The sequence below is a fragment of the Oreochromis aureus genome, linkage group 3 (genome assembly GCF_013358895.1).
Source record: "Oreochromis aureus strain Israel breed Guangdong linkage group 3, ZZ_aureus, whole genome shotgun sequence".
NCBI lineage: Eukaryota > Metazoa > Chordata > Actinopteri > Cichliformes > Cichlidae > Oreochromis > Oreochromis aureus.
The window spans coordinates 51,415,348-51,559,526 of NC_052944.1; the positions used below are offsets into that span (position 1 = coordinate 51,415,348).

Here is a 144,179-nt window from a genome sequence, read left to right on the forward strand (position 1 = left end):
AGAGAAGCAGAGGAGGCAGGATGCTGAGATGGCCCTGAAATCCTGAATGAAGGAGCTTGAGACCAAAGACATAAAGGTTCATATCTTTAATTTAACTGCATTCGTCAAGGCCTTCATTACTGATTTTTCATTAAAGGACAAATTTATTCAAATAACCTAAACTTTACATTGGAAATTCATCAAACTATCTATAATATGATTTTAATCATTTTCTGATAAATTGCATTGGAATATATCAGTTTTATATTTGTTAATACACAGTGTACACATACATACTCTAATTTGACTTATCCTTTAATGAAGTTGCTTTTAGTGATTAATTCATCCTCAGTAAGTCATCGTTGATGAGATTTTTGTTTTTATTTTGTTTTCCCCATTTTCTGCCTCACAGCCATTGATGCACATTGTGGGTCCCACCTCATTTACATGTGTTCAGTTCAGTTTATTACTAATCTATACTACTACTAAAAGTGGCTGCGTGTAGCAAGAGATGCAGCTAATTTTGGCAAATTGCATTTGACACATTATTTTTATTTTTTATTGGTCTGGATGTGAAAAGTGAAGCTAATGGAGCAAAGTTTGTTCAACCTCTATGACCAGCAGGGGGAGACTGCTCTGCAAATAAATATTCTCTGCTTTAACTTGTGTTGCCGTTCATTACAGATTAACCTCATTTCTTATATTCCCTTCTCTCTCTTCCAAGCTTGAACATAAAGTAACTGAAGTCCAGCAGCAGGTAAAAGATGAACAGAGGAGGGAGGAAGCTGAGTAACAAATGGGGGTCCTGAAACGGGAGTTGGAAATGGGATTTACTTAACATGTGTATATTTGTAAAATAGTTAAAGATTCATTTTATAGTCCTGAGTCTGTATGAGTCGAGTACATAAGTACAATGTCATAGGCTGTGGATATGGTTCGTGTAGTCTGGATCTAAAATGCTCAGATTGTTTCCTCTTTGTTCCCAAACCTCTCTTTGTCTTGTTTTCTCTGTATGTGTCATATTATCACAGCACTAAAGCACAAACTCTGCGAAAGAAAACTGGAAATTTATAGTGAGCCAAGAGTGTTTTTTTTTTTAGATTCACACTAAAATATGAAAAATACAGCAAATGATTTACAGATCATATTGGTAAAATAAAACTTTAACCGCTTGGTTTTTGTGTGTATATCATCTTTTATTCAGCCAAAGACAGCAGCAGATAAACCTATGACAGCATCTCACATCTGTGGAGGAAACTGTGACTAAAAGAGATCCAGTCTTTGTGTAAACTACACAGAAAAAAAGAACATGTTGGATTTATTTAATTGAATAGTGTAATTGGTTGCACACAATTGTTTTGCGTTGGCATAAACTTTAAAAACTGACTTAAATCAACACAACTTTTTCATATTCAGTAAACCTGTGCATTTTGTGTTCAGAAAATGTGATTGAAACATGTTTAGATGAACTAAGTTGAGCTCTTGGAATATTTTAATCGTTCACAATTTTGTCACTTTATTCCAAAACTATTCAATAACTTTGTAGGAGGCACTTTCCCCCGTACACACACACACACACAGACACACACGGTACGTTATTGCAGATGCAACGTTTATTCTGAGCTTTTGTTATTAGTTTTGACAGTCCGCCGTCTGGACAGCTCCCGTCTCAGCTGATCCCAGCTTCCCCTCCGCTCCTCTCCCGTCTCACTAAAAAAGGGGAAGTAAAACCGTCATCAGCCCAAATGCCATCAGCTGTTCTCACCTGCCTCTCCAGCACCGCCCCGTTGAGCTCACTGCACCACTCCTCCCCTGCAGCCGCGCCCAGGACCACACCTCCGCCACAAACTTTTATCCCAATACAGCTTAATCACTTAAATACTACATGTTGTCTTCGTATTACATAATGTTCAACAAGTCTAGTGTTTGTTTAACATAAAAATTTATTGGTTTTACAACAACTTCCACGCTATCTTCTTTATCCAGGTTGCAGGGGGGCTGGGGCATAACCCAAAATTGATAAGAGGTGGGGTTAACCTTGGACAGGTCGCCAGTCCAACACAGGGCTTACACAAAGAGACAGACACCCATTTGTCCTCATTCACACTGATAGGTAATTTGGAAACAGTAATTAACCTAGCTCTACTAAATGCATGACTTTTAACTGTGGAAGGAAACCAGAGTACCCAGAGAGAACCCACTTGAAACTAGCCTGATTGTAGATTTGAACCAAGAACCTTCTTGGTGTGAGGTAACCACAACACCACCAAGCTGTCAAGCTGCTTGGTGCTGAATTTTCTGTACGTTTCTGTCCTTATAGATTAAACCACAATAAATAGTACTAGCATACACGTTGTGTGTGTATAGTTGTCTTCCTCTTCTAACCCCAGTGATTTTACTGCTGTTTGAAATCTCATGTGATCTTGTGAATTTCGTGAGTCCAGGCAACTAAACACTCTCACTAGATTGCATCATGTCATCTCAACAAGAACAAATTAAGTTGTTGAATTTGATGCAGATGCTACATGATTTAACTAGAAACATGAAATTATTTTTTGTTTCAAATTACAAGTTATACATTTGTACATATAAAAACAATGCAATTTCCTTTTTTTAGTGTACAAACACACAGGGGTGTGTCAATGGCAGGCATTTTATCCTGAATGCTGTCGGCTCGCTGGTCTTAATTCCATGTTAAGTCCATGTTCACAAACAGAAAACTTCATAAATATAATGATGGTTTTTAGTGATTTAATGTATTTGTATTATATGGTTGATCACTGAATCAATTTGTCAAACGTGTAAGTCAGTTCTTACTATGCATTTATATTAATCTAAAATGATGGCAATACTGTTGTGACTATGACAGCAGGATAAGTTAAGATTTTAACGTTTTTACTAAAAAAATGCACATGAAAGCATTTAAATGCTGACAAATACAATGTACTTTTTTGTATTCCATTTTTCTTTGTTAAAAATAAGAAAAATATTGTTAAAAAGTATATTTTTATAAATGTAGCTAAAATACAGGTTAACAAACTCCAATGTATTTTTAGATCAGATGAGGGTGGCTGTACAAAACAGTATAGAAGTAGATATAAATATATAAATAGTGTACAAATTTTGGTACTTGAAGCATGTTATGAGCATGCAGTGGGTGTTATCATTACATTTTGTGTGAAACGGGGCAGTCAATTTTCTGGACCTATGCACTCAAGGAAAAAAACAAAACACAATTAGTACACAAACTAAAATGCAACACAGAGTTCATTCATGACCACACATATACATATATATAATAATTAATAATTAAGAGGCCAGTGAGGATTTCCAATGCTAGTGTCTTTCTTTCTTTCTTTCTTTCTTTCTTTCTTTCTTTCTTTCTTTCTAATATGTATATTTCTTTGCAGGTGCAGTGTGGAACACAAAGCATACAGGTGGGTTAAAGTGCTTAAATATATCCCCGTTATCTCTTCATCAACTGTCAGCTTTATAAGTGAACACAGTGCACGACATGTGTGTGCAAACGCATCTATATGCAGCCTTAGATGTGCCGTCTGGGGGCCGCCCACGACGGCGATGGAGCCTGGCCAGTGGCCTGGAAAGTGACCGGTTAGCTGCAGACCCAGACGAGGCTGGACCAGGCGACGCTGAAGGCAAAGACACGGAGGCTGGGCCAGACGAGGATGAAGACACGGAGGCTGGGCCAGATGAGGATGAAGGCACGGAGGCTGGGCCAGACGAGGATGAAGACTCGGAGGCTTGGGCCAGACGAGGATGAAGACTCGGAGGCTGGACCAAGCGGCGCTGAAGGCGAAGGCACGGATGCAGAAGCAAAGGCTGCAGCTGGCGGGGATGATGAGTCTGCAGCTGGCGGGGATGAAGAGGCTACAGCTGGCGGGGATGAAGAGGCTACAGCTGGCGGGCATGAAGAGGCTACAGCTGGCGGGGATGACGAGGCTGCAGCTGGCGTGGATGACGAGGCTGCAGCTGGCGTGGATGATGAGGCTGCAGCTGGCGTGGATGACGGGGCTGCAGCTGGCGTGGATGACAAGGCTGCAGCTGGCGGTCCAGGCGAGGACGACGAGTCTGAAGCCGGGCCAGGCGAGGACGACGGCACGGAGGCTGCTGCAGGCGAGGCTGAAGGCTCTGACCCTGGACCAGACGAGGCTGAAGACTCTAAAGCTGGACCAGACGAGGCTGCAGGCGGCGGAGTGGAAGCTGGAGACGGAGGCGCTGCAGGCGGCGGCGTGGAAGCCGGAGACGGACGCTTCTGGGGAGGCCCTGGAGTGCACAACAGTGCCTGAAGCAGCTAAAGCGCGAGAAACTCCCTGACTGGAACTTAGACTTTCTCCCTGCATAGAGTGAGAGTGTGAGACTGGTGACAGTGGAGCCAGAGCTACGGGTAGCGGGGGCACTGGAGCTACGGGTAGCGGGGGCACAGGGGCCTGAACTACAGGTGACACTGGGGGCACAGGGGCCTGAACTACAGGTGACACTGGGGGCACAGGGGCCTGAACTACAGGTGACACTGGAGGCACAGGGGCCTGAAGGCACAGGGGCCTGAACTACAGGTGACACTGGAGGCGCTGGAGCCTGAACTACAGGTGACACTGGAGGCGCTGGAGCCTGAACTACAGGTGACACTGGAGGCGCTGGAGCGTGAACTACAGGTGACACTGGAGGCGCTGGAGCGTGAACTGAAAGTGACACTGGAGGCACAGGGGACTGGGCTGAGAGTGGCTGCTGGGCAGCTACTGCTGTTAGCTGACTGCTGATCAGCTAACTGAGCTGACGGTGACTGCTGATCAGCTAACTGAGCTGACAGTGACTGCTGATCAGCTAACTGGGCTGACGGTGACTGCTGATCAGCTAACTGAGCTGACGGTGACTGCTGATCAGCTAACTGAGCTGACGGTGACTGCTGATCAGCTAACTGGGCTGACGGTGACTGCTGATCAGCTAACTGAGCTGACGGTGACTGCTGATCAGCTAACTGAGCTGACGGTGGCTGCTGGGCAGCTAACTGAGCTGATGGTGGCTGCTGATCAGCTAACTGAGCTGACGGTGACTGCTGATCACTACTGTGGTCAGTCAGTGAGGTAGTCCAGTATCCATGTTGTGAGGTGATGGTCCTCTCCTGAGTTCTCCAGCTTGTCCAGTAGGACTGTGGGAAGAATGGTGTTGAAGCAGTGGAGAAATGGTCTCCAGGTGAGAGAGGGAAAAATGTAGGAGGCGAATGACAGCATCGTCTACTCCAGTGCCAAGCTGGTAGGCAAACTGAAGTGGGTCCATTGATGAGTTCACCAAGGGACGAAGCCAGGACCAGACTCTTTACCCTCTCAAGGAAAAGCCCAACCCGTCTTCATGTATTTTGTGGACTTGGAGAAGGCATTCAACCGTGTCCCCCGGAATGAGTATGGGGTGATTAGCACAATGCTATGGGCATTTGATCCTTATACAATCATTGCAAGAACTTGATCCATATAGCCGGCAATAAATTGGACTCGTTCCTGGTGGGTGATGGGCTCCACCAGGGCTGCCCTTTGTCACTAATTCTGTTCATAATTTTTATGGGCAGATTGGGCACATGGGCTCATTTTGTCTCTCATAGTTGAGGTATACCTATGATGAAAATTACAGCCCTCTCACATCTTTTTAGGGGGAGAACTTGCACAATTGGTGGCTGACTAAATACTTTTTACCCCCACTGTATGGCTTTGTCTAAAGCCTTTTTCCCCAGGACCAGACTGTAAAAAAGGTATAAAAATACAAATTATTATGAGTAATTTTTAAACCTTTTTTCAATTTCACAAGAATCTCATTACTGTTCACCAGCCCCATGAGAAAAGACAAAATTTAATCTTTCAACAACCTCCAGATGTCATATTGTCAATAACTCTGGTGATCCTCACACTGTTCATCTAGTTTCATATTATTCAAATTAAAAATCATCGTTCAGTTTATTTTGTGACCAAATGGCTGAAAAACAAAACAAAAAGAAAACATCAGGTTCGGCTGTCCTTTGTTTTTGAAGCCAAAATGTTCTTGAAGGTGAGACCAATATCCTGCATGGATCCTCACTGACCTTGGTCCACATGTGTTGTTAACAGCTGAATAAGAGCACTTCAGTTATGTAAATTATATTTAATTATAAGCAGCAAATATAGTGTCAGTAATGCCTTTGGGTGTAACATTTTCTCACTGTAAATCAGTGAGGTGTTGAATAAAATGTTGATGTTTGGTCAGTACACACAGGGTATAAAATGAATGAATGATATGCGTTTGCAGTTGTTATTCCTGAGGACTGAAAAATGTATAGAAACTATATATATATATATGTTATGCCTCCAGAAATGTGTTTTCTACCTTGTTATCACAGTTTAGAGTGACTTGTTTATTTTCGTAACCATGACAACATGGAAGCAGTGCACGCTGGGAGTCAGGAAGTAAATTTACCGTGTGGCTCTGGATATTGGTATGTGGGCTCACGCAGCCGTCAGCTCCACAGTTACAGGTTTAATCCTTTTTCCCTCTGCTAAGGCAAAGTCTGTGAGTATAATTCATTTTGTACAATTAAGCGGCGAAGCGTTTTGAACTGTTGTCTGTTATTCAGTTAGCTTTGTTGTGTCTCATATAAGCTATGCGGCTAGGCTGGCAAGCTGTGATAATTAGCCAGATGCTTTGAGTTTATCGCATTGATAATACATTTCATATTTCATATATTTCATTGTATTGTGTTTACAGTTTCACAAAATGCCCAGTAAACCTCCTGGAATTGAACCGTCTGTGTCCTGGAGTTTTTTTGGGAGTGTTTAAGCTGAATGGAAACTTAGCCCATGACAGTGAAAAGACTGCAACGCAGCTAACAGGGCATACGAGGATCGCCACCATACGGAGCTACTCAATACCAAGAGATAAGCGGCTTCCACTACAGCTTTTGGAGAACTTCGCCACAGCCTTCCTCTCCCGATACTGGAGACCCAACGACACGCAATGTCACAACGTAGCAATGCTGACAAAGGAAATGGAGACAACCAGTCAGAGTGTGTGCGCTCAAGGAGCAGTCGCTCATCTGGTACATCGTCTGGCTCAAAAATCAGCATAGCCATCGCCATGGCAAAAGCAAAGGCTGAAGCCGCGCAAGCTAGAGCGGCACATTCAAAAAGGGAAATCGAGCTTAAAGTGGAGCAAGCACGTATTCAAGCCAGCCTTGACGCATTAATCGACGAAAAGGAAAGGGATGCCGCCGTTGCAGAGGCGAACTCCCTAGTAGCTGGTTTACAAGATATGGGTCTCGAAGTACGCAGCGAAGTTAACAGCCCGGTCTCCCAGTCTATCAAAGACCAGCGTGTCGCTGCCTTTATCTCCGAGCAGGCCAGCCTACGCAACAAGGGTCTATCGGCTACAGAAGATAACCTTCCACCTTCTCGACCAGCCACCCACCCGCATAACGCGGGTCAGACCCAAGCTGCTGCTTCTGCTGCTATTACGCCACACCAAGCTCTTCAGGGCCCTTGGAAAAGCGATGCACCGTTACGACAGAGCTTTAAGTCGCCCTTCTACCCCCCTCCAACTCCCCAATTTAGCGGAACACTTCCGCAGCAGAACCCCAGGCAGGATTTCACGTCTCCTGCGCACCAGCCCGTTCATGGGACGCTTTACAGAGGTGACCACGACCATTCTACAACCACCGGCCTCATCAAATATCTTGCTCGCAACCACTTGGTGACTTCAGGTCTCACCACATATGACGACCAGCCAATAAATTACTGGGCCTGGAAAACATCGTTCCAGAACGCCATTGCCAATCTAGACCTGTCTGCCGCAGAAGAACTCGACCTCCTAACCAAACACCTGGGAAAAGAGTCAGCAGAACAGGTAAGAAGAATAAAAGCGGTCAACATTAGGAATCCAACTACTGGACTGTGCTCGGCATGGGGGCGCCTCGACGAAGTATATGGCTCGCCAGAAGCCGTCGAACAAGCTCTGTTCAGCAAATTAGAAAGCTTTCCAAAGCTCACAACAAAGGATCCACGGAGGCTCCGGGATCTAGCCGACCTGTTGTCAGAGCTACAAGCCGCCAAGGAAGATGGCTACCTCGCAGGCATGTCGTACTTGGATACCTCCAGAGGAATTAAGCCCATCATCGAGAAACTTCCATACAGCATACAAGAAAAGTGGCTATACCACGGGACGAGATACAAACAAGAACATTTCGTCAGCTTCCCACCTTTCTCCGTGTTGGTGAACTTCATCCGCACCGAGGCGAAAGCACGTACGGACCCAAGTTTCAACCTCTTCATGCCAAGCCCTCCAGCCGAGAGAAGGAATAAATGGGAGAGGCCCACGAAGACGTCCGTTCATGCCCACAAGACACAGGTCTCAGGAACTGCCAAGTCTGAGTCTAAAGAAAGCAGGGAACGTATCGACCCGAATAAACATTGCCCCCTGCACAAAAAGCCCCATCCTCTGAGGAAATGCAGAGGTTTCCGTGAGAAGAGCCTAGATGACCGCAAACAGCTTTTGAAAGAACACTACGTCTGCTTTCGCTGTTGCTCGTCAACAGAACATCTTGCAAAGAACTGCACAGCCGAGATAACATGTACTGAGTGTGGGAGCGCCGCTCACGTGACAGCCCTTCACCCCCACCCACCTACCTGGAAATCCAAGTCGTTCCCTTCCACCTCAGAGGATAGCGGGGAGGAGGACAAAGCGGATAACCAGGAGGTCAAGTCAACGTGCACACAGGTATGTGGGGAAGGTCTGAGTGCCAGAGCGTGTGCTAAGATCTGCCTCGTCAGGGTGTTCCCAAACGGTCGCAGAGGGGAATCCAAGAGAATGTACGCTATATTGGATGAGCAGAGTAACCGCTCCCTCGCGCGGTCAGAGTTCTTCGAAGCCTTCAAGATCTCTGGGCGCTCGTACTCATACACACTAAAGACCTGCGCGGGACGTACGGAGACATCGGGGAGGAGAGCCAGCGGCTACACCGTAGAGCCATTGGATGAAAAATTGAGTATTTCTCTGCCTACACTCCTCGAGTGCAACCAAATCCCTAATGTCCGTGCGGAGATTCCTACCCCCGGTGCAGCCTACCATCATGCCCACCTAAAATGCATCGCTGACAAGATACCACCTCCGGACCCAGACGCCAACATTCTTCTCTTACTGGGCAGAGATATCTTACGGGTCCACAAGGTCCGAGAGCAGATATGTGGCCCAGGAGATGCTCCCTTCGCCCAAAGGCTTGACCTGGGGTGGGTCATTGTCGGGGATGTGTGCCTCGGAGGTGCTCACAGACCACCGGAGGTGAGAAGTTACAAAACAGCCGTTCTAGGAAACGGTCGTACAAGTCATCTCCAGCCATGTAACAACCAGATCAAAGTGACAGAGGTGTTTGGACAAGCACGTGACTATCAACATCATCCAGCGCTAACCTCGACGATGCTAATTGGAGACAATTTGGGGCAAACTGTCTTCGCTCGCACTCCCAACGACCACAAACTTGCTCCATCCATGGAAGATCTAGAGTTTCTGAGAATAATGGAAGCCGAGTGTTGCCAGGACAGCTCCAACAGTTGGGTCGCACCTTTGCCGTTTAGGTCACCGAGACGGCAACTCCCCAACAACAGGAAACAGGCTCTCGAACGCCTCGTCTCACTTCGGCGCTCACTGGAAAAACAACCACGGATGAAAGCTGACTTCCTAGAGTTTATGGAGAAGATGCTCATTAGGCGCACGCAGAAGCTGCCCCTCCCATGCAACCTGGACAGGAGTGTTGGTACTTGCCCCTGTTCGGTGTGTATCACCCTCGGAAGCCGGACAAGATCCGCGTGGTCTTCGACAGCAGTGCATCCTATGAGGGAGTATCGCTCAATGATGTTTTACTCACTGGTCCCGATCTTAATAACAGCCTACTAGGTGTTCTTATGAGGTTTAGGAAGGAACAGGTTGCAATCACTGCCGACATCGAGCACATGTTCCACTGCTTCATCGTGAAAGAGGACCACCGGGATTTTCTCCGTTTCCTGTGGTATAGAGACAACGACCCTACCTCCGACATCGTGGATTACAGGATGCGGGTTCATCTTTTTGGTAACAGCCCCTCGCCTGCAGTCGCAGTGTATTGCCTGCGGCGGGCGGCTAAGGCAGCAGAGGCCGACTACGGCAGTGATGCCAGGAGATTCATCGACCGCGATTTCTATGTCGACGATGCCTTAAAGTCCTTCAGCACAGAGGAAGAAGGCATCGCAGTTCTCCAACGAGCGCAGAAGATGCTTGCGGCTTCCAACCTCAGGCTGCACAAAATTGCATCAAATCGCTCTGCGGTCATCAGAGCATTCCCCCCCCAGGATCACTCTCAGGATTTCAATGGCCTAGATCTCTTCATTGATGATCTGCCTATCCAGCGTAGCCTGGGACTGTTCTGGAACATGCGCACGGACACCTTCACGTTTCAGATCGAGATCGATCAGAAGCCGTTCACCCGCAGAGGGGTACTCTCAACCGTGAACAGCCTCTACGACCCCCTAGGGTTTCTCGCACCCATCACAGTTGACGGAAGACGGATACTCAGAGAACTCACCTTGCAAGCGGAGGATTGGGACGCACCCCTTCCCAAAGACATGGAGATCGAGTGGACTAGATGGAAACAGTCTCTCCAAGACCTGGAGGGGCTCCAAATACCACGCCCTTATACGTCCCTCTCCACCACAGGTGCCCTAAGGAGAGAACTCTGTGTCTTCGCCGACGCATCGGTCAAAGCAATAGCAGCCGTAGCCTACATCAGGGTAACTAGCAAGCAGGGACAGACTGAGATTGGCTTTGTCTTTGGGAAGGCAAAGTTGGCTCCCCAACCTGGCTTAACTATCCCTAGACTTGAACTTTGCGCCGCCGTGCTCGCTGTCGAGATCGCTGAGATGATAGTTGCAGAGATGGACACAACGTTTGACAACATCACCTATTACACAGATAGCAAAGTTGTACTGGGGTACATCCACAACCAGTCAAGGAGATTTTATGTCTACGTACACAACAGGGTTCAACGAATTCTTCAGTCACCTTGTCCCGGCCAGTGGAAGTACGTCCCAACGCATCTCAACCCAGCTGACGTTGGGTCAAGAACTGTAGCATCAGCCCTGCTTAGCAGTACACCATGGCTCAAAGGACCAGCCTTTCTCTGTGATGCATCAGGGCATCCATCTGAGCTTCAAGAGACTTACAATCTTGTCGACCCTGACATCGATGCCGAAGTGCGTCCACAGGTGACGACAAGACTCACCCATGTGGCCAAAGGTGTGGTACGCCCACAACGCTTTGAACGCTTCTCCAAGTTCAGCACACTCCGTGTAGCCATCGCACACTTGATCCACGTAGCTCGCTCCTTTGCTCGCTCGATTCAGAACGAATGTCAAGGCTGGCACATTTGTTGTCCTACAGAAGAAGAGCTGCTGAAAGCCGAAGTGTGCATTGTAAAGAGTGTCCAGGGTGAGTGCTACGCAGAAGAGCTCAAGTGCATCAACTCGGGAATCAACATACCATCTTCTAGCAGCTTGTGGAGATTGCACCCCATTATGGACCAGGATCGACTACTTAGGGTAGGAGGTCGGATCGAGCAGTCAGGCTTAGGCATGAACGAGACTCATCCCATCATCATTCCTGGCCGGCATCACCTCGCCACTCTGCTTGTGTCCCACTATCACGAAGCAGTAAAACACCAAGGGAGACATCTTACTGAGGGTGCCATTCGGGCTGCAGGGTTTTGGCTCGTGGGAGCCAAACGCTGTATCAGCAGTCTGCTTTACAGATGTATCACTTGTAGGAAACTGAGAGGGAAGGCCGAACATCAACAGATGGCAGCCCTACCGGCAGAACGGCTACAAGTAGCACCTCCCTTCACCTACGTAGGTGTCGATGTCTTTGGACCATGGGACGTCGTTTCACGCCGCACAAGGGGAGGAGTCTCCAACTCCAAGCGATGGGCGGTGATGTTCTCGTGCATGTGTTCCAGGGCAGTGCATATTGAGGTGATTGAAGCGATGAGTGCTAGCAGCTTTATCAATGCCTTGAGGAGATTCTTTGCGGTCAGGGGCCCCGCGAAGCAGATACGCTCGGACTGCGGAACTAACTTCGTCGGCGCCTCCCGTGAGCTGGAGATGGACAAGACAAATCCAGGGTTTGACAGTGTGGAGAAGTACCTCAACAAACAGAGCTGCACCTGGGTGTTTAACCCACCCCATGCGTCCCATATGGGTGGCGCATGGGAGAGAATGATCGGCATCGCCCGCCGTATCTTGGACTGCATGCTGCTTGAACAGAGAAAGTCTCGCCTGACACATGAGGTTCTGACCACGCTTATGGCCGAGGTAGCTGCAATTATGAACGCAAGGCCGATCATCCCAGTGTCATCAGATCCGGAGTCGCCCTGCATTCTCACACCAGCAATGCTCCTGACTCTCAAAACAGGTCCCACGCCTCCTCTACCGTCAGGCAAGTTCGAGGAAGCAGATCTCTTCAGAGAGGAGTGGAAACAAGTTCAGGGCTTAGCAGACATGTTTTGGAACAGGTGGAGGCGTGAATACCTCAAAACACTGCAACTTCGGCACAAGTGGCAAGGGAAACAGCCGAGCCTTCAAGAAGGGGACATAGTTCTCCTAAAAGATAATCAGGCAGAGAGAAATGAGTGGCCCATGGGCATCATCACGAAAACCTTTCCAGGGAAGGATGGATTGGTCCGGAAAGTCGAAGTGGAAGTCGTCAAGGATGGAGATAGGAGAGGATTCTCTCGTCCCATTACAGAAGTAGTTCTGCTTCTTTCTCCAAAGTCTGATTCTGCCAATTAATGTGGGCTCTTTAAAGACCCCAAGCGGGGAGTGTTATGCCTCCAGAAATGTGTTTTCTACCTTGTTATCACAGTTTAGAGTGACTTGTTTATTTTCGTAACCATGACAACATGGAAGCAGTGCACGCTGGGAGTCAGGAAGTAAATTTACCGTGTGGCTCTGGATATTGGTGTGTGGGCTCACGCAGCCGTCAGCTCCACAGTTACAGGTTTAATCCTTTTTCCCTCTGCTAAGGCAAAGTCTGTGAGTATAATTCATTTTGTACAATTAAGCGTGACGTTTTGAACTGTTGTCTGTTATTCAGTTAGCTTTGTTGTGTCTCATATAAGCTATGCGGGCTAGGCTGGCAAGCTGTGATAATTAGCCAGATGCTTTGAGTTTATCGCATTGATAATACATTTCATATTTCATATATTTCATTGTATTGTGTTTACAGTTTCACAAAATGCCCAGTAAACCTCCTGGAATTGAACCGTCTGTGTCCTGGAGTTTTTTTGGGAGTGTTTAAGCTGAATGGAAACTTAGCCCATGACAATATATATATATATATATATATATATATATATATTATCTTATATGGTTGTCTAATTACTACTGTCATGCCTTTTAGATATTAATCTGAGATCTGTGAAGGAATTGTGTTGAGGCATGTGTTAATGAAGTCACATGTGAGTGAAGTCAACACTGAAACCAGTGTTTCAAGGTTTCTGCATGCATTAAAAACAGGTGGCTTTTCTGTAAACCTTTCATGCCAGAGTGGCATGATGGGAAGTAAATGATCTGTGAGTCAGAGTAGTTCATCAGTCTACCTGCAACATAAATTAGAAATTCTCTTTAACAAGCCCCCCAAAAAGCAGTACTCAAAAAAGGAAGGCAAGAAAGGAGCAGGATGAGAACAGATGGGATTTTAGATTTGAGAATTTTTTTCAATGACTGTTTTGAGCACAAGGTCTAAAAAAGAATTTCTAAAGTAAATAGTAGTTTGTGAGTTTTTGGAAAGGATTGAAACATTTTTACCATTTATATGCTGAAGCTATGAACTCGTACTGTAATGTGTGTATGGTATATATGGAGGCTGGTTGGTGATTGTTGAATGTATGTCTTCTGTTTCATGTTTAGAGACGATCCACTTGTCTTTATGTTAACTGGGCAAAATCAATCTGTTTTGGATTTGTGGTAGCTTAGTTATAGAATAAAATGTGTTTGCTCTGGTACCACATGGTGGTCAGGGCTCTAAAAATATCTGTGTGTGTTTATGTTGACTTGTAAAACTGGATGAGGCAGAGCTGAAAATGTTAAGATTTTCACTGGGATTGACAAAAATGGACAAAATTAGAAATGAGTACATCAGACACAAAACTCAGCAGTTTGGAGATAAAGTCAGAGAAGAGAAGCTTAGATGGTGCCCGAGGAGTAGAGGTAGATTCATATATATGTAGCAGGAGACATGCAGATGGAGGCAGTTGAGTGAAGCAGTTGAAGGAAGAAGGAGAAGACCGCAAAGTGCAGCTGGGAGCTTTCAGGAGAAGACAATAACAGGGGCAGATCCAATCTTCTTTATTAAATGTTTTTGTAGAACTTGGCCTGAGGATACAGATCCTCTTTCACTGATCAGCTGACTCCCCAGGACTTGCCTGACCCTCTGCAGGTACTTGGTGGTTGCAGCCTTTCTAGCGGCCTCCTCATGGTTCCCATTCGCCTGCAGGATCCCCAGGTACTTGTAACTGTCCTCTATGTCTGCAATGTTGCCTTCTGGTAGCTCAATCCCCTCGGTTCTGACTACCTTCCCTCTTTTTGTTACCATCCGACTACACTTCTCCAGTCCGAAAGACATTCCAATGTCATTGCTTTATGGCCTGGTAGTGTGTATCAATGAATCGATGTCTCGTTCACTCTTGGCATACAGCTTGATGTCATCCATGTACAGGAGGTGGCTGACAACCGCTCCGTTTCGTAGCCGGTATCCGTAGCCAGTCTTGTTAATGATCTCACTGAGGGGGTTAAGGCCTATGCAGAACAGCAGTGGGGACAGAGCATCTCCTTGGTAGATCCCACACTTGATGGTGACTTGTGCTATTGGCTTGGAGTTGGCCTCTAGTGTTGTGTGCCACATCCCCATTGAGTTCCTGATGAAGGCTCTTAGGGTCCTGTTGATCTTGTACAATTCTAGGCATTCCAGTATCCAGCTGTGGGGCATTGAGTCATAGGCTTTCTTGTAATCAATCCAGGCAGTGCACAGGTTGGTCAGTCTGGTCTTGTAGTCTCGGCTGAATGTTCTGTCTACCAGTAGCTGGTGTTTTGCGCCTCTGGTATTCTTGCCAATTCCTTTCTGTGCCCCGCTCATGTATTGACCCATGTGCCTGTTCATCTTAGCCGATATGATGCCTGACAGGAGCTTCCATGTAGTACTGAGGCAGGTAATTGGTCGGTAGTTGGATGGGACCGGTCCCTTCTTGGGGTCCTTGGGGATCAGGACCGTCCTACCTTCGGTTAGCCATTCCGGGTGTCTCTCATTAACTAGCAGCTGGTTCATTTGTGCTGCCAGACGCTCGTGGAGTGCAGTCAGCTTCTTCAGCCAGTAGGCGTGAACCATGTCGGGCCCTGGCGCTGTCCAACTCTTCATACTGGAGACCCTTTCTTGGATATCTGCCACTGTGATGGTTACTGGACCCTGTTCAGGGAGGTAGCTATGGTCTGCCCTCAGATCCACTAACCACTGAGCATTGCCATTATGGGTTGTGTCCTTCTCCCATATGCTCTTCCAGTATTGCTCCATCTCCAGCCTTGGTGGTGCTGTTCTCTTATTGTTCCCTTGCCACTGAGAGTACACCTTTGCTGGTTCTGTGGAGAACAGCTGGTTTATTCTCCTGCCTTCTGTCTCTCTGGTGTACCTCCTCAAGCGGCTGGCCAAGGCTGTGAGTCTTTGCTTGGCAGTTTCCAAGGCCTCAGGTATGGACAGCTTGCTGTATTTCTTATGCACCTTCTTTGTCGCACCTTTCTGCAACTCCGTTAGTTGGCTAACCTCCCTCCGTGCTACTTTGATCTTGCCCTCTAGCCTCCTTCTCCATGGAGGGTACTGCCCCTTGTGGCTGTTCAACTTGTAGCCAAGCATCTCACTGATCACTGCTGCCGTATTGTAGATCAGCTTGTTAGTGTCGGTAATCGTGGTTTTAGGTATCGTCCGTAGTGCTGCATTAACATCATCTAGCAGACCTTCTGAGGGTACTTCACGTAATCTTGGTAACCGCCACGGGGGATCCAGGTTTCAAGCTTGGCCATGATCCTATCTTTCAGGTCAGTTCCTCTCGCACTCAACGATCCTTCTCCTATCGCACTTGGGGCTATGTACCCAATCTCGGGTGGGGGTGATGATATCTCCCCCCTGACCTGGCGTCCTGACTCCTCTTTGCCATAGCATTTATGTTGTACCTCATCAATTTCTAGCTGTGATAGCAGTCCCTTCTTTCGAATGTTGGAACACTGAGCTACTAGTTGTTACTCCGTCATTGTATGTTGGGTAGTGAAGAATCCATAGGTCCCTCATCCTATTCATGTAACCCCTTCCGCCAGGGTTACTTGCGTAGTAGCATTCCAGCAACACCCTGTTTTCGTCTCTTACATATATATATATATATATATATATATATATATATATATATATATATGAACAAATCTGTCATGTATTATGTCTAAGCGAAAACTAGGGAGCTAACTTCCTGCTAACTTCTATCTCTGTTAAATGTAATAAATTCTGTTTTCATGGATGCCTAGACGTTAAACTTCATCGTTACACCTGGTAAAGCACCAACACTGATCATTTTATTAAAGATGAAAGAATTTAGAATGCTTTTAACTCTTAGTGATGCCGCAGTGTTCCTTTGACTTTGGGACTGTCATGGCTCTGTGCAGGCAGGCAGAGAGAAAGGACCCAAAATCCAGTACTCACGGAGGCAAATATAACTCAAAACACTTAGCTTTATTGCTGGATAGCAACCGAACAGAAAACTAACCAAACTGAGAGTATAAAAACAAACTAAACAGGCAGGTAGCAGAGAGAACACACGGTGAAAGTGAGGGTATGGTACAACAACCAGGGGAAGACGCAGACAATAAATACAAGAGGTGAACAGGACTAAGAGGAAACAGCTGGGAGACACGGCTGACGCTGATTACACTGATGAGACAGGGAGAGCACAAACAGAACACACTGATAAAATACACTGACGTTCAAACTAAAACAGGAAATGCAAAGACAGGACTCATAGATGCGGTACAGAAAGAACAGAGGAAACACATGGGCAGACACAAAACAGAGGGAGCACAAAACCAAACCTCTAAGAACCAAAGGGTTTAAACCCAAACCCATTTATGGTCTTTTGATGCCCTGTTTTGGATTATTGACCCCATGTGTGTTGGGGTGTGGGTGGTTTCTTTGGTGTTGAGCACACCTTCATTGTTTCAACTGATAATTAATAACTCAAAACAACATAGAGGACACTGCTGATGCAGTTACTCTAAATATGATTTCTTGTGGTATTTTTGTATGTCACAGTCTCTGGAAAATTCTGGATGCCCGCATCATTTGTGGCTCAGCTTCAGGGATGACAGAGTTGTTCTGTCTACGACCATTTGAAGGAATGAAGTCAATCTTTATTGATCCCAGAGAGCTTGAATCGTCCCAATTGTCCTCTTGCTTCATATTTGTGGTTTAAAGTCAGCCAGTGGATAAAATGCAAAGGATATTTATTTATTTATTTGTCCACTAACATCATGAGGTTTAAATTTCAAAGTGCATTTCAATACTTAATGACTAAATCTTATCAAAACAAATTGTAATGCTCTATTTAACAAGTGTTATCACTGTGAGATCTTAAACCAAGATACTAAACATAAACATCAACATCTCAGTATTGTCATCACTCACATGTTGTTATACTAACATTACCTGTGAGGTGTATTGCCACAGCCACAAACAATAATGTCCAAAAAGATTGGACTTGGGAAGATATGATGCTGATCCCATTTAATCTGTGAGCTGTAACAGGACACCACAGTCTAAAACAGTGTTGTTCCAGTGAAACAGGAAACTGATCAGATCTTGAGGTAAAGAAGTGAAGCAGCTGTTATGACAAGTAATGCACTGAATATTTGTGGTGACCTCATGCTTTCATTGTACAAACTTAGTCATAAACCTGTTTGTGTTTCAGTGCAGAAATGTTTCCCTGATTTGTTTTCTTTTTTCTTAGATTAGATCAGTAAATGTTATCAACTAAAGCTGATTTGAATAAAGGCAAAAAACTAAAAGGAGCATTTATTTGATTTCCCGAAATAGTAACACATGAACAACTGATACTAGTGAAGCAACATACAAACAGCTTTAAATTCTGTTTTTGAAGACAAACTGATTGCAGATATTTGCTTTTGGCTGCAATTACTCTGAGTTTAGTTTGAGACAATACTCAGAACTTACTTTTTATGTACACTTTATATCTAGATTTCCTTTTGCTTCTTTAGATCACCTGTCAGGGTACTTACATGCTCAAACTAAAATGAGACCTCAGATATGATGTCATCAGTTTCCAGAGAAGCAAGAAACTGATAAAATGTTAAGATTTAAGATTTGTTGATTTGTCAGTTTGTGTCTGTCCTGGAAACATGTTTGTGTGCACAAACGAAACAAGGTATGGACACACTCAAGAAAACATTTCATCATAGCAAGGTCAAAGGTCAAGGCCTAAGGTTTGTAACAGCTTAACCAGATCACATCATGCTGGCATTTAAAGCATTTAATGAAGTTTCATTTTAACCCTTAGATGCACACGTGGGGTCAAAAATGAGCCCACGGGTTGTTTTTCTTCAAAATCTTTAAAATGCAAAGTTGTAATATATTCATATTCCAGGTATTCCTCATAAAATATGTTTGTAACATGAGGCCATTTGCATTTTTATTTATTTTTTCATTTATTTAAAAAAAATGCAGTTTTTGTATCACTACCCCACTCTTCCACAAGTGGGGTCAAAAATGACCCCAAGCAGTTCCTGTGGAATCTTCTATGAAACTTTCATTCTTAGCAACTCTGACTGACCCACTTACACTTCTGATGGATCAAGAATGAATTTTTACACAGTAACATACATGATTTATAGTCAGTGCTGCACATAAGTGGTCCGCAGGTGTGCATTCGCTGTCAAAATAAAAGTATTCCTGGAAATTCAGAGAATACGCGCTTCTTTTGCGGTGGAGGAACACCAAAGTAATTGCTTACAGAGCTTGCTTCTTCGACATCTTTAAGAGTTCTGAACAAATGTCTGTCCTCCTCCAGATTATCTTATCTTTGCAAACACGCATTCCAACTTCTTATCTGGTACGTGTCTATTATTTTGACAGCGAATGCGCACCTGCTGACCATTTATGTGCAGCCCTAATTATAGTTTCCTGCGCATTTCAAACATTGTCCTTTCTGATGGTTTTTTTGTTGTTTTTTTTAATGACTCAGAATCTGACATCTCAGATATAGAGGACCCAGACTACTGTCGTCCCCCCCACACACACACACACACTGAACAAGGCCAGTCAGATACAGACGAGTCCTCTGATGAGTCCTCTGATGAAATGGATATTGAGTCTAACAGAATGAGCCCCTCTTACTGCTCTAGCCACAATATTCTGAATTAGTTGGCCAGGGCTTGCACCTGGGTCTAGTACTGTCTCCTCAATAGATGCATGGAAGATGTTCATGTCTGATAATATAATAGAAGAGATCTGACATGCAAACATGGAGGCACAAAGAGTAGCCACAGACAGGGGAAAGAGTGGAAAAATGTAATCAAACATAAGCTCCAAGCCTTCATTTGATTGACCATTCTTGCAGGAAGTGAGAACAACTGGGATGTACCAGTCGGTGTGTTTTTTGAGAGTCCTCTGCATAACCCATTGTACAAGGCCACTCTGTCAATTCAAAGATTTAAAGATATTTGCCGTTTCTTGCACTTTGATGACAAGAGGACCAGAGCCTACCGACTGAAAACAAACCACATGGCAGCTTTCCGCTACATATGGGGCCTGTTCCTGGTCAACTGCAGGCAGAAATTCATCCTCAGTGATTGTGTTACAGTGGATGACCAACTTGTGCCTTTCAGAGGGAAGACCCAGCTTCTGCAGTATATGCCGAGCAAGCATACAAAAGTGATACAAGTGATACAAAAACTGCAATTTCTTGAAATTAATGAAAAAATAAATAAAAATGCAAAGAGCCTCTTGTCACAAACATGTTTTATGAGGAATACCTCAAATATGAGAATGTTACAACTCTTTGTTTTAAAGATTTTGAAAAATAACAACTGAGTTTATAGCAAAATGCATTGTTTCTATTTGGGGTCATTTTTGACCCCACTCGTGGAAGAGTGTAGGTATTGGTAGGTTGTGCATCCAAGGGTTAACATGTGCACACTCGCAAGAACTGATTGTTTGCTTGCAACATGCAAATTGTTTTCCTAATCAGACTTCTGAAGAAACCACGCCTCCTGTTACTGCAGGTGAGTATTTCGTTTAACCAGTGCTGAAGGACAAATGCTGCACAGCCTCACTCACTGCAAGGAAGCAGATGCATCAGCGTAATTCATGAGGTAAATACTTTATGTTTGGTTGTTTGTATAATTTACTGTCTCTGTGGTTCTAAGTGACAACTTGTTGCCTCAAACATGTAAAACTTTAGTTCTCAGATGCAGATTTTGTGGTGATTTAAGGTGTATTTGTTTGTTTGTGAGGCAATTTACAACAAGCTACATTGTAATAGTTATTATCCCTCTATGCTGAACATTACACAGTGTGAAGGCCATCCACAGAGAAGAAACAGTTAAAGCATAATTATGTTAAATAATTATAATCATTTACATGAACTCTAACCTTTTTTGACTCAAAATAAATAAAATTATTCTGATCATAGTTAAGTGTTGATAGATCATCACATAGTGGCAAACATCAAAGTTGAATTAGGATGCTGTTTTTAAACAACACGATTTTTTCTTTTTTTATTTCAGCATGAATGCAGAGGTATATCTCTTTATTGTGACTATTTTCTTCTTGTTTCCAGAACAAAATGAGTCTAAAAAACGGGTTTGGATTCCTGGTCAGCCCAGGTAACCTGACACAAGTATTTTCAAATGTAATGCTCAGTACTTGTTTATATGTGTATAAAAATACTTCAGAAAACTCTGCTTTTCTTCACTTGCTAATTTTTACTGGCAGTTAGAAGATTATGAAGAAAGCTTTTTGTTTTTGACATTGAAGATTATTATTATAGATTATTATAGATAGATTATTATTTCATGATTTTCTTTAATTTTTCACTTCAGAGAATTTGACTCCTGCGGTGCTCAACTGCATCATTATTATTGTTGTCTCTGTGTCCATTCTTCTTGTTGTTACTGTCACCTACAAGTGTAAGCAAAAGAAAAACAGTAAGTCACAAATTCATTTTTCAGTTTGATACAGGTTTAATGAGCTCTATGAATATTTTTTTCCCTTATAATGGTATTTTAAAAGATGTTGGATAATGAGAGATACAACCCAAGTTACTTATGACTTTATAAGAATCAAACAAAACACTAATCTCCCATGTTTTGTGTTTCTGACAGGAGGGAGCAAAAATGAAAATAGGACAGCTGAGAGGAATTCAAGTGAAGCTTTGAACTCAGGTGAAACAAAAAATGACAACAAGCATGTAAAGTAAACAATGGACATAATTTTTATCTACTTCCAATGAAAAAAGAAGCAGAATTGCGTGTCAGAGGGAAGTCTAACCTGAACAACAAAGTTCAGTCAGAGATGAATCAGAAGCACAAAGATAAGATAGCAACTCAGGAAAAAAACAGGGGGAGGAGAGAGAAATGAAGCAGCTGCACTAAAAACAAATTACAGATGGTGTAAAAACGAATGACTGTCATGTCTGTGAATAAAGGCATGATAGTGGGGCAAACTTAGACAAATGACAAATAGACTCAAGGACAGCTTTTACAACAGGGCAACGGCCTTAATCAGTGCAAACAGTTGACCTGATTGGTTACCTCCCAGGACTTCTTTTGGGGGGTAACAACAATAACAATAATAATATTTTTGTATTTTTATAAAAAAAAAAAACAAGGTGCAATAATAATTACTGTGAAATAGTAACAGAGTAACAAAGTCATTAAAATAAATAATCCATTAGATTTGACTTCAATTGACGACATCTTCCATTGAAATTATGCACCTGTGCAACAGAGGCATGCTGAGGGAACACAGCTACATTTGATCAGTAGCTCATCTTCCTCTTATTAAAAAAAAAAAAAAAAAAAAAAAAAAAAAAAAGATGAAATATTCCAGCTTTAGGTGTTTTTCTATGATCTATATAGAATCTTATCCTCCATCAGAAGGATGCATTGCAGTGTGTCCATGATATAATCCTGGCAGTTTTGTTGTGTTAAGCTAAATGACTGTAAATAGTCTGAAATTTCACTTTTAGAGCATTTCCTTCACACACACACAATATTCTTTATGTCTGATGATCGCTCCAAAACGTGCGTCTTTTCCATAATGTTCTACTTTTGTCCAAGTTCAAAGAAGAAGAAGCTGCAGCCCTGAAGCTCAGTGATGAACACCAGACTGAGGAAGGAGATGAGAAGAACCTGCAGACACTGGAGAATAACTCACCAAGCCATGATGTGAGTAACATTTTTGCAAATTAAATCTTCCAAAATTTTGAAGCTTTATTTTAAAAGCGCTAACATTTTTTTTTCTCTAAACTCAGGTGGATGACGAAGTAGCTGTAGCACAGCAGCAGCTGCAGGGTGAGGAGCAGCACAGGGGGAATGATGAGGTGAGGATACAGACACTGAAGAAAAGGCTGGAGAGCATGAATGAAGTGGTCTAAATGCATGAAACCAGCTCAGATGTTTCCACAGTTGTCATCTAGTCCATGCTTAGCTCTATGCTAACCGAAATGAATAAATAATTGATCCTCTCAGCTGTGCTTCTGTTTGTTAGTTGGATAAAACTGAGGTGATGACACCTGACACGCTTAAAGAAAAGCAGGAGGCCTCTTCACAGCTGAACCTCGGCCTTGCTGTCACCACGAGGAACAAAGTAAGCAACATCACCTCTTACAGCACACATGACCTTATATTACACTAACTCAGGACAAGCATATCATGGTACTTTTTAAATAACTACATTTGACTGTCAGGAGATAAAGTAAACAGTTGGTGAGCACATGGTGATGGTTGGAAGGAACATCGTCTTTTAACAATAAAAAAAGTCTTTAACATACTGAGGGTGCACAGCCGTATTTGATCAGTAGCTGATCTGTTAACTAAAAAAATTAAAACAATCTGAAAAAAATAATTGTTTTTTCAAGTGCTTTATGCAATCTTCTTTGAATAAAAACACTTTTGTCTTTTCATTCAGAAGACACAGTTATCAGTTTTTCAGTGGTAAAAATCAGTCGATGGAAAATGAGCTGCAATGGCCATCAATGCTGATGACCACTGTACCAAACCTGTTTTTTAGAGAAGCAAAAACCACTTTTAGGATTAAAATGTAGACAGCTTTTGATCTAGATCACTTAAAATCCTATTTGTTTTGCAACCTGATTACTTTTGGAGATTCACCAATTCAAGAATATGTACATTTTGTTAACAATGCTAACAAAATATACATTTAGTATACTAATTTCTTATGTTGTTTTCTTTTGTCTGTGATCTCAGGTGAATGAGTGGATTCCACTTGCATAAGTGGATTTTGTTAGACACTGCCATCAAGTGTAGTTTCATTCTGATGTACATAAAAGCAAACCATAGAAAAAGCATTAAAGAAATCCACTTGCATAAACTGAAACAACGTCCTCAACATGTGTGTAATGAGCTTCTGATCTTTTTAAACATAGAAGCCACAAGCTGAACTCAAGAGCAATGATGAGGAGACTGAGGTGCTCAAGACTCAGGTAATTCTATATAACAAATTAAAGGACTTTTTAATTGCTCTTTCAATCACATATGCTTCAATGAAAGCAGATGCCTATCAACGAGTCTCCGAGTAAAGATATAAAAGCTGATGTCCTGATGCTGCATGATGAGAATGAACAGAATGAACTCCTGCAGATAGTCGAGCAGTTGCAGAAGACAGAGGCTGAACTCAAGAGGAAGGATGAGGAGATTGAGGAGCTCAAGACTCAGGTAATTCTATATAACAAATTAAAACACTGCTCTTATCTGTAAGGAGGCCCCAGGGCAGATCCAGGACAGAGTGGAGACACATATCTCACCTGTCCTGGGAACCACTTGATGTTCCCCCAGAGCTGGAAAGAAGGAGGTCCAAGTTTTCTTGCTTACACTACTGCCCTCATTTCACAAGCCCCCCCCATTCATTATGTAGCCATTAAGCTAATCTCTAGGAGTATAACCAGTATGACTAATGTGATACTGAGCCACTGTGTTTGTTTTTTGTTAGCTGGAGAAACTTCAGTGGCTGAGAAATGACACACTTAAAGGGATGGACGAGTCACAAAGGAAGTTCACCAAGCTTACCCTTGCTATCAAGAGGATGGAGAAAGTAATTCTCAAATACAAACACAAACTTCCACATACAATATCAGCACTGTTCCATTAAGTTTGTGGTAGATTACAACACATGCCATTTTATGCAATTGAGCCTTTGTTAAAAGCAGAGTGAGGAGACACATGTTTTAAGCTTAATACAACAACATGGCTCTTCATTTATTTTTCAGTTGGAGGAAAATGTAGGTTTACACAGGATACAATCACTCTGTTCGAAGAATGAGTCACTGGAGAAAGACCTGCAGACCCTGAAGACAGAGCTCGAGGCCAGCCAATCAGAGGTTTTTGTCTTTTATTTCTTTTACCTCCATATATTCAGTTTTATATCAAGTTATATCTCAATGAATATTTTTATATGAGTCCATCAACCACCTTCAAAAAGAGGAATAGAAACAACAACATTTTGCTACCTGCCAGTGCTAACATTGTTGCCAATGTTTGGTAGCATAGCGTAGCGTCAACATGAATGCCAAGTTAAAAGACAAAACTAATGAAGTCATGAAGCTCCATGCGGTGAGAAAATAAATATTTCATTAGCCCATTTCACAATATATTCTGTTATATTGATTCTGTATTAATTCACACTTCATCAATCAGTTATAATTTCTCTATGGACGTTACTATCTCTCTGTTCACCACATATTTTTTGTTTTTAAAATTGCTAAGGTTTTTCTAAAGTAGTTCTTTTTCTAACTTCGCTCGGTGTTTCACTATGGGGATCGCCTCGGGGTGACCAACTACGGAAGCTCCAATGACACCACGTCTGTCTATGACAGACCTGTCGAGACGTGCTCAGGGGTCCGCTCCCTCATACTAACACGGCCGACATGCTCCTCCTAACTCATTCTCACTTTCTTCCCGTGAGAAACTACTTTGAGCTCCCTCAGCGCATCCAGGCTAACTTGATTAGCTGCTTAACAGTTCTCAGGCGTCCCGTGTAGGAGTACATCGCCGGACGCTGTTTTTCCGGTTCCAGTTTGGATCGTGCTGAGTAAGTCCTTCGAAAGAAGTGTACTTAGAGTTGCACTGTGGAACAGCAACCGCGTCAGGCGAGCTGTCCCAGCGGTTCCTGGTTTTAGTTAGCGAGGTTGATGACCTTGTGTGACTCGGGCTAACGCGTTACGGCGAGCTGTTCGTTCAGTGTCTCGCTAGTATTAACTTGTTAGCAGGCCACAAACCACATTAGCGTCTCACTAGCATTAGCTTGTTGGTCGACCTAGGGTTCAGTTAGCATTAAGTTGCTAACGATATTGGCTAGCGGAGTGCAGCTAACGTGTCACGACGAGCTGACTCCCGCTGCGACTAGATCGGATTTAACACCCGCTGCTAGTCCTAGCTACTTACGGGCTAACGTGTCGAGACGAGCCTGGTGACCCTCATCCAATATGCATCGTCTGTATGGGTGTCAAGCATGCTCAGGCTTCACTGGCGGACCCTCGGGGATGCCCACACTGTGCTTTGATGCCAGAGAAAGTCCTGGAAAGGAGGCTGAGAGTAGCAGTTATGAACAGTCAGGACCCCTTCCTTTCGGCTGCTACTGCTACAAGCGATATCCGTCATCCACGAGCCTCCACAAGCTCGGCGGACATGATGGAAGAAGAGTCCCCGCTCATGCCCCCATCGTTCAAGGACCTCCTCGATCAAAACGTGGGCGAGCCGGGTGGCGAGGAAGCGGAGGGCGATGCCGACTTCGACCTCCTCGACCTGGAGGACATGGATAAGGAACATGAAGATGACTCTACCTTTACTCCCCACCAGTCCAGGCCACCGAGTGGGGCTGAAGTTGCACCCCCGGTGGACAGCAATTTGTACGAGGTCTGCAAACGGGCTGCTGCCAAGCTAGGCATCCCATGGTCAGCCGCCCAGGATGCCAAAGGGGCAGAACGCGACCTGTATGATGGCAAGAGGCTCCCACCAGCCTTGCTGCCATAGAAGCAGCATCTGCCAGCAGTCCCGGCCTGCATGAAAGAAATGAGTCGCTATTGGTCAAACCCTTTTAAAAGCAAGCTTCCGACCAAGGGCTGCTCTAAGCTTGAGATCCAGGGGATGGGTGAACTGGGACTGACCGAACCCCCAGCAGTGGAGCCTTCAGTGGCGTATCACCTTCACCCTAACCGCAGGGCAATCTCAGCTTCTTCTAGCATTTCTTTGCCCAACAAGATAGATCGCCTCATGGTATCTATTTATCAAAAGATGTACAAATATGCTGCACAGTCAGTATGCTCGCTTAATGCAGTCACACTGCTATCAGCATATCAGGCAGAAATTCTGGAAGACATGGCCTGTCAGCTTGACTCGGGTTCCCCGAACCCAGCCCTCTGGGATGAAATCTGCGTGGTTAATGATCTCATTCTTCGCTCCTCCAGGGGAGCAGTCCAAGGGTGTGGCCGCGTTATCGGCCTTGCAGTCTCGGGTAAGAGAGCCTTGTGGCTAAACCTGTCAGGCCTAGATGATGCTCAGAAGGCTGAGGTCATGGATGCAGCGTATGACCCAACCAAGGGTCTCTTTGGCCCAGCCCTGGAGAGAATGAGAGAAACAAGCACCCGCAGAAAGCAGGAGGGAGAAGCATTCAACCTCTGCTTACCCAGAAAACCTAACTCTCAGCCCCAGCAGGTGCCAAGAGCTGGCTTTGCAGCAGCAGCAGTAGCTGTGAGAGGGAGACAGAGTGGGGTCAGAATGCAGAGAGGAGCAGGAGGCCAGCAGGGTGCCCACCAGGCCAAGGTAGAGAACCAAAGACCTTAGGGCAAGCATTCCTTTGCAGCAGTTGCTGCAAAGAACAGGCCATCACACCCCGGAGAGGGGAAAAAGAAGCGGTCAGGCTAGCACACCTGCAGCATTCTGTGTCACCTCTCTTTTCTCCCCCAAAGAGAAGGAAGGTGTTAGAAGGGGTAACCAAATCACTCCAAGGTTCAGGGTCTCCAGAAGTTTCCAGTTCACCAGGAGCACCCTCTCAGTCTCCTCCTCCAGTTCAGGGAGGACAGACTTGTGGACAAATGGCACAGTGTCACCAAACACTCCTAAGCACTCTGGCAGTGTGACCAAGCACTGCCCAGAGTCACCAGACACTTCACTGTGGTTTGGGGGTAACAAAAGAAATAAAACGTGCATTTCTGCAGCCAGGCAGTTTGCCAAGGGCAGAATGTCCCCCCAGTTTCAAAATACAAACAAAAGAAAATCACTGCAATTTGTCTTTGTTCCCAGCAGGGGGAGCTCACGCTCTTCCCGAGGGGGAGAGCCCCAGGGGTGACGTTACGCTACCGCATCTTCAGAGGCCCGCTCGCAGCGCGGCTGGAGCGGTGGTGCGCATGCGCAGTTCATCCCTGGGTCTTGTCAACCATTTCCCATGGTTACAAACTACAGTTTCCGGCAAAACCACTGAGATTCGGCGCAGTGTTAGCTTCTGTGACCAGTGGCGATTCAGCGAATGTGCTGGAGGAGGAAATATCCTCCCTGTTATACAAACAGGCGATCAGAGCGGTTCCGAGCGAAGAAGCTCAGCAGGGCTTTTACTCCCGCTATTTCCTCATCCCGAAAAAAGAAGGAACGTCGCTCCGTCCTGTTCTGGATCTGCGTGTGTTAAACAAGCATTTGAGAAAGTACACGTTCAGAATGCTCACACACAAGACGCTTTGTCGCTCAATTCACACAGGCGATTGGTTTGTTACAATCGACCTATCAGATGCATATTTTCACATCAGAGCGTAGCGTACGAGTTTCAAACTATCCCTTTCGGGCTATCCTTAGCTCCAAGGGTGTTCAGCAAATGTGTGGAGGCAGTGCTGTCTCCGTTAAGGAACAACGGCATCAGAATATTCTCTTACATAGACGATTATCTAATATGCTCACGATCGCGCGAGCAGGCGATCAAAGACTCCGAGGTGGTAGTGAATTACCTCACGGAGCTTGGGTTCACAATCATCCTGGACAAGAGCCACTTGGAACCCGCACAGTTTACAGAGTATCTGGGGCTCAGAATAGACTCCATCTCTTATCGTATCGCACTTTCAGAGCGGAGGATCGCATCCTTCACTCACTGTCTTTCCCGTTTTCAGCTGGGGAAAGTCGTGCGGCTCAGACTCTGTCTCCGCCTCCTCGGCCTCATGGCCTCGGTGATATCGGTGGTACATTTGGGGCTACTTATGATGAGAGATGGGTCGCTTCTCTGCAACTGTGCCCTCGCCGACATCTCAGTCGTGGTGTAAAAATAACTCAGTACTGTATTGCGGCTCTCCGGCCTTGGAGGAGCCTGACAGCTCTCCCGGCAGGTGTACCTCTCGGGGAAGTGTCTTCCAGGGTGACGCTGACCACAGATGCATCCCTGTCAGGTTGGGGTGCAACTATGATGGGCAGAGCAGTGAATGGCGTTGGGTCACAGAGACTTGCTGTGAATCACATAAATGTACTGGAGCTCCGCGCGGTGCTCCTAGCCTTACGGCATTTTCTGCCGTATCTCCAGGTTCAACATATTTTAGTGAAAACAGACAACTCCACTGAGGTTGCTTATATCAACCGCCAGGGTGGCACCCGTTCCCGGCAGCTACACAGGATAGCCAAGGAAATAATTATGTGGAGCAGCACTCGGCTCCTCTCCCTTCGGTCAACTCACGTGCCAGGAATTCTGAACAAGCGTACAGACCTCCTGTCCAGAGGAAATCCATTGTTCGGAGAATGGAGGCTTCACCCACAGGTGGTGGAACAGATTTGACAGAGATACGGCCGGGTTGCCGTAGATCTCTTCGCCTCGCGAGAAAACGCACAGTGCCCTCTGTTTTTCTCCTTGTCAGATGCACATGTGCCACTGGGCGTAGATGCGCTGGCCCATCCATGGCCAAAAACTCTGCTGTATGCTTTCCCTCCCCTCAGCCTGATCTCCCCAACACTGATCAGAGTGAGGGATCAGGGGCTGTCACTGATTTTAATAGCTCCGCGGTGGCCATCCAAACACTGGATAGCAGAAATCATCCAGCTTCTGGTGGACGAACCATGGCCACTCCCCATCCGCAGGGACCTTCTGTCTCAGGCGCGGGGGAGATATACCATCTCCATCCAGACCAGGTTGCTCTCTGGGCCTGGCCCGTGAAAGGTGGAATTTGAAGGCAGCAGGCATGCCTCCAAAGGTTATTGAAACCATTCAGAATGCCAGAGCCTCCTCCACAGACAGAGAGACAGAAGCCACTCTAATATATGTAATAACCGAACTGAAACTATGTATATGTAATCTACTGAATACATGTTTTAATCAAGAACCTCTACTAAAAGCTTAATCAAAAGATATAGATACATAAAAGATACTAAAGAATAACCTGATTGTTCATAACCGGCTCAAAATACTTGCACTCAGACTCTGCTTTTGGTTTCACTTTTGCAAAGCATGGCGTTTCCTGTCTCAGTTTGGCACAGAGTATACTCAACGTTAAGGCCTTTCTTTTACAATGCAGTCTGCATATAAACATTTAAGATTATAGATTCAAAAGCATTTCGGGTTATAGATTCAACTCAACAGTTTAACGTGGTTCTTACTGGACCAGTAATAAAGACTAATATGATACCAATATATTTGAACATCTGAATGCAATATCACTATTAATAATGAAATGGTAATGATGATTATAAAAATAGCAGCAAATAATAGCAGCAAAATATCTTTCTACTCTTCACACTGGACAAAAGGAAAGCTTTTTCCACCATGAAGGTCTATTTAGCAGCTATTTCAGCCTGCCACGTGGGGTTTGGTGATAAACCTGCCGGGCAGCACCCACTTGTATGTCGCTTCATGAGAGGGGCGCGTCGAACGCTCCCAGTTTCTAGACCACTGGTCCCTTTATGGGATCTGTCAGTCGTTTTAGGTGCCCTCTCCCACCACCCCTTTGAGCCTATTGGGGCTGTGGGATTGAAGTTTCTGTCTCTTAAAACCACTCTTCTGTTGGCTCTAACCACAGCCAAGCGAGTTAGTGAATTACAGGCTCTGTCTATTCACCCCTCTTGTCTACAGCTGGCCCCGGGACTCACTAAAACACTCCTGAGGCCTAACCCAGCCTTTGTCCCTAAGGTGTTGGAAACGTCATACAGGTGCTCTACAGTAGAGCTCCTAGCTTTTCACCCCCCTCCATTCTCTTCAGAGAGGGAGCAGAGGCTGAACACTTTGTGCCCTGTCCGGGCCTTGGGGACTTATGTTGACAAAACAGCCGGATTCAGGAAGTCGGATCAGCTGTTTGTTTCCTGGGCCTCCTCTCACAAGGGCAGGCCCCTTATAGCTGTAAGGGCTTGCAGGCCCCCCCGGGACTCCGAGCTCACTCCTCTAGGGGTGTGGCCACATCCTGGGTTTTGTTCAGAGGTGTATCAGTCCAGGATATTTGTGAGGCGGCAAGCTGGGCTACGCCGCACACGTTTGTCCGGTTTTATCGGCTGGATGTTGCACAGTCATCCCTGGCTCAGACAGTGCTGGATTCTGGTGCCTCAGGTTCGACCTGAGATCCTGGAGTAGCACTGGAGAGTAGCTTCGGGAGCTGGCGCAATCCGGGAGTGGACCATATCTCCCATAGTGAAACACCGAGCGAAGTTAGAAAAAGAACGTTGGGTTACTTAACGTAATTCCTGGTTGTTTGATAACAGAGTGAGGTGTTTCACCAACACTTCCCTCCTTGCTTAGGCACGGAAAGAAATCTGCTTGGAATGAGTTAGGAGGAGCTGGTCAGCCGTGTTAGTATGAGGGGGCGGAGCCCTGAGCACAGCTCGACAGGTCTGTCATAGACAGACGTGGTGTCATTGGAGCTTCCGTAGTTGGTCACACCGAGGCGATTCCCATAGTGAAACACCTCACTCTGTTATCAAAGAACCAGGGATTACGTTAAGTAACCCAACGATATTGTTCTTTGTAGTAATTTTTTTTGATGAACTCAACACCAGCTTTATTCCATCATTTTGGTTGGTAAATATGTTCCCTAACTGAACAGATAGATAGATGACTTACACAGTACAATACAGAAACTTTTCCCTTTTAGTAAAAATGAGTCTGATGTTTTCCTTTTATTCCAAGGTCAAAGATCTAGAGGCTGAAATCCACAAGTTTCATGTTGAAAAAGATAAGTGGCTGCAAGATAAGGAGGAGCTACAGACCACACAGGGGAAACTTGAGGCAAAGAATAAAGAGGTGAATTTTTCATTACTTATGATGAAGAAGCCGATTGTTTGAGGGTACATAGAATTATTCAAACTGTCAATTTCTCAGTAATCTTTATCATGGGTACTCTTACTGACACAGCAGATAGTGGTTAAAATATTTCTTTGAAAACATTAAAGAACCTGAAACCACTACAACTTAAATTTTTTTTCTGCTTACTCAGCTGAATGATGAAGTATCAAAACTACAACATCTGCTTAATAAAGAGAAGCAGATGAGGAGCGATACTGAGATGGATGTGGAATCCCTCAAAACAAAGCTGGAGACCAACAGTAAAGAGGTAATTTTATTTTCATGTTTTTTTTTAATTATTATATTAACTTATTACCTTATATCTGTTTCCTTCTTTTATGCATTCAGGTTTGAATTTGACTCAAAATATAAACATTTTCGAAAATACTATATTTTAGCTGCAGTTTCTCTCTGGAAATGACTGTCTCTATTTAATGTCTTTTTAAAGGTCATTACTGATGTTTACATTAATTACATAAACTGAAATACTCAGGTTAAATATTTAATATTTGTTTTGTTCTGTTAAATGAGTAAATTTTCATTGTTTCTCTTTCCCATGAAAAGTTAAAAGAAAAAGAGGATCAACTCTCTGAGCTTCGTGCTGAGAGAAACAGAAGATAAAGTGATGAGAAGGAGCTGCAGACCAAAAATAGGAAACTTGAAGCCGAGAACAAAGAGGTTCATATTTTGTTCATTAGATTTAATATCTAATATTTCTAATGCAAAATAAAACGTTAACATGCTTTTTTTTCTCATCACAGTTTGTAATTAATTTGTAGAAACTCTTATAAATGTACCTTTACCTTTTTCCCTCCCGTTCCAGTTGAATGAGGAAGTAGCTAAATTACAGCAGAGGCTTGGGAAAGAGAAGCAGAGGAGGCAGAATGCTGAGATGGCCCTGAGTCCTGAATGAAGGAGCTTGAGACTAAAGACTAAGGGTTCATGTCTTTAATTTAGCTGCATTCGTCAAGGTCTTCTTCATTACAAATTTATTCAAATAATCCAAACTTTACATTGGAAGTTCATCAAACTATCTAATATATGATTTAATCATTTTCTGTTAAAGTGCATGGAACTATATCAGTTTTAAATTTGTTTAAACATTTGTTTTTATTTTGTTTTCCCCATTTTCTGCCTCTCAGCCATTTTTACACATAGTAGGTCCCATCTCATTTACATATATTCAGTTAATTATTAATATATACTACTTATTTTTGTACATCAGTTTTTTTCATGTATTATACTTCTTAGGCATAGACAGTAATATTGTGGGTCAGAATGACCTATAATACCAGCTAGCTTGCATACTGTAAAAAGTGTCTGCTTATGAGATGCAGGTAATTTTGTCAAAATGCATTTGAAACACTTTTATTTTCTTCTAATTTGTTCGTTCTGTTTTTTTCTGCCCTAGTAAATATTATTATTATACACATATTGAGAGTGATCCAAATGTTATATAATTATAACTCCAAGTTTATTTTTATTTTTTTTATTTTGATTTGATAATGCCATGAAAATATTCTAAATTTGTAACCCAATGCTGGGTCAAATATGAACCGAGCAAACGCTGGGTTAAAGGAATTTGCAAAGAAAAGCGTCTGGACTTCTTTGAGTTGCTTGAAGACGTTTCACCTCTCATCCGAGAAGCTTCTTCAGTTCTAAGGTCAAATGGCCGAGAGTCCCAGATTTAAACCCAGTGGTACCACACCCGCTTTCACACCTTGGCTCATGTGATTAGAGGATCACCAGGGGGTCCTTTGTCCCTCTTCGGGGGGATACTCCCACTGGGTTTAAATCTGGGACTCTCGGCCATTTGACCTTAGAACTGAAGAAGCTTCTCGGATGAGAGGTGAAACGTCTTCAAGCAACTCAAAGAAGTCCAGACGCTTTTCTTTGCAAATTCCTTTGACTACGATGACCTGGATGACTGAGAACCTTCACAGACAAACGCTGGGTTGTTTCAACTTAAGATGGTTGGGTTAGTGGTTTGACCCAGCACACTGGGTTAGGATAACTATCCAAAAATTGGGTTGAGGTTGAGTTGAGGTTAACAAAAATTGGGTTGAAACCCATCACAAGGGTTATATTACCATTTGCATTTGGGTTAATCAATGGTCATGAGAATTTGCAAATGTACTGTTTATGAGATTTGGGAAAACCTGGAGTCAGCTGAGACTGAAGAAGTCACTTGGATGAGTGATGAAACGTTTCTCCCACTGAAAACTCTGCATCCAGATGAACAGAATCAAACTTTGGGGATTTACTTATCTGGATGATTGAGCATGCATCAGGGCATTGTAAGGTGTGTATTCTAGTATTAACCAGTTGATGCTACAGTGCACACACAGTTTGTTGTTGCTGTTTGTCTGTTTACCACAAATCTGTCTGATCTTTGCTCCCAATTTTAACTTCAGTTACCAAATAAAACCAAGTTCTCTTCAGGCCAATCGTAGGTCACTGGTACAGTTCAAGCAGTAGTGGATTTGATTGGTGTTCACTGTGGCACACTTGAGGCCTTACCTAGACCCCAGATTTATCCTTGTGTGACACGGTGGGGTGAAACACATATGGCCTTTACCAGAAGAATATCCCTGTTTTCATGATCTGAAAAATGGAAACATTTCACTAAAAATCTTGAAAGTTAAATTATCTGATGAGGGAACATAGTTGTAAAAATAAAGTTGTGACAGATCTCCATCCAGTCCTTTGAAAAGTACATCATTGCTGTTTCCATAGGAAATTATGAAGTCACTACCATCCAGGTGCAGATGACTGATTATCACAAAGTGTCACAACATCTATAAAAGTTGGTCTGTTGGTCAGTGTGTTAATAAAATCATACAATCTTCCCCCGAGGACATCCAAGCAAACTCACCTTCAGATCAGATTGTGTAGAATGACATATGTTACTAAATGAATAAGGAAGTATGACTGTGTTTGGAAAGGTTGAAAGAAGAAAATATCTTCTCGCTAAAACAAAGAAGACTGTATGGCTTTGCTTTGGGAAGTTGCATCTGAACAAACCACAAACTATCTCCAAACATGTCATTTGGACGAACAAACCAAAGTGGAGATGTTTAGACACAATGTACAACTGTACATTTGGCAAATAAAACAACAAAAACATTGCACAAACACATGACAGCATACTGCCCAGAGTCCCATAAAAACGTTCTTTTTCCTATGACTAAAAGTGTTGGTCCAGACAACAGAAACACAATAGTTCAGCTTTTTGCTGGAAAGGAAGTATATGATGCTTAAAACCTTTTTTACACATTGTAAAATAGTTTATCTTTCTCTAATACTCTGAGTCATACATGGTGCTAGTCACATTAGCAGTGCAGCCTTCTTCTTTTTTCCTTGTTTTGGGATTGGTAGTCAGTTACTGTATAAATATAAACAGTATGCATTAGCTTTAAACATGGTATAAATTCTAGGTCTAAAAAAGGCTAATGCAGAAGTGCACTGAACCTGCATTTTTTTTCTAAAAGTCAGGAGGGAGCAATTAAGTTTAATTAATTTATGACCTTAGTAAACACTTTCTTAATAACTTTATGGTCACCATTCAATATGTATTAAGTACAACATTATTTATATCTTGGAAGTTAATTTACTCTGGTGCTATGTAAATAAAATTTAAATGAAATGAATTAAAATGGACAATAGAGGATAAAGCACTACTAATCATTTGAGTGTGGCGTTTCCTCTGGTTTCTCAGTCAGATCTTCCCCTTTTGTCACAAATAGTTTTTAAAAGGCCTAAAGGAGCAAAACAACCTCGTGATCTGGAATTCAAAATGTCCTCTGATTTGTATTTTTTTTTTCTGAATTTACATACTGTCTTGGGAATAGTGTCCCCCACACAATGTGTCGACATTGTTTTAGGTGTGTTGTTAATATGGTCCTATCAGTGAAAATTTTGGCCTGTTGGCCAGTCTTTGGTCTGTTGCAGTTGAACACTTTGCTAACTTTGGTTACCCCCTGGTTTTCATCTACTTTAATCAGGTTAACATTTAAATACATGTTTCAGTTTGCTTTGTGACCAAATACCTGAAATCACAACAGCCCCGAGGCCCTTTATGTTGTCCTACAAAATGTGTATTTAGAAAAATTACACATTTACACACAGTGTAAATGTGTAATTTTGTTTCGGTTTTTAATTATAAGCAGGAAATAGTGTGTACGTAACATGTAATATTTTATTACTGCGAAACATTGTGGTGGTGAAGAAAACAGATTTAAATGTATATTGTTGATGGTTTTTTTGGTATGCACAAAAATGTGAAAAGACTGAAGTGTTAATAAAGTTAGTGTCCCTAGGATTTGTGAAAATCTGTACAAGTGCTGGAGCCTGTTGGATACAGTCATGTGTTAGGCACTGTTGTTCAGTGAAGGGGAAAAAAGAAACAGTATTACCTAATGATATTAACTATACACAGCCTTTAAAAAGTATCAGGATTAGGGAATTATTTTACTGCTATTGTTCATATTACCATGGCATTAATAACATAATCTGCAAGTATTGATATTGTATTCATAGGTTTAATTGTGTCACAAGTTGTCAAATAGAACATTTGTGGTTTTGAGTTGACGTATCCATGTATCTGATGCAAGAGGGGGCGTTAAATCCCGATGCATAAAAACTGTATTTTGAAGTTTGGAGATGAGATCTGATGCTGTTTGTACACAGTGGAACATCTCCCACTTGTGTGTTTCATTAAAATCATCGTTTGACTCCACCTGGCAGGGTCAGTGGGTTATTCCGATCTCCTCCATCTCTCTCTCCTTAAAATGAACCTTAACAAAAGCATCTGTCAGAAAGTAGAAATTAATTTTAAAAAACAGAAGTGAAGATGTGGGTAAACATTCTGTGAAAGTTAAAAAACTTTGGCCTATGGCCGCCTAGGGCAGATGATGAGGTGAGGATGCAGACACTGAAGAAAAGGCTGGAGAGCATGAATGAAGTGTCTAAATACATGAAACCAGCTCAGATGTTTCCCCAGTTATTATCTAGTCCATGCTTAGCTGTTTACTAACCTAAATGAATAAATAATTGATCCTCTCAGCTGTGCTTCTGTTTGTTAGTTGGATAAAACTGAGGTGATGACACCTGACACGCTTAAAGAAAAGCAGGAGGCCTCTTCACAGCTGAACCTCGGCCTTGCTGTCACCACGAGGAACAAAGTAAGCAACATCACCTCTTACAGCACACATGACCTTATATTACACTAACTCAGGACAAGCATGTTATGGTACTTTTTAAAGAACTACATTTGAATGTCAGGAGATAAAGTAAACAGTTGGTGAGCACATGGTGATGGTTAGAAGAAACATCATCTTTTAACAACAAAGAAAGTCTCTAACATACTGAGGGTGCACAGCCATATGTGATCAGTAGCTGATCTGTTACCTAAAATAATTAAAAAGACTCTGACAAAAAATAATTGTTTTTTCAAGTGTTTTATGCAATCTTCTTTGATTAAAAACACTTTTGTCTTATCATTCAGAAGACACAGTTATCAGTTTTTCAGTGGTAAAAATCAGTCGATGGAAAATGAGCTGCAATGGCCATCAGTGCTGATGACCACTGTACCAACCTACGAGAAGCAAAAAGGACTTTTAGGATTAAAATGTAGACAGATTTTGATCTAGATCACTTAAAATCATATTTGTTTTGCAACCTGATTACACTTTTCACCAATTCAAGAATATGTGTATTTTGTTAACAATGCTAACAAAATATACATTTAATATACTAATTTCTTATGTTGTTTTTTTTCTCTGTGATCTCAGGTGAATGAGGAAGTAGCTACAGCACAGCAGCAGCTGCAGCGTGAGGAGCAGAGGGAGGTGGATGTTAAAGTGAAGAAAATTCAATTCAATTCAATTCAATTCAATTTTATTTATATAGCGCCAAATCACAACAAAAGTCGCCTCAAGGCGCTTTATATTGTACAGTAGATAGCACAATAATAAATACAGAGAAAAACCCAACAATCAAATGACCCCCTATGAGCAAGCACTTTGGCGACAGTGGGAAGGAAAAACTCCCTTTTAACAGGAAGAAACCTCCGGCAGAACCAGGCTCAGGGAGGGGCGGCCATCTGCTGCGACCGGTTGGGGTGAAAGAAGGAAAACAGGATGAAAGACATGCTGTGGAAGAGAGACAGAGATTAATAACAGATATGATTCAATGCAGAGGGTCTATTAGCACATAGTGAGTGAGAAAGGTGACTGGAAGGAAAAACTCAATGCATCATGGGAATCCCGGCAGCCTCGTCTATTGCAGCATAACTAAGGGAGGATTCAGGGTCACCTGGTCCAGCCCTAACTATATGCTTTAGCAAAAGGAAAGTTTTAAGCCTAATCTTGAAAGTAGAGATAGTGTCTGTCTCCCGAATCCAAACTGGAAGTTGGTTCCACAGAAGAGGGGCCTGAAAACTGAAGGCTCTGCCTCCCATTCTACTTTTAAATACTCTAGGAACAACAAGTAGGCCTGCAGTGCAAGAGCGAAGTGCTCTAATAGGGTGATATGGTACTACAAGGTCATTAAGATAAGATGGGGCCTGATTATTTAAGACCTTGTATGTGAGGAGCAGGATTTTGAAATCAATTCTGGATTTAACAGGAAGCCAATGAAGGGAAGCCAAAACAGGAGAAATATGCTCTCTCTTTCTAGTCCCTGTCAGTACTCTTGCTGCAGCATTTTGGATTAGCTGAAGGCTTCTCAGCGAGTTTTTAGGACTTCCTGATAATAGGAAAGGCTGGAGAGCAAGAAGAAGGTGGTTTGTCTTGTATGATGTTCCTTCATTCCTTCTGTATCCAGTTGGAGAAATGCATATTTTTTGATCACCCTTCACCTCACTCGTCTCCTAGTTTAACGACATAGTGGCCAGGTTTGAGCAGAAGCTCCAGGGTGCAGGGCAGCAGAGCAGGAAGGACGCTGAGGAAGATCTTCTGGACAGAAAAGTGATTACATTTATTTTAAATTCTAATTTATCTATAGATATTTTTATATATGTTTCAACTAATAAGGAATTAACAGTTATATATTGCAACAAAATTGAAAATCTTTTTAAGCATGTTTTTAAGTTCTTAAACCGTCCTACTTTTGTAACTATTAATAATTATGAGTGATGATATAAAACTTAGGACCTGTCAGGCCCTACATATATTAAATATTCACATAACTGTGATTGTAAACCACTTACAGTGGAAAATGCTGCTTCGATAAGATTTATCTGAACACACGTTTTATTCTGATTTGTGTCTCTTGGTCTGTTGTAGTCTTCTCTCTCCTGTGACCCTGATGATTCACTGAAAGTCATTGAAAAGATGGATGCAGAGTTGAAAATGAAAGATAATGATGTGCAGACGCTGAAGAAAGAGCTGGAAACCAACAAAAAACAGGTTATTTCCTTTAGTTTCATTCCATGAGTTCATCTCATATTTGTCTCTATCATGTTTGATATCATATCTAGTCAGAGGTTCAGCTGCTGCTCTGAAGCTCAGTGCCTCTAATCAGGACAGAAGTTATCACTGGTGTTTGTGTTCATTATATTTGTTGCAGTAATTGTTCTTAGTCATTATGATTTGTCCCTGCAGTTTTGTCTCATATCTCAAAAGACATCAACAGTTTTACTCAGTTCTGGTTTTACTGTAAATCTGAATGAAAGATTCATGAATGTGATTAATTGGCACAATGGGTTAAAAAATGATTTGCTACTCTGTGTCTCATTTTCTATTTACAAAAATATGAGGTGTCTTAGTTTAAAAATCACATTTGTTTGACTGATTTATAGATCCGTCAGCCATCAGCTGATCATGAGGACACAAGTCAGACTATTGACGAGCTGAAGCAAACCCAAAGTCTGTTGGAGGAGAAGAATACAGAGATCAGGAAGATCAGGAAAAAGGTATACAGAAAACCCCCTTTTTAGCCTGGTGACCCGTTTGAAGACCAGAGGCTGCGGATGTCTGACCTTTTGGTTTCATTTTGATCATCATTTTCTTCTAGTTTGAGAACGAACTCAATGAGGAGAAGCGGAGACATAACGAAGACCTGAATTCACTGAAGAAGGAGCTTGAGGTCAAAATCAAGAAGGTTAATTCCTTGATTTTAATGTATTTATTGATTTTAGCTAAAACACAGATATAGAAACTATCTCGAGGGGGGGGGGTTTAAATTGTGACTGATTTATAAAAGTGTTTAGTGAGGTTAGACATCAAGGCAGCCAATGTTTGTCCTCATATTTCCACACATAATCTAACTATAAATATATTTTCTTTTTACTTTCAGTTTTGTGTCATGTTGGTCACAGTGCATTTGACAAACTAAATATTTTGGGGCATAGTAAAGGGTGCCATTACATAGATACTGTAAGTCACTCGAAAGTTTTATTCATTTCTGCGTTCAGTTTGTCAAATGTACATAAATCTTCGATTGCTAGTATTGTTGATTTCATTCTATAACACTGGACTTATATTTCTAGGAAGGTTTGAACTTTGAGAGTGTTTAAACGAGAGAGAAAAGTGATAATGTTCATGCATGTCTGAGAAAAGTGTATAAAGTGTGTAGTGAGGGGTTTTACAGCCTTATAACATTTAAGAATATTATACAATAATTGTAAAAAAGTAAAGCTGACTACTTTACGGATTTCGCCTATTGAGGGATATTTTTTAGAATGTGACTCCCGTGATTAACAACGGACCATTGTACTACATTTGAACACGAGGATACTGAAGGTGCTGCTGTAGCAATAAAGTGTAGATACATTATTCATATGATGCAATACTGGAATTTTGCATTATAACTTTTTTTTCAAGTTGTAAAAACAATAAACCAGCTAAAACTTTGATGGTAAAAAAAAATCAATGTAAACTTCTTTACATTCCTCCCAGCTTGAAGACAACGTAAGTGAAGTCCAGCAGCAGCTGAAGGATGAACAGCAGAGCAGAGAGGAAGCTGAGAAGACTGTGCAGACTCTGATGAATGAATTGGAGAATAAGAACAAAGAGGTGCGTATTCATTACATTAAGATCTACTTATACACCATAATCTTTGTGCGTTTTTCAAGGCTTTACATGTGGTTCAAGAATCCTTTGTCATGTTTCTTTTTTTTTTTAGCTACAAGAGTCCAAGTGTCAGTTTGAGTCTCTCAAGGAGCAAACCAGAAGACAGTTGAGTGAACTGAAAGAAAGACACAAGGAGGAGGTCAGCGATTTTATAATCTACCCTTCAATTCTGTATCAGTGTTCACCTTTAAATGTTTTTTTGTATCAGACTTAAAAAATTTGAGATTTTTTAAGATGATTAGATTCTATTTTCTCTCTCTCTCTCTCTCTCTCTCTATATATATATATATATAGAGAGAGAGAGAGAGAGAGAAATAGAATCTAATCTAATAATAAAGCTGTCATTAAAGGAAAAACAATGTTTTAGGTAGCTGATGAATTCGGGGGCTGCAATGAAATATAGGTATAAAGATAGAGATTGTTTTGAACTATAAATCATGCAGAGATACCACAGTGAAGTCCAATCATAAAATATATGGAGGTGTCCAAAAAATAAATCTCTTTAAAATTCCCAGATTTTTGCTGACTGTTAAAAAACAAAAAAAGAAAAACTTCCCTTTGTTTTGTTTTCTTCAGCCTATAGTATGTAGTTGTATTGTAAGAGCAGTGCAGAATAATAACTGAGACATGTGGAATATTTACATTATGCTTTGTGGTCAATATTCGCAAAAGTGTTTCCAATAATTTCACTACTGCATCTCTGTGGTCCTCCAAAGGTAAGCTATCACTATGAGTGTGGCTACTAAAAAACAAAGGGTAGAGTCATTGTAGTGGAATTAATGAGCAGAGTAAGCTCACTGTAAGCTACGACTTTTCAAATTCATACCAAAAAATGAAACACCACGGTAATCATTTTCTGAGGGTTGCACTACAAAGATAACTCTGGTTCTTATTGTGCATATTTGTTCTTTGCATCAGCTGCAGAAAACCAAAGAAGAAGCTGAGGAGGCTATGAAAGAATGTGACATTGCTGGAGATGAACATTTGGTGCCATCAAAGCCGGGCCAAGCAGTGGACAATGTCTAAAGTACTGAAACAAATAATGATGTCATGGGCCAAAAAGGTGCCCCTGAATTTTATTTAACCCTTTAATGCCTAGTGCATCATATTTCATGCATACAGTTTGGTTTTTTTTGCCAGTTTTTGGGACTTTAACATCATCAGTGTGAATCCCCCCCCCCAAAAAAACCCCCCAAAAATAAATGGTATAATACATTTTTATGCGATTAAAGAAAAACAGATAAGCAAATATGATACAAATTAAATGTCATATGTGGAAAGTGAAGTGTGAATTATTTAAACAATTACAAAAAAATTAACAAAAGGAGATTAAGTAAACACTATTTAAAAAAAAAATAGTGTTAGCTTGGTGTCCTCTCTACAGGAAAGGGCAGAGAAGGCAAGGACACCAGAAACAAAATTGCAGACCTGCACCAGGCTGGGAAGACTGAATCTGCAATAGATACGCAGCTTGGTTTAAAGAAACTGCAGTTTCTGTACAGTATGAGATTACTGGGGGAGGAACTTTGTTTCATAATGTTTGTGTATAACAGCAAAGGGGCTTAAGACGTGATGGTTGTTAAAAACATGCAAAAAGAAAGACAAAATGAAAAAATAAAAATAACAAAAAGTGTGTTATTGCACGTAGTGCTGTCTCACTTGTTTCCTGCTTTTTCTTCAGCTGCAGTGCTCTAACATTTCCTGGTCACCTGAGTAAAACAGGTTTATGTTTCTAAATAAAAAATCAAACCAACAAATATGATGCTTGATCTTAAAGACTAAGATACTTTGTGATATTTCCAAGTATTTCCAAATTTTTGGCCTAAACAGTGCCAGAAAACAGGTTTAACAAACTCCACTCAAAACAGATTAAATGTTTGCTTTTACTTTACTTTTAAAATCTTAACAAACAAACAAACAAACAAAAAAGATACAAAAGATACACTGTCACAGATAAATATAGGTTGATTACTTGTAAAACCTAAATCAGTTTTTGATCTACACCTCTGCAGTCTTTACATTATGTACATTTGTAACACAATGTTGTACATTGTAGGTCAGTTGAAACACTGGAGCTCCTGCACTAAGTGACCCGGTGTCCCACTTTATCTGGCATTCATAATTCCTTGTCCCCATCATCCCACAAACTGGAAGAATGTCCACATTGTATTGGCTCTAGTGAATTCAGCACAACAGGATTCAGCAACCTTTCCTTAGAAGTCAATGTGCCATATGATTGCATTAGCAATAAATGTAATAACGCTCTATATTAACAGTTACACACTATATAGAACAACTTTATAGAATTATATTTGTTCGCAGATGTTGGCAGCTATCAGTGAATAGTTATCAGCTATTTTGAAACAAAGAAAGACACTTTTTATCCATAACAAGAACAGCAAATGAACTGTACAACAGAAGATGCAAATGCTATTTATGGTCTCCTCACAACAATGATAAGAAAAATAAACTGGGCCAATATGGTATGTTTGTTAATACAGAGATACACATGTAAATGTGATCTCTGGTCTCCCACTCAGAGACACAGGTCTCCGAGTGTCCAGCATTCAGACGGCTACCTGAGGACACTCATGTGAGAGAAAATCTGCTAGCAAGAACATGTAGAGCCAAATACTGTCAATAGTGCCCCTGCAATGTTCTGAAGACAGTTAAACTTGTCAGGTAGTGATGTCCAGCAGGTGAAAATGCAGCTCCATGAACACACACAGCCATGGATTCCAACTGCGTCTGTAGTTCTGCAAACTTTGACCCCGATAGAGTGGTTTTCAGTTTAATCAGCTGCATTTCGATGTCCTCTGTGTCCAGCCAGTTAAAGAGAGACAAATCCAGCTGTTCATTAAAACTTTCTGGTAAGAAAAGAAAAGAAAACATTGGTCCGTACACCTGAAAGTACTGAAAACACTTTGTGTATTCTATCTCGAGTCTACGGATGTATCCATGTACAGTGGCTTGCAAGTATTCGTCCCCCTTGAACTTTTCCACATGAATCAATTTATTGGAATTCCACGTGAAAGACCAATACAAAGTGGTGTACACGTGAGAAGTGGAACGAAAATCATACATGATTCCAAACATTTTTTACAAATAAATAACTGAAAAGTGGAGTGTGCGTAATTATTCAGCCCCCTTTGGTCTGAGTGCAGTCAGTTGCCCATAGACGTTGCCTGATGAGTGCTAATGACTAAATAGAGTGCACCTGTGTGTAATCTAATGTCAGTACAAATACAGCTGCTCTGTGACGACCTCAGAGGTTGTCTAAGAGAATATTGGGAGCAACAACACCATGAAGTCCAAAGAACACACCAGACAGGTCAGGGATAAAGTTATTGAGAAATTTAAAGCAGGCTTAGGCTCCAAAAAGATTTCCCAAGCCTTGAACATCCCACGGAGCACTGTTCAAGCGACCATTCAGAAATGGAAGGAGTATGGCACAACTGTAAACCTACCAAGACAAGGCCGTCCACCTAAACTCACAGGCCGAACAAGGAGAGCGCTGATCAGAAATGCAGCCAAGAGGCCCATGGTGACTCTGGACGAGCTGCAGAGATCTACAGCTCAGGTGGGGGAATCTGTCCATAGGACAACTATTAGTCGTGCACTGCACAAAGTTGGCCTTTATGGAAGAGTGTCAAGAAGAAAGCCATTGTTAACAGAAAACCATAAGAAGTCCCATTTGCAGTTTGCCACAAGCCATGTGGGGGACACAGCAAACATGTGGAAGAAGGTGCTCTGGTCAGATGAGACCAAAATGGAACTTTTTGGCCAAAATGCAAAACGCTATGTGTGGCGGAAAACTAACACCAGACTTGAGACTGGGGCGGAGGTTCACCTTCCAGCAGGACAACGACCCTAAACATAAAGCCAGGGCAACAATGGGATGGTTTAAAACAGAACATATCCATGTGTTAGAATGGCCCAGTCAAAGTCCAGATCTAAATCCAATCGAGAATCTGTGGCAAGATCTGAAAACTGCTGTTTGCAAACGCTGTCCATCTAATCTGACTGAGCTGGAGGTGTTTTGCAAAGAAGAATGGGCAAGGATTTCAGTCTCTAGATGTGCAAAGCTGGTAGAGACATACCCTAAAAGACTGGCAGCTGTAATTGCAGCAAAAGGTGGTTCTACAAAGTATTGACTCAGGGGGCTGAATAATTACGCACACCCCACTTTGTAGTTATTCAATAAAAAAACTGTTTGGAATCACTTATGATTTTCGTTCCACTTCTCACGTGTACACCACTTTGTATTGGTCTTTCACCTGGAATTCCAATAAAACAACCAAATTTCCCCTTGTGGGACAATTAAAGGATTATTCTATTCTAAATTTGATTCATGTTTGTGGCTGTAATGTGACAAAATGTGGAAAAGTTCAAGGGGGCCGAATACTTTTGCAAGCCACTGTATTTCCACGGTGCTGATGCTGCGCTGAGCGGACAGCTCCTGAAGCATTTCAAGTGTTGGAATGTGGAAATTTCAACATCACTTGAAAAAACAACCAGCTAGCAACGTCCCTCTCACCAGTAGGCTAAGCTATTTTTAGCCAATTACAAGTTGAATCTGGTAGTTGGAGTTGTTAGCTAAGATACCGTCATTAAGAAGCGGCACAACTAATGTGTCTACGAGAGCTAATTTGCCCGGCCATTTATTTTTTGATGCACCTTCTCAGATTAATTCGCTGCATGTCGTGCCCAGGGCTGGACTGGGACAAAAAAAGCAGCCCGGGCATTTTGACTACAGACCGGCCCACCAGATATTAAAGCCATAAAGCCTTTGAATATAAAAACAAACACTGTTGTGACAGTGATGTACACTGTCCTGTTGGTATATGTATGATATCTATACATTTTACATCAGATAAAAACTTTTTTTCAGATTCAGATAACTATTTAATAAAAGCTAGACATTTTAAATTAGTACAAGAAAGAAAGGTATTTCTTTGTGTCCCCCTCTCCCTGTTAATGCCCTACCTGGCCCCCCTGGCAAAACTTTGCTAGATCCGCCCCTGCACAGTTACCAGCTGTCAGCTACTTAGAAAAGGATCCTGGTGTTATTTGTCTCTCAGAAACAGTTCATAACTTCCCTTCAACTCATTCATGTCACCTAAAAGGTAAACCTGTTTCTCCATCACCTGTTCAGCTCTGATGATTCAGTAAGGACATCTCCTGGTTTCATCTGCATGTTTCCCTCTCACCACATATCCAAACCGACATCATGACCAGCAGCTTTACAGCTGTGGCTCCAACAAACATCAGCTGATACTAGAAATTAATATTAAATAAATTCTAACAACAACTGATCAAGCTTAAAGGTGCTGCTGTTGTTTAACGTGACATCCGCTGGTTTCCTCTTTCTGGTGCAAAGGGGGAGATAAACAAACAAGAGAGAAAAGCCGATCAGCCGATCAGCTGATCATTGATCAGTTTCTAGAATGAAGTAGAAACAGGAGGGGGAGGGGAGAGAATGAGAGAAGAAGAGGGAGCTGACAGCATAAAGACAGAATAAATCCAGCTTTTTGTCTTTTTCCATTGTAGCTGAAGTCCGGGACAAACTTTTCACCTCAGTACGAAACGCGTAATATTTTCTCCGAACACAAGACGATTCCGTTTTTTATGGGACGGTTGGCAACTCTACTAACTAACTTTATGAATAAAATAAAGTTCAACATCAGTAACATAGCACCCACCCAGCTGTATAGAAACTCCGTCATGCTAGCTAGCACGCAGTACGAAAAAGTCAGCATAACAAAAATTAACTGCACCTAAACTTGGTTTATATCTGACCCAGATAGACTGCAGGTCATAACTTCTTACCTGAAGTTCAGTTCACCTGACACTTGGACCGGCGGCCGCCTCGGGTCTCTCCTCCTCCTGCCTCCCCTTTCCCTCATCCACCTGCTAGCCTCTGTGGAAGCTCCGCCATAGTCACCACCCAACAACTGAGTTATTTTTACACATCGGCCAGCACCTGGCCAATCCACCACCTCTCATTGTTTATACTGTTACTAAAAAAATAAATAAATCATCAGCCCACAAAAATGAAATTCACCATCGGCGCACCGGACAAATGGTCGGTATGCCCGATGGCCAGTCCAGCGCTGGACTGGCCATCGCGAAGGGTTGGCATGCCCAGGGTTACCAACCCCTGGTCTAGAAGCATGTGGTTAACAAAGAGAGAAAACATGTAGTGAAGCTCAGATGAAGCAGCTGGAATAACAATAATGGGGCAATAGAAAGCAACACCAGGAAGGTACAAAGGCTAACGCACAATAAAACAGACGTAAACTTCAGTTATTATTTATGCTTATTGAATTATCATTATTCAATACCAGTATATCAATATTTATTTACTTATTTATCATTATCAGAAAATACTTTAAACCATTAGAAACATTTTTGCCACATATTAACTTTGTTTTGTTAGTTTTTATTTGTCCTGGAAACATGTTTGTGTGCACAAATGAAACAAAGTATGGACACACTCAAGAAAACACTTCATCATAGCAAGGTCAAAGGACAAGTCCTTAAGTTTGTAATAGTTGCTCAACCAGTCCATATCACTGGCATTACAAGCATTTAATGAAGTTTCCTTTTAACATGCGCACACTCACATGAACTGATTGTTTGTCTGACAGGCACAAATTCTTTTCCTCATCAGACGTCTGAAGAAACCACACCTCCTGTTAAACAGGTGAGTGTTTCCTTTAACCAGTGCTGAAGGAGTCATGCTGCACAGCCTCACTCACTGCAAGGAAGCAGATGCATCAGTTTAATTTATGAGGTAAATACTTTATGTTTGGTTGTTTGTATAATTTACTGTATAATAGAAACATAATGTGTGTCTCTTTTGTTCTAACTGACAGCCTTAAACTGTTACATTACACAGTGTGTGTGCAATGAAGGCCATCTACAGAGAAGAAAAAATAAAAGCATAATTATGCCAAATAAATACGGCCTAATTAACATGAACTCTTGCCTTCTTTTGAGTCAAAACAGATACAATCATTTATTCTGATCATAGTTAAGTGTTGATAGATCATCAAGTTGATTTAGGATGCTATTTTTAAACATCTACATTTTTTGAGCACAACATGAATGCAGAGGTATGTCTCTTTAATGTGACTATTTTCTTCTTGTATTACAGAACAAAATGAGCCTAAAAAGCTGGTTTGGATTTCTGGTCAGCCCAGGTAATCTGACACAAGAATATTCAAATGAGAAGCTCAGTACTTGTTTGTATGTGTATACAAATTCTTCAGAAAACTGCTTTTCTTCACTTACTAAGTTTTACTGGCAGTTGGAAGAAACATTTTTGTTTTTGACATCGGAGATTATTATTATTATTACAGTCAGTTTATTTTGATTATTTTCTTTAATTTTTCACTTCAGAGAATTTGACTTCTTCTCCGGTCATCTGCATCGGTGTTGTCGGTACTGTTGTCTCGGGAGCCGTTCTTCTTGTCAAATACAAGGTAAACAAAAGAAAAACAGTAAGTCACAAATGCCCTTTTCAGTCTGACACAAATGTAATAAGCTATATGAATAACCTTTTTAATAATAACAATATTTTCTAACATGTCTGATAATGAGAGGGACAACCCAAGTTAATTAAGACTTTATAAGAATCAAACTAAACACTAATCAACGATTACCAACTTGGTTATTGTTTTTTGATAGAGCAAAAATGAAAATAAGACAGCTGACATAAATTCAACTGAGGCTTTGAGCTGAAGAGAAACAGAAAATGAAACCAAACATATAAGTAAACAATGGACATTTCTTCTGTGTACTTCAGATGAAGAAAGAAACAAAGAGAATTGCGTGTTAGAGGGAAGTCTAACCTGAACAACAAGGTTTAGTCAGAGATGAATCAGAAGCACAAAGCCAAGAGAGCAACTCAGGAAAAAGCCAGGGGGAGGAGAGATAAATGAACATACTGCACTAAAACTGTAAATATGAATGACAGTCATGGCTGTGAGTAAAGATAGTAGGACAAACTTAGAAAAATGCAGAAATAGATAAAACAATAAAATTACCAACCATCACATTGAGACTTTGTTGTAAAGCAAACACAAGTTTTTAGAGGTGTTGCTTTGTTGACTTATGACAGATTGTTTCATTCTCTCTTTAGTGCCACTGATGTCACATTTGTGTGTACAAATCGACTCAAAAGTAAAGGTGCACTGATGAAAACATTTTTCATAGTATGGTTTACCATGGTGTACTATTTAATGTGCATCAGGTGAACGTAAGACACTGCCATCAAGTGTAGTTTCATTCTCATGTACACTAAAAGTAAACCATTAAAAAAGCATAAAAATCCACTTGCATAAACTGAAACAACTTCCTCGACATGTATGTACTGAGCTCCTTATCTATTTAAACACAGAAAACACAAGCTGAACTCAAGAGGAAGGATGAAGAGATTGAGAAGCTCAAAAATGAGGTAATTCTGTATAACAAATTATTACACTGTTCTGATCTGGAGGGAGTGCCCAGGGCAGATCCAGGACACAGTGGAAAGACTACATGTCTCTACCATCTTGGGAGCTGCTTGATGTTCCCCAGAGCTGAAGCAGGGAGCTGGGAAGAAGGCGGTCTTGGCTTTCTTGCTTACTCTGCTGCCCCTATTCTACAAGCCTGGATGAGCAGATGAAGATGGATGGATGTGATAATATGTCACTGCTCTCTTCATTTTTGAGCTGAGACAGATCGGCAACTCTTCCCCCATTTACTATGTAGCAATTAAGCTAAGCTCTAGGAGTATAACCAGTATGACTAATGTAATATTGATCCTCTCCACTGTGTTTGTTTTTGTTAGCTGGAGAGACTTCAGTGGCTGAGAAATGACACAGTTAAGGGGTAGGGCCCACAACAGAAGTTCACCAAGCTTACTTCTGCTATCAAAAGGATAGAGAAAGTAATTCTCAAATACACACAAACTTGCTCGTACAATGTCAGCGCCATTCCATTAAGTTTGTAGATCACAACACAAGTCATCTCAAGGGACTTATATGATGGGGAGGCAAAACCACTTTAAGAATGAAGCCTTTGTTAAAAGCAGAGTGAGGATATACAGCAACGTTTACTGTCTCTTCAGTAGGAAGGCAAAGTAAACAAATCTCTACATAAATTAATGAAGATTTTATACATTTCTAGAACCAAATCATGTCATCTGAAGGTGCGTTGTAGGGAAAGGTCAAGATCTTTAGGTGACCCTGGTATTAGAGACACAGCAGAAATACATTTTAAGCTTAATACAACAACATGGTTCTTCATTTATTTTTCAGTTGGAGGAAAATGTAGACTTAGACAGGCTACAATCACTCTGTTCTAAGAATGAATCGTTGGAGAAAGACCTGCAGACCCTGAAGACAGAGCTCGAAGACAGCCAATCAGAGGTTATTGTCTTTTATTTCCTTTACCTCTGTACATTCAGTTTGATTTCAAGTTATATCTCAATGCACTGAATATTTTTATATGACCCCGTCAACCTCCTGCTAAAAGAGGAATAGAAACAACAACATTTAGCTATTCTCTAGTGCTAAGATTGTTGCCAATCTTTACCATCAACATGAATGCTTGTTAACCAACCACCTGGCTTTCAGAGAGCTTTCTTCACTTTAGTTAACAGTCAACTCAGCTGTAAACTGATTTCTCATTTTCAAATAATGTTTCCTTTTGCCAAAGTTAAAAGACAAAACTGATGAAGTCATGAGGCTCTGTGCTGAGAAAGACAGGAGCACAGAAAATGAAAAGGAACTGCAAACCACGAAGCTGAGGATTGAGGACAAGAATAAAGAGGTACACGATTTTGAGGTTACTTAGAATCATTTAAAGTGAGTACTCTTACTCACAGGACACACACAGCAGATAGTGGCTAAAACATTTATTTCAAAACATTAAACAACCTGAAACCACCACAGCATAAAACATTTTCTGCTTACTCAGCTGAATGATGAAGTATCAACACTAGAACATCTGCTTAATAAAGAGAAGCAGAGGAGGAGCGATACTGAGATGGAAGTGCAATCCCTGAAAACAAAGCTGGAGACCAACAATGAAGAGGTAATTTTATTTTCATGTTTCTTTTTATTATTACATTAACCTATTACCTTATATCTGTTATTTGATGCATTCAGGTTTGAATTTTACTCGAAATACAAACATTTTTGAGATAATATATTTTAGCCGCAGTTTCTCTCTGGAAATGGCTGTCTCTATTCAATGTCTTTTTTTTAAAGATCATTACTGATGTTTACATTAATTACATGAACTAAAATAATCAGGTTAAATATTTAATATTTGATTTGTTCAGTTAAATGTGTTCATTGTTTCTCTCTCCCCTGAGTTAAAAGAAAAAGATGCTGAACTCTTGAAACTCCGAGCTGAGAAAAATAGAAGAGAACAAGATGTGAAGGAGCTGCAGACCATAAATAGGAAGCTTGAAGCCGAGAAGAAAGAGGTTCATATTTTGTTCCTTAGACTTAATGTCTAATATTCTAATGCACAATAAAAAGTTGACATGCATTTTCTTGTGTAATTATGTTGTATGCAAATGTATCTCTACCATTTTCCCTCTCCTCCCAGCTCAAAGATGAACTAGCTGAAGTTCAACATCAGCTCAGGGAACAGCAGCAGAAGAAGAAAGATGCTGAGATAACTGTAGAGACACTGAAGAAAGAGCTGGAAACCAACAGTAAAAAGGTTATTTACTTCAGTTTTTTCAATTTTTAGTATTTTTTCAATAGCCCATTACATAATACAGTACCGACTTACGAATACCCCATTTAACGAAAAATTCATTGTATGAAGGCACTTAACGGCAATATTTCTGCTCGTTTTACCGCAAAATGCCCGTGTAACGAAATCCGCTGGCTCTGATTGGCTGAGCCTAAAATGCCCACAATGCCTTCCGAATCATGTGACAACCCCCTTGGCTTTCGTACATGCTCTTTGCTGTTCCACTTGAACGACGTATTGTTGCAGTTAGCAATTAGCATAGCTGGACTGGCCATCGGGCATACCGGGCATTTGCCCGGTGGGCCGCTCGTGATTTTTCGTTTTTATGGGCCGATGGGGTTTTCTTTCTTTCTTTCTTTTTTTCAACGGTATAAATGAATAGTGGTGTATTGGCCAGTTGGTCATCATGGATTGGGCTGGACCAATTACAGCCGAGGAGGTCGAACTTTAAAGTTGAGGTGAAAAGCAACGCGATTTGTCCCGATCAGCTGATCAATGAGCAGCTGATCGGCTTTTCTCTCTGCGTCAGAAAGAGCAAACCAGCGGAGGTCGCGTTAAACAACAGAAGCACCTTTAAATTTGATGAGCTGTTGTTAGAATTTATTTAATATTAATTTCTAGTATCAGCTGATGTTTGCTGGAGGGATGAAGGGTTGAAGGGAAGTTATGAACGAACTGTTTCTGGGAGACAAATAACACCAGGATCCTTTTCTAAGTAGCTGACAGCTGGTAACTGTGCAGGGGCGGGTCTTGCAAAGTTTTGCCAGGGGCCAGGTAGGGCATTAACAGGAAAGGGGGCACAAAAAACACGTTTCTTTCTTATTCTCATTTAAAATTTCTAGCTTTTAACAAATAATTATCTGAATCATACAACCAAAGTTTTCATCTGATGTCAAATGTATAGAAATCCATTATTGTACATAGTAATTTTTTTCAGGGTCCCAACATAATTTCTTCAGAAGTAAGTACTGTATATGATGCCAGTATTTTCCCACATTTTCTACATACTGTACCAGTACTGTGTGTAAAATACCATCAAAATTAAGTTTTGATGGTAAGTTTTGAGTGAGGAAGTTTTATTCTTTCTCACCTCTTTCTGTCTCCTTTCACTTTTTAAAGGTTGCCATGTTATAAATATTTTGCCCTGCCATGCTGTTTATTGATGTGGTAAATAAATAGTTTATGAAAATATCACTAAATCTGTCATGTATTATTTTTAATATTCAGTAATGATCATGTCTCACCTCTAGTCTTCCTTGTCTTAATTTCAAGTTTCCACGATATGTTGTAGATAGTTCAGGAGGTAAACCAAGCAGTCTTTGGGTTTCGGCTGAGTACTTTTTAGAATACCAGAATAGGGAGGATGGTGTAGGTTTAAGTTAAGTTCTAGATTGATACATATATACCAACAAGACAGTGTACATCACTGTCACAACGACGTTTGTTTTCATTCAAAGGCTTTATGGTTTTTCCCATAATATCTGGTGGGCCAGTCTCTAGTCAAAATGCCCGGGCTGATTTTTTGTCCCAGTCCAGCCCTGGCAATTAGCCTATAGCCTATCGTTCACTAAGAAGGCGCGATGGGTGCTTCGACTTACGAAAGACCCACGGGAAAGAATTAATGTCATAAGTCGGGGTTCCACTGTACATTCTGTTACATCGATTCTGTGTTAACTAATGCTTTATTAATCTGTTATAATTTCTCTCTGGAACCAACGATCTCTGTTCGCCACATATTTTGTTTTTAAAATTAATGTTGATAATTTTAATGTTGACATTGTCATTCATTGTTATTATTTTTTGATGGCCACTGCAAGTTTGTCTAAAATCTGAACACAATACCAGCTTTATTCCATGATTTTCGTTGGTAAATATGTTCCCTATCATAGTTGAACTGAACAAATAGATAAACTACACAATACAGAAACTTTTCTCTTTCATTAAGAATGACTCTGATGCTTTCCTTTTCTCCAAGGTCAAAGATTTAGAGGCTGAACTCTTCAAGGTCCGTGCTGAAAAAAATAGAAGAGAACAAGATGAGAAGGCTCTACAGACCATAAATATGAAGCTCGAAGCCGAGAAGAAAGAGGTTCATGTTTTGTTCCTTAGACTTAATGTCTAATATTTCTAATGCACAATAAATAATAAGTTGACATGTGTTTTTTTCCCATCACAGTATATAATTATGTTGTATGTACCTTTACCATTTTACCTTCCCTCCCAGTTAAAAGAGGAAGTAGCTAAATTAGAGCAGAGGCTTGGGAAAGAGAAGCAGAGGTCCTGAATGAAGGAGCTTGAGACCAAAGGCATAAAGGTTTGTATCTTTAATTTAGATGCATTCACCAAGGTCTTCATTACTGATTTTTCACTGAAAGACAAATGTATTAAAAATAATACAAATTTCACTTTGGAAGTTCATCAAACTATCTTTAATGTGATTTTAGGAATTCTCTGTTTTCGTGCATGGAAATATATTGGTTTTATATTTGTACTTTTTTTTTTAATTTTGTTTCCCCCTTTTCAGCCTCTCGGTCATTTGTACATATAGTAGGTCCCACCCCACTTACATACATATGTTCAATTCATTATTATTGACTACTTTTTGATTTTTACATCATTTTTTTTATATTATACTACTTAGACATAGACAGTAGGGCTGTGCGTCAGAATGGCCCTTTAATCATGCCAACATGCATACTATAAAAAGTGGCTGTGTGTATTGCAGGAGATGACACACTGTTGTATTTCCTTCTATTTTTTTTGTTTGTTCTATTTTGTTTTAGTTATTTGTCTGTCGTAGTAAATACCATTATCATTCACGTATTGAGAGTGTTCCAAAAGTTATATAGTTATAACTCAGAGTTTATTCATTTATTTTGAATTGATAGTGTCATGAACAGTGATGGGAATAACGGCATTACAAGTACCGGCGTTACCAACGGCGTTACTTTTTTCAATAACGAGTAATCTCACTAATTACAATTCCTATTGTTACAACGCCGTTACAGTTACTAAGAAGAAAACGCGGTCCGTTACTATTTTTCAGCAAACAGACGGTTGAAGCTGTGTTCAGCTTACCGCATCTTATATCAGTCACATGGAAGTAGCTGACTAGGTAAGTAATCTGGACGCTACAGCTTTAAGCAGCTGTCTACCACAACACCTGGAGCTCAGGGGGCAAAACAATCGCATGAGTGCTGCTGTTTGACTGAGGAAGAATAAAGTAGTCGTGGTAAGCCAATCACATGACCACTTAAAGACAAAGCAACAAGGTGACATATACCAGTTTTTAAATTGTGTCGATAGGCCACGTAAAACCAGAGTCGTGATAAACAAGATATACGCGGCGTTTTTTCCTCAATAGTTTTGTCACATTAGCGCTAGCAAGCACTCTGTGCTTATGAGCAAAAAAACAAAACAAAACAGGGGAAGTTTTAGGAGTGACGGAGAGAGAGAGAGAGAGAAAGAGAGCAGAAAGAGAGAGAGCGAGTTTTGAGATGTGAAAGATTTGTGACGTTTAGCGTGTTTGGGGTGTGTAGTTAATGTGTTGTCTTGTGTAGTTAGTGTGTAGTGTTGTGGGTAGTTTTGTGTTGTGTGTCAGAACAATGAGGTGACTGCTTTCTCCAGCAGTGTTGGTCAAGTTACTTGAAAAAAGTAATCAGTTACTAATTACTGATTACTTCCCCCAAAAAGTAATCCCGTTACTTTACTGATTACTTATTTTCAAAAGTAATTAATTACTTAGTTACTTAGTTACTTTTTAAAAACACGATTTACAACCTGAATAGGTGATAAAGCGATAGATCTTTCAGCCCAATTCTACTTTTTCTGCATAATCCATCATACAAAATGTAATCAAATGGAAAAGTCTTTTTTTAAAACTTTAAACTTTAAATCTTTTAACTTTATGCATCAAGCAAAAACTTAATTATTTGCAACATTCTCTGACTGGAAGAAATTTGTTTAACATTTAAACCTATTTTCTGCACATTCCAGCACATAAAATATTTTTTTGTGTTTACACTGACTCTTTCAAATAGATGCAAGTAAAACACAGCAGAAAATAAATAAAATCAAAGACTAGCGGTCCTGTTGCTCTATTTTCACCTGTAAAGCAGGACTGGATTAGGCGGAGGTTTACCGTGCAGGTGTGCCGCAGCGGTCAGTGGAAGACTCTGCGAGTTTCTCTGTGAATTTCACATTACGTCGTAGCGCACTCGGTGCTTGCTTGGGCGTTTATGGGTTTTTTCGCTGTAAAAGAAGTTTTCTTCCACGCTGTACGGACACTAATGTTTTGTCACTTTTATGGAATCAAACTCAAAGTAAGGTCAGTACTTCCACGCTTTAAACGCTGCACGCTCATACTCTCTCCCGCACTCGATATATTATCCATTGTTGATCTGCACACAGCTGTTGTCACGAACGTCGCACTCGCTTACGTCACTGTCATGAGACATTCTCGCAAAAAAATCACGGTTTTAGTAACGCAGTAACGCAGTGTTCCTACGGGAAAGTAACGGTAATCTAATTACCGTTTTTGCAATAGTAATCCCTTACATTACTCGTTACTTGAAAAACAGTAATCAGATTACAGTAATGCGTTACAAGTAAGGTGTTACTGCCCATCTCTGGTCTCCAGGTAGAAACAGGAGTGATACACCTGCTGCTGTCAGACCTGGCAGGTATCAGGCTGTGATGTTCTCCTTTATAGTGGACAGAAATTATTTTTTGGAGTGGCACAAATAATTTGTGTGGCATCTTAACAGCTGATTGTTCTGTAAATAGTTTGAAATGGTTATTTTACAAAAGGGTAAAAGGCAAATGGATGCAAATAACTTTGTTGTTTGCAAAACTTGTGCATTTTAGATCAATTGTGTTAATACAGTATGTCAAAATGAAAACATGACTGTAAATTCAGGCACGTGAGGTTGTGCTGAAAAGAATGATACCAAACAAGGCAAAGTAAATAGTTTTTAAAGGTAAAATGTGGAGGGAAAATCAAAAGTAGTAAAAAATGGCCAATTATACCCTGAACCCCAGAGGGTTAAACGTTTTTTTGTTTTTTGTTTTTTAAAGTAACGCAATAGTTACTTTTCAAGTAATTAATTACTTTTAGAATATTGTAACTCAGTTACTAACTCAGTTACTTTTTTGAAGAAGTAACTAGTAACTATAATTGAATTACTTTTTCAAAGTAACTTGCCCAACACTGGTCATGAAACCATCCTAGAATTGACCATGAGAACGATAAAGTTACCTGTGTTTATCTCTGTATTGTTTTATTGTACATCCCAGAATTACACTGCACTCTTTCATCTTTGAATACTTACAGCCAAGTTAAATGTTATACATCTTGTAATCATATGCATCATAACATGGATTTATGACAAATTATGTTCTGGGTGTGAAAAGTGAAGCCAATTAAGCAAAGTTTGTTCAACCTATATTAAGTATAATGACCAGCAGGGGGAGACTACTGTGCAAATAAATGTACTCAGCTGTAACTTATGTAGTCATTCATTACAGATTAACCTTTCTTTTTATATTTCCTTCTCTCTCTTTCAAGTTTGAAGATAAAATAACTGAAGTCCAGCAGCAGGTAAAAGATGAACAGCAGAGGAGAGAGGAAGCTGAGCAATAAGTGGAGGTCCTAAAACAGGAGTTGGAAATGGAATTTACTTAACATGTGTATCTTTGTAAAATAGATGCATTATTAATTTATGAATTAACAATGCATTTTTATTTTGAACATCCATAATAAACAAAAGCCAAATTTTAAAATAATGAACGGAATGTGCTCTAAACACTTTTAGAGAGTTGTTTTATAGTCCTGAGTCTTTACTAGCCGATTACATCGGTATGATGTCATAGGCTGTGGATATGGTTCATATAGTCTGGATCTAAAATGCTCAAATTGTTTCCTCTTTGTTCCTAAACCTCTCTTTGTTTCGTTTTCTCTGTATATGTCATACTATCCCAGCACTAAAGTAGAAAACTTGAAATTTGTAGTGTTTTTTTTTTTTTTAAATTTACATTAAAATATGAAAAATATTTGTAAAATAAAAGCAAGCTGTGACTAAAAGAGATCCAGAATTTGTGTCAACTACAGACAGACAGAGCTGTTTCTGTGGCTGGCATTTTACCCTGAATTCTGTTGGCTCGCTGGTCTTAATTTCAAGGCCATGTTCACAAACAGAAAACGTCATAAATATAATGATTTCATGGTTTGATATATGTATTTGTAGTGTATGGTTGATGGCTGTATCAATTTGTCAAATGTGGCAAGCATCAGTCAGCTCTTACTGTGTATTTATATTAATTAACAATCATGGCAGTACTGTTGTGACTATGACAGCAGGAGAAGTTAAAGGTAAATATTTGTACTAAAAACATATATATAAAATCATTTAATTGTTGAAAAATATAATGTAAATTCTTTGTATTCCCCCTTTTTTGTTAAAAAGAAGAAAAAATATAGTTAAACAGTATAGTTTTATACATGCAGCTGAAAACCATTCACTCTGGAGCTGTTCATCCACACACCAGCAGCAGGGTCCCTGCACAGTTGAATTAACATAACACCATGCATTGTTTGCACAAAAACAAACACATACGATAAATGTTAGTAACAAAATAGATAAGTACATTTTTACAAAAGACTTTCTGTCATTGTCCCACAGTCCTCTTGTGCTCACTCACTGTGGATGTGCATCTGTATGTACATAGTGGTACATGACAGTATGTACAGATGGTTTTTTTTCTCCAGACCTAGATGGAAAATTGACTGTTCTACTCATTCTTGGTAAGGGAGATTTATTTATGTACGTTTTTTGTTTTTTGTATCTATGTACCTGTTTTGCCAAGATAAATGTATTGTTTATTATTGAACATGAGGTCAAAGTAGTCAGAAGGTCAGCTCAGATTTGAAAAAAACAAAACAAAACAAAACCCAACAACAACCCACAATACCTCATGAACTGACGGTACTATTTTCTTGGTAGCTTTCCCTTCACTCCACAGCCATGCTGGGGCCTTCTACTAAAGGTGGCACAGCCTGTTATGTATAGGTCAGACATGAGTGAGAGAGATAACTAAAGCCATACTGGCTTGGATGTCGCCTCAGGTCCCTGTCAGGTGTTGGGGAACCAGGACACAATGTTGAGACGTTGACTACTGGAGTAAGTATAGACATGGACAAGGGATGAGAACAGGCCTACTCATCCCACTACTGGCCAAAATAAAGGCAGTGTGTAGAGAATTTTGATAACTATTGGCAGCAAGCTGTCCATAACTGAGGGCTTGGAAACTGCCAAGCAAAGAAGGCAAAGAAGGCAGGAGAATGAACCAGGTGTACTCTGAGTTACAGGGGAACAAGATTCCTGATCCAGCCCCACCAAGGTTGGAGATGGAAGGATACTGAAAAGGGATATGAGAGAAGGACAGAACACATAACAAAAATTTTTATTGGCTAGTGCAGCGGTCCCCAACCTTTTTTGCGCCACGGACCGGTTTATGCCCGACAATATTTTCACAGACCTGCCTTTAAGGTGTTGCGGATAAATACAACAAAATAAAACTAGTACCGGTACCGAAAAAAAGAAGATTTATTCATAACACACGTGAAAAGACCCAGGAAAACTGAGTTAACGATAACGATAACAAAATAACGCTGAAAACCGATAAAAACCCTGAAAACCATACATTTCAGACCTGAGCTTCAACTCTCGCGGCCCGGTACCAAACGACTCACGGACCGGTACCGGTCCGAGGCCCGGGGGTTGGGGACCGCTGGGCTAATGGATCACTGAACATCAAACTGATAGACAGTGATAAACACAGAGACCTGAACTGATTCATGCCTATTGGCTAAAGAAGCTGACTGCACTCCAAGAGCGTCTGGCAGCACAAATGAACCTATTAGCCTATAAATGAACTGCTATTAGACCAGGCCAGACAGTCCTGATCTCCAAGAATACTCAGAAGAGACCACTGCCATCCAACTACCAGCCAATAACCTGGAACATGGAAGCTTCTGTCAGCCATCATAGCAGTTAAGATGAACAAGCATACTGCATGGTTCAATACACGAGTGGAGCACAGAAAGGAAGTGGCAGGGGTAAAACAACAGAGCAGTTAGCTGAGACTGCAAGACCAGACCTACAAATCCACACACATGGATCCTGGAATGTTTAGAAATGTGTGGACAACATTTTAATTTTTTTATCTTGCAGATTTTCTAATCAGAATTTTAAATGCACTGTGGTGCCAAACACATATTGTTTGCCAAGAACAACTTGGTAAAATCTCTATAGGCTCGTTTTATTCATGTGAATCTCTTAAGTGTTCATTTTTTCTTTTCTACTTCTTATTTCAGTTATTACATTATGTGACAATGTCTAAGGCGGGAACGGCTGGAGGAAGAAAGGGGCACATTTAATCATCATCATTTCAATGATGTTGAAATTATCATTGTTTGGCAAGTTTCCGTGTTAGCACGAACAATGATCTGCTCCAACAGATCTGTATTGTTGTGTAATGTTACATGTAATACAAGACTATGAGAAGTGGTAAACTTCAATTCTGCATTTTAAAATTTTGTCTGCTTTTTAGTTCACACACTTTATTTGTCTTTGTGATGAATGACATCTACATCTACAAATACATTTATCTTTGTATCACACATTACTCCTTGCATATAGGTGGAGAAGGGCACTGATGCTCTTCTGCTTTGAAATTTCTATAACCAGTAACATTGCATTTAGTTAATAGAACTGTTTCCTTGTATGGTGTTTAGAAGAGAGAGGGATTAGATGGATTTTAGCAGTTTTACCCTTTTAGCTACCTGCACACAATAGTAAGTGTTCAGTGGACATTTAGGCAGATTTATGTATACATTTTAGCTTCTGTGGTGGAATTCTCTGTTAATACTGTCTGCGACATGGTCAGCTGTGGTCAAGCTATTTAATTACTGCATAAAGGAGAGCAAACACAGACATGAAACATCATCATACTCATCCAGGAAGTCACAAACTGATCATGATATGTGGTATACCGCATATCATGAGGCTCGCTATGAAACCTAACGGAACAATGGGCATGCTCTTTTGTCCCCTTGGCGTTATCAGCACCTGCAGAGGGAGTTGCCTTCTCCATCAACTGAGGCTGAAATAAGTTCATCTAGGTTTAGAAACTTTCACTATTACAGTGCTACAACAAAGCATATGTATAAGCACTTAAACTCTTTAAATGAGATTATAGAAATTTTCCATTATGCTTCACTATAATATTTCAATATGGATGTTTAATTTAGTAAATTGTGTTCACAATTTTAATAAGACGTCTGTTTTGTCAAGATAAACATCAAATTACCACCAGTTAATAATAGTTTAATAAGGAAAGATCAGCAGAAGAATTTGAAAATGATTTATTGACGCTTGCAAGGGGGAATGACAGATGTGAAGCAGTGGCACCCTTCATGCCACATAGTATGTGGCATGAAGGGTGATTAGCCTGAAGAAGGCCAGCAGAAAAAATGATTGGACTAGATGATGTCACAATTGTCAGGGACCTGGATATGAGCAACCCAGGGTCCCTGAGCAGTTATGGAATTGTATCATATTATATGTTTTTGCTGCACTGTGCTGCTGTTCCTGATGTCCACACTTGTGTGTATATAGGCAGGTGTGTGTGCTTGTGTGGGTGCGGCTGTGACAGGCACCTTCAAGTCTGATGGGTGTGGCCCTGCCAGGTGGTTGGTCACACCTAAAGATCATCACACACCTGCAGCTGATCAAGCCTCGTCGAAGGAGCTACTTAGGAGTGCGGCGGAGCTCTCTCCAATGCTGGGTCTCTGCGTGACTACCCATCAGTGTTTTAAACATATCAGTGAGTGTAAGCCTGTCACAGTTGGAAAGCCTCTAACGTCTGCCTCTATTATTTTCCCAAGAGGGGCCTGTCATGGACACTTGGGAGCGAAGGCACGGAGTACGGACACTGGGAGAAAGACATGGCACGGGAGTCTGAGGTGCACAGGGATTTATTGTTGTGTATTATTTTAAGTCACTGTAAATAAACACACTGCTTGCATTGAAGAGTCCTGCATTTGGGTCCTCCTTCCCCATGGCTTGCCATGGCAAACTGTGACAACAATTATCTTTACAGGATGGAAAAGTGTAAGTGATGTGAAGTTTAGATTAACTGCAAACACCTGGGAAGCAGAGATGTGACGACAGATCTTCCTTATTGAACTTCTGCATAAGCTTCATTTAAATCCTTTTTTAAGCCATTTAATGTCATTATTCATACACTTTATTCCTCCCTTAGGAAGGTTCTACTGATTAAAACATTGCTTTTCTGTTCTATAAATGCTACTCTCCACCTAATATTGTTTCATTTACCTCATGGATTTTAGCCTAGCCTATTACATCAACTTTATATGGGAAATAGTGGAGGAGATGAGGTTGATTTGTACTGTAGATCCATTTTTCTGCAGCAACTGACAATATGACTGTTAGAGATGGACCGATCCGATATTTCCTATCGGTCCGATACTGACCTAAATAACTGGATGGGATATCAGAGAAATACAAAATGTAATCCGATCCATTAAATATCACAAAAGCACTTCACAAAACTTGCGATATGGCATAACTCGGCTCATTACGTTAGCACGTCGTAGCGGTATGCGTCACATTATAGAGCGGCTGTGCGAGAGCTGTTGGTGGTCTGGTTGAGCATTTGGAGCCTCGTTACCAAACCGGCATTTCATCTCAGAGAAAGTTATCTCAGAGAAAAGTAAAGCAAGTGTGTAAGTTCATCTCTGAATTTTTGTGAAGTATTTCCACGTTAAGCTTAACAACCGATATATGGAGCGACTGCCTCTCTCTCTCCCTCCCTCTCCTGCTGCTTCTTAAATCATGAAACTGATCAATGATCAGCTGATCGACTTTTCTATCGCGACTCCTGTCTCTCTTGTTTATCGCCCAATTTGCACCAGAAAGAGGAAACCAGCGGATAAACAACAGCAGCACGTTTAAGCTTGATAAGCTGTTGTTAGAATTTATTTAATATTACTTTCTACACCAGGATCCTTTACTTAGCTGACGGCTGATAACTGTGCAGGGGCGGATCTAGCAAAGTTTTGCCAGGGGGGCAGGTAAGGCATGAACAGGGAAAAGGGGGGCACAAAGACATACTTTTCTTCCTTATTCTCATTTAAAATGTCTAGCTTTTAATAAATAATTATCTGAATCTTATAACCAAAGTTTTAATCTGATGTAAAATGTATAAACGTCCATTATTGTATATAGTAACTATTAACTCTAATATATACCCTAGTAAGCTATAGTACTTTTTCCTTTGGGAAGGTACCATCTGTGCAGTCTGCAATTCTGTTGAAGAAAGATGTTGAATCTATTTAATTATTGTGGAAAAATAATTGATTTCTGTGCATTTTTTTACACATGCATTAAATTAAAGTTGATTACGTCGATTTAGCATCATGAGGCGGAGGGTGGGGGGTGGTTCCCTATTTCTTTGCTGGGAGTTTGTAACCCTATTAGTTAGGTTGTTTCATATTTCCACTAAGTACTCATTATAATACCAGAAAAGGGAGGATGGTGTAGGTTTAGGTTTATTAGATTGATCAGTATTGCTGAACAATGAAATATTTTGGGTGCAGTGTATTTTTTACATAAAGGTATAACAGAATAGCTTTAGTGTTGTTGTTTTGTTTTTTAAACTTGAGTATGAACTTATACAAAATGCAGCAAGATATTTAAAGAAATAATTTTATTGATTATAAAATACACTATATCAGAATAATATTGGTATCGGCAAATATCAAACTTTATGATATCGGTATTGTACATAACAAAGTGGTATAGTGCCATCTCTAGCTTTTCATGGTTTAGTCTATTGCATTTCTTGCTCCCTTAGATATTCTTTAGTATTTTTTGATATCTAGTCTTCAGTGTTGGGAAGGTTACTTTTAAAATGTATTCCACTACAGAATACTGAATACATGCCCCAAAATGTATTCTGTAACGTATTCCGTTACGTTACTCAATGAGAGTAACGTATTCTGAATACTTTGGATTACTTAATATATTATCATGCTGTTTACAACTATGTGAATGTACTATTGCTGTGATTTATTACTGTTACTGAAGGTTAGCGGCTCCGAACAGTAGTAAAGGGACCTCTGGCTAATGCAGTGGGTTCCGTGTCGGGCTGGTAGCCGAAAACTAGCTTTACTTTGTTGTCTGGGTCAACTTTGCTTGCCAGAGACAGAGAGAGGCGTTGAAAGGCTGCTCCAACGGAACTTATTTTTTCCGGAGGAAAACACGAACACAGTGTACAGTCCAGTCTTAATAGCTTACTTACAAATGGGCTCGTCAGGCACTCTTCTTGGCTGCAGTGGTTATTATTATATTTACATGCTTCCAGCTCCCGTTTTTGCTCCGTGACAGCTCGGACTTTTCCTTTCTCTCCCTCCCTCGCTCACAGACACATAACGTGTATGGCAGTCCATCCTCCCTGCAGCACGGACTACACTGCCCATGAGGCTACATTCTTTAGAGCTATGCCTGTAGCATTCTGCCTTTTAGCTTAGCACAACAACAACAACAAAAAAGCGCTCTCTCACCCAGGAAACACGCAGAGAGAGAGCGTCACCCTGTAACCATGGCAACCGTAACGCTGCCGCCTGGAACAACATTACGTAGCTGTCAAACAAACCCAAACAGTCCTGATCCGCGACAATATGAAACAGGGAAGTACCGCCGTGTAATCCATTTATTTCACCAAAGTAACTGTATTCTGAATACCACCTTTTTAAACGGTAACTGTAACGGAATACAGTTACTCATATTTTGTATTCTGAATACGTAACGGCGGTACATGTATTCCGTTACTCCCCAACACTGCTAGTCTTTAGGTTTTGTTGATGTGCCCCTCCTGTGTTTCTAGTCTTATGTCTAGTCATCCTTATCTCTATGTTTGTGTATTTCCTGTTTTACTTTGACAGTCCCATGTCCTATGTTAGTGTATTCTATTTTGCTTCCTCCTGGTGTGTGTGTGTGTATGTGTGTGTTTGTATGTGTGTGTTTGAGAGAGATTAGTCTCAGCTATGTTTCCCTCCTGGTCTTTATTCCCTCATTACCCTCTTGTATTTAGTGTCTACATCTTCCTTTGCTTGGCGTCGTGTTCTCCCTCTTGCTGTGTGTCTTGTCTCTGTGGTAAAGCACCTGGTTCATTTTGTCTGTTTACTTCCTGCCAGTTAGCCTTCCCAGTTTGTTATGTCACTGTGGTCAGCAAAGCCTGCAGACCAGTACCACCAAACATAGGAACAGTTTCTTTCCCCTCGCCATCTCCCTCCTAAACAGTTGACTTGCCACACTGCTTCCACTTCCAGACTGCAACTGCACCATGTACATTCCTTGGTATTCATTTCACTTCATTTCATTTCTGTCATCCGGCATTTTATGTATATACGATTTAGATTAGGTTATTTATGGTTGGTTTACACAGCCTTGTGTATGTATGTGTATGCATGTGTACATGCATATATAAACACGTGTGTGTATGTGTGTGTGTATTGTGTTGTTTACATATTGTTGTGATTTACATTGCTGTGCTTGAGAGTCACCATCTACCAGAATCAAATTCCTTGTATGTGTCTGCACATATACATGGCCAATAAATGTGATTCTGAAATAAAACCTTTGTTAAGTTCAGTCCTGCCTGCGTGACTGCAACTCTACCAGTCACACACAGCGCTGCCTGACAGTGACCTCAATTACCTAAAAAGTTCAATGTCAGAGTGAGCAATAACGTTTGTGAAATTATGTCTCAACTTCAATTTTAAATGATATTTAGAAAGCTCCAACTTCCTCAAAATTTCACCAGTGCTGTTGCTTAACGGTCTGTATGATAATTAGTTTATCCACAAGTCACAGACGTTGGCATGCTTTTCTTGGTTATCTCTAGCTTTGCCTTGTAAAATGAATAAGGGAAAAAAGTGTAAGAAGAAAAACTAGCAGAATATGTTCATAAGTTCAGTATATCTTTGGAGAAATGTTTTGAGATGTTTCTGTCATGACATATTTTTTCTTCACGTGTTTTCAGTTTTTGTGTAGTCGTCATATTTTTGTTTTGATATATTTTGCTCAAGATGAATTTTTAGTCCTCATAATTTGACATTGTGTCCTTAGCGCACCTGAGTTTCCTATCTTAGTTTCTAGTCATCTTTCTGGTTGTGTAATATTTAGTTATCATCTTTTTTTCAGTGCTATCTTTTGTTTTTTGTTTTTTTTATTTTCTTTGTATTATCGGGTATATTCTTATCTGCTCTGGTCCCCAGTTTCTGTATAACTTTGCTCTTTCCTTGAAATCTGTCATCTCTCCAGTTTGTTTCTTTGTTGTAATCTTTCTCTTAGTATCATTAATTCCTTGTTTTAGTTCTGTGTGCGTTCTTCCTTTATTGGGCGTCCAGTTTTAGTTCCTCCATAGGCATTTTGTTAGTTATCCCCATCTGTGTTCTCACCTCTTCTTCTCCCTCCTTATCCTCTGTGTATATATTGTCTCAGGCTTACCCTGGCCTTTGCCGTGTTCTCCATCTTGCTGTGTATTGTTTTTTTTCTTTTTTTCCCCTTGTAGTTTCCAAGTTTCCTCGTTCCTTACTTTGTAGGTTCTACTACTAACTACTAAGGTTTTGATTATGAAATTCATATACTTAAATATAAAACAGTGCATTTTTCATTTTTCAACAACTTGACATGTTTTTTTTTTAAATTCTTTTTAGAGACTTGCAGCACAGATGCAGACACAAGTTCTGCAAGGGTTCTGAAAAATACTTGAAAACAGTCATACTTTTCTAGTTGGTTTACTCTTCCGTTATGGTGTTCATTATGAATCAGTGCTATTATACAGTAGCTTCTTCAGATTTAACTTTGTTGCAGTCAAAAAAGTTTATGTCATTTAGTCTGTCTCCATGATTCTGTCCCTGAGTAATTAATAAAAAAAAATGTCTGCTGCTTTTGTTTTGAGAGTGCACACATCACTCTTTCGATAAAAACATGGATGTTGCTAATGCATGATGCTAATATTTAATAAACTGTACTTGTGTTTATTGCATGTAATCACTTTTACAATTTCTAGTAAATGTTCACACTCAAATCTTCAGTTTTACATTATTACATTCCTTTGTTTTGTTTTTTCTAGTTCTTTGGTTTTGTCTTTGTCCCTCCCCTTTTTTATGCCCCTTGTATAGTTTCCTGTCGAGCGTCTCCTATTTTTCCCCTGGCAGCTGTGTCCCCTGGTCTAGTCTGTGTCTTTGTAAATTGTTGTGCTTCCTGTTTTACTTTGAAGGTCAGTGTCCTATGTCAATGTATTTCATCTGCTGTTATTCTCTCCACATTCCCAGTAGTTGGTTTCTCTTGGTTTCCTTTGCTTTGTGTAGTGTTTCCTTGGCCAAAGTATAGGCTTGTTTTTGGTCCGCCTTTCTCTCTGTTTGTCTGTGCTTGGGTCCTCTCACTCCACATGGTTTGCCTCGCAAATTGTGACAATACAATCTGACCACGATATGGACCCAGCACACTCCAAGATGTACGAGCATCGGGAGGCAGCCTTCACCCAGCTGGAGGAAGAGCTCCACTGGAAGCCGTGGTGCATCCCTGACTATGAGCGCATCTTCCGTGGAATTCAGCTGGCTTTTGGACGTCCCCGGAGCTTCTAAAAACCCCCACTGTACTGTCACTGACTGGGACAGAAAATGGACATAATAATAAGGGCTTATGAAGTGATTTTTGATTGCAGATTTCTTTTTCCCATTTTTGATTTGAAATAAATGTAGTACTGTTATCACTTACTATGTTTGACCATTTCCAACAGCAGAATGAATGTTTTTTTGGTTTTTTCTCCATGAGCATTAGTGTTTAAAAACACCCAAATCATTTACAAAATGGTTAAAATTACAAGTAGTTCTATGGTCACAAAAGCACCATGTTCAAAACCACAACAGCTTTGTGTGCATGAAACAGTGCCATGGTCTATGGATGGATATTAGTGAAATTCAACTTAAAACCAGTCTATTTGTCCTAGAAGAATACTGGAATGGGTTAGTAGGGGAGTCATGCTTTCAACTGATTTTTGAAACAAAGGGCAGAACTCATTCACTTTGACTGCAACAGTATATTTTGACAATCACACGATGATGAGGGAACAACTGCCTAAGTCATCGACGAATTGAAGATGAATGAATAGCAGTGATGGGAATAACGGAGTTAAAAGTAATGGTATGGTAAAAAATATAACTTTTTTTTTCTAGCATGATGTTGTGCTGAAAAGAATGATGCCAAACTAGGCAGATAAGTAGCTTTTAAAGGTGAAATGCAGAGGTAAAAAGTAGTCAAAAACTGGACCCCAGAGCGTTAAGCTTTTTTTTTTTTTTTAAGTATTACTTTTCCTAAGGAGTTTCGAAAGAAAAGCATCTGGACTTCTTTAAGTTGCTTGAGGACATTTCACCTGTCATCCAAGAACCTTCTTCAGTACTAGGGTTAAATGGTGACTGAGAACATTCAATGACAGTTACTGTTCCTAATAATTATTTACTTTTATAATATTATAACTCAGTTACCAACTCATTTACTTTTTTGAAGAAGTAACTAGTAACTATAGATAATTCATTTTTCAAAGTAACTTGTCCACCACGAACCAGCAGTGAGGAATAGTTGCTGAATAGGCCACATCCTGCCACATTATTTTTCGCAACATCTTGTTTAGAGAAATTAAAATAAACAGCAATCAGAAAGTTCCATGTAAATGTGGAATGACGAAGAACTCTTGGTAATTTTCATTTTCCTAAGGTCAAATGGTGCAACCCACATCAGACAAGCAAGTAAAATCATATAGGAGAAAGGAGAAATGAGCCCAAATGTGACATGGATGACAAAAAGATACACCTTCCTATAACAATGCTAAGCCTATAAATCATCACATTTCCTTGGCACTGGCAGGTTTTCAAAGGTACACCCATAGTCATCCCAGCACATTTCAGCTGGAAGTTCAAAAAAAGAGAAAGTCACTGAAAAAAAACATGATTAAGTTTTCTTTGGTCAATGTTTCAGTCATTTTGTTCTGCTAATGTTTATTAAAACATTAGCAGCTTTTTTTTATTGCAGTAAACTTCAGTGAAAGGTTAACGATTTCTTCTTCTGGGAGCTTAAGGGTTCTGTGCAGTTCCTTTGCTGTTCCTAGAACTGAGCTATGGGCACAGATCCTAGAGGTTTTTCCTGAGATCTATCACTACTGCCTACCACCAATGCTGTGTGGTTATCCATCATCAGTTCCCATTTATATCTGGAATAACCCCAGTCAATCTACACCCTAGACAAGTGTCACTTCCTGGTTTTGCAACTATGTAAATTAAAGAGAGTCCTGTGTATAAACACTGGTCCAACTCTGTTCGCACATCTACTCTGGAAGACTGAAGCTACTGGCTGATATTGAAAAGAGTGAAGAGGCTCTACAAAAGGTCTGCTGCAAAATCTCAAATTATCATCTATCACTTATTTAATGAACTGTCAGTCATTTTGGGTCTTTGTTTTTACACAGAGGTACCATGAAGCTGTTGACTGTGTCTGCACTTCTTTGTGTGATGATGGCTTTGTCCACTGTTGCTGGTGAGTATTGCAGCACAATAGTCATTATGTAAAGAAATCATTGCATTATAAAGAGAAAACATAACAAAAATATAATTAAAAATTTAGTTAAAGATGAAATACAACTGCATATAATGGAGAAAGAGAGGAGGAAAGGATTGTCACATAAGAGAACTTGGATTAAGAACGATCATCCAAAAAGAGAAAAAAAAAGATACAAGCAACTCTATTGTTAATCTGACACAACAAGTGTGTTTAATATTTTTTGCTTGTACTCAGGAGAACACCACTCGGTTTTATTGTTTTTCTGAATTATTACAAAGAGTTATTTTCCCCCAGCATGGAGGTGCAGGGGTTGTCCGCAGGGTTGGACTCGGATCCGTCGTCGCTGCTTTCTCTATGTTCCAAGAGCCATGAATTGGGCTGCAGCTGAGGTAAATTTTTCTTACTTTTTCTCCAACACTTTAAACTGCTATTAAAATACATGTTAGTCCAGTTGTGACTTTGAAAAACCTCTGCTCTGTCTGTCACTCTTCATTAAAGAGAAACTGCCTGTCCATGGGAGGAAACCTTGCATCTGTGCACACCAGCACAGAGTACCATCTGATTCAGAGGCTGACTGCACATAATGGCTATGGAGTAACTTGGGTTGGAGGAACCGATGCACCTGGGGTATTTTTTTAATCATTACAATATGTGTGCTACAATATGTCTTTTCTCCAGTCTTTTGAAGTTTTCTCTATATCCGTTTAGCATCTTACAATATTAACTACTTTGAGGAAACTTGGCACCATATAAATAAAATTTAACTGAAATTTTTTGTTTTTGTTTTTGTTTTTTTTAACTATTTCTTATATGCATCTTTTCCAATAGTTTGTATTCAGCTTGACTTCACTAAACTCAGTTTTGAGGGTTTTTCATAGGTGGTAATAGGTGGTGCTACCTGATGCAAGTTTTCAAGCTGGTTCGATCTGAAAATACAGCGTCTACACACTGCATGCCACCAGCTGTCCAGTCAATGGTGTCATTTGATGAGTCATGAGAGTGACTCATCACCATCATTTTTGAAAGATTGTTGTCTATATGAATGGAGGATCTGAGATGGGCTACAGTGATTAATACAAAAGTTACAAGCAGCTTAAATAATATTGCCTATTAGAGATTTGCTAATTGGTTAGATTGAAAGTTATGATGGTGGGTTGATCTGTAAAAACTGTGGCTAGCCTCAATATTCTGACCTGAACTGTTCTATGTTCAATTTCTGTCCTCTAGGAGGGTATTTGGTTGTGGAGTGATGGGAGCCGTTTCAACTATCAAAACTGGTGCGGAGGAGAGCCCAATAATTATTTGAAACAGGATTGTCTGCAGATAAATTTTAGCGGTAATTCAACTCACATTGATTTACATGAGTTCTTGTGATTAAAAAAATGTGCAGTATTTTACTGATTTCTGAATTTGAAAATTACAGGTTCCAAATGTTGGGATGATCAGCACTGTCATGTTAATCTGCCATCTATCTGTGCCAGGAAAATATCAAGACGCAGGGGCTGAAACTGAAGCATGAAAATGTCATTACAACACAAACACCCTGATATATTGGTGTTTGTATTCTGCTTGCTATTTTGCTTTATTTCACTTTCCATCATTGCATTTTTCCTCTCCCTCTAGCACCGAACCAGATGAACAAAGTGACAAGTCAACTGTGTTTTAGGCCTCATGTCTATAACAGTAGCAGAGTGATTGTGTTACCAAAGGATTGATTTTAGCACTTTTTTTCTGCAGAGTAAACTTTCTTTGTTTTTTAGTCATCATTAAAGCTTTCAGTCAAGCATATTTTCTGTGTCATGTATCTTGTGTTTAGCCACATATAAGTGTAGATTAATATCTACCTGCAACCTCTAAAAAAACAAACAAACAAAAAATGATAACAGAAGAGTGGACAGAGATTTTAAAAATTAAGCCTAATATCCTTCATATTGAGGTTATACTTGCCAAGCACCAGTTAACTACAGTTAACAATAACTCTAGTGCCTTTTAAATAGAGTGTATATAGAGCTTAAAGCATTGAGGGTAGTTCTCATTTGTGCAGTATATCCAAAAACACACTATTTACCAGCTACTACAGAAAGGACAGTACAGAAGTTAAAAACTATTGATATTAATTAAATCAAGTGCAGAAAAAGTTATTGCTCTAAAGAAAGGGGTATTCAACTACAGTGCATGCTGAGGTGGCAACCCCTAACCCTACTCAAGTATATTTAAAAAAATGTAATTTAAAATAAACTAAACTTAAAATAGGGACGTATTCAAAAGTTTCAGGATACCAGTCCTCAATGACTGGAGTTTGACACCAGTCCTTTGCAGAGATGTTTGAAGGGGCGAGTGTTCAAAGTTAAAAACTGACACATAGAACCAGGGTGAATAAGAGTAACCCACAAAGGAGCCAAAGAGAGAGCACAGAAAGACACGGGGAAGGAGCCAACTACAAGAACGAGGACTAGGACAAACAAGAACAAATGCAGTCGAAAATCCAAAACTTTTAACAATAAATTTGTTTTGACATAAATTATTTGGGTGGAAAATTCAATCAATGTTCCATTCTTTGAACCAGGGGCAGAAAAGGTAAAAAAGGTAAAAAACAAAAAACAAAAACACCACACAATAAAAAAAGTGGGTTGAAGACCAAAGGGTACAGATATGTTGTGGGAAGAGTTTTAAAAATATTTTGCAAAAGCCAGTTCATTCCATGAAACATAAGCAGAAATCGGAAATGCTCTGTCTCCTCTGAGCTTCTGCTTAGATTTATTGTATGTGCAGGAGTTGGTGAGATAACCCGAGGCTCTGAGCTGGAGTGTAAGGGTTAAAACCATTTGAGGATTTAAAAATAAATATACTCACACTATTTAGATTGACTGGTCACATAATACAATCTCTGGTTGGAATGGCTATTTCTATCAGTACTGTTTGAAATCAGCTACTTTTTCTTCTCTCACCTCAAGTGGTGAAGGCAGATGGCTGAATCTCAGCCTAAATCAGCTTAACAGAATTAACGATGTACCAGTTTTAGCATTTTAATTTACATAAGAAATTAAACTAGAGTTCATTCCCCAAAATCCCATAAATTAATTCTTTCAATATAGAGACTTTGCAGACAAGAAATTATTGCAAATTATGTTCTTATAGCAGTAGAAACTGATTTCAGGTTACAGTCGGGGGAAAGAAATGAGTAACTGAAATACGATCCGTTGATTTTATTGCAACAACACACTCATCATGTTGGTTAAACCTCACCAGACAGAATAAGCAATGTTGACTTTTCTGTCTGTGTTTGATCAAGGTGTTAATGGTAAACAAAATAATATTAAAAATAATAATACATTTAGGTATGATTATAGCACAGAAGCTGATTCCAACCATGCTGCCCATGAGGACTCGTTACCACATAAGGTAAATTTTAAATGGTTGGAAGTTTCATAAACATGGGTTAAATTCTACTGTTCAGATTAACAGCCACAGTAAAGAACAGAAGTAGCAGCAGGTCCTTGTGTGTAATGTCAGAAACGTTTCTAGCTAGCTATTAAACTCAATGATAGTTGTAGTGTTTGAATTAATCTACATGTATGCAATAAAGCAAGAGATTAATCAGTAAGAAACCTGACAGCTCAGCATCAAAAACCACCAGATTTCTGTCAGACTGAATAATATTTCATGATTAATGAACAGATTAGTGTGTTGGGGTTGTTGGATCTAAAGAAGGCATACCTCAGTTTGTCAGATCCATGTCACTGGTCCTAATATTGAAGGAGATCTGGCCTAGAGAAGAGGTCTGCAGGTATTTGGTTCAATAGACAAAGAAATTATTAAAGGTTCCTCTGTTGACTGAACTCTGCTTTGTGTCTCTCATGAGTGCCCTTTGCAACCCTAAGAAAAAATTCTCCACAATTGTTTGCTTGGTCTTTGTTTAATTTATTGCTTACCTGTCTTGTGAAGTTGTCCTCTGATCAGTGTGACAGCATGCAGCAACACTCACAGTTATTAGTATGTTTAGCTTTACGCACTAATTGGTTTGCAACATTGTTTTAGGAATCCTGAGTCTTAGTTTGGATTTGGTAAAGAAATGTCCAAGGTACTCATTCACACTGTCATATAAACAGACACAATATCTGGTTTAAAAACACGAGGACTTACACATGAGCTTTAAATGGGCAGTCCTTACCTTTAAATCTAACCTCTCGTCTTCCTCTCCTGTCCTCTTTCTTATTTACTGAGCTTTGATCAATGGTCATGAGAATTTGCATATTAATAATCAAGGAACTGACCTCCCAGCCCATTGTTCCTTCAGTGGTGCTAGTTTCAGTCATTGTGCATGTACTCCAATGCAAATGTTTATAAGGTTGTGGAAACCTGCAGTCAGTTGAGACTGAAGAAGTCACTGAGCGATGAAACGTTTCACCCACTGAAAATGCTGCATCCAGATGAACAGAATCAACTTTTGGGGATTTACTAACTAACTAACTGGATGACTGAGCATGCATCAAGACAAAACAACATTAACCTAATGATATTAACTATACACCACCTTTATAAAGCATCTGTCAAAAAGTAGAAATGAAAAAACAGAAGTGAAGACGTGGGTAAACATTCTGTCAGAGTAATTATTTTATATCTTTAATTCAGTGGGTTTGTGTATGTCTTATATGTATGTGGCATCAGCTGTTATCTGTGTCTTCCTTAGCTGTAGGGTGCTCAGATCTCTTAGTCACTAGTATAAACCAATGTTTCTAAAATAAGCATTTTTTTAAAATGTATTTACTTTTATTGTGCTTCAATCCTAACATACATGGTGAATGCATTTCTTATGTCAACTTTTACCTAGATCTTTTTAGTGTGTTTAAAAAACTTTGGCCTACAGAACAGGCTGAACCTGTTAGCACTACCAGGTGATGAGTAGATGTCAGCTGGTCTAGAGTTTCAGCTTTCATTTAGCCACATGATAAATAAGCAGAGTTTCATGAACTTGAAGGCCTTACCTTTCAATCAAGTCTCTTACATGCATTTTAATTTGCTTTTCTTCTGGATTGTTTCCATCACAATTATAATGTGTATGTGTGCTTCCATTGGTGGATATGTGCTATGATAATTTTATGAGGTGTTTTGATCTAAATTTTGTTTGTTTAAATTGTTGATTTCTGTAAGTTTATAAGATTTCTGTAAGTTTCTGTGTACAAATCTAAACAAAAGTAAAGGTGCGCCCATAGAAACATTTTTTCACAGCAAGGTCTAACATAGTGTAGCTTTTAATGCGCAGCAGGTGAATATAAAACACTGCCATCTAGTGTAGTTTCATCCTGATGTACACTAAAAGGAAACCAGCATTTACAAAATCCACCTACATGAACCAAAATTACTTCCTCGACACGTGTGCACAGAGCTGTTAGCAGTGTATAAAGGAGAAGTTACAGAGTCATACTCACCTTAAGGGACCACATTCAACTTTTGATCATTGAGGTAAATATTGACTGTTTGGTTATTTGGTATTTTAGACTGCAAACATATTTAGTATATTTATGCATGTCTTAAGTTATAATTATGCTAAAATACAGCAAATTATTGTTCACATATCACTTGCTTTATTTTGACACCTAAACTATTCAAAATGAACTGAAAGAGAATAATGAGGTATAGGTTATTCATTTTAATGTAATTATTTTTTCTTCATTTAAAGAGTAAAATAAATATCTTAAAAGCTGGTTTGCATTCCCAGTCAGCGCAAGTAAGTTGACATACATATATATATATATAATGAATATAAAACATAGCTCTCTGTAGCTTAGCTAAACAACAGTTTCACCTGAAAATAAAATAAACAAAGTTGCAGTGTTCTCTTCATGTCAACATGAAGGCCATTTTAAAATGTCACATTTTTCCTTTCAGAAAAATTTCCCTTCTTTTGACCTTGTGCATTTTTGGTTTTGTTGTCCTTACTCTTTTTAACTGGAAACGAAAAGAAAACCAGTTAGTATAAAAGTTCTAATGTGACGCAGGTTTATTAAGCAAAATTAATAAAGATTGAATGTATTTTCTTAATATTTCTTGTATTTTCGAGTTGCTACAAAGTCCAAGACTTCCTGGATAAATTAAGGCTTTTTGCAGACTGTACAATTAACAATATGAATATTATGTTTTTGTGAAAGAAGAAAGCTAAATAGAAGAGCATTTCAACATTTTTAACTTTCAGCTGAGAGGAAGTCAGCAAATATTTGAGTTCAGGTGAACCAGAAAATGAGACCGAACCAGTAAGTAAAAAAAACATTGTTCTATCTGCTTCCAAGGAAGAAGGAAACAGTGAGATGCTTGGTTCAGAAGTGACGTCTAATCTGAATAACAAAGATGTTCAGTCAGACATAAATCAGAAACACAAAGCTGAGAAATAGTAATTTAATAGACAGAGAAGGAGATGAAGAGATAGACAAATTACAAACAAATTTCTACTGAATGTTTCTCTGAACACAGGCATTGCGGTAAAGACTTTCGGGACTTTATTTACACAGTTACTTACAGAAGGGAAAATAAGGTTAGTAGGGTGAATGGGGGATCCAATTGTTTGCCAGGACAGAGGCAGAGACCAGCGTCTTTCTGGTGTGACTTCTGATTTTGAGAGGGACATCAGAAACAGGAAGTATTAAAATAGTTTGGTGCTTAACGGAGCCAGACACCACAGCTCTTCCAGTTGAGGGCAAGGGAGCAAAAAGCTTAGGGGCAATAGATTTGGAGACAGAGGGGAAATGTCCAGGAAAAACTGAGAGGAAGCACCTGAATTCACACCTATGGCAACAGAACAAAGTATCAGAGCTTTAGCAGATGGCGACTGATGGAGCTAATCTAACAGATTCTCCACCCCATAACTCATTAAGACCTCACTGACAAAGCCTTAGACACTGGTTGGCAACTCCTGGCAAACACAGGTTCCCTGAGTGGTTTGGTTGCCAGCAGTCCCTTAGTGTAACTGGTCTCAAAGAGCTATATGGTGGTGGACTGATAATGTCCTTGCTGCTTTGTTTCCTAGCAGCAGGGTTTGGTGCTCTGGGCATTTCAATTCCTTGGAGTCAACATCACCGAGGACTTCTCCTGGACCCTTCACACAGACACTGCTATCAGGAAAGCTCGCCAGCGACTCTACTTCCTGAGGAGGCTGAGGAAGTTTGGCATGAACGCCAACATCACCTCAAATTTCTACAGGTGTGCAATCGAGAGCTTGCTGACAAGCTGCATTACAGTTTGGTACGGAAGCTGCTCTGCTAGCAGCCGTCACTACAGAGGGTGGTGAAGGCAGCAGAGCACATCACTGACATGAGGCTTCCTGCCATTCAGGACATTTATCTTCAACGGTGCCTCCACAAAGCACACAGCATCACAAGTACGCTGTACAATTCACTTTATTGGTATTTATATTTAGAAAAAAAAAATACAATACTGTAATAACTGCCATTAAATCATTTCTAAGATTTTAGAAAACACATCAGTGCAAATTATAGGTCTATATCATAATGTCTTTAGTTTTTGTGTTTCTTGTAGGGCTGTCAACATTAACGCGTAACGCCGTCATCACGATTAGCGCGATTACAATTTTTATTGCAATCAACCCATCTGGAGCGCAGAATGGGCAAACTTTGGACAAACTGCCCAAAATGCATTGACAGAGACATTTCAGGGATTTTGAGTCATTCTGAGCCCCAGTTGGGTTGATTGCGTTAAAAATTTTAATTGCGTTATTCGTGAGGATGGAGTTAACGTTGAGCCCTACTTTGTTGATTTGTTTTTATTTTGTTTAATTTTGTGAGCTGGTTATTAGGTGGTTATCCCCCACTGCCCCACTCCTCTCCTCTCTGTGTGGCAAGCAGCAGGCACACCTCGCAAACGGAGGGCGCCCTTACTTCTCGCAAATGAGCAATAGAAAACAGATTGGTGTCCATGCAATCCCCAAAATGCGCTGGCATGTCGGGGCAGCGTGGATGCAAGGAACTTTTTTTTTGCCGATGCAGTGATGCGGCCCTCAGAAACTTCACAGACATGATGCCGCCCCCACTACGATGCTGCCCTGGGCAACTGCCCATGTCACCCATATCAAAAACCACCACTGGCTAACAGACTGTGACATTCACCTGTATCTTGAATAGAAGATGCCAACTCGTCTGCAAACACTCACAAACTATTTGCTGAGCAGTCGTGAAACTGTGGTTCGCATTGAGTTTTACTATTGCCTGGTCATATATGTACAAACAAATACTGATTGTTTTTAAAACAGGGCCTGAATATTTTTTTATTCACCAAAAATGTCAGATTTTCTACCCAGTCAATTATTACATTTAAGTATTAAATTAAGTAAAGCAAAGCTATTTGGTTATTTTAATGTCATTTTTTCATGATCATGAAAAACTCTTTAAATCATTTGTCTTCATCTATTGTGTAGCCAAGATTTTTACTGTTGTCAGGATGAGCAAAACTTATCTTTTAAGATGACTTTTTAAAGTCCAATTCTATATTTCTCACTTAGACTAGACTAAAGCAAATAAAGCTATGGACCAGACAGATGGGGAGGACAAGAACCGGGAACCTCGGAAGGAAGCGGAAAAGCAAGTGAACACGAATGAGGTGGAGATGAATGAGATTGAAACAAACGAAGCAAAGACAATAAATAAGGTCAAGATTAATGAGGTGAAGAATGAGATGAAGATGAATGATGTAAAGACAAATGAAATCGAGGCCAACAAGGTTCAGACAAATGAGATAAATGAGGAGGACAGCAAGACCAACGAGGTGAACGTGAAAGATATTTCTTTATCTTCCCTTTAAGACAGTGATTAAGTTCCAGTAACATTCATATTTGGTTTCAGTTATTATTAACCACTATAGCATATTGTATATTTCTGTTAACCAAATAAACACAGTACTAAAATAATATGACCAAACATTTCAAATTTATTTATTTATTTTCAATCGCCTATGCTTCAATGAAAGGAGACGCCTGTAAGTGAGTCTCTGAGTAAAGACATAAAAGCTGATGTCCAGATGCTGCAGGATGAGAATGAACAGAATAAAAACCTGCAGACAGTCAACCAGTTGCAGAAGACACAAGCTGAACTCAAGCGCAAGGATGAGGAGATTGAGGAGCTCAAGACTGAGGTAATGCTATATAACAAATTAAACTATTGTTTTTATCTGTAAAGAGGCCCCAGGCCAGATCCAGGACACGGTGGAGACACATGTCTCTCCTGACCTGAGGACTACTCGGTGTTCCCCCATCATGAAGCAGGGGGTTGGGAATAACGAGGTCTAGGTTTTCTTGCTTACTCTGCTGCCCCCATTCCACAAACCTGGATGAGCAGATGAAGATGGATGGATGTGATAATATGTCACTGCTCTCTTCATTTTTGAGCTGAGACAGATCAGCAACTCTTCCCCCATTTATTATGTAGCCATTAAGCTAAGCTCTAGGAGTATAACCAGTATGACTAATGTGATATGGATCCTCTCCACTGTGTTTGTTTTTGTTAGCTGGAGAGACTTCAGTGGCTGAGAAATGACACGCTTAAAGGGATGGATGAGTCACAACAGAAGTTCACCAAGCTTACCCTTGCTATCAAAAGGATGGAGAAAGTAATTCTCAAATACACACACAAACTTGCTCATACAATATCAGCACTGTTCCATTAGGTTTCTGGTAGATTACAACACAAGTCATCTCAAGGGACTTATATGATGGGGAGGCAAAACCACTTTGAGAATGAAGCCTTTGTTAAAAGCAGAGTGAGGATATGCAGCAATGTTTACTGTCTCTTCAGTAGGAAGGCAAAGTAAACAAATCTCTACATAAATTAATAAAAATTTTATACATTTCTAGAACCAAATCATGTCATCTGAAGGTGCGTTGTAGGGAAAGGTCAAGATCTTTAGGTGACCCTGGTATTAGAGACACAGCAGAAATATGTTTTAAACTTAATACAACAACATGGTTCTTCATTTATTTTTCAGTTGGAGGAAAATGTAGACTTAGACAGGCTACAATCACTCTGTTCTAAGAATGAATCGTTGGAGAAAGACCTGCAGACCCTGAAGACAGAGCTCGAAGACAGCCAATCAGAGGTTATTGTCTTTTATTTCCTTTACCTCTGTACATTCAGTTTGATTTCAAGTTATATCTCAATGCACTGAATATTTTTATATGACCCCATCAACCTCCTTGATAAGGTTTCCGAAAGAGACTCAGGCGCAGGCCAGGGTGTTCCTTTAAGCGAAGAACAGTGCGTTTATTTACAGTGGACACAATCACCAAGTGGCTATATACAACGTGCAGGGGAAAGGGGTCCGGGTCACCAGGGTCCGTGGGGACACAGGGTTAGGGGGAAAAGGTGCTCCACACTTTCTGTACAAAACCTCCTCCTCAGTCACTCCTCTCAGAATCTGGTTTCCAAAACGATCTAAACACAAAAAGGTCAGGTTAGCGGGATAATAACAAAGGGCTTTCAAGATTCAGGTTGGCAGATACACAAGTTTGACTGACGCTGATAGCTCAACGATCCAGTGAAGACTAGTGCAGACTCGCCATCTTAAGTAGTGCAGTACTCAGCTGGAATCAGCGGCCGGTGCGATGATGAGAGCAGGTGTGTGGCCAGCAGCGGGAGCCCGCAATGAGCGTCGCCGCGGCGAGAGAGAGAGAGAGCAAACACACCAAACATATTGCCTAATAGAGGGTCGACCAGCGGGGCACAGGGACCATGACACTCCTTCTAAAAGAGGAATAGAAACAACAACATTTAGCTATTCTCTAGTGCTAAGATTGTTGCCAATCTTTACCATCAACATGAATGTTTGTTAACCAACCACCTGGCTTTCAGGGAGCTTTCTTCACTTTAGTTAACAGTCAACTCAACTTTTGACTGATTTCTCATTTTGAAATAATGTTTCCTTTTGCCAAAGTTAAAAGACAAAACTGATGAAGTCATGAGGCTCTGTGCTGAGAAAGACAGGAGCACAGAAAATGTAAAGGAACTGCGAAGCTGAGGATTGAGGATAAGAATAAAGAGGTACATGATTTACCATTTTTATTACTATTAAGCTTTCAAGCTAAGATAGGGCCTGTTTACATGAGACCACTGCCTTTTTTTTTATTATATCTTTAGATATCAAATATGATTTCTTTTTCTTCCACTGATATCTGATGTGTTTTCAAAGCATTGTTTTAAACAAAGTATTAAAATCTGTTGTCCCCTAAAATGTTAAAATATAATTTAAAAAGTAGAGATTGAAACCTCTTGAAAAGATACCTTTCATATCTTTTCCCTCTCCTCCCAGCTGAATGATGAAATAGCTGAAGTTCAACATCAGCTCAGGGAACAGCAGCAGAAGAAGGATGCTGGGATAACCGTAGAGACACTGAAGAAAGAGCTAGAAACAAACAGTAAAATGGTTATTTACTTCAGTTTTTGATTTTTGGTATCATTTCATTAACCCATTACACAATATATTCTGTTATATTGATTCTGTATTAACTCACACTTTATTAATTAGTTATAATTTCTCTCTGGACGTGACTATCTCAGTTCTTCATATATTTTGTTTTTAAAATAAATATTGACGTTTTTATTATTGATATTGTTCTTTATTGTTATTTTGTTTTGATGGTCACTGCAATTTTGTCTCAAATCTGAATGCAATGCCAACTTTATTCCATCATTTTGGTTTGTAAATATGTTCCCTATCATAGTTGAACTGAAGTAAAGTAAGTAAAATTTATTCATATAGCGCGTTTTAAAAAAGGAAGTTATTTCAAAGTGCTTCAAATGGGAATAAAAGCATATCAAACGAAACATAAAAATAGTATTAAAAAGGTATAAAAGCAACAGAACAGATAGATAACCTACACAGTACAATACAGAAACTTTTCCCTTTTAGTAAGAATGAGTCTGATGTTTTCCTTCTCTCCAAGGTCAAAGATTTAGAGGCTGAAGTCCACAAGTTTCGTGTTGAAAAAAATAAGTGGCTGCGAGATAAGGAGGAGCTACAGACCACACAGGGGAAACTTGAAGGAAAGAATAAAGAGGTGAATTTTTCATTCCTTATGATGAAGAAGCCGATTGTTTGAGGTTACTCATTCAAAGTGAGTACTCTTACTCACAGGACACACACAGCAGATAGTGGTTAAACATTTATTTCAAAACATTAAACAACCTGGAACCACCACAGCATAAAACATTTTCTGCTTACTCAGCTGAATGATGAAGTATCAAAACTAGAACATCTGCTTAATAAAGAGAAGCAGAGGAGGAGCGATACTGAGATGGAAGTGCAATCCCTGAAAACAAAGCTGGAGACCAACAATGAAGAGGTAATTTTATTTTCATGTTTCTTTTTATTATTACATTAACCTATTACCTTATATCTGTTATTTCATGCATTCAGGTTTGAATTTTACTCCAAATACAAACATTTTTGAGATATTATATTTCAGCTGCAGTTTCTCTCTGGAAATCGCTGTTGCTATTCAATGTCTTTTTTTTTAAGACTACTGATGTTTACATTAATTACATAAACTAAAATAATCAGGTTAAATATTTAATATTTGATTTCTTCAGTTAAATGTGTTCATTGTTTCTCTTTCCCCTGAGTTAAAAGAAAAAGCGGCTGAACTCTTGGAGCTCCGTGCTCAGAAAAATAGAAGAGAACGAGATGAGAAGGAGCTGCAGACCATAAATAAGAAGCTTGAAGCCGAAAAGAAAGAGGTTCATTTTTCATCATTTTTTTCTCATTACAACTTTATTGTATGTAATTATATTGCATGCAGAACTCTTATAAATGTACCTTCACCATTATCCCTCTCCTCCCAGTTGAATGAGGAAGTAGCTAAATTACAGCAGAGGCTTGGGAAAGAGAAGCAGAGGAGGCAGGATGCTGAGATGGCCCTGAAGTCCTGAATGAAGGAGCTTGAGACCAAAGACATAAAGGTTCATATCTTTAATTTAACTGCATTCATCAAGGTCTTTATTGCTGATTTTTCATTAAAGGACAAATTTATTCAAATAACCTAAACTTTACATTGGAAGTTCATCAAACTAATAATTTTAATCATTTTCTGTTAAATTGCATTGAAATATATCCTTTTTATATTTGTTAATACACAGTGTACACATACATACTCTAATTTGATAAATATTCTAATTTTACTTATGCTTTAATGAAGTTACTTTTAGTGATTAATTCATCCTTAGTAAGTCATCGTTGATGAGACTTGTTTTTATTTTGTTTTCCCCATTTTCTGCCTCTCAGCCATTGATGCACATAGTAGGTCCCACCTCATTTACATGTTCAGTTCAGTTTATTACTAACCTATACTACTACTAAAAGTGGCTGCATGTAGCAGGAGATGTAGCTAATTTTGGCAAATTACATTTGACACATTTGTTTTTTGTTTGTTGTGTTTTGTCCAGAATTACACTGCACTTTTTAATCTTTGAATCTTAGAATCAAGATAAATGTAATAAATCTTGTAATCATATACATCATAACATGGATTTATAACAAATGATGGTCTAGGTGTGAAAAGTGAAGCCAATCGAGCAAAGTTTGTTCAACCTCTATTAAGTATAATGACCAGCAGGGGGAAACTACTCTGCAAATAAATGTACTCTGCTGTGACTTATGTAGGCGTTCATTACAGATTAACCTCCTTTCTTATATTCCTTTTTCTCTCTTCCAAGTTTGAAGAAAAAGTAACTGAAGTCCAGCAGCAGGTAAAAGATGAACAGAGGAGAGAGGAAGCTGAGTAAGACGTGGAGGTCCTGAAACAGGAGTTGGAAAACTAGATTTACTTAACATGTATATCTTTATAAAATAGATAAAGAGTCGTTTTATAGTCCTGAGTCTGTACGAGCCGAGTACATCAGTATGATGTCATAGGCTTTGGATATGGTTCATGTAGTCTGGATCGAAAATGCTCAGATTGTTTCTGCTTTGTTCCCAAACCTCTCTTTGTTTCGTTTTCTCTGTATGTGTCATATTATCACAGCACTAAAGTACAAGAACTGAGAATGAATACTTGAAGAGTGTTTTTTTTTTCTTTAGAGAAATCTATGACAGCATCTCACATCTTTGGAAGAAACCGTGATAAAAGAGATCCAGACTTCGTGTCAACTACATTGAAAAAAGAACATGTTGGATTTACTTAATTCAATAGTGTAATTGGTTGCACACAATTGTTTTACTTTGGCTGAAACTTAAAAAACTGAGTTAAATCGACACGACTTATTCATATTCAACAAACCTGTGCATTTTGTGTTGATAAAATGTGATTGAAACATGTTTAGATGAAGTAAGTTGAGCTCTTGGAATATTTTAATCCTTCACAATTTTGTCACTTTATTCCAACAGTATTCAATAACTTTTACCCCAATACTACTTGGTCACTTAAATACTACATGTTGTCTTCATCTTACATAATGTTCAACAAAGTCTAGTGTTTGTTTAACATAAAAATTTCATGGATTTGCAACAACATCCACTCTATCTTCCTAACTTTTTCCGGGTTGCAGGGGGCCGGGGCATAACCCAAAAGTGATAAGAGGAAGGGTAAACCTTGGACAGGTCGCCAGTCCATCGCAGGGCTAACAAAAAGAGATAGACACACATTTGCCCTCAGTCACACTTATAGGTAACTTGGAAACAGTAATTAACCTAGCTCTATTATCTGCATGACTTTTAGCTGTAGGAGGAAACCAGAGTACCCAGAGAAAACCCACTCCAAACTAGCCTGATTGTAGATTTGAACCTAGGACCCTCTGAGGAAACAGCACTAACCACTACACCATCAAGCTGTCAAGCCAGTAGTCAGCCAAAAGTAGTAAAGCTAAGATTAGGCTTGACAGAATTTTATGTACATTTTTGTCCTTACAGGTTAAACCACAATAAACAGCAATAGCATACACGTGATGTGTGTATAGTTGTCTTCCTCTTCTAACCCCAGTGATTTTCCTGTGGTTTAAAATCTTGTGTGATCTTGTGAATTCCGTGAGTCCAGCAACTAACCACTCTAACTAAATTGTATCATGTCATCTCAACAAGAACCAATTAAGTTGTTGAATTTCATGCAGATCCTACATCATTTTTTTGGTTCACCAGAGAAACATGAAATTATTTTGTTCAAATTACAAGTTAGACTTTTGTACATATAACAACCACCCAATTTGCTTGAAGACGTTTCACACCTCATCTGAGAAGCTTCTTCAGTTCTAGGGTCAAATGGTGGAGAGTCCCAGATTTAAACCCAGTGGGGGTAACCCACCGAGAGGGGCAAAGGACCCCCTGATGATCCTCTACCTAATCACATGAGCCAAGATGTGAAAATGGGCGTAGGTCACAATCAGCCAAGGTTTCGGGTGAGCTCATTGTGAAACATAGCCTCACCCTATCATGTGATTTCCTGAGGTCAGATGGCCCAGGATGTGAGTGGCCGTTAAGGCGTCTGGGACAACCACCCAATTTCCCTTTTTTGAGTGTACAAACACACAGGGGAGTGTCAGTGGCAGGCATTTTACCCTGAATGCTGACGGCTCACTTGTCTAAATTCCAAGCCCACAAACAGAAAACATCATAAATACAGTGGCTTGTATTTATGATTTTCCACATTTTGTCACATTACAGCCACAAACATGAATCAATTTTATTGGAATTCCAGGTGAAAGACCAATACAAAGTGGTGTACACGTGAGAAGTGGAATGGAAATCATACATGATTCCAAACATTTTTTACAAATAAATAACTGAAAAGTGGGGTGTGCGTAATTATTCAGCCCCCTCAGTCAATACTTTGTAGAACCACCTTTTGCTGCAATTACAGCTGCCAGTCTTTTAGGGTATGTCTCTACCAGCTTTGCACATCTAGAGACAGAAATCCTTGCCCATTCTTCTTTGCAAAACAGCTCCAGCTCAGTCAGATTAGATGGACAGTGTTTGTGAACAGCAGTTTTCAGATCTTGCCACAGATTCTCGATTGGATTTAGATCTGGACTTTGACTGGGCCATTCTAACACATGGATATGTTTTGTTTTAAACCATTCCATTGTTGCCCTGGCTTTATGTTTAGGGTCGTTGTCCTGCTGGAAGGTGAACCTCCGCCCCAGTCTCAAGTCTTTTGCAGACTCCAAGAGCTTTTCTTCCAAGATTGCCCTGTATTTGGCTCCATCCATCTCCCCATCAACTCTGATCAGCTTCCCTGTCCCTGCTGAAGAGAAGCACCCCCAGAGCATGATGCTGCCACCACCATATTTGACAGTGGGAATGGTGTGTTCAGAGTGATGTGCAGTGTTAGTTTTCCGCCACACATAGCGTTTTGCATTTTGGCCAAAAAGTTCCATTTTGGTCTCATCTGACCAGAGCACCTTCTTCCACATGTTTGCTGTGTCCCCCACATGGCTTGTGGCAAACTGCAAATGGGACTTCTTATGGTTTTCTGTTAACAATGGCTTTCTTCTTGCCACTCTTCCATAAAGGCCAACTTTGTGCAGTGCACGACTAATAGTTGTCCTATGGACAGATTCCCCCACCTGAGCTGTAGATCTCTGCAGCTCGTCCAGAGTCACCATGGGCCTCTTGGCTGCATTTCTGATCAGCGCTCTCCTTGTTCGGCCTGTGAGTTTAGGTGGACGGCCTTGTCTTGGTAGGTTTACAGTTGTGCCATACTCCTTCCATTTCTGAATGATTGCTTGAACAGTGCTCCGTGGGATGTTCAAGGCTTGGGAAATCTTTTTGTAGCCTAAGCCTGCTTTAAATTTCTCAATAACTTTATCCCTGACCTGTCTGGTGTGTTCTTTGGACTTCATGGTGTTGTTGCTCCCAATATTCTCTTAGACAACCTCTGAGGCCGTCACAGAGCAGCTGTATTTGTACTGACATTAGATTACACACAGGTGCACTCTATTTAGTCATTAGCACTCATCAGGCAATGTCTATGGGCAACTGACTGCACTCAGACCAAAGGGGGCTGAATAATTACGCACACCCCACTTTTCAGTTATTTATTTGTAAAAAATGTTTGGAATCATGTATGATTTTCGTTCCACTTCTCACGTGTACACCACTTTGTATTGGTCTTTCACCTGGAATTCCAATAACATTGATTCATGTTTGTGGCTGTAATGTGACAAAATGTGGGAAAGTTCAAGGGGGCCGAATACTTTTGCAAGCCACTGTATAATAATTTCATGGTTTTTAGTGATTTAATGTATTTGTAATATATGGTTGATCACTGAATCAATTTGTCAAATGTGGAAAGCCCCAGTCAGTTCTTACTATGCATTTATATTAATCGACAATGACGGCAATACTGTCATGACTATGACTGCAGGAGAAGTTAAAGGTTTAACGTTGTACTAAAAAAAATGCATAAAAAAGCATTTAAATGCTGACAAATATAATGCACTTTTTTGTATTCCATTTTTCTTTGTTAAAAAGAAGAAAAATATAGTTACAAAGTATATTTTTATAAATGTAGCTGAAATACATGTTAACAAACTCCAATGTATTTTTAGATCAGATGAGGGTGGCTGTAGAAAACAGTATAGAAGTAGATATAAATATATAAATAGTGTACAAATTCTCTACATGAAGCATGTTGTGAGCATGCAGTGGGTGTTATCATTACATTTTGTGTGAAGACAAAAGTCAGAATTGATCTCAGCTTAAAGTTAACAGGGGGCAGTCTATTTTCTGCACTTATGCACTCAAGGGGAAAAAAACACATTTAGTACACAAACTAAAATGCAAAACAGAGTTCAATCTTGACCACCATTATCAAATATATATATATATATATTATTATCTTTATTTATTTATTTATTAAGTGGGTTTACTTGAAAAGAGACCAATGAGGATTTCCAGTGCTAGTGTATTTCTTTATTTTGTTCTTTCTTTCTAATATGTATATTTCTTTGTCTTTGCAGGTGCAGTGTGGAACACAGAGTGTACAGGTGGGTTAAAGTGCTTAAACATATCACCGTTATCGCTTCATCAGCTGTCGGCTTTATAAGTGAGCACAGTGCACGACATGTGTGTGCAAACGCATCTGTATGCAGCCTTAGATGATAACATCAAGGACCTCTTCCTCAGTCGTCGACCTAACAAAAAGAAAAAGAAAAAAAAGATGCAAATGACCAGAAAGGAAATGAACGTGCTTAGCACCAACATGTCGGGGGCATTTCACTCATATGAGTCATTTCTGGATTGTGGGACTCAATGATTAAATTTGAATTGGTGCCATTATTATGATTATTATTATTATTATTATTAGTTAGGTTAATAACAAGGTGTCTGTGTATGTGTGTTTACCTTTTCTCCTGCACTTTTGTGTGTAGATGACTTCAGTGTACGGCACGACCACAGGGTCAATTTTACCTGCAGCAAAAAAAAAAAAAAGTGTTGCAGAGCATTTAAATTGTAAAAGTTGGAGACATGTTTATTTATTTTTTTCATTTACAATATTTTAGCAGAGTTAAACTGTAACAGTCTTCTGAATGTTACTCTTCACATGCCAAAAGACAGGGATTTCTTCTGCATGCATACCTTTGCTGCTGAGACTGAGCAGAACTGCTGAAAACAATAAGAGGAAGATGCAAGCCACAGGAAACTGAATGTGTGTCAGACCAGGATGACGCAGTTCAGGATGTCCTGCTTCAAAACACAAAAACCACAGGTTAGCATGATGATGGAAACAACAGTGTCCACTGTGTACATGGCTCTTTATTATTCTTTATTTTCATCATCAGTGATTTAGGGCAGAACAGAAATGAGGATCCTTCGATTTGCCAACCAATTTATCGGGAACAGAACAGAAAGTCCACTGACACGATTGCATCATTTCACTTCCTCAAGTCTGTCAGCTGAACATGCATGACACATCCAGTTTACAGGATTTCACTGTTGTCACTGGGGAAGGCTGTGAAGTCTAAGCTTAACTACAACGCTCCTTCAATGTGTGAGATGTCACACTTTCTGAACATGTCGAGGAATTCTGCTGTTCTGACAAATTAACATGCATAACCATTACTGTACAATGCCAGAACATATGTAATGTCAACAGGTGATAAATCTCTGGCCTTGTAAGTTGGATAACTTGCATGAGCATAATCATCCTACTTCTACTTCCTCTCTGTATCTAAGATGGTGAATATTGACTGCAGGGAGTGGAATGAAGTACCAGCAATGTGTGTACTGGTACTTGTCTGCATTTTTCCCCTAATATAACATGTATAAATAAAAGATGAGATGAATTTATCTTTGTAAGCCAACAGTTATGTTGTTAAATGGAATTCACACAGTCATTAACAAAACTTTCAAACCACAACCCGATGTCATCACACAACCAGGAGCAGTTTGTTTGATTTAAGGCACCTTAGATTCAGTAACCATAAGCCAGTATATATTTGCTCCTAATAAAATTCACTGTACAGTTGAACAAAGTAATAATAACAATAATAATAATAATAATAATAATAACAATAATAATAATAATAATAATACTTGTCTTATCTCTGACAGTCATCCAGCTGTCAGGTGAAACTCCAACTCCAGAGATGTTGCACTTGTAGAGTCCCTCATCACATTTAGATACTCTGTAGATAGTCATGTTTCCTGTTGAGCTGCGTCCAATAAGAAGCTCATTTTTGTAAAATTCAATCATGAGATTATCATAGACAGTGGTCATGTGATTACAGAGCAGAATTACAGTGTCTCCCTCCATCACAGGATGAACGGGACTCTCCAGGATCACAGAACCAGCTGAAAGACAAACATGTAAAAGGTCAATGCAATACTGGAGTCTACTCAGTTCTGCCTGTTTTAACTGAAACAAAAAGCAAGACTTCTTCTTCTTCTGTTGCCATAAATTTACACAATCAAGAACTCATGTTTGTATAAAATTCTAATTGGGCCTTTGTTGAGTAATGAGAAATATTCATCAAGGCTTACATCATATTCAAACATGCAGGTGCACTCTCTCAGGTTAATATTAATGAATAGAACTGGGGATGTCAGCAGTGTCACCGGGAGAGCAGGAAGAAAGGGGACAAATGTAAACACTGTGTTATTTACGACTACTGAGCTGGGCAGAGGGGAGGGAGAGTTATGTCTTTGTGCAGACTGTAAACAAATGGACACAGAGGTGCTCAACAAGCTGGAAGAATTTCTCTGTTTCTGTTATCCCACCGCCTGAAAGCAGAAGTTCATGTATTCTGAACCCTACAACAGATAGTTTGCAGTTTATTCCAGCGCTGAATTTTTCAAACTGCTTAATAACAAATGATCCGATCTGCTTTTATCAGCTGGCCAGACAGCAATGGAAAATATGATTAAAAAAATCAGTTAAATCCTTTTCCACTACTTTCCACTAGTTTGTGATTTATGGTTATTTTAGTTTATTAAAGTTTAAATATGTCCATATTATCATGTTTGCTTGAGGATTTGAAACATGTGACCTGAAAAGTAGATTCGCATTTTAAGTCCATTGTTAACAAAAGGCTGAAAAACATGGAATGTGGAAACCCACCTGCCACAGTGATGGTGACAGCATCGAAGCACTCGCCTGCTGCAGACTCACACCAGTAAACTCCAGTGTCTGCTGGGTAAAGGTCACTGATGAAGCAATGCGATTCATCTATCCCATTTGAGGATGAGGGACACGTGGTGTTTGTGTACAAGGATGTGTTCCTCTTAATACGCCACTCTGAGGACTTGTCCTGCCCCCCACAACTCATGGAGACAGACTCATACTGGAAGAACTGGGATTTGTTGGGAATGATTCTTAGAGAAGCTGCACAAAACAGAAAAATGATGGAAAGCTGAGATTTTGAATTAAACATGTTACACATGCCCACTTATATTCAGGTTATAAGTGGAAACATTCTTATTGACTAACATAAAGGCTTACTTTCCAGTAATGATAATTTATGAGTATTTTCATAATGTCTATGAAGTTGAAAATAAAGTCCTGCCTTCGCTATTGTGGTTGATGTGGAGGTTGGGATGGGCTTAGGGCGCCAGGAGAACCCCTAGAGACGTCATCCCTGGAGGGCTCAACCCGGGGGGTTGTGGTCATAACCTGGTGAGTGGCTCTGGTCGCTCTTAGAGGGTGTTCTCCTCGTGGCTGCGTGCAGCGGGGCTGGGGGATGGTCTGTACTGGCGGACGTAGGTTACTGGCCTGGTAGCCTGGCTGCCCCTGAGTGGATCCGGGGCAGGCGGGGGCTTGGGGTTGGGGGTGCTTCATCTCCGTGATGGGGCTCTGGCTGGGGTTTGGGGCTTCGTCCCTCGTCGGTGTGTCGCCGAGGTTGTGGGCGGTGGGTGCAGGGGCTCAGCCCTGGCGCAGGGGCCTCTGGTGCATCGGCCTAACTGGGGACTCTTCAACTGGCAGGAGGTTGTTCCATCCTTGCAGAAGTCCACTCTGCAGGTGGGGGAGAGACACAGGAGAGGTGGAGAATAAACCTAACCTGGGTGTCTGTTGTCTTGTGTAGTCTGGAGATGATTGAATGTTGGGGTGGGTATAGTTTCCTCTGCGGTGGGGTGGGGTGGGCTTAGCGGTGCTGCTGCCATAGGCCCCGATCTGGATGGGCCTGGGCTCCCTTGCCTTGGTGGGTACTAGAGGGCGGGGGTGCCTACTGGGGTCAGCCGGGAGCTGGCCCTAAGGAGGGCATTTGCCCCTCCCTTCTTTTCCTCCCCATCCCGGCTGCCTCCTCTTCCCGCTCCACCACACCCACCCACACAGGTAGGGCCTTGGGGTGCGGGTGTGTCACCAGGGTGCAGGGAGGCATTCCCCCCTCTGTCCCCTTCTGGCCACAATTTTATTTCACAACTTAGACATCCACATTATTCACACTCTCATAACACACACACACACACATATATATATATATATATATATATATATATATATATATATATATATATATATATATATATATATATATATAGGCCTTGAGGGTGACCACGTTAACGGCGTCCAGAGGACGGTCTGTGTATTCAACCCTACCTCTGGCGCCGGTGCCCACCTCTCAATTTTAAATCCATGTAGACATTGAGGGTTCTCGGGAGGGGCCGTGCTAACACCTGCTGCTCTCTGGCAGCAGCACCATGCACTCCCTTGTTTTAAATGCACTTTAGAACAACACGCAGCAACACTACACATGAGCGGGAGGAGGGAGGTATGGGGTCTTCACACCCCCGTTCTCTACTAGCCATCGGGGCGGGGGGCTGGGAGGAGGTGTTGGCTGTCCGATTGGCCTCCCTGCTGCTGCGGAGCCTGGGGCGGTCTGCTTGCCTCCACCCCGGGGGAAAGGGTCACATCTCTTGGGTCTGGGTGCCGTTTCCCCCTCTGGGGGCGAGGGTACCTGGACCCGGGGCATAGAGTATGTTTGGGAGTATGATTGTGTGTACATGTCTATGTATGTCTGTCCCTACGTTGGGTGAGTGCTGAGTGTTTGTATATGTGTGCATGAGGGTGGGAAAGCATGTTTATGTCTGTGTGTGCCTGTTTGTCTGTGTCTATATGTCAGGTCGGGTCTTAGACTCCACCTCCCTGGGTACTCCCAGGACCTCCAAGTGTGGAGGCCTATCTCCCCTCACCACACTCCCTGCCGGTAACTGATGCCCTCAGGGGTTGGTGCATTGGTGGTTCTTGGTGTCCGGGGCTGGGCGCTCAGGTATGCACCAGCTCACTCCCGGTGGCTACTTGGCGGGGCCTGGTGCCTGTCGCTCGGTCAGGCCTCTTCCAGGGCAAAGGGGCCCTCGGGCCTCGGCCTCGGGGCCTGCAACTCGGTTCACTCTGGCACAGCTGGCTGCCGGCAGAGCCGGCGGGGGCGCCCGGTGCAGCCCCTCTGGCTTCTGCTCCGTGGCTACTGGGTGACCCCTCGTCTGGGGATCTCCTCAGCCCTTCCCAGGAAGGTGGCACAGATGCCCCTCCGGTGGTACTCCTTGGGCTCTCGCACTCTGGGGCCTCTGGATGTCTGGAGCCTGGATCTCCTCCATGCCTGCTTCATGCCCTGGGGGACGGGGCTATGGCCCTCCACACCCTCTAGCAGACCGTTACATGGGGAAACCTTCTGTATACAAGCGCGTTGATCCACACAGGTGTACACACGGGTGTTCACTGTTCGTAGACATAAACTACACCTTTCTTAGCTGCTACTTCAAAGCACATTGTGCGCTGTCTGTCCTGCGTGCTGCACAACAACTTTCAATATTTAGTATTTACTGCTGTTCACACTTAGCTAGATTAACGTGATGGTGTTGTGTTTAGTATGTTGCTTTGTTTTTGTTTGGTTTTTTTTTTGCTTGTCTTCTCTTCTTTTTCTCTCAACAGGTGATCCAGGAGATTTTCTTTCTCTTTGTCTTTGTAAGTGCCCTTTCTCACTGTCCCTTTTCCCTTCTGTTTTTCTTTTCCTTCCTCTCTTTCTTTCTCCCTTTCCTATCCCCCCGTCATGTCTGTCCCATCTGTAACAACTGAAAATAAAATAAATAATAACAACAAAGTTTGATCAAATGGACCAATACGGCAATGCCATGATGATCCATTTGGCAAAATAAATCCATTTGGTATCCTTGTTGGTCTTCAGACAACAATTCTGACGGCTTAAGAACCAAATGGGACAGACAAAAAAAAAAAAAAAGTCATGTTTGACTTTATGCTTTTCTGTGTCGTTTCTGGGATGCTTAGAAGTCAAATGACACTGTTGGAAATAGTTTATTTTGATGCACATGCTGTGTTTTTGCACATTTGCATTTATTTATTTTCATTTTTCCTGTAGTATATAAAAATTAGTGTATCTCAAAAATAAAACTATGAAGACACTCAAAATAAATTTCTCGTGGTTGGAAAAAAAAAGAAAAAAAAAAGAAAAGAAAATAAAGTGCCTAAACCATATATTAAATCAAAAGTTGCAGGGTGCTACAATGAATAAAGTCGGTCTAATTTAGCCATTAAGACTTTAAACATCCTGGAACTAAAGTTCAATATTTTCTCAAAAAACACCAGAAAAAAAAGCACAAAAACAAGTAAACTTTAAACATCAAAAATAATACCAAATTAAATATTTTCTAGTTTTGCTAAATCATTTCACATTGCCTGCAGTTGTGAGAGCAGATGTGAAAGTGAACTGTAAGAGAAACCACTTCCTCATCACAGCCCAGACTAAATTTTGATGTTATTTGAATTTTAATGTCTCCATGGAGAACAAATTGAACACATACGTCAGCGGCTCAAGTGGGTTGCATACAGCACACACATATAAATACAGTACTCACCAACAACAGCACAAAGTGTGATGACCTCCATGATACTTGGCTGCTGATATACGGACTGGCTCAGTCATGGCCTGAGAAGGTTAAGTCACACCTCTGTCACAGAGGCCCCAGCTTCCTGCTGGTGTGGAGACGTAAAGCATCACATCACACAGTCAGAGCTGTGGCTCCACCTTATTTACTTCAAATCAACCACCTTCACCTAAACAAGTAGAGAAGCCTTACCCACTGTGTGTATCACATTAAACGTGTAACAATTAAGATTTAAAGACTTGTGCGTTAATACTGTTCAAAATGTCATGATCCTGGCAGTCCGTCCTCCCACCCCACCACCTCCCCCTTCCTCTCTCTCTGGCTCTCTATTTGCTTGTTTAGTTTGAGGCACCAAACAAAGTTTGGTGTGCTTCTGTAGCTGGATCAACTGTTTAATCTGTAGACGACTATCATCTCGTTTTAGCTTACATTTGTGTTAATGTGCAAATGAGGAAGTAGTTCCATGCTACAGCACATTAGGTGCTAAGAGAATATATATAAAAGCATTTCATGGGTGAAGTAGAAGAACACATCACATTTTAATATCTAGGTTTTCATCACTATACATGTATCTGTGTGTAGTTTTAATAATGTTCAGTCACATATTAAATGATCCTGTTTCAGTGAGATTTATTGTTACCCATTGATTTAGAGCTGAAAGATAGATTTTGGTTACATAACGTCATGACCCAGCCCCTAAGCCAATTAGTAACAAATTACCATAGTCGTTTATATATTTATGATATTTATACTGACCAACTGCTAGATACATAAATGAGAAAAAAAACAGCCTCTGAAAAACATAAAGATATATAAAAAAAATTGTCAGGATTGTATGTGTGTGTGTGTGTGTGTGTGTGTGTGTGTGTGTGTGTGTGTGTGTGTGAACATAATATTCATTCCTGTTTTCATTCCTGTCTCACCAGGGTCGTTAGGCAGGGTGTCACAACGATGTTATCTTGTGGGGAAGATTTTGTACTGAAGATGTTTTATTTTATAATTTAGAAAGAAGAAATTTATCCAAAAAAGGACAATTTAACAAAACAAAAACAAGCCCCTATTTTGTCTTTAGTGTCATCTCATTGGCTGATTTACTGTGTAAAACTGTAAAACACATTGAAGACAAAAACACCTGGAATAACCTCTCAGTATATTTTAAATGGGAACTCAAATCCTGCATCTGGACTCCAGTTAAGGGGATTTGTATATAAAAAATAAGACACAACATGTAAAAAAAGTACACGAAAAGAAGTCTGTAGTGGAAGCATGTTGAACATTGACGAGGGTAGTTTCATCCACAACCATTGCTGTTTTCAGTAAATCATGTGTGAAGGCAAAATTTAGGACGGATCCATGTTTTTAGGCACATGAATCATTTGTGGACATATTACCCACATAGCAAAATTGGTATGGCCCAGATCTGGCCCACACAATGTACTTACACATGGCCCACATACTGTAAAGAATGACGGCCCTTTGGTTGCCCAGATCTGGTTTGCCAGAGGTGGCCCATACATGGGCCAGTTGCAGACACACTGCTGGCCCTGTGCTGGCCCAGAACAGTTTCAGTTCTGGCGCCAGATGTCAGCCTAATGTGTACCTTAATCAAGCCATGTAATAACAACATGTGCCCGAACATAATAGTGCAAAAGTAAAATGACAAATCTCTATTCAGACAGTAAAAAATAGGAACATTTTCCTATTTTGATGGAACATTGGCCATCATTGCCAGACCTGGCCCACATCTGGTTGACATACACTCTGCCATGACACCAGTCAGTCAGAAGTGCAAGCTTGATGCTGGATCCGGGGAAGACCTGTTTTCTATTAGCCTGGGCCACAAAAACCAAACCATAATCGGGCCAGATGCGGCATGCCATCACATAGACAGTGCCATCTATGCCAGGCCTGGCCCATATCTGGATGACATACCACTTACCATGCCAGAAGTCAGCCAGCAGTGCCGGCTTGACACCAGATCCAGGCCAGACCTGTCTGCTCTGTGGGTTTGATATGAGAGCTAATGAGTAAAAGTATTGAGGGCAGTGTGTCTGTTTAATTTTTAGAGTTAATTGACTCAGAAAAGTTCATTTCCCATTTTTTCAGTTGTACAAAGAGTAAATATCACAATAAAAATTTATTTATGATTCATACTCTACGATATTATTAACTGTCATTTATTTTTCAGTGATGTTTTTTTTCTCGTAAAAACAAATTTTAAAAAGGCTTTGCAGGCTTTGTGAGTCAGCTCATGGTGAGGCATTTATTTATAGACGAGTCTTTGGAGCCTCAGAAGAGAATAAAGAGGATCTCTTCCTCAGGGGTTCACCTGAAGAAGAAAAAAGGACGTAATTCATGAAAAGTGTAAACTGTTCTTCACACCTTACACCTACACTTTTATATGCCACCTTCCTGTATGCAGGCTTAATTCTTGTGACGCTTTCAAAATTGTACCACTCTCCATTTTATTTTTATTTATTTAATAATAAATTAAACACTAAAATGTGCTGTTTTCTACTGAAATCATTATTTTTTGACACAAATTCTATGAGGTTTCTTTTGATTTACATTCAAAATGTGAGAAACTTGCAAAAATGAACCTACTGATTAATTGTTGCCGTCATTAATACTGAGATGTGTGTCAGTGTGTTTACCCTTCTGTTGTAGTTTAGTTTGGTGGTGACTTCAGTGTAGAGCACAACTGAAGGATCGATTTTACCTGCAGTAAAAAACAAATCAGAGAGCATTACAATCCTAAAATCCGGAGATGTTTTTACGGTGGGTATGATGAAGTAAACTGAAAGGACAGCTGTGTTTAAAGTTAATTGTGAACCTTTAGCATGCTAAACTTGGGAACTGAAACTGTGACAAACATTTGAAACGTTACTATACAAAACATGTTTTCATTAATTTCTTTAAAAGTTAAAAAAAAGAAAGTAAATTTGTTTTTTCATTTACAGTGCAGTGCTTTTTTCCCATGTGCTGACCTTTGTGGGTTTTCCAGAGAATGAGCAGCATTACTGAAACCACTGAGAGGTAGATGCATACCACAGGAAGGAGAATGTGCGTCAGGCCAGAGGGAGCCAGCTCACGGGGCACTGCTTCAAAGCAGAAACACTCCAGGTTATCATCAGTGTGAACAAAACAAGGCTTACTTTACTCATTTTTTATTTATGAGTCTCTCATGTACAGTAAATCATGAAATAAACAAAGTGGAGGATACTTTATTTCTAGCCAAACACTTTATTGGGAACACGAAACAAAAACAGCTCCCATGACTGCTTCACATATTTTATCCACATAAACTACAACTACACAAACATGACATGTCTTAGACCAACCACAGAGCATTGTTTTTGTCTGTTCAGAGTAAAGTTGAAGTTACATAAAAACTTACGCCCCCTCACCCCTGATAGTGACAGTCAGCAGGCTGTCTGGTGATTGTCCAACTCCAGTGATGTTACACTTGTAGAGTCCTTCATCTGATTTGGAAACCCTGTGGATGTTCAGGTTTCCTGTAGAGCTGCTCCCAATGAGATCATCATTTTTATAGAATGTAGCAGTGAAACTGGAGGATGAGCCTGCATTGTGTCTACAGTGCAGAGTTACAGTGTCCCCCTCCATCACAGGATGGGCAGGACCTTCCAGGATCACAGAACCAGCTGAAAGATAAAGACGTCAGAGTACAAAATGAATAAATCAGCATATTAGTCCTCTACTCTTAGTTCAATCAGTTTTGAAATGAAGAGCAAGGTTTCTCTGAATTCTCCCCAATTACACCAACAAGTGCTGCTCACAGTTTTGCTGCAGCATTGCAAATGGTGCCGAATATTCTTGGGCAAGACAGTAACCCTAAGTTGGAATGTGATGAATTTCAGATAGAAAGCACTTAAGGGTGAATGAGGCATGTTATATAAAAGCCTCTGAGAGCTCCAGGAGAGGAGAAAGGTGCTATATAAGAATCAGTTCGTTTACCAGAGCTTTTGAGAAGTTCATGATGAGAATTATTTTTGATAATGGTGGCAAAAATTCGTTAGGCTAAAATCCAATGTGGACGTCTGTAGTATGCTAGCATTTATGTCCTTAGGATCACAGAAGTCTTTAACTGTGTTGGGCATGTGGACACCGTTACCAAGAAAAAAAGGAGGATTGAGATGAATTTCTTAGGAAGGACATTAACAAACTGTCAGATTGTGTAAGACTACAAAACCTGGCAGAGAAGGAATACTTAGTAAATTAGTGAAATTTGATTAGATTAAAGTAAAAAGACAGAAGAACAGTTTCACAGCAGATATTAGCAAATGAAACTTTGTGTCTCCCAACGTTTCTGTGGTTGCTACTGAAAAGAGGGCAATTAAGATTTGTAACAAATGTCTCACTAGTTGTGTGGATGCTTTAAGCATCCACACTATTGAGTTCCTGTTTCTTCTTCAAGTTGCTTCCGTACGTTTTTCGCCGTGGATCTACTTCCACAATTTTCAGCCGATTTTCACCGTTCAATTTTAAACTATTCTGCTATTTCTGCTAATGATGGCTATATCTTTTGGTATTTTATACTATTATACTTTTTAAAATATTACGTTTTTTTCCTTTAATTTGTCCCATTGAAATGAATGGGAAACTTCCGCAATTCTGCTAAAACTTGCTTGTTTTTGAAACTTAACTACTTTTTCCTACTTTCACGTAGAACAACCATTCAAACTTTAAAATGTTCTCAAATTATTGGGCTATTCAGGAATAAATCAGCTTTTTCAAATCTTTTACCGTTTTTTTTTTTTATCCCTCTTCAAGTTTTGAGTTGCAAAATTGTGATTTTTCACAAAATACATGCGTTGTTATGGTTGCTATGCACTTGGCTTTCAGTGTGCCACTGAAGGTTTTGCAGTCTTCTCTTCATGTCCGAACAACTCCTTGCTACTTGCTCAATTTTCACTCAACTTCCACAAATTATACATCAAAACGTAGGTATTTTTGCTGGCTTTCAGAAAATGTCACCATCATTGTTGTGGGATTTATAGAATTTTGGCAAATCTCCTCAGACCAACACAAAGTCTGGAAACTTTCCATAGATAGTGAATGGAGAGTTTGTTCAAAATCATCGCTTGATTTCTGTAATGAGAGGCATATTCGAATCGTCATATCTCCTTAACGAAGCGAAGTTAAAACATGAGGCTTGTCCCCGTATATCTTCAGACACTCCTGACGCTCACAATTCAAGAATTTTTTTATCACCTATTACCGTTCTGAAATGAGTTACACTTGTTTGAGGGTAGGAAATTCGTCCTTCGCTCAGATTTCAAACTCTGGAAATGTACCACTTTTTTCTCTCGTCATATCTTTTTAATGGATTTCAACAGAGACCTGAAAATTTCCAAGATTTTTCACCAAAGCCTGCTGTCTCTTACGGTGAAAAAATGATATTGATACTCCAAATAGATTTAGAGTTAGAAAGCGTTGTTTGAGGGCAAGTCAAGGCAGTTTTTGCTTTGCTCTACTCAGTTATGGTGCATTAGAAGTCAAATATCTTTAATAATTCATATTTTAATGATAAATTGTCAACACTTTAAGATTCCCCGATCTCTTCTGAACAAAACGGTGTAAGAATGACCGTTCTAGCCCCTACGGTTAGGAAATTATGGTCATTTGTTTGAGGGGAGTCGTCATTATGAAAATAGACTGCAAAAATCCTGTGTCTCTCTGTGCTGCGTGCACCTGTTTTGGCGGGAAAGTGCACAGGCTCTCTGATTGGTGGATTCAAATTCAGCAGCTCCCAGGCTGCTTGACTGAGCTAGAAACTTACTTCTCTCTCCCTGTGTGTGTGTGTGTGTGTGTGTGTGTGTGTGTGTGTGACAGAGGGAGAGAGAGAGAGAGATCCTTTTATGGGATGATCTCATTGTAAGATTCAAATTCAATATATTTAGACTGGTTGACTGAATTGGATCTTGTGTGTGTGTGTGTGTGTGTGTGTGTGTGTGTGTGTGTGTGTGTGTGTGACAGAGAGAGAGAGAGAGAGAGAGAAAAGCCTTTTTATGGGATGATCTCATTGTAAGATTTAAATTCAATATATTTAGACTGGTTGACTGAATTGGACCTTGTGTGTGTGTGTGTGTGTGTGTGTGTGTGTGTGTGTGTGTGTGTGTGTGACAGAGAGAGAGAGAGAGAGAGAGAGAGAGAGAAAGCCCTCATTGTAAGATTCAAATTCAATATATTTAGACTGGTTGACTGAATTGGATCTTGTGTGTGTGTGTGTGTGTGTGTGTGTGTGTGTGTGTGTGTGTGTGTGTGTGAGAGAGAGAGGGAGAGAGAGAGAGAGAGAGAGAGAGAAAGCCTTTTTATGGGATGATCTCATTGTAAGATTCAAATTCAATATATTTAGACTGGTTGACTGAATTGGATCTTGTGTGTGTCTGTCTCTGTGCATGTGTGTTTCCATATGTGTCCATATTTGTGATTGTGTGGCTGTTATATTTTTTTTTTTTTTGCCGATTTTTTTCATTTAACAAGTATATTTGAGGGACCCTCAGCATGTTCAGCATTTTTTCAGCTGTCCATTTTGCTTTTCCAATTTTTCTGTTTAAGTTATTACTCTTGTGCTAAATCATAGCATTTCTGCTGTTTTATAAGATTTGTGCTAAATATAGTATTTCTGATTAATTATAGTTTTCTACCAAATCATAGTACAGTATTTTTGCTTTTTATAGGACTTTTATAGGATATTTATATTGCTTAATATAGTATTTCTGCTTTTTATAGGATTTTTGCTTAATATAGTACTTCTGCTTATTATAGGATTTGTGCTTAATATAGTATTTCTGCTAAATGTAGTATTTATGCTTAATCATAGTATTTCTATATATTTCTGCCAGGTCCCCAGCCAGCCAATCCTCTGTGAGGACTGAGGCACTCAAATTTACATATCAGGGCCTGCACAGCTTCCCAGCCAGCCAATCATATCTGAGGGATGACACATTCAAATTTACAAATCAGGGTCTGGACGGCTTCCCAGCCAGCCAATCATATATGTGGGCTGAGGCATTCAAATTTGCATATTGGGGCCTTCGTGGCTTCTAAGCCAACAAGTCATCGATGTCATATATCTCTAAAAATTCATATTTTAATGATAAATTGTCAACACTTGACGATTCTCCCATCTCTTCTGAACAAAACGGTGTAAGAATGACCGTTCTGGCCAATACAGTTAGGAAATTATGGTGACTTGTTTGAGGGGAATCCTCACTATGAGAAATAGACTACAAAAATCCTGTCTCTGTGCTGCGTGTGTGTGCACCTGTTTTGGCGGGAAAAAGTACACAGCCTCTGTGGATTCAAATTTAGCAGCTCCCAGGCTGCTTGACTGAAAACATGCTTCTCTCTCCCTGTGTGTGTGTGTGTGTGTGTGTGTGTGTGTGTGTGTGTGTGTGTGTGTGTGTGTGTGTGTGTGTGTGTGCGAGAGAGAGAGAGAGAGAGAGAGACCCTCTTTAGGGCAGCATCTCATTGTTGGAAAAAAATATAATATATTCAGACTGGTTGACTGGCATAGACCCTCCGTGTGTCTCTCTCTCTGTGCATTTGTGTATACATATTTGATTTTGTGTGTATCTGTTGGCTGTTCCTTCTTGTTTTTAAATTTATTTTTTATTTCTTTATTTTTTTTTCACAGGTGAACAACAATTAGTTTTGAGGGAACTTAACCATGTTCCATTTTTTTTTCAGCTTGTCATCTTACTTTTCCAGTATTTTCACTTAAGTTATTACTATTCTGCTCAATCATAGTATTTGCTCTAAATCATTGTTATTATGCTATATTGTAGTATTTCTGCTAAATCATACTATTTCTACTATATTATATTTTTCTTTCTAAATATAGCATTTCTGCTATGTAATTATATTTCTGCTATGTTATAATATTTGTGCTAAACCAGAGTATTTGTGCTGAAACATAGTATTTCTGCCAAATGATAGTATTTCTGTCAAATTATAGTATTTGTGCTAAAACATAGTATTGATTTAAAATTACAATATTCATAGTTCATCACACTGTCTCTGGTAAATCACAGTATTTCTGCTCTGTTGTACTATTTTTCTAAATCATAGTGTTTCTGTAATGCTTAAGTATTTTTGGCTAAATATATTCTTTCTGTTATCTTATACTCTTTCTCCTAAATTCTTGTATTTTTGAGAAGTTATCGTGTTTCTGGTAAGTTACAATGTTTCTGCTAAGTTCTGCTATGCTATTGTATTTCTGCCAAGTATTATGTTTCCTCTAAGATATTGCAGTTCTGCTAAGTAATTACATTTTAGCACAGTTCCTTTGCTTCTGCAAAGTTTTTACAATTTCTGCAACTTTTCAGCTTTTTCAGCTATTTTTAGCAGACAGCTTCAGCATTACAGCATCCACACTGCATTTTCGCAGGAAATGCAAATTTTTCTAGTTATATTTAAATGTTTGTGTTTATGGTTGAATGATGAGTAAGTGTTCTGTGTCCCATACAAAAAGAAAATAAAAAAAGTTTTCATTTCCTTGTTTGTTTAAACCCACCTGTCACAGTGATGGTGACAGCATCAAAACACTCTCCTGCTGCAGACTCACACCAGTAAACTCCAGTGTCTCCTGGATAAAGGTCACTGATGAAGCAGTGAGACTCATCTATCCCATTTGAGGATGAGGAACATGTTGTGTTTATGTATAAGGATGTGTTCCTCTTAACTCTCCACTCTGAAGAGTTTTTCTGCCCCCCACAGCTCATGGAGACGAATTCATACTGGAAGAACTGGGATTTGTTGGGAACGACTCTGAGAGAAGCTGCACAAAAGAAAAAAAAAGGTGGAAAGCTGATATTTTTCTTTTGCCATCAACCAGGCATTTAGTCATATGATGATTTCAGAAAAACAATCAAAGTAATTCAAGCTTCCGGCTGAAATATGTGTTTCATTACTGCTAGAAAGAGTTCAGAGATATAAACATAGACTTGTTTTCCAGTAACACTGCAGCTCCTGACTCTTGCAGCTCTAGTAAACAGCATTAATCGATACCACAGCAGAAACTGTTGGTTTAGGACATGATAAGCAACTTTATAAACAACCACTTCCTCATCACAGACCTGGCTAAAAACTTTAGTTACTGAAATGTTATCAGCTGCAAGGAGTACAGATCAATCTCATTATTCAGTGACTGAAGTGGATTTCAGACAGTACACAGATATAAATACAGTACTCACCAACAACAGCACAAAGTGCAGCGACTTCCATGATGCGGCTGCTGATATACTGACTGGCTCGACGGCAGCTGAACAGTGTTAAGTCACGCCTCTGTCACAGAGGGCACCGCTTCCTGCTGGTGTGGAAACATACAGCATCATAACTCATCACCTCACTACCTGACTCCACTCTAATTTAAACTTTTTTTGTTTATTTGTATTTACCCACAATAAACTTCTAATAGCTTAAAATGTCACAGTAACTCTAACTCCTTCTTTCACACTTGAACAGGTAGCATTAGGTTGAATGTGTATCACCATCTCTTAGACTGATTTCTGTGGAAACCTTTTAGCATATTTTAAGAAAAGTTGACTCAAGACTTATAAAGCGTGTGTCTGTTTGTCTGTGTTAGCCCTGCGACAGACTGGCAACCTGTCGAGGGTGTACCCCACCTAATAGACTCCAGAAAGTTCACACAATATTAATGATAAGTGCTCATATTAAAATGCACAAGCACATTTAAAATACACTTTTCAATGTGACACTAGTATCAACCCTTTTATTATCACTGGTTTTGATTAGTGACCACAGATGGCCAACTAACACTTAAAAAAAAAACACACAAAAAAATAAAAATAAAAAAAGACCTGTTTTCTGTTAAGAGATTAGAACATAAAAATAAGTAGGAGCCATTCTTCACACCTTACAGTTAGAGGTTTTTTGTGTTACCTTCAGTTTCACCTTTTGCACAGATGTATAATTTTCCTCCATAGAGACTACATTGTGGCATTATTCGCATAATATATACAATATTGAAGTCCATAGCAATGTTTCTGTCTGTGTGTAAAATTACCTTCAACCTGTGTGATGGCAAATTCTGTGTACAAAACAACTATCGGGCAAAAATGTTGAAGAGCATTTAAATCCTGAGATTTTTGGTGTAGGTCTAATGAAACTATCCAAAAGTACATTTGAAAATGCCAAAGCATTGTTGGCACAATGTAAGTATAGCGAGAAAAAGAGGGGGATAATCACTCTTTTGTCCAGGTAATATCAGTGTATTAAAACGTCAACATTTGATGATAGTTTCTCAAGAAAATATCATCAAATGTTGACATGTGGAATGTTTTCTATTCACAGTTCAATTCACTTCCTTCAAAGTACTGTCATTTCTTCTAAGCATTAACCTTTGGAGCTTCTTGAGAGACAGAGCAGAAGAGCTGAAAACATTAAGATGTAAAGCAAAGTACAGGAAGTATGTGTGTCGAACCACAGTGAGGCGGCTCAGGAAGTCCTGCTTCAAAACACAAACACATGAGGATAGCATCAATGCAAATTTTCTCCCATCTAAACTCAGCTCTCTGTGTCTAGATGGATGAGTTCATATTTATTATTCCCACACTTAAAGTAAATTATAGTACAATTCTGTGACGTCATCAGTGAGCGCGAGAGGGAACACGAGTGAGTGGAGGCTAACACAAACAGCGTGAGAAGGCAGAGCATGGGTTAGCAATGCCACGCTTCATGTAAACGGCAAAACTGGAAAATAAAGTTGCCAAAAAGAGAATGGAGTGATATGATATTATGTCACAGCTGCAAGGTCTTGTGATGTTACAGCATGTTGTCATGTCACAAAATGAGATGTTGTTAGGAAACTGGAATAACTGAAAGACACCCCCCACGTTGACCCCCAGAGCCACTCATGTTATACGAAATTAGTAAGTAATAGAAAAACAATTAAATGACAGTAAAGTTTGTGTTTTTCATTGTCTAGTACAAAAATTTCTTCTAAAGTAAAAGACAAATTTCATCAAACAAAAAAACGTTATTTTTTAAAGAATACAGGACAGTCTGGGAGCAGCCAGAACTTTTTTCTGTCATTTTACATATTTATCATGTTTAAAAACAGAGATGTGCTGTTAAAGTTGCACTTATTTCTCTTGTATTAAGATTTAACAGTGACTAAATGTGTTGTTAAACATCTTTACACTGACAGAAAGTGGAGATTCATTCATTCATCCGGCCCACTTGAGATCAAAGTGGGCTGTATATGCCCCTTGATGTAAAATGAGTGTGACCACCCACACATCCCTGCTTCAAATGCCAGCATCTGTGTTTAAGCTTCACCTGTGTGCATCCGGTGGTGACATGGGTGAACTTGAGACATGTTTCTTAGAATATCTGGTGTGCAGTATTTAAATTTCAGGCAGAGAAACAAGACATGACATGATAGAAGAGAAAATAAAGCATGTTTAAACTGAACTGGTCTGACTGCTTTGTGAAAATATGCCTCTGTAGAATGGTTGACTTATATATTCAAAGACATGAGTAAGAGATAGGAGGCAGTGTATCAGCAGTGTCATATCAGACTACAACAGAAAGGCCAGTGGGTGGTTTTGGTTTAAGGTTTGCAGTGAAATGGAGGTTATAGAAAATCCTCATTGGGAGTTTGCATTCACTAAAGTAATGACTTTGTGAGGGCGTGCTAATGAGTGTTCATGAGTGTTAGAAAGTTGCTAAAAATAACACCAGTTAACTAAAACACTTCCTTCAGATTCTGCAGGTGTAACATAAGAAGAGAAGCCTTAAATATCTTTATTTAACAGTTTACAAATAACTATATGGATCATACTTATAACACTGTGGAGCTGTGTGAAAAGAAAAAAAAACAAGAAATATGAAAATAACCATTACTGAGCACTATAGATGCTAAAGCACACATTACTAACAACATATAATAGTCAGTAAAATGTTGAGTGAAAATGAGAACAGAGAGGAGAACATGGAAGCTGGTGACAGTAGACCTAATCCCCGGTATCAAGGGGAGCAGTCAAACAGCTGTTGTTTTTGGATATTCTAACCTAAACATCCAGTCAAAATCCCACAGCATACTTGGCAAACTGAATCAAGGTTTTCACATAAACCGCAACAACAATTACAAAAGCCGGAGGTAACTGTATTGCAACAAAAGCTGTTCAAACAATCGCAACATCTTGTTAAGCTTGCGTCCCGACTTGTAGTGATAGCTGTGCACACAAACACGTACAAGAAAATGTCAGTATCATCCAAAATAACAAGCATTTATCATTCAGGATAATAAATGATACGATCATTATCAACAGGATCAAAACTTAAATGTAAATTTGGATTTGAGAAAATCTTCACATTTACCTGGCCGCTGCTGGTTAGTCGCAAGGCAAAGACAAAAAAAACAGCTGCTGTTATCGGATATTCTCATTTAAACAACCAAGACATGCAATGAAACGCACACAGCAAGTTTGAAAGTTTGATTTAGGTTTTGATGAAAACACAACAATATTCACAGAAGTCAGCGAAAAGTGGTTCAGAACATTTACAAAAGCTGTTCAAACACTTGTAAAATTTTGTTAAGCTTGTTTCCTGAAGTGTTGTGATAGCTTTGCATACAAACACACACACAAACAGGGAATCGTGAATGTAAACAAAAATACCAGGTGTTTTAATTATTTATCATTCAGGATTATCACTCTTCTTTAATAGTTTCTCATATTATTGATGCTAGTAAATATGAAGTGTTGTCCTTGAGTATTAGAGTTTCAAATGTAAATTTAGATTTGCCCGTCTGCTGCTGCTCAGCCATTCCTATAAAGGCAAAAACAATCACAGCCACAATGACAACAGCAGTGATGATGCCAATGTCAAGGTAAATGCCTGCCTGCAGTCCTGAAAGAATAAAAAAAAGCAGCAGTTGAAAAAAAAAGTCCACAAATAATTACATAAATAATTATAATTATATTCATTTAAGGTTTAAAATGTCGAAAAGTAAAGAAATATATCAAAGTTTAACATTAGTGTTACTGAAGAAAATATTTTCATATGTGTATCTGTCAACATTTGATTTTTGTCAGTGGTTGAAAATAAACCTGTAATAATCCTGTCACTCATTTGTGCTTACTGAACTTGTACTTACAGTACAGTCATATAGAAATATCAACAAATGTTATTTTATCATTTTCATTTCACAAAAATGCTTTATCAGTTTGAAAAACACATTGTAAATAATAATAATAATAATAATACACATATACAGCAGTGAATTTAAAAATAGTAATTTTAGCTTGTTTCTTACGTGAATCCTCTGTCAGTCTTGAACCACTGTCTATTGGAGCTGTTGGACAAAATGACTGCGATAAATGTAAGAACATTGATTTACAGCTTACTCCCATTTTGATTATATATATACATACCAGACAGTTACTTGGATGTTTAAACTGGAATAAACTTTGTTTGTATTATTCAGCTAGTGCCATATCTGTTGTAATATATAGTAAGTATATGTAACATTCCTGTTGAGGCTGCATACGTAAGAAACAAAATGATGAATCCCACTGATGACTTCATTGTGCTCAGTGAAATCAGTGAGCTGACGAATGACAAAGGCTAGAACTACTTTTCTGCTGTTTACGTTGAAACCAAGCACACCGTTGTTTTTCTTGTGACATTACCAATAAGTTTGATGTGTCACATGGCCCTCTTCCTATTGAAAAAACAAAAGTTGTATCCAAGATGGCCGACTTCTAAATGGCCACCATGGTCACCACCCATCTTGAGGAGTTTGCCCCCTCACATATACTAATGTGCCACAAACAGGACTTTAATATCACCAACCATTCCCATTTTATTACGGTGTATCCATATAAATGGCCCACCCTGTACTTACTGGCTCGATAGCAGCTGAAGAGTATGAAGTAGTCACGCCTCTATCACAGAGACCACAGCTTCCTGCTGGTGTGGAGATGCACACCATCACAACTCATCACTCATCTTATCTTAATGACCTTGTAGTACCATATCACCCTATTAGAGCACTTCGCTCTCGCACTGCAGGCCTACTTGTTGTTCCTAGAGTATTTAAAAGTAGAATGGGAGGCAGAGCCTTCAGTTTTCAGGCCCCTCTTCTGTGGAACCAGCTTCCAGTTTGGATTCGGGAGACAGACACTATCTCTACTTTCAAGATTAGGCTTAAAACTTTCCTTTTTGCTAAAGCATATAGTTAGGGCTGGACCAGGTGACCCTGAATCCTCCCTTAGTTATGCTGCAATAGACGTAGGCTGCCGGGGATTCCCATGATGCATTGAGTTTTTCCTTTCCAGTCACCTTCCTCACTCACTATGTGTTAATAGACCTCTCTGCATTGAACCATATCTGTTATTAATCTCTGTCTCTCTTCCACAGCATGTCTTTATCCTGTTTTCCTTCTCTCACCCCAACCGGTCGCAGCAGATGGCCGCCCCTCCCTGAGCCTGGTTCTGCCGGAGGTTTCTTCCTGTTAAAAGGGAGTTTTTCCTTCCCACTGTCACCAAAGCCCTTGCTCATAGGGGGTCATATGATTGTTGGGTTTTTCTCTGTATTTATTATTGTGCGATCTACTGTACAATATAAAGCGCCTTGATGCGACTGTTGTTGTGATTTGGCGCTATATAAATAAAATTGAATTGAATTGAATTGAATCACTTCACTTCCTGGCTCCACTCTAATTTTACTTTTTTCTTTTCTTTGTTTATTTTTATTTACTCATAATAAACTTCTAATAGCTTAAAATATCACACTAAATCTTCTTTCACACTTGAACAGGTAGCCTCAGGTTGAATGTGTGTCTCAAAATTAAAATGTTAAATTTTTTTATCTTTACAATCTCTTAGACTGATTTCTGTGGAAGCCTTTTAGCATATTTTAAGAAATGTTGACTGAAGACTTATGAAGTATGTATAAATATAAAGTTTGTATAAGTATATAGTAGTATGTAGTATGTATAGTAGTATGTAGTTTAAAGTGTGTTTGTCTGTGTTAACCCTGCAACAAACTGGCGACCAGTCGAGGGTGTGCCCCGCTTGATAGACTCCAGCCCTCCTGACCCTGAATAATGGATGAAAAAAAAATGGATGGAGTTGATGAACCCAAAAGGAACTGAAAATTCGCCCAATATTAATGATTAGTACTAACATTAAAATGCAAAAGCATGTATAAGTATCAACACTTTTATTATCACTTTGAAATTTCAAAGGTTTTGATTAGTGATTACAGATGGCCAACTAACACTTGGAACCTCTTAATATTATACCAAATCAACTTTCCATTTAACACCTTATTTACTCATAATGAGCCTGATTATAGCTTATATGTGGGAAGCATCACTTCTGCAGCTTCTTCCTTAGTGGTTCACTTAAAAAAACAAAAAAAAAAAAACTGTTGACCTGTTTCCTGTTAAGAGATATAGAACATAAAAATAAGTATGAGTCATTCTTCGCTTGGAGTGTTTTTTTTTTTTTTTTGTTACCTTCAGTTTGACCTTTTTCACAGACGTATAATTTTCCTCTATACAGGCTTAATTCTTGTAATGTCAGAACGAGACTACATTGTGGCATTATTCACATAAAATACAAATATTGAGGTTCATAGCAATGTTTCTCTAAGTGTGTGTGTGTATTTACCTTCAACCTGTGTGTTGGTGACTTCTGTGTACAAAACAACAGGGCTGAGTTTACCTGCAGCACAGAAATGTTGTAGAGCATCCTGAGATTTTTAGTCTAGGTCTGATGAAACAATCCAAAAGTGCATTTGGAAATATGAAGTGTAGTGAAACTCTCAACAACTTTGGTTGACATATGATGAGCAGTGTTGATCTCTACATGTCTTAAAACTATGAAAAGCACATAGTTTATAGTTTAAAGCATCACTGGTGCTTTAAACTATGAAAAGCACCAGTGATGCATGGTTTATCTTCCCCAATGTTTTAAAGTACTAGTTTTTTAATTTACACATTAGAGACCTTTTCAAAATGATTAAACATTCAATTATTTCCCAGTTTAAAGAGTTAAATTGTTAATTATTATTATGGACAAAAGTGCGCCATTTGCTTCCTCTGAAACCACATTTTCCTTCCTCTCTACCACTGCACTATAAAACCATGCATTCTGTAATGTCAGCATTTCATTTTGAAGAAAAGTAGTGATATTTTACATTTTTATAGTATTCTATCAGATTCAGCCATTTTGCCATTGTAGACCAGTGCATGAAATTCTTGTATTTTGGCCAATCATATTATGTCATGTGACCATCAGGGAACCTTAAGAGGGATTTGTGTGGATGTTTTTGTGAAACTTCAAATAAGCAACTGATTCATCAATAGAAACATTTATTATGCAAACTGGAACAAAACTGAAAACTTTAACAAAAAAGATAAACACAACAGAACATATAAAATATGAAAACATTTGAAACCGAAATATCCTGGCTTCTAATATGTGATGTATGTGTGTGGTTGAGATAAAGACATAAATAGATTGAGAGAGGATATGTCATTCTGTGTGTGTGTGTGTGTGCGTGTGTGTGTGTGTGTGTGTGTGTGTGTGTGTGTGTGTGTGTGTGTGTGTGTGTGTGTGTGTGTGTGTGTGTGTGTGTGTGTGTGTGTGTGTGTGTGTGTGTGTGTGTACGTGTGGGTACATTTAGTTCATTTCTAGCAGGTCCTGCAGCATGTGACCAGGTGCTCTCTACAAATGCAGCTGCTACACTGGTTGGTGGTTCGATCCCTGGCTGCTCCAGCCTGCATGCCAAATATCCTTGGGCAATATACTAACCCCAAATTGCTCTCTGATGCATCCATTGGAGTATGAATATGTGACGAATGAGCTTTTGGCCATGGAATCCCTAAAGGGGAAAACACGGGGAGAGGACTTGTATGACAGCATGTCAGAAGTCATCAAGAGGCACAAGCTACCTTGGAGTACACTCACCAACGTAACCACAGATGGATCGCCAAATCTGACGGGAAAAAAAGACGAGTTGCTTAAAAGAATCCAGCACAGGGTAAGAGAGGACAACCCCTCATGTAGTGAAGCCAGTTGTAAAATGCATTAACTTTATTAAAGTGAGGGGAATTCAGCATCGTCAGTTTATTAAGTTTCTTGATGCTGATCACCAGGACTTGCTTTACCACTCCAATGTCTGTTGGTTAAGTTTGAGGAAAGCATGTCAACAAGTGTGGGAGCTCAGGAAGGAGATTGTCTCATTTTTGGAGCTACTTGAGAAAGATGGTGATTTTCCTGAGCTGAGGGACACAGATTGGCTTTGTGATTTAGCTTTTGCTGTGGACACACTGACACACATGAATGAGCTGAATGTGAAGCTGCAAGGGAAAGACCAGTTTGTGCATGAAATGTACACAAACATCAGGGCCTTTAAAACCAACCTTGTTTTATTCTCAAAACAAATGTCAAATAAGTTATTCGCTCATTTCCCCACACTGGCTATGCTGAAAGAGGCACCTCAACCTGTGAAAAAATACAGGAAATCACTGAATGACCTGCATGGAGAATTCTGCCTTCGGTTCTCTGATTTTGGAAAAATTGAAAAGTCACTTCAGCTGGTGTCATGTCCCGTCACACAAGACCAAAAACAGCGCCACAGGAGTTGCAGTTGGTACTGATTGATCTTCAATGTGACTTAAAGGAGAAGTTCAGCTATCTTAAACAAAGAGGATGCTGGTGTTGTTTGGCTCTATGTATGTATGTAAACAGACTTTTAGTGTGATGAACAACAACAAAGCATCCCACAGATCCCAGTTGAGTGATGAACACCTCAGATCTGTTCTGAGAATTGCCTCAACAAAACTAACACCAGAATTCAATGCTCAGACAAAAAAGGGTGATCAGCAACACTGTTCCCACTAAAAGTGGATGCAAGTATTAAAATTATAATGCCTTCTTAATGTTTTTGTTTGATATGTATGCATCTGGTGCTGGCCTGGCCCATTTTTTAAATTTTAAAACTCAGTGTGGCCCCTGAGCCAAAACGTTTGCCCACCCTGCTCTATCAGCACTCTTTCAGACGCTTTCTCTGTGCAGCTCCTTCTGACCTTCTCTATACTCTTACAGCAAACAGCAAATCTGTAGTGCTCTTTCTAGGAAGACAGAAAAGAGAACTACAGATTCTTCTTATTTCCCAATTTTCAGTTTTGTTCTATTGCTGCTCTTGTTATGCAGGAGCTCTGTATTTTTGCAACACTGCAAAATGTATTACAGTGTTAAAATATGTTAATAAATTAGTAGCTAGTCTTTTAGTCTAGACAGACACACTTCAATCTGAAGAATGAAGACTCCCTTTGCCTTTGTAATCCTTGGTGAGGCAAACATAGAAAATTATATTCATATATTTAAATATTGCATGTTGACTACTTCTGATTTTTTTTAAATATCTTTACACAAGCAACAGCCATTTATTAAATGGGACAAAACCCTCATGGCAACTGCAGGTTTAAAGATACGTTGCAATGAGCATGCACCCACGTTCTTCACAGTTTAGTATATTTCGTTCGTCCTGGGAAAAAAATAATGAAAAAAAAATTAAACCCCAAAATGTAGACAATTAAAAGAAGATTAACTATAGTAAGCTATACAAAAGCAACCATGTATTTGAGCCATGACTATAACCCAACATAAAGATTCAAGAACTAGTGATTTTTTCTGCTGTCTTCTGTTTTAAGCTTCAAACTCGCTTTTTAAAGTGTCTGCAGTCTTTTTCGGAAACACAAAATGTAAAGTCAGAGATGTAGTGTGACCTGCTGGAGATAAACGCCTTAATAAGCTGTTGCTTTGTTAGCTGTGTTTGAGTTGTCTCTCACAATTAGAAAATATATGTCTCAGTTGTGAAGTGAAGAAAATGAAGCGCTTGCATGCTAAGAACTAGTTGAACAACTCGGTCACTGAGTAATAAAGCAACTTTTAGAAGTCTGGATGTTGTCTATGTGACTAATAAGAAATCTTGAGTTGCACATAGAGGATGAGATCAAAAAGTTATGTGTTATGGTCCATGTGAGCAACAATCCGTTGCAATAGTTTTTAAAGGTGAAATGTAGAGATAAAATCAAAAGTAGTCAAAACCTGCCAATTATACCCGCGACCCCAGGGGGTTAAACTATTTTTGTAATGTAACACAATAGTTACCTTTCCTAGTAATTAGTTACTTTTATAATATTGTAACTCAGTTACTTTTTCGAAGAAGTAACTAGTAACTGTAAGTAATTACTTTTTCAAAGTAACTTGCCCAACATTGTCAGTGATACATGGTTCATCGGGTTCACTGTATCCAAAAAGCAAGTGTTTGTCATCCTAACCAAAATGAAAATTATCGCTGGGAGTTAAATCCGGAAAGTAGGGTTGACAGGCAAGTAGGTTTTCAGCGCATTGTCAGACGGCCACAATAGAATGACAGAAAATACCAACATTTAGGTCACTGTGTCAGTGTGTGTGTTTGGATAGTGAAGGTAACACTGCTCTGTGTTGTCATGTTGAAGAGCGTTTGTAAGTGTGTAAATGATGTTGTTGCAAGGGAGGCAATTTGAATGCATATGAGGAGTTTATGTAGTTATTAAAACACACACACACACACACACACACACACACACACACACACAAAACAAAACCCAAAACAGCAATTTAAGGGACAAGTTTGTTGGAATAAATAGTTGACCCACGAGCAGAACTGATGCAGACAAAATGTTTCCACAAAGGAGAAACGACGTGAAACCCCGATGACAACTGCAGGTTTGAAGCTACCTGGCAATGAAATATTGAGCATTCACCCATATTATTAACATTTTAGCATATTTAATCAGTTAAAATTCCAATTTCTATTCAAAAAAATTTCAGTAAATTTTTTTCACCAGCACTTAAAAGTCATTTTGTTTTTTTGTTTTTTTAGTTTAACATTATTTCAGATGAAATAAACACGAGTTCTGTTGTAGTGTTAATTTAAAAGTTTTGGTTTACCTCAGTACTTGTTTTGAGTGTGTCATCACTACCTTCAGAGTTTCAGCCTTGTAGAAGTTCAAGAATGATTCAGGGCAAGTGTCAGAATAAAAATTAACAAATATGAACAACAGTCAAAAACTGGAGCTTTTATTCTCGCAAAGGAGCAAAAGCATCAAATACAAGGTTTCATGCAAGTGCTCAAAGGTGGAAGTCCCCAATGAGCTTTATTACATTATTATCAGTCCCAACCTCCTTTGTCGTAAAACTGTCACACAACAACACTTTTCCTTTTACAGGCTTCTCACAAGAACAGTTATAAGCGTCTGTTGTTTAATAAGCAGATACTGTAATACTTTTTTTGGTAACCAGGCATGCTTATAGGCATTAAGTGTACTGAGTGTGGCCTTGACTATCATACAACTCACACTAATTAGTACACTGCGTAACACATTTTTTCCATCATTTCCCTCCTGTTTATCCAGTTATGCCCCAAATTATAACATGACACAACACACAAAACAATTTAAAGAATATACACATATACATGCATATAATTAACTCAGTAACACATCTCTTCTGGTTAGGATTTTCGATATGCTCATCCTGAATGCTTTTCACTTCAGCTACTGCTGTTACATCATACTCTCTGTTCTCCAGCTCCATGATTCTTTGGGTCCATGCATGGAATTTAGATACATCTCTGCTCACCCTTTCTTTTCTTTTTTTTTAGTGGGTGCTGTTTTTACGGTGAGGGCTTTAAAATGTTTAGGGGATTATTTTTACTGGTTCTGTTCCTAGTTTAGTCATTAAATTTCTCCCCTGCAAATTTACAGGGCCTAAGGATGAGCAACAGACGCCAGCACTCACAGTTTGTTTCTTCAGACTCCCCATTTTCACAGTTGTTTTTTACCCATTTTCTTTAGATAACATTAGATAGCATTTAGATTACTGCCCGTGTGATTCCACTATCACAGAGTAATATTATGTCTTTTCCCCCAATGTTTAGGGTCACATGTGGTATATTATCCTCCATGTGTAAAATGTCTTTCAAATTGGCTCAGCAGATCATCTATTTTTTCTCGCCTCCTGCATCTGCTAACAGTCCCTGGTCATATAAGCAAGTCTTCCTCCCTTCTTTGCCAGGTTTACTTCCCCCTCTTTTGTTCTTTCCTAAGGAAGCTCGTGCCCAATGTGCGTGACAACTGCAGTTAAAGTAGTCTTCACTGTCCCTTTCTCTCACCATAAATTCCTTTTGTCTTTTGACTTGCGTAATTCCTTAGTTCGTATTTGGTTTACTAGGTTTTCGTATTTCCTTACATCTAGCTTCCTTTGGAAAACCTCTTTGCCCAACAACAACAATTTATTATTATTACTTTTGCTTTTAACGTGTACAAGCTGCCCTGTAGTCCCGGACTAGAAAAGTCAGAGTCCCGGACTCCCACCATTCGCTCCTCTGGTTTATGGAGCTCATCTCTCTCCCAGTCACCTCTACATCCTCAAACAGCTTTTTTGGAGGACGTCTTTCTTTTTAAGGAGTCCCAGACTCTAGTACCTCAAATGCAAGTGCTCAAAAGGGGAAGTTCCCAATGAGCTTTTTATTACATTTTATCAGTCTCACCCTCCTTTGCCTTAAAACTGCCACACAATAACACTCTTGCTTCTACTGGCTTTTCACAAGAACACTTATAAGTGTCCTTCTATGAACTGATAATGCGTTTTTTGCAAGCAGGCATACTTTCATCCAGCAACTGTACTGCTGTACTGAGTGTGCTCTTGACTATCACACTGCTCACACTAATTAGTACATTGCATAACATATTTTTCCATCAGTAACTATGCTCCAAAGGCTTGCAGAGTGTAAACAATAGCACGCAATAGCAGTCCATCTGGACGAAGGGAAGCAGCTTGCACTGTAAAGCAATGTTGTCCGTTTACTGAGTAGAAAGGTCATATCAAAACATATTCAGATACTTTCATGAGCATGGATAGCTGTATAACAGTAAAAATGATGTATAGAATATTCAAAGGATACTTTATAAAGGTACCATACATCCATAACCTAGAGACATGCAGCATATGTCACAAGCTTTGGAAAGCGATTCAGCACAACCTGAACAACAACAGGATAAAAGACTGCAACAATATTCAGAATATTTGTTGCAACATTTTGTACAGCGTGTTTCCTGGCTTGAAGTTGTACCTGCACACACATACACAGACACACACATATCAGTGCCCCCCAAAACAATAAACAGTTTTAATAATTTAATAATTCTGGTCAATGCATATTACCCACTTTAACCTAGTTTGCACACTAGTTTATATCAACAGCAAAGTCAAGAATACTCACCTTTATTTAACTTGACACGTTCGTCTAAAAAGAGTAAATGAAGTCAAAGTTAGTCAAAGAGGGAATATTGTTTTTTTATAACGTTGAACTCTAGCATTAAAATCTCGCTTACAGTGAATATGAAAGATGATGTTGTCAACTCTCAAATGTGTGTTTAAAAAAACAAAATACACTTACCATCTTGTTCCTGGTCAGACATTCCTATCAAGGCAAAGACAATCACAGTGACCATGACAATGCCAGCTATGATGCCAATGTCAAGGTAAATGCCTGTTTGAGGACCTGGAAGAATAAAGGAAAGCATTGGCTGTAAAAACATGTTTATAAAATGAAAGTACTTACTGTTGTAAATAATATTTTCTGATGTAAAACTATGCTTGAAATATTTTATGTTCTAAGTGCTAAAATTAAACCTGTTTTGCTCATTTGTGCCAAGTTCCTTTCTTATCATCTGGTATCATCCTTAGAATATAACCAGATAAGTGAAGTATTCTCTTACTTGCATTCTCTGTTGCTGAAGCAATGTTTATTGGAGCTGCTGGAAAATTGAGAAAAATAAAATATGAATTAATTTTTCGTCAAATATCACTTGATCTCACCAAATCACATCCAGTGTAACATTCACTTTAGATATGATACTTCTATACACTGTACTAACCAGAATCAGAATTTATATATGACCATTTTAAATAAAACAGAAAAAAATGACTTACTGAGAACAGAGGAAATAAGTAAATTCGACCAGTTGCATGCTTTGAAATGTAATACCTGGAATAGTTAACCTTAGATCAAGTTTGTGTTATTACATAATAAAGACATATAACGTACCTGTTGAGGCATCATGACTGAGAAGGAAAATTAATAATCCTACTGCTGACTTCATGGTGTTCAGTAAATTCGTCATGCTAGCAGGGCCGTTTAAAAGTCTTTCCCATTCAAAGGAACTGCAGTCAAAGACAGGAAATGCCAAATAAGGTAACTTAAAACATAATATAATCAGACTGGTTGACCCTGATCAGCACATTAGAAGTCAATGTTTGCATGTTTGGATTTGACATGCAAAAATATTCTGTCATCACTAGAGTCTCTGACAAATGTAAGTAATGTAATTATTGTAAATACATATATATGATAATGCATCATATTACATTAGATTACTTTTCATACAAGTAGTTTAAACAGACCAATAATTTTGGTTTAAAATTCAAACCACAAAATTTAAACCTGAAAGCAGTATTCAGCACTGATCACTGTCAAAATCTGTATATCTGCAAAGCACACAAACAACATGGTGAAGCATTGAGGCGTTTATTTTCATGTGACTGATTGTAGTTAGCTTACCTGTAGATGAAGGGCAAAAATCACCACAACTCGGCCTCCTTCCTTGGTCTTGTAAACTTTTCAGCTGAGCTGTTCTCTGTTCAGAAACGAGGCAGTGCAAATTCAAATAAGAGAAAAACACAATTACAGATTTGTATAACACAGTCAGCCCACACAAATATGTCTACCCCATGTTCTTGGTGCAGGGCCCATTAGTCAGACCAGTCTAGCTTGGATGCTAGTCAACCTTTCACATCTTAGAATATCTGGAAAAACATTATAAAAACAAATCCAACCTCAGAGTGTTTAAACTTGTTTCACCTCTGAGGGTTTGTAGAAAAGGACTTACTGTATAGCATGCTATATGTACACCATATAGCTTGTCCTGTAACTAGGCAATGACCCACCATTGTGGTGAAAACACTAAGCAACTTTGTGACTACAACACATTTCACTAATATTTTTAATCCCCCCGATAGAAGTTTAGAGTTTACACATGCCCTCACACACTATCAAGGTCTTTTAATTTACATGTTGAAATGTGATATGCATTGTGGGCACATAAAAGTAACAGTTATCTAAGCAGCTGCAAAATATGTGTCTGTCTAAATGTCACTCTGATGAGATAAAAAACAAATACAAACTTATTACTAGCAGAACTTAACAGACACTTCTCATTCTGCAGAATGAAGACTCATTTTCACTTCCTGATTCTTGGTGAGTCAAACAAAAACAAAAAAATCTAATTCATATATTTGTTCATTAAATATTCAGTTCTCCCTTTTCTAGAAGCATTGCACTAGTTTTTTGGAAATGGAAGATCTTTGATCATTGAAGTAGTCTGACCTGCTGGAGTTTAATGTGTAAATAACCTGTTGCTTTGTGAGTTGCATTTGAGTTCTTTTTCCCAGTTATAAAATACAATGAACAATTAGTCATGGTTCACTTTAGGTGGAGGAAATGCTTCGATTACATGTTATAAACTTTTTGAGTGAATCTAAGGGAACATAATCATCTAGTTATTTTTCCAAGTGTGGGTGTCATCTGTGTGACTATGATAAGCAATCTTGAGCTGCACATGTCTAAACTAAAAGAAGAATGAGTGACGCATGTTTAATCTCGTCCAGTATATCAGAATGCCAGCGTTGCAGGGAGTACGACAGGCTGTTGTTTTCAATATCTTGCCAGATGTTCCACAACAGAATCACAGCACAGCATCAGTCAGGTTATTGTGTGTTTACACAATTACCAGCTGCAACCTCACATACTTCTCTGCCAGTGTTGATTTCCTATAGTAACACTTTCTAGGCACGTTATCATATTCTTTCTCCAGATCCAGAAACACAGTGTAACTCCTTTTGGACATTTCTATACTTCTTCATGAACACTATCAAACATCACATGTTTATCCATGCTTTTTTTAACTGCACTCATTGAAAACCTAGATTGCTCACCCGTTCTTGGGGGCGACCTACACTCTGGACTAAAGGAGGAAATGGACTGGCTCAAACAGCTGGAACTCAGCGCAACTGGCAATCCACAAATTTGGTTAAGCAGTAAATGAGCTATGGTGTTCTGTTGTACTGGCTGACATACCCGAGCACTGACTGTACTTAGTCGACTGATGCCTCTAAACATATTATGTATTATTTATACCTTGTGCTGCTCAGTGACATTTAATATTTCTTATTTAGTGTTACCTATGCATATGTTGTTTGCATAGGTAATACTAAATACCTATGCAAAGCAAAAACAACAGCAGCGTCCCTGCTGTTGTTTTTGCTTTTTCTAATCAGGTGGTGAAGCAGAGTTCTATCTCTTCCTCTCCCTCTGTTAACTTTCTCTTCAACTTTTCTTTCTTTCTTCTTTTTCTTTTCTGTCCACCAGTCTTGTCTGTTCTGATTATAATAACTCAAAATAAAGAATCCTAATAAAGATCTAATGTGACTGTCAAGTGGACCAGTATAGCAAAATGAATAATGATGCACTTGCAAAAGTAAATCTGTTGGCCTTTTTTTTGGTCTTCAAACAGCAATTCTTCTGTTTATATTTAAAAAAAAATCATGAGAAACATTTAACTACATTTTGTTACTTTACACAAGAAGATGCAGTTAACTAAATGGGATGCAGGTTTGAAGATACTTTGTATTAAAAATGATGTCTGTACACTAACATTGTTTAATTTTCCTATGGTAAGCTGGAGTGTTTGATATGATATGAATATTACATTAAAACATAGAAGCAAAGAACGTTCTGCTCTGTTTATTTGCATGTCTGTATAAATGTATTTCTTTGGTCATTTTCACATCAGAGAGAGGGAGAAAAGCTGCATAAAACAAGATGAAATATAATAGCTATTCAAAAGCAGTAATGTATTTCAGCTGCAAATGTAATCCATCATAATAATTCAAGAGCCAGTGATGTGTTCAGTTCACTCTCCTTTCCATTTAAAAGCCTGTGAGTCACTTACTTATTCTGGACTTACTGGATGTTTTCTGTATAATTACAATAAGTAATCTTGGGCTGTGCAGCTCTGAACTGTAAGAAGCACATAAGAAATGTGATTGTTTATGTGGCTGTGACACATTATACTGTGACACAGCATTCAATGCTGTGCAAAAAGCCAGGGTAGGAAGCCAAGTAGGTTTTCAATCCATTGCCAGGCAGCCAGCAATAGGATGACAGTAAATACTACCATTCAGATCACTGTGTCAGTGAGAGACACAGTGAGTGAGCCTGATTATGGTAAATTAGACAACGTCCACACAGCAGTCCTTCTTTTAATTCTTTATTACATTGAGACGGTCTCTCCACTCTATTACATATTCCACATATACATGGAATGACCCGTATCCCGTCATACTATAAGCTAAAGAGATTAGCCCTGTATTGATAAAAGCAGAGGAATATAGTCGCGTACCTTCAGGAAAAAGAGGAAAATGTGGGCGCTGTCCTGCTGCGCCTCCACTCGGAGCGACTATGGCAAGCGGAGAGTGCCACACTTCTGTGGGAGGCAATAGTAATAACATCATCACACAGATCCAGTCATATTTACGTATACCCGCCGTTCAGGCTCAAGAAGGAGTATTATCGGTAGGTGTCGCCACTTAAACAAAATCGCACCAAACGAGCTGATGAGAAGTCAAAACCGAAAGCGAAAATGTTAGTTTGTGGAAAGAACTTTGCAAAAAAAAGAAAAGAAAAGAAAAGAAAAAAACCTTGACAAACAGTTGTGTGTCTGTATATATATGTCTGAGGTTCTGCGCTGGAATATCAATAAAATAGTGGTAAAAACCAACACGATCGTACACTCGTGTCTTCAACTCAGCTGTAGAAGTTACAAAAATCAAGGAGTGCACGACCCGACGACGTGCCACGACGTGCCACAGAGACCTGACATAGCACCGCTGAGAGTAATGTCAAACTTGTCACGGGAGGCACGCAACACAAGCCTCGGGAGTGAGAACGTGTTTAAACAAGCGACACACCGAGCATAAAAGTGGGGTTGCCTGTGCATAAAGCCCCGTGTGTTGCTCGTTCGCTTCTCTGTGCGTTAGATGCAGATTTATTATGAAATCTGTGGGGTTTTGACCGTTCTCCAGATAAATGAAAAGTGTAATGAGATCATCTTGGACTGTAAGAAATTTTAACAGGAATTGTAATAGACCTTTTTTTTAAAAAATATTTCAGAAAATCAAATATTCAAATAAAGGAAAGGATTTATAGGATTAATATACTTAAATAATCGTCAGTTGCAGCTAAAAATGAACTAATTAACTGTATGAATGTAGCATTGTGTTAATATAAATTCTAAGCATGGGGAACAATTACAAATAATGCAGAGTGATTATAGTTTGGGAAATAGAATCATTTGAATTTTTTATACTTATTTTATATCAGAAGAGCATAAAATTGTTGTTAATAAGCATGTGAACACACATAGAGGCTGTGGTATTCACATGAATAGATAACAGCTGAAGAAGAGGTTTCAGCATAAATTCATCATAAATGAGCAATAATTGTGTAGTCCATCTGCACTTCCTTCCTCTATAACAGGCAGCTGCACAAAGCACTTTCGTAACTGTCCAATATGACTGAAACACCTGCTAAAAACCCCATTGTTCCCTCATCCCTCTAAACACACTCCCACCCTCCTGTGGTAGCTCATTCTTGTGAACCCAGCAGAACAGCCCAGATGTTGTTGCACTAGAGAACAAAAACTGTGTCCAGCTGTGATCATTCTGGTGTTTTTTCTGCGGGTTGTGGGTTTAACACCCTGAGTTGAACCTCGCTGTGGTCTGACGCTGTCAGCCCAGTGAGTGAGAGTTTCTCCTGGTATTTGAGATGTGCCGTCTCCCACAGAAGTGTGGCACACCTTCCTCTTCACCCATTACACCACAGATTTCAGCCACTGCACACAGACCTGCCATCTTCAGAAGTTTTCTGATGACACTGCGGTGGTTGGATGCATCGGTGAGGGTGAGGGTAATGAGACAGAGTACTGGGCTGTGGTGGACTCCTGTTTCATGTGGAGCAGCAGAATAATCTGCACCTCAATGTGACAAAGACAGAAGAATTGACTGCTACCAGGAAAGCTGGGACCCCTGTTTAAATCCAGGGGGTTGACGTGGACAGAGTGGAGGACTAAACCTTGGAGTACACACAGAGAATAAACTGGACTGGGTTAAAAACACCACTCTAGAGTGTTTAACTGAAACAATCTTGGGTGGAGGAGTAAACATGATCATGTCAACAATGCTGATAGGGTAAGAGCAAACAATTTAAAAATACTGGTCACAAGTGGACACCAGTCTTTCCTTAAATTTGTCAAAGCAAATAATGGTATAGTAATAATAAATAGTTTGAATCACACTTTTAGTTACTTTACAAAACAAACATTGAATTCCTGTAATTTAGAGGATTTGGAAATCCTCTAAATGTATTTAGACTATTTATACTTTTATAAAGTTAAATTTGTCACACAAGAACCACACAACCTTTAGCCTATTTCTGTAAAATATGTGGATTCATGTCTTTTCCCTTATTTACAGCTTCGTCTGTGACTAACAACTTCCTGCTTTCTTTCTGGTCAGACTCTAATGCCATCTAGCAGTTATATCTGCATACTGCATTGCCACTGATCTTGTGGTTTCCATTTACTGCTGCAGGAAGATAGATTTGTAATTCTTGTTTTAAGCATAACTATAAATACATAAATTCCCTGCTGACCCCTTTTCCTTATATATACTAATTTTGATAATTAATGAGTTACCTATCGTTGTTTGCAGCCAATTCATTTGTAGAAAATGTGCACAAATTTACATAATAACACAATTTTTTTAACAGCAATTCACTGGCCTGATAACTTTCAGAGCTGGGAACCATCAAAAAATTGTACGTACCATATATGTTTGAAATCAATGTATATAAACTAATATAAACTACTATTAAGATGAATGAAGGTGAATTATACAATATGTGTTATATGCAGGTCAACTGACTACTCAAATCTAGTGAAAGAAAATACACCTACAGTACAGCTTTCATGCTAAGCAGTTTTTAGCTCAGTTAAAGTTCCTTTAGTTACAAACTATGTTGCAGTTTCCTAATTCCACTGCAGTAATACCACCAGCTGTCAGCATGGAGATGGTGCAACACGCTGAAGATGAGTGGGCAAGTCCAGGTGACTTGAGTGAACTTGTTAAATGCAGGTATCTCAAAATACCTGCATATTGTAAATGTATGAACAAATGAGAGTATTTTCAAAGGAAAACAGGGAAAGAACAAACATACAGCAGATACAGTGCTGTGAAAAGGATCAGCCCTTCCTGATTTATTAGGTTTTGCAAATTTTTCAGATCATCAATCAAATTGTAGTAATAGACAAACACAACATGATTATGTAGAATATTTTTTTAAGTTATGATTTAATTTATTAATGAAAAAAAACCCAACATAAAAACTAACCAAATCTACTTGTGTAACAAATTAAACCAAAGCGCTTTGCCACCTTTGCTCTCTCTTTTTTGCCAAATTATTTGAACGTAGCCACATTGGAGGGTTTTCGAGCATGAACAGCATGTTTAAGGTCCAATCAAAGCATCTTAATCTGATGTAAATTAAGACTAAGCCACTCTAAAAATATTCATCTTGTTTTTTTCTGAGCTGTTCAACGATGGACTTGCTGGTGTGTTTCAGATCACTGACCTTCTGCTTAACCTACATGTGCCTCAGCTTTACAATGTCAACTAATAGCCAGATATTCTATGCTTTTTGACGTCTTTTGGCCTACTTCAATTTCTCAGACAGTTTCTATTTAAATGATTTCTTGAGTAATCAGACCTGCCAATGACAAGCCTGGGTGTGGGCTGAGATACTGAAAACAACTTTCAAAGAAATGTGGTTGATGTGTTAACAAGGGTGGAATTCTTCATGTAGCGTCAGGTAGGTTTGGAAAGATTCTTTTTCCCTTAATGAGTTAAATCATCATTTAGATTGTATTTTATATTTAATCTAGTTATCTTTGTGTAATATTAAAGGACTACTGTCAACAACACCAAAACAACATAGTACAGATATATTCAATAAACACAAACAAGAAAATACTCTATAGCAACTAGTGCAGGAGAATATGGGATATCTCTGATGTGAAAAGAGAGGGGTGGGTATTTTTTTTCTATTATTTTATCATTTACTTATTTTGCGTAAGATGACCTTGAGTGTTTTGAAAGGTGCTTAACATACAATGTATTGTTATTGTTATTATTATTGTTATTATTTTTATTTATATATAAACACTTCGTATTCTGTGAAATGAAAGGTGAGCCCAGGCAATCAACTGACAATAACTGTAGTGTGTACAGCATCCAAAGGAGGAGGGAAGCGGTTATTGTTGATGAATTTTTCCATTTAAAATAGACAGCAGCATATGTCACAAGCTATGTTGAGGGATTCAGTACAACAACAGGATACAAAACCTCTACAACATTTCCAGCAGTCGTTGCAACATTCTGCACAGAATGAGTCCTGACTTGTAGTTGTACCTTCACACACACACACACACACACACACACACACACACACACACACACACACACACACACACACACACAGGTGAGTGGCCTTAAAAACAATAAACATTTTTCATGATTTAATCATTCTGGTCAATCTATGCACATGAAACAGCAAATTCAACCTTTATTTAAATTGACACATTCATCTAAAAAGAATGAAGAAGTCAAAGTTAGGCAAAAAGTGAATACTGCTTTATATTGAACTGTAGCACTAAAATCTCACATACAGTGAAAATGAAAGATGATGTTGCCAAGCCTCAAATTGAATATTTAACTTGAGAAAATTTCACACTTACCAGCCTGCTCCTGATCAGCCATTCCTATCAATGCAAAGACAATCACAGTGACAATGACAATGCCAGCTATGATGCCAATGTCAAGGTAAATTTGAGGACCTGGAAGAATAAATGAAAGCACTTCTTATCATCTGGTATCATTCTTTCATTTCATTTGGTTTAGAAAGTATTCTCTTACTTGCATTCTCTATTGATGCTGAAGCAATGTTTATTGGAGCTGCTAGAACAGAAAAATAAAATATGAATGACACTTTTATCAAATTTTGTCTGTTGATCTCACAGAATGACATCCAGTGTAAGTTTCACTTTAGATTTGATTCTTCTTTACACTGTACTAACCAAAATCATAATTTTAAGTCAAACAGAGAGAGAAACATGAGCAATATGACCATTTTAAAACAATAAAACCAAAAAAAATGACCACCAGAAAGCAGAACCCAACGTACCGGTTGAAGCTGCATAAGTGAAAAGCAAAATCATGAATCCCACAAATAGCTTCATTGCCAGGTGAAATTAGTGTCCTGAAAATGATAGCAGAAACAAAAATGTTTCATACGTGAGGAGCTGATGCACAATAGAGTCAACAAACCAAGCATAGTAGTACTATTACGTGAACAGAGACAAGGAAATAAGATGATTAAAGATAGTTAATATTTGAATATCAGGAAGGGCAAAAAAAAAACAAGTTTGTGTATGTGTGTCCCTAAATGTGACTTGTATGGCTGTTTCATAACATAAACAAAACGTGAATAAATTTACATTTATAAATTTACCTGTGAATAATTTACCTGTGAATAAATGTACATTTCTGGTTGTTAACATAACATAAATTTCAAGTCTCAGGCTTCAAAGATTTTATTTCACAAAAATGGCTCTCAAATGAATTGCATATTAAAACAGCATACACAAGAAAAACTCTCATTCATCAGCAGGGGCGGATCTAGAAGGGTGGCATGGGGTGGCAAGTGCCACCCTAAAATGATCCCTTGCCACCCCAAGTGCCACCCCAGTTTTGCATATGACAGTGTTGTTTATTAAAATAAGATAGCATTAACAGTTTGAGCGTAGTTACAGTCAACAGTGAATATAAATACTAAAACTGAATATATTGGATAGTGTTCCCCCCCTCCACCATTAACAAATGGTTCAGCCCATAGCAGGACCGGCTTTTTTCTTGTTTTCAGTAGCAAGCGATGCTTATGATTGTGCCAGAGCACATTTTGAACAACACCATGGGAATTTCGCTTTTTACACAGGTGGGTGGATGTTACACTCTGGAAATGGAAGGAAGGTGAGTGTTATTAACCCTCTGTGGTCCACGGACACGCTGCACCTCCAAAGCACATGACTGATGTAAGCTGACATAGCAACAAGCTGCAGCCACACCGAGTCTCTGTTTCAGGACACATTGAAAGTTCGGACTTCAAAGTTCTTAAATTCTAATTACAGGCCAGTAAATCCAGAGTTATGATAATATATATAAGTCATGCTTTTTACTAAATACTGTCTCTAGATCTGCCCCTGTTCATCAGAGTATGAATGTATGTGAATGGTACATAGAACACACTTAGATTGCTTAGATTGTGTCATACAGGTTTTAGATCTGACCTTGGTTTTTAGCTTTTAGATCTCACCTTGGGTTAAGATACCTGAATCAAATGATTGGCATCTCATATATTTTAAAAGACCAAAATAACATGAATTTACCCAGTTTGATCTCTTGGACAAACCTTACTGTACCTTAACAAACTTAACATACCTGTTTAAGGTGTATAAATGAAAAGCATAATCATGAATCCTACAGATAACTCCATTGTCCAAGTGAAATTATTGTCCTGAAAAAAGGTGTTGAAAATATTTTAACTGAAGAGCTGATGCACAGCAGTAAAACCAGCCACAGCATAGTACACTATTATATTAACAGACAATAATTGGTAAAAGTAGAGGGTATTATTTGAATATCAGGAAGGAACATAAGCCAGAGGGCTGGTGGTAGCAGCAACAGCCTCCTGTGACAGCGAGGATAACTGCATGAGAAGGGACACAGGAGAGGTTAAATTAACACAGTAAGAAATTAAATGGAGGGACATAATAGGGAAAGGAGAGGTTCAAGAAGTCCAGTAAAATGAGCGGCTATTAGTCATTGCTAATAGCTAAAGTGTAGCTTTTAATTGTGTCATGTTGCAGGGCAACTAAGAATGAACCCAACAACTGTAACCTGATTGAAAAGACAAACTGTTTCAATATCAGTATCAAATCAAATCAAACTGCGCTCTTCTGGACAGAGAACTCTGATGTTGTTCCTGGGATCTGCTGGGGCCACTCGCCTAGCTTGGGGGTCACTACACCGAGTGCACCGATTACTACTGGGACCACTGTTACCTTCATCCTCCACATCTTCTGGAGCTCTTCTCTGAGCCCTTCGTACTTCTTCATCTTCTGATGCTCCTTCTTCCTGATGTTGCAGTCATTTGATATCACTACATCAACATTGGCTGTCTTCCTCTGCTTGTCCACCACTGCTATGTCTAGTTCAGGAGAAAGTGGTCCATTTACAGTTGCAGGCCCACCTTGATCTTAATGAGATCTCTGATAAGTTTTAATCCAGTTCTTAACTGCACTACTGTATAGTTCTGTGTAAATAATCATTCTGTACATACGATAATTTTTAATCCTACAACTGTTCATAACTTGCATAGTTCACATTTCTGTATAACTGTATATCTCAGATTTCTGTATAGTCTTTATTTCATATTTATATCCTGTTCATAGCCTGTACATAGCTTGTACTCACTACAGCCTGTACATACTTATAGTTATAGCATATTCATAACATACTTCATACTGTGTACATTATAACATACCATAATAGACCCGTTTCTGTAATATACTTACATATCTATATTATTGCTAATATATATTGTAATATATCTATATCACGGCTAAAGCACTTGATGGATGCAAACTGCATTTCGTTGCCCTGTACCTGTGATGTGTGCAATGACAATAAAGTTGAATTCTATTCTATTCTATTCTAAATCACTACACATCACTGAGACGGCACTTTCAGGGGTTTTTAATGATATTCTTTTAACTCTGGATTCTGGCAGCCCTGCTGCCCTCTTGTTGTTGGACCTGTCAGCAGCCTTTCTGCCTATTCTGTTATCACGGCTGGAATCATTTGATGGACTAAAAGGGTCTATCTGCCTTTAAAAGCAAGGGCAGACTCACTTCAGCTATTATTACGCTGTCTTGATTACATTAAACCGTGGATGTCTTTAAATTTTTTTTAAATTAAATGTAAACAAAACAGAAGCTTTCATTTTTGGTAACTTTGTTTCTAATCACATTAACAGTGCTCTGGGCCCATTTTCTTCCAATTGTAAGACAAATGTTAAAAACCTCGGTGTGTACCTTGATGGTTCCTTGAAACTGCGCAGGCAGGTGAGCACAGTAATCCAATCCAGCTTTTTGCATTTGAGACAGCTAGCCAAGGTAAAGCCATACCTTCCAGCTAATGTCTTTGAACGTGTATTTCATCTCTTCATTACTTGCAGACTGGACAACGGCAATTCTTTGTACTTTTGGTTTGACCAGGCCTCACTTTATCATCTCCAGAGGGTCCAAAATGCACCTGCTCATCTTCTAACTGGCACTAAACAGAAGGAGCATATAACCCCAGTTTTGGCCTCTCTACACTGGCTCCCTATTCCTTACAGGATCCAATTTAAACTCTTACTTTTGTTTTTAAGTCATTTAACAGTCGAGCCACTTCTTACCTGTCTGAGCACCTATTTATTTATGATTCAGAGAAAACCATGAGGTCCAATTCAAGACTATTGTTATCCATTCCATGTACTAAACTTAAGTCTTGTGGTGACAGAGCCTTCTCTGTGGCAGTTCCCACACTTTGGAATAATCTTTCGCCAAATCTTAGATCTGCACAAACGCTCGAAAATTTAAAGTCGTTACTAAAGACAAATTTTTTAACGCTTTTAACACACTTTGACCTAAACATCTTGGTTTTTAGCAGCCTTAGTTGTTGTTTTAGCTTTTTTTATTGACATATTTCATCTACTTATTTGTTGTAGCTCCACATTTCTTCTGGGGAAACAACAGAAGCAGCCGTCAGGACACTTTACAACTGCGCGCATATACACACTTACTTTAAGCTGAAGACTAACGTGGAGTCTCATGCAATGATCCCGCGTCGATGGAGGCTTCACCACACGATTAAGTAGCTCCCTCCGCCGACGCTGATCCGCTGCAGGTGTGTGGCATCCTCCTTGGGCGTGGCCGGTCATCCACAGGCCTGACGGTGCCTGTAGCCTGGCCTCCTGGCCACAGCCACAACCACACACACACACACACCTCCCTATACATAGACACATGGAACAACACCCCCAGACAGCGGAACAGTGCACACACATACACATAAAACAACAACAACAACAGTCCACACTGCTCACGGACCCCGAGTCCTCCAGAGCTGGGTCTGTGACATTGTTAAGCACTTTGTGCAGCATGGACTGTTTGGAAATGTGCTATATAAATAAACTTGACATTGACCTTGACCTTCAAAGCCAGACATCATGCTGCAATCAAAGGAAATTCAGTGTTCTGCAGTACTACTTATTACACCAAACTCTGAATAACTGTGACATAGTTGAGTGAAATCCCCAGACAACAAAGCAAGAAAAAATGTGATGTTGTTAAAGACTTGTGCCTATAATGAACAAGAAAATACTGTTTTCCTGCCTGTTATGTTAACAAACATGAGGATGTTTAGGTTGGTGGAAAAAATCCATTCACACGGCACACTTGTTGTACAGGTATGTTTTGCCACCATATGAAAGTGCAGACAAACACAGCATGCCGGCCATCCCAGTAAATCAGTGGCTCTTGGAATAACGCATCTGTTATGTATTTTTTGACCTCTACAGTGGCATCAGCCATTGCACTGTGGGTCCTTTGGGTTTCTATAACCCATTTGTTCCTTTGCTGCTGTGATTGATGCCACTTCTGCTGCTGCTGCTGCTGATAGTGGTGCCTGTTCTGGGCCTGTAGATATCGATCGCTGTGGTTCTGAATGAATGAAAACAATAGCTATATATGCAGCATAGACATAATAAATGCATAGCTTACATTATTTTTTTCTCATATCACCTCACACGCTGAAATAAAAACTGAAACTGCTCACCTTATGGTGGTGTGGTGGCTGAGCGCCTCAGTGAAGCACACTTCAGAGTCAGGGTCCTCGCTGCTTCCTTGGCTCTTACTGGATTTCCAAATGCAAGACTTTTGTACCTTGGGTACGGCAGTGTGCCTAAGGCAAATACCTGGGATGTTTCATATGTCCCACATCTGATGTAAAGGAAATCCTTCAAGTGTGAGCCTAATGTAAAAAAACAGGAACAAACAGTAAAATATTAATACAATTAACAGACGCAGTATAATGTTTATGGCCAATTATGCAATAACTACATGTAACTATGCTCTCATAGCAACTTACATAACTGTATGGTGGGCTCTAGTCCTACATGTTTCATTTTTGCAGACAGTCTGTTCAGAGTTAATTTGTGAAATTTAAGCTAAGCTGTCATCCCTGTTTGACAACATCTCCCAAAGTCTCCCACCCCCATGCAGAAGACTCTGACAGCACTGAGCAGATCCTACAGTGGCAGGCTGTAGCACCCACAATGTGGGATGGAGCGAATTCGCAGGTCTTTCGATGACAGCAACATGACATTCCATCATGAGTCATAGTTGGACCATCATTTATGTCTCAACAGGACAATGACCCCAAGCACACCTCCAGGGCTATTTGACTAAGAAGGAGAGTGCTGGAGTGCTGGCCCCCACAGTCACCTGACCTAAACCCAATCGAGATGAGAGCCAACAAGTGCTCAGCATCTCTGGGAACTCCTTCAAGACTGTTAGAAAACCATTTCAGGTGACTACCTCATCAAGCTTACAAAGAAAATGTGCAAGAGTGTGCAAAGTAGTAATCATAGCAAAGGGTGACAATTTTGAATAATCTAAAGTATAAAACATGTTTTTAGTTATTTACTAGTGTTTTTTGCTGCATAATTTCATATATCTTTCTTCATATATTTGATGTCTTCAGTCTGCATCTATAATGTAGAAAGTAGTGAAAATAAAGACAAACCAATACATGAGAAAGTGTGTCCAAACTTTTGACTGGTAGTGTACTGTATGTGCCACTGACTTAATTAATCTGTCACTCCCAAAATTACGCTGTCAGTTGTTATATATTGCTCTGTTAAAATCTGCATTGCATGCAGTCACACTAAACATGATTTCTACTTCCTTTTTTGCTGTAATTCAAGTTTTAAATTTATTATTGTGAAGCACTTACAGCAGTATTTATAAATGTTTCGCTAAAGTCTGCTCAACACCAGAAGTGACCTGCACAGGAAGAGGAAAACCTCAGGTACATATTAAGCTTTAATGTTGCTTCAGTCTCACAGTGAGCAAGACAGCATGGAGGTCATACTTTTCTACAGTAGACTCTGTGAGTACAGTATGTCTCTTGTCTCATGTACTTTACTTAAATATACAACTGTTTTTGTTTTTTTATGGTGAATGTAAGTAAGTGCTTACTACTTATTCTACCACGTGTTTTCTTTTAAAGAAAATTATTGTTAATATTATTATATTTTATCTATTGGATGTCTACGCAAAGAATAAAGTTCAAGAATAAAGCTTAATGAAATAATTCATAATTTGCTAATTTAAACACAATTTTATAGTACGGCCATTCAGTCCTTATACGACCTTTGCAAGATCTTGGTCCGCATAGCCAGCAATAAATCGGACTTGTTCCTGGTGGGTGATGGGCTCCGCCAGGGCTGCCCTTTGTCACCGATTCTGTTCATAATTTTTATGGACAGAATTTCTAGGCATAGCCAAGTGGCGGAGGGCTTTCACTTCGGTGGTCTCAGGATCTCATCTCTGCTTTTTGCAGATGATGTGGTTCTGTTGGCTTCATCAGGTGAAGGCCTCCAGCTCGCCTTGGAACGGTTCGCAGCTGAGTGTGAAGCGGCAGGAATGAGGATCAGCACCTCCAAATCTGAGGCCATGGTCCTCAGCTGGAAAAGGGTGGAGTGCCCACTTCGGGTCAGGGACGAGACCGGCGCCCCAAGTGGAGGAGTTCAAGTATCTCGGGGTCTTGTTCACGAGTGATGGGAGAAGGGAGCCGGAGATCGACAGACGGATTGGTGCTGCGGCTGCAGTGATGCGGACGCTGCACCGGTCCGTCGTGGTGAAGAGGGAGCTGAGTGTAAAAGCGAAGCTCTCAATTTACCGGTCGATCTACGTCCCTACCCTCACCTATGGTCACGAGCTGTGGGTAGTGACCGAAAGAACGAGATCGCGGATACAAGCGGCAGAAATGAGCTTCCTCCGAAGGGTGGCTGGCCTCTCCCTTAGAGATAGGGTGAGAAGTTCTGCCATTCGGGAGGGGCTCAGAGTAGAGCCGCTGCTCCTCCACATCGAAAGGAGCCAGTTGAGGTGGTTCGGGCATCTGACAAGGATGCCTCCTGGGCGTCTCCTGGGCGAGGTTTTCCAGGCATGTCCCACTGGGAGGAGGCCCCGGGGCAGACCCAGGACACGCTGGAGAGATTATATCTCTCGGCTGGCCTGGGAACGCCTTGGTGTTCCCCCTGATAAGCTGGAGGAGGTGGCTGGGGAGAGGGAGGTCTGGGCTTCTCTGCTTGGGCTGCTGTCCCCGTGACCCAACCCCGGATAAGCGGAAGAAAATGGATGGATGGAATTTTATAGTACTCGTTATATAAAATGTTTGTGCAAGTAATGAACTACTTCATGATGATATTGGTCAGATCATAATTACTGATAAAGTTAATACAGTTAATGTTAAAGGTAGAATAATACACATTAGTAAGAAAATCATCTTCATACAAAAAAATCTGTTTATTTCTACAGGGTTGATGGTGGTGACTGCACATGTGCATAAAAGTTATTCTAAGATCTCTTGTAAGTAGCATGACTTGAAATCATGTTTTCCAGCCCTCCTGCCTAAATCCTTATTTTGTACCACTGACCCTGTATTAGGCTTGGATTTTGTGTTGGGAATGGTAAACCTCCATTTTTGGATCTCTGGGAACTCAGCTGATATTTTACTGCATTTTTCTTCTTATTTTCAGATTCACCTTTTTCTATCATTCCATCCAGACTGCAGCTCTTTGAATATGAGTCAGTCTCTTTTACCTGTGAAGGGTTTAACATTTCAGCAGGATGGAAAGTAAGGAGCACTAAGAAAATCCCTTTGAAATGTTCCAGCAGCACTGTGACGAAGACTTGTGGGATCAAATATGCTTTTGCTTCAGATAGTGGAGAATACTGGTGTGAGAGTGGAGCAGAGAGAAGCAACACTGTCAGTATCACTGTTTCAGGTATGTTATTATCAGAATTAAAATCTGAAATATGAAGGTTATAATGACTAAACCATTGCACATTTGTAACATTTCTAAATTTCTTTGCATTTTCAGCTGGCGCTGTGATACTTGAGAGTCCTGTCCATCCTGTGGTGGAAGGAGATGCTGTTATTCTGCACTGTAGAAACAAGACAGACAAACAAGACGCAAATTTCACAGCTGATTTCTACAAAGATAGCTTGCCCATGGGTACCAGCTATGATGGAAAGTTAGAAATCCAAAAGGTTTCAAAGTCTCATGAAGGATTCTATAAATGCAAAATACAGGGAGTTGAGGAATCACCAGAGAGCTGGCTGGCTGTCAGAAGCAAATCCAATGCACGGAAAGGTATAGTTTTTTTTCTGTTTTTCCCTTTTTGTTTAATGGTGGCACGGTGGTTAGCACTGTTGCTGCACAGCAAGAAGGTCCTGAGTTCAATTCCACCATCAGGCCGGGGTCTTTCTGTGAGGAGTTTGCATGTTCTCCCCGTGTTTGCATGGGTTCTCTCCAGGTACTCCGGCTTCCTCCCACAGTCGAGAGACATGCAGTTAGTGGGGATAGGTTAATTGATTAATCTAAATTGCCCATAGGTGTGAATGTGAGTGCGAATGGTTGTCTGTCTCAGTGCATTAGACTGGCGACCTGTCCAGGGTGTACCCCGCCTCTCACCCTATGACAGCTGGGATAGCCTCCAGTGCCCCCCCACGACCCTGAAAAGGATAAGCGAATGGATGGATGTTTAAATTTATTTTTTTATTGATAGCATGGATACATTTATATTCACAGAACATCCGGGCTTTCAGTGAGCTGTAATTTTTACTGAATCCCAGCAATCCTGGCTACCATAATGGGCTTGCATTTAAAATAGTTAGTTGGTCAAAATTTAAAATAAAGAAAGCAAAATCCACAATAAACATTCAAAGTTTTACTGATATTGGGTTCCTGAAACAGAAGGAATAATGATGACTTCCTGGGGGAACCAGATTTAGCTTTTACACTTACAGGAGTACTTATCAATGCTAAAGAATCTTTTTTTTTTAATTTTTAATTTTTATTCTTCCAGTATCTCATGAAGAAATTGCTTTTTCACTCAATTTCTACATCTTGCGGTGCACAGCTGTGACGGTTGGGTTGGCCCTGCAGCTACTGGTGTTGGGACTACTTCAGTGGAAGCTGCAACTGGGTATATAATGCTGTGCTTGACAGTAAATTGTATAGTCTGCAATGTGTTTCCTTTTTGGTTTCTTTAACCCTCTTTTAATGACTAAAATTACAAAGTGGACTCATTTATTTATTTATTTTTCACTTTAATTTATCCACTTTTGTTTATCACATTATACTGTTTCCTTTATCTAAGCAATACATAGCCAACATTTCTCCAAGCATCCTTACAGCATGTCAACGTAATGCCCTCTTTCTTTCTTCCTCCAGTGCTCAGTGTGCTCTTGCTTCTGACCTCACATTTTCATTGAAATTGTGCCCCGAGAAGTGGTAAGTACTCATTGTTGCCCTTAGAAAAAAATAAATAAATATATATATATATATATATGCAATTTAAAAATTACATTGTTCTCAACTTGGTAAATGTTAAGAGGTAAATTAATTTTGATCAGCATGTATTCATATTGATAAACTTGATCTCTTTCAGTTGATGCTGTGATCCGAGAGTCCTGCTCATAATCTGATAGAGGAATAAGCTGCAATAATAACACATTATCTGCCAGCCTCCTGCCAGTGTTCCATAAGAATTGGCATAATCTGCATGTGACTCTACAAGTGCTTATTATAATTGGGCCAGACAACTCAGAGAAAGCTGGCTATCAGAGTTGAGACATAGACTTGCTTCCAAGCCTTATGATTAATACTTATACAGATGCAGTTAGAACTTTAAAATAACTTTAAAATGCTGACTTAGAAGAATGACTTTTTTTCCTCCAGAGGGAAATAAGTGCACTGTGGGAAATTCATGTTTTTAATACGTGACTACATGTACTTACTGGTGCCTTTGCTTCACAGACAGCTTGTCTCCTTTTAAAGGTTGTTCTAACTATTGTAATGATGGCTCTGCTACTGCAGCTGCTGGTGAAGGATGCCTTTACTGTCAGCCAGCAAGACAAGGATTAAATGTGTCTTTAAACATAGGTGTACCGAAAACTTCCCTCACAATGAAATAGCCTTTGAGGTATTTGTCATCTATCATTATATTATTAAATGTATGTTTATATTTTTGCAGTCAAGTGAAAGTAGAATCATTCTAAGTGTCAAACATCTAAAAGGTATTTTGCAAAATGCTTTTTTCTCTTTTTCTTTGAAACGTGTAGTTGGGGTTATGGGCTATGGTTGTAGTTTCTCATGATGTCTTGACCCTGGAAGGCTAAAACAAAACATAGGTGTAATATGGTATTGACATGTTGCTGTCTCCACATTTAGTTTTGCAAATACTGTTGCCAAAAATTAAAAACCACAGCCTCTAGACACATGCACATTTTTAAAGGCCTGGATGGGGTTTTGTCAGCATTCTTTCTACAGGTTCTACTACATGTACTTCAGTAAGTCCCAAACATCTGAAAGAAAGACACAATTTAAGTGAATAAGAACATGCTTTCACAAAAAGCTTTTTAAAATTATTTAAAATCCAGCTCTTTGTACAAAAAAGAGCTAAATTTAAACATAAATAATAGTTTTATGACTATACTATATTCTCCAGTAAAGGAAATCATCAACAGTAGGTGAAACCAACGAGACTCAGTACAGATGAATTTATAAAATCGATAGAAAAATACAACTAAAGGCTAATTTATAGAAGCCACCAGAAGCTTTTAATGTCATAGATTACACTGAAAATAATATATACAGACTAATAACATTCTCACAACAAAGATTTTCATTTTCATCCTTATATATCATGTTTTTGTTTTACTTTTTTACAACATTTTTACTTTGTATTGGTGTAACTTTCTGTGATATACAAATAATACATTTACAAGATTTTTCTCATAAAGATGTCTCAGCTTTTACAGTATAAAATGTCTTTCTCACTAAGCTGGTCTATATTTTTTTAACCAAGTGTGCTACAACTAATATTATAACAAAATTAAAATAAATTGTGGTTAAAACAGGAAGCCTAACAGATGACTTCAGCTTGTATGTCCACATAAAACAATGAAAACTGTGACCACCATGGTTCCAGAGTGTCTTGTTTTGGCCTGCCTTTTTTTTCCATTGTTTCTCTCTCTCTCTCTCTCTCTCTCTCTGCTGTCCTGTAGGCTACTCACCTGTCAGCCAATTAATTGACAGGTTGAGCGCTTAAGGCTGGAAAAAATATTCAGTTGTTGAATAGGCCAGGTACGCTCTGGACCTCCGTCTCATTTTGATTTTCTGTTTTCTGATGGCTTGAATTAAATCATATCTCTGTGCCCTTGGAAGTCTAAAATCTGGCCCAGTGTCTGGAGAAGAATCACAGCTCACAATAATTCTATTGAGACTGTGATCAGCTGATCTGTGCAACCGCTGCTGCTGAAGTTTATTGCTGTTTGTGGACCTACACAATTGAATTCAACCAGATGTCAGTAGATGTTTCATGAGTTGAACTTGGTGATTTCCATCCTCTACACTCACACTCTACACTGTTCATGCTGTCTTTATATTAGACATTATGCAGCTGGTATGAAGGAGGAATTCAGTGAACACATCTAAGCGTCATCAGCTTAACTTCAAATTCATCTCAGCTACACTTGATGTAACCAAACTCGGAGCATGAAACCACAGCCACTGTGCAGCAGTTCAACAAACCTGCAGAGGATTTTCATGCAACCTTATAATTACACAGTCTACCCCAGTGTGATTTTTATGTTTCACAATATGAAAAGAACATAATGTCACATGTACAGACACAATATCTGATTTAGAAACATGGGAACTTACATATAAGCTTTACATTTTTAATTTATCAAATCCCACTGAGCAGTCATTACCTTTAAATCTAACCTGTCCTGTCTTACTTATTTTTCTCCATCTCTGAGTAAAGTTAGCTCTCTTTCTTTTCTCTCTGTGAAATACAGCAGCTGGACCTTTAGTTAATGACTAGGTGAACACACCTTAAATCAAAAGTAGCACGTCTGTTTTGAAGATGTAAGGAGTGGGAAAGTCACAGGGCGTGAAAACATGGCTCCGGGGCACCACCAAAGTCAGACACAGCAGCTACCCCACCCACCACAAAGATCAGTCTAGAGTGTGCAGGTGAGTGCAAAGTCTTGTGGCTCATATGCACACTGCAACACCAATCACCCACTCAAGTGACAGCAGACACACACAGTAAAGGCACAAGACAAACTGAAACACAAGTCTGAAACAAGCTGCACCCAGCAATAAATGCTCCCTCACCTGATACCTCGTCCTTCCCAAAGGACCCAAGGCATAGACAAAAAAACAGCCAGGGGGGTACAAAGCACCCCCACGCAAGAAGGGACCTAACCAGCTAACCCCAGCCACCAGGGTCTCAGGCACCACAGCATAACCTGCCCAGAAGAGGCCATCCACATCACCAAAGAAAAGCACCTCTCTCCAAAAGATATGGGTTTTCACTAAATTCAAATTTTAGACCTACAGACAATTTAAAAGAAAAGCAATGAAGTTATGCATCTTGGTTAGCAACTAATTTGTCAATTGCCATTTTAGTAGGAGCTCTGTACATGAATGCATTGATCATGATTGTGTGTGCCGACCATGCCCTGTAGAGGTCACTGGGTCACTTTATATATTTAAACATGAACATTTGCAACACTGACAGTTATTGAACTGTTTTGTTCTCATTGCTCCCCATGTGTCTTGTTATTAAAATCAAATGCCTCACTTAACCTTTTTTTTTTTCAAATAAAATGTTAGTTATTTCCTTGACCAGCAACAAAGTGACATGAGATAATATGCCACAACAATTTTTATTTTGTACTGGGGAGCTCCAGAATCACCATGTTTTAGTTAGTTTTTAGTACTTAACCTAGGAGGTTCCCATGAGGTATCCTGTAAAGGTATTTTTTGGGCAGATCAGTTGCCTGTATGGGGTCATAATACCAGACAAGACCTCATGCTACAGTAGAAAGTTGACACCTCTATACTTCAGCAGTAAGCCAAACAGGAAGAGGTTGTTAGTTATGTTAAACTGCATATCGGTGTGATGATCTGTCAACAAGACAACATGGAGGTTACATTTTCCTGCATTAGATTGTGTGAGTACTGAGTTTGTTACACATCTGAGGTGTTGCTGCTGCTTTTTATCTAGCAGTTGTAACAATTTGTAGCTCAATACATTAGTATTAAACTAAGTTTCACCAGAAGATTATCAGCACTAGTGATTCTACAAATATCAGAATCTCCAACTGTGAGCGTAACTTTCACTTTTCTGTAAAAAATATTCAGTATTTTGATGATTTTGGTGACGAGCCTTGTGCAATGCTGTTTTCTGGCCAAACACAAAGCAGGATTACATGCAAAGTCTGATAAGAAGAAATACAGATTAATTCAATGACCACATTAGGCTGTGAAGTTTTGCAGACATGAATGCTGCTCAAACCCTTTGCAGAGTTTTCAAACCACACAGTGTTTCTATATTCATATTTCTGTAACTCGTTTATTCTTTTTTTAATCTTAGTGTTTCAGCCTGACAAACTTTCTGCAGTACAACCGCAACACTTCTTGAACTGTGTGAAAAGAGGCTCTCAATTTGTTTTTGTGAGGGTTATTTAATGATTACTAAGGTCAAGATTTTTTTATCCAGGGGAAATGAAAGTTTGAACATATACTAATTTACATTAAAGAACAGGAGTAAAAAAAACTACAGTCAGTACAAGCAGGAGTGAACAGGTTAGCTATCTAAGCAGAGATGGCCACACCACCTTCTCTTCGATCATCTTCAGTTTCTAAGCCAGCTGAGAGACGTGATCTCTCTGGTTAGTTCTGGGTCTGCTTCTGTCTTCAGGACATGCCTGAAACACTTAATCAAGGAGGTTTCTTTAAGGTATCCTTATCAGATGTCCTGATATGTTCAGCCTAAAAATATTGTTCTCTCTTAAATACCATATATTTAAATCAGAAATATATTTATTAAGTTGTAAGCTGATGGCAAAGTCACAGTGATGCAGTAAAATCTGATATATTACAATAACATTATCTATTTTTTGGACCTTTTGGGAAGGGTAGGTTTATAAACAAGTTCGCTATCAAGACTATAGCATATAATTCACGTCATTTTGTCATAGCCATTAAACCATTCAGCAGAATTCTCTCCAAAGTCTAACAAAGCCATAAGATCACCTATGGGTCAAGTTGAGTTATCTTTTATGTATCACTTACCTTTAAAACTTTAATTTGTTATTTGTTTCTTCAGTGATAAATACCTGGCTGCTGCTGGTGATACAAATTTGGGATAGTTGTGATGCTCAAACAGCTTGTAAGTGAAAGTTAATTTGATTTCTTTGCACGATTCAGTAACTTTCTGAATAATCTCAGTCAGGATTCTGTGCTTGATTTGTTAATTGTCACTTGACATGTTTTTAATGGTCCTGTCTTTCTCTTTGTCAATATATTCAGCTTTTCCTCATGTTGTTCCAAACACTTCTCAGCACTATGAATACAGCACAGTGTCTTTTGACTGTAAGGGGTTTGATGGGTCTCTTGGATGGAAACTAATGAGGAAAGCAGCAGATGTTGATACAGCGTGTGGGACTAGCTGGGGAGTTTTCAGTGGGTCCATTTGCATCTTCAGAAATGTTTATATCGAAGACAGCGGACAGTACTGGTGTGAGAGCGGAGACGGAAAGAAAAGCAGCCCTGTCAACATCACCATTACACGTAAGTTTACTGTGTCTGTGTTCACTGATATTTGTGTTTATATTGGTGAAGAAATCTGTGGTTAATTGCATATTAAAATGTGTTTTATGAGCTAAAGTACACCACCATACAGAGGGCTTGTTGAGAAATCAGCTGATAAATATATATCTGTTAAGTGTTAGCCTGTGCAAGTGAAAAGAAAAGAAAAGAAAATTAGTGATACTAAGTGATACTACTATCACTTAAATGAGAAACAGGTTTCAAACACATGATTTTCATTTGTGCTGAGCTATAAACGTCTAATTATACCATATGTTATAATTATACCAGCTGGTCCTGTGATCCTGGAAAGTCCTTTAATTCCTGTGATGGAGGGAAACACTGTGAGTCTGCACTGTAAAAACAGGACAGATTTCACCAAAACCTCCACTTCCATAACCTTCTATAAAAATGGCATCTTTATCAAGAGCATCTCCACCAGCACTTTGATCATCCACAATATTAACAAGTCTCATGAAGGACTCTACAAGTGCAACATGTCAGGAGCTGGAGAATCACCTGAGAGCTGGCTGGCTGTCAGAAGCAGAGACAACACAGGTGAGAGCGCACATTACTGGTCTACATAAGTGTGTGTGTGTGTGTGTGTGTGTGTGGTGTGGTGAGATGTGTTTCAGGTCACATACTTTTCAGGCTGTTAGAGGCCTAAACTTCATATAAAATATGGACATATATTAATCCCCCACTAAATGTTGGAACTCAGTTTGGTAGACACAGAGACAAATAACCACTTCTTCAAAATGAGAGACAAAAGCTTCCAACCAACACTGGAGGGTTTGTTTCTGTAAAGACACGGCAAAACTGCAAAAACCAAAAAAAGGCATTTTGGAAAATAAATCTTAGTGCCTTATATTACATGACATACTCTAAAGCTTTATTAAATCACACTGTACCTAATATATCCACTAGAAAAGAGTAGAACATAGTTAGCATTTATTCTGTTAGCTTAATGCAGAATAAGTGCATTAATAATAAATAACATTCGAAATTCACTAAAAATTCATTGCATGTGCTAATGTAATTAGCATTGGCAGTGTGGTCACATGATAGCATCATAACTTACATAACATAACCTGAAACATAACCCGGCTGAAATATTTGACCCTTTTATTGCTTTAATAAAGAAACTCATTATCAGTATGATTAGGCTTGCACCCCTGCCTGTATGGTGGATACGTGTTTGAAAGTATGACGGAGCATCATTCTGGGGCATCATTTATCCTCTACAGTGAGAGTTTTGTATTGTAAATTCAGTAATTTCTTTTTGAGAAGAACAAATAATAATTGGTTATTTAAGCCTGAAATTTGTTTTTTGTATATATTTAGTAAGGGTGTTTCTTGTTGTGTTTTTTTTTTTTTTTTTTTTTACAGACGATCGCATGATGACTCTCTTTTGTTATGATCAACTTCCTGTTCTTCTCTACTTCCTGCTAAGGACTGTTGGCACCATTTTATGGGTCACTCTGCTGCTGGGGGTGTTAAGAAAACGTCAGCCTTGGAATGACCATGCTATATAGAAAATGTGCACAATTGTAAGCAACAAAATTGCAAAAATTCATTTGCATTTTCTATATTATAATAGAATATATATTATAATAGAAGCTTTTGAAAATTATTTCTTCTGATAAGTGACAAAAATAGCATATCTCTAGTTTTGCAACAGAGACATGAGGCATTGTTATTACTTCAAATTAATTCAAATTCAAATGCAATTTAGACAGACTGTTCTGTCTACCACTGGTAAACAGAGCAGTCACCCGAGACTGCAAGACCATACTGACGAGTCTGTGCACCGCCTGGAGTGACTGCATGAAAGCCTATGACTTGATGCCTCACACTTGGATTCTGGAACTGTACAAGATCAACAGGACCCTACGAGCCTTCATCAGGAACTCTGTGGGGAACAACACTAGAGGCCAACTTTAAGCCAATAGCATAAGTTGCCATCAAGTGCAGGATCTGCCAAGGAGATGCTCTGTCCCCACTCAAGGAGCAAGAGGAGGAGCCATCATGGAAGGGTAAAGACGAGGTGGTGAGAGGGGAATTTTTTGAATAGATATATAGATAGATAGTTTTATCACCACCTAACCTGTTTAGATATTCAGATATTTTGTCATGCACTTCTTTTAAAAACCCAAAACAAGGAAAAAAAACACATTATCTCTCTAAAATAACTATAATATTATTGTAGGCATAGAAGTAGATCAGCTGTATATATGAATTATTTTACGTGCCACAATCTCATGAGTTTAATGTCTTTTAATCTTCTCAGTTTTTAAGTCTATCTACGATACAACCACAGCATCTCCAAAGCTCTGTCAACAGAGTCTGCAAGTTTGCAGACAGCTCATTGAAAGACTACTGTGGTCATGAAAGGAAGAACAAATAAAGTATTCAGTTACTTCTAACCTTTTAAAATGTATTTATCATGTGGATTAAATGCCATGTGTGTCATTTGGACTACAAGTGGATGTAAGATGGACTCCACTAAATCTATGTTTCTTAATTGTATTATTATATATTATATTATTAGAAACAATAGAAATAGAAATTCTAGTGTTAGTTTATGTGTCATATATCTTGAGCTGAATTTAATTTGAATGTCGTGTGTAGGTTTCAGAAATGCCCAGTGGTTAATGGAATGTGTTAATGGGATTGCAGTGTATAAAAACAGTGTGTTATCATTTTGATAGTGAACTGGAATGAATTTATTTAAGAAGCCGACCCAGCTGTGATTTGTCTGATTTGTGGCTGTGGCAGCTGACCTACATTCATTTTCGATAAATTTAGGTCAGCTGCCAGTAACTCACACTATGAATCTGCACAGAAACAAAATCCCCTGATTTATTTATTGTGTTTTTTAAATTTTATTTCTTTTTAGATAACTCTAAAAATGTAATTTACATTTTTTTAAAGTAGTGTATTTTGTTAGATTATTGGTGTTTATCGTTGGTATTTAACTAAAGTTCCTCTCTGACACTGAAATTCTAATCCAGACTCCTTTAGACACAAGATATAATTGTTTGAGCATGAGGAACTGAAACTAAAACTTTGTAGGGGCTTTTTTGTTTGTTTTTGTTTGATTCTGTTTGGTTTTAAGAACTGAAATTTCTTTGGCTCTCTAAGTGGTTTCTGTATTTAACGTACTTCCTGAAATCCTGGTTTTTGAGGCTTCATGTGCTGTGATACTCATCACTAAACAATACTGGACATAAAGCCTGTATTTATTTATTTTAGTGTTAATGAATCATTTTAATTTTAAGCCATGAATAAGAATTCCTGAATAAACAAAGATTACAACTTGAATCAGCTCTTTCTCCCCTCTGTTGGGTATCTGGTGGGTCTTAGACCTCTGGCAAGAGGCTGTTCTCGGCTCTTGTTAGCTAGCCTCTAGCAGGACTGGCAGCCCGTTTCCTGTAGTTCTTTGGGGCTCTTGTCCGTTGGCTTTGAGAGGTGCATCTCGGAGCTTCCTCCTTTTTCCTCTTAGGTGGACACAGGTTTGTCATTGAGATTTGTGGCTTTGTCTCTTGGAGAGCTGTGGAAGATCCTGGGTCTTCATCCTTGTTGCATCTTTTTACCCTTATTATTAAATGTGTTTCGTGGCAAAGACATTTGTAACTTTCTTCTACAGTGTATCTTTCTGTGTCTTTTTCTTTTCTTTTTTCCCTTTTCTCTCCCTCCCCTCAGGCCCCAGTCAGTAGCAGCAGATGGTTTTTCCTTCCCACTGCTGCCAAGTTCTTGAACACAAGTTTTCTGATTGTTGGGGTTTTCTGTGTATTAATATACAGTCTTTTGCTTAAAATATAAAACACCTTGAGGGGGCTGTTGTTGTGATTTGGTCATATTTAAATAAAATTGAACTGCCTGCATTTTAAAAACACCTCAGAGGAGATGAGATGATGTGGTCTCAATTGAACTTAAATTGCTTTAAACATGCAATGCAGTTAAAAATGATCCTGTTTGTGTTTCTAGTAATGAAATGTGCCCCTTCCTAAACATAGTGTCCTGCATAGACACACCAAAGATGATAGGCAGAGGTTTCACTGTTAGACTTAAATAAGCTGCTTACTCTTAAATCGACAGTCATTACGTGACTTACCAGACCGACCTCGCCTGCTTTTCTTAAGCTACACACACATCTTGTACTTCTGTTTTGGTCCACTCAGCTGTTAGACAATTTTAAAGGTGTCATGATGTCTTCTCACTAATAATTCAAACAGACCAAAAGGTGCATAATCAGAACTTTAGAGATGCCAGTTGGTGATTGGGAAAAAATATCCAGTTGCAAGTTTTGTTATGTTAAAAAAAGTCACTCTTTGTATATATATATATATATATATATATATATATA

The 144,179-nt window shown here is 39.6% G+C and overlaps 7 protein-coding genes and 2 long non-coding RNA genes across 9 annotated transcripts in view; 7 read left to right on the forward strand and 2 right to left on the reverse strand.

The window, feature by feature from the left end:
- LOC120433186 (M protein, serotype 2.1-like) overlaps nucleotides 1–1,193 on the forward strand; it is a 15,603-nt gene extending 14,410 nt beyond the window's left edge. Inside the window, exons 10-11 of the mRNA XM_039599054.1 lie at nucleotides 1–76; nucleotides 704–1,193. The exon at nucleotides 1–76 is cut by the window's left edge and continues 41 nt beyond it. Coding sequence (XP_039454988.1) covers nucleotides 1–46 — 46 coding nt within the window. The 3' untranslated portion in view covers nucleotides 47–76; nucleotides 704–1,193. The remainder of the gene's footprint in view (nucleotides 77–703) is intronic.
- An 18,667-nt stretch (nucleotides 1,194–19,860) lies between these two features.
- On the forward strand, nucleotides 19,861–32,501 carry LOC116332820 (binder of USO1 and GRH1 protein 1-like). The gene is made up of 15 exons (XM_039600940.1): nucleotides 19,861–20,010; nucleotides 20,918–20,963; nucleotides 21,180–21,284; nucleotides 21,462–21,547; nucleotides 22,419–22,526; nucleotides 22,613–22,681; nucleotides 22,849–22,947; nucleotides 23,747–23,803; nucleotides 23,874–24,035; nucleotides 24,310–24,411; nucleotides 24,587–24,697; nucleotides 31,453–31,566; nucleotides 31,760–31,876; nucleotides 32,173–32,286; nucleotides 32,432–32,501. Exons 1-14 carry the CDS (start codon nucleotides 19,861–19,863, stop codon nucleotides 32,227–32,229), a joined length of 1,383 nt encoding a protein of 460 aa, XP_039456874.1. The 3' UTR covers nucleotides 32,230–32,286; nucleotides 32,432–32,501.
- A 4,016-nt stretch (nucleotides 32,502–36,517) lies between these two features.
- LOC120433184 (spindle assembly abnormal protein 6-like) lies at nucleotides 36,518–41,822 on the forward strand. Its single transcript, XM_039599051.1, has 11 exons — nucleotides 36,518–36,526; nucleotides 36,693–36,791; nucleotides 37,401–37,478; nucleotides 38,369–38,389; nucleotides 38,484–38,576; nucleotides 38,895–39,017; nucleotides 39,410–39,523; nucleotides 39,625–39,711; nucleotides 40,509–40,625; nucleotides 40,735–40,821; nucleotides 41,601–41,822. The coding sequence occupies exons 2-11, from the start codon at nucleotides 36,711–36,713 to the stop codon at nucleotides 41,706–41,708; spliced, it is 909 nt and encodes a 302-aa protein (XP_039454985.1). The 5' UTR covers nucleotides 36,518–36,526; nucleotides 36,693–36,710; the 3' UTR covers nucleotides 41,709–41,822.
- A 5,541-nt stretch (nucleotides 41,823–47,363) lies between these two features.
- On the forward strand, nucleotides 47,364–57,852 carry LOC116314046 (DNA ligase 1-like). Its single transcript, XM_031731928.2, has 12 exons — nucleotides 47,364–47,478; nucleotides 47,842–47,887; nucleotides 48,087–48,169; nucleotides 49,087–49,143; nucleotides 49,988–50,098; nucleotides 50,388–50,501; nucleotides 50,649–50,765; nucleotides 51,049–51,162; nucleotides 51,288–51,404; nucleotides 53,416–53,529; nucleotides 53,665–53,754; nucleotides 57,007–57,852. Exons 2-11 carry the CDS (start codon nucleotides 47,848–47,850, stop codon nucleotides 53,722–53,724), a joined length of 927 nt encoding a protein of 308 aa, XP_031587788.2. The 5' UTR covers nucleotides 47,364–47,478; nucleotides 47,842–47,847; the 3' UTR covers nucleotides 53,725–53,754; nucleotides 57,007–57,852.
- Nucleotides 57,853–68,905: 11,053 nt separating this feature from the next.
- On the forward strand, nucleotides 68,906–70,933 carry LOC116314044 (ladderlectin-like). The gene is made up of 6 exons (XM_031731927.2): nucleotides 68,906–68,973; nucleotides 69,054–69,121; nucleotides 69,440–69,534; nucleotides 69,644–69,772; nucleotides 70,373–70,481; nucleotides 70,569–70,933. The coding sequence occupies exons 2-6, from the start codon at nucleotides 69,061–69,063 to the stop codon at nucleotides 70,649–70,651; spliced, it is 477 nt and encodes a 158-aa protein (XP_031587787.2). The 5' UTR covers nucleotides 68,906–68,973; nucleotides 69,054–69,060; the 3' UTR covers nucleotides 70,652–70,933.
- Nucleotides 70,934–81,786: 10,853 nt separating this feature from the next.
- Nucleotides 81,787–83,202, forward strand: LOC120433192. Its single transcript, XR_005608399.1, has 3 exons — nucleotides 81,787–81,879; nucleotides 81,985–82,101; nucleotides 82,855–83,202. It is a non-coding gene; the product is annotated as an uncharacterized LOC120433192 (long non-coding RNA).
- A 3,834-nt stretch (nucleotides 83,203–87,036) lies between these two features.
- On the reverse strand, nucleotides 87,037–102,720 carry LOC120433906. The gene is made up of 10 exons (XM_039600947.1): nucleotides 102,685–102,720; nucleotides 102,006–102,269; nucleotides 96,874–97,128; nucleotides 96,454–96,567; nucleotides 96,121–96,185; nucleotides 89,691–89,982; nucleotides 88,667–88,924; nucleotides 87,710–87,817; nucleotides 87,476–87,541; nucleotides 87,037–87,264 (listed from the first exon to the last, which is right to left on the reverse strand). Exons 1-10 carry the CDS (start codon nucleotides 102,713–102,715, stop codon nucleotides 87,158–87,160), a joined length of 1,560 nt encoding a protein of 519 aa, XP_039456881.1. The 5' UTR covers nucleotides 102,716–102,720; the 3' UTR covers nucleotides 87,037–87,157.
- Nucleotides 102,721–122,949: 20,229 nt separating this feature from the next.
- Nucleotides 122,950–128,753, reverse strand: LOC120438885. The gene is made up of 5 exons (XR_005612228.1): nucleotides 128,657–128,753; nucleotides 124,937–125,011; nucleotides 124,669–124,710; nucleotides 124,491–124,589; nucleotides 122,950–124,164 (listed from the first exon to the last, which is right to left on the reverse strand). It is a non-coding gene; the product is annotated as an uncharacterized LOC120438885 (long non-coding RNA).
- Nucleotides 128,754–132,460: 3,707 nt separating this feature from the next.
- On the forward strand, nucleotides 132,461–134,841 carry LOC120433911 (low affinity immunoglobulin gamma Fc region receptor II-a-like). The gene is made up of 6 exons (XM_039600952.1): nucleotides 132,461–132,506; nucleotides 132,677–132,925; nucleotides 133,022–133,294; nucleotides 134,010–134,129; nucleotides 134,378–134,437; nucleotides 134,595–134,841. Exons 1-5 carry the CDS (start codon nucleotides 132,461–132,463, stop codon nucleotides 134,416–134,418), a joined length of 729 nt encoding a protein of 242 aa, XP_039456886.1. The 3' UTR covers nucleotides 134,419–134,437; nucleotides 134,595–134,841.
- Nucleotides 134,842–144,179: the final 9,338 nt, after the last annotated feature.

Coding starts and splice junctions, on each gene's coding strand:
- LOC120433184 (XM_039599051.1), top strand. CDS start 36,711: ATGACACCTGACACGCTTAAAGAAAAGCAGGAGGCCTCTTCACAGCTG. Junction 36,792..37,400: donor CTGTCACCACGAGGAACAAA/GTAAGCAACATC, acceptor CTGTGATCTCAG/GTGAATGAGGAAGTAGCTAC. Junction 38,390..38,483: donor GGCTGGAGAGCAAGAAGAAG/GTGGTTTGTCTT, acceptor CTCGTCTCCTAG/TTTAACGACATAGTGGCCAG.
- LOC116314044 (XM_031731927.2), top strand. CDS start 69,061: ATGAAGCTGTTGACTGTGTCTGCACTTCTTTGTGTGATGATGGCTTTG. Junction 69,122..69,439: donor GGCTTTGTCCACTGTTGCTG/GTGAGTATTGCA, acceptor ATTTTCCCCCAG/CATGGAGGTGCAGGGGTTGT. Junction 69,535..69,643: donor TGAATTGGGCTGCAGCTGAG/GTAAATTTTTCT, acceptor TCTTCATTAAAG/AGAAACTGCCTGTCCATGGG.
- LOC116332820 (XM_039600940.1), top strand. CDS start 19,861: ATGGCAGCTTTCCGCTACATATGGGGCCTGTTCCTGGTCAACTGCAGG. Junction 24,412..24,586: donor CTATCAAGAGGATGGAGAAA/GTAATTCTCAAA, acceptor TTTATTTTTCAG/TTGGAGGAAAATGTAGGTTT. Junction 24,698..31,452: donor TCGAGGCCAGCCAATCAGAG/GTTTTTGTCTTT, acceptor TTTTATTCCAAG/GTCAAAGATCTAGAGGCTGA.
- LOC120433906 (XM_039600947.1), bottom strand. CDS start 102,715: ATGGAAGTCGCTGCACTTTGTGCTGTTGTTG. Junction 96,186..96,453: donor TCTCTGGAAAACCCACAAAG/GTCAGCACATGG, acceptor TTTTTACTGCAG/GTAAAATCGATCCTTCAGTT. Junction 89,983..96,120: donor AACTAAACTACAACAGAAGG/GTAAACACACTG, acceptor TCAAAATCTCAG/CTTTCCATCATTTTTCTGTT.
- LOC116314046 (XM_031731928.2), top strand. CDS start 47,848: ATGAGCCTAAAAAGCTGGTTTGGATTTCTGGTCAGCCCAG. Junction 49,144..49,987: donor TTGAGAAGCTCAAAAATGAG/GTAATTCTGTAT, acceptor TTTATTTTTCAG/TTGGAGGAAAATGTAGACTT. Junction 50,766..51,048: donor TGGAGACCAACAATGAAGAG/GTAATTTTATTT, acceptor CTCTCCCCTGAG/TTAAAAGAAAAAGATGCTGA.
- LOC120433911 (XM_039600952.1), top strand. CDS start 132,461: ATGGTGGTGACTGCACATGTGCATAAAAGTTATTCTAAGATCTCTT. Junction 132,507..132,676: donor AAGTTATTCTAAGATCTCTT/GTAAGTAGCATG, acceptor TCTTATTTTCAG/ATTCACCTTTTTCTATCATT. Junction 132,926..133,021: donor TGTCAGTATCACTGTTTCAG/GTATGTTATTAT, acceptor TTGCATTTTCAG/CTGGCGCTGTGATACTTGAG.